At 38.1% G+C, this 141,079-nt stretch overlaps 8 protein-coding genes across 18 annotated transcripts; 3 read left to right on the forward strand and 5 right to left on the reverse strand.

Moving 5' to 3' along the window:
- The first annotated feature begins 557 nt into the window (after positions 1–557).
- On the forward strand, positions 558–7,834 carry anp32b (acidic (leucine-rich) nuclear phosphoprotein 32 family, member B). Its single transcript, XM_062431655.1, has 7 exons — positions 558–1,166; positions 3,920–4,069; positions 4,163–4,285; positions 4,955–5,147; positions 5,300–5,424; positions 5,510–5,576; positions 7,110–7,834. Exons 1-7 carry the CDS (start codon positions 1,113–1,115, stop codon positions 7,190–7,192), a joined length of 795 nt encoding a protein of 264 aa, XP_062287639.1. The 5' UTR covers positions 558–1,112; the 3' UTR covers positions 7,193–7,834.
- A 1,488-nt stretch (positions 7,835–9,322) lies between these two features.
- On the reverse strand, positions 9,323–59,429 carry coro2aa (coronin 2Aa). Of its 2 annotated transcripts, none has more exons than XM_062431596.1 (12): positions 59,176–59,429; positions 28,609–28,809; positions 24,991–25,107; positions 24,417–24,566; positions 22,779–22,958; positions 21,383–21,499; positions 19,756–19,860; positions 19,557–19,653; positions 17,557–17,669; positions 17,351–17,441; positions 15,610–15,869; positions 9,323–14,225 (listed from the first exon to the last, which is right to left on the reverse strand). In XM_062431596.1, the coding sequence occupies exons 1-12, from the start codon at positions 59,188–59,190 to the stop codon at positions 14,088–14,090; spliced, it is 1,584 nt and encodes a 527-aa protein (XP_062287580.1). In that variant the 5' UTR covers positions 59,191–59,429; the 3' UTR covers positions 9,323–14,087. The 2 variants fall into 2 exon arrangements, with proteins under 2 accessions (XP_062287580.1, XP_062287588.1); XM_062431604.1 differs by lacking the exon at positions 59,176–59,429 and adding an exon at positions 37,470–37,844.
- Positions 59,430–64,799: 5,370 nt separating this feature from the next.
- Positions 64,800–86,280, reverse strand: uso1 (USO1 vesicle transport factor). Of its 2 annotated transcripts, XM_062432519.1 has the most exons (25): positions 86,068–86,280; positions 83,799–83,885; positions 83,094–83,158; positions 82,657–82,733; positions 82,369–82,380; positions 80,038–80,138; positions 79,849–79,951; positions 79,585–79,640; positions 79,310–79,430; positions 78,980–79,158; positions 78,745–78,885; positions 78,537–78,625; positions 78,291–78,445; positions 77,324–77,529; positions 73,752–73,862; positions 73,199–73,317; positions 72,164–72,345; positions 71,936–72,057; positions 71,706–71,844; positions 70,111–70,277; positions 69,163–69,228; positions 68,046–68,144; positions 67,848–67,952; positions 67,487–67,702; positions 64,800–66,024 (listed from the first exon to the last, which is right to left on the reverse strand). In XM_062432519.1, the coding sequence occupies exons 1-25, from the start codon at positions 86,131–86,133 to the stop codon at positions 65,947–65,949; spliced, it is 2,862 nt and encodes a 953-aa protein (XP_062288503.1). In that variant the 5' UTR covers positions 86,134–86,280; the 3' UTR covers positions 64,800–65,946. The 2 variants fall into 2 exon arrangements, with proteins under 2 accessions (XP_062288503.1, XP_062288510.1); XM_062432526.1 differs by lacking the exon at positions 82,369–82,380.
- A 1,741-nt stretch (positions 86,281–88,021) lies between these two features.
- On the reverse strand, positions 88,022–88,475 carry LOC133996715 (guanine nucleotide-binding protein G(I)/G(S)/G(O) subunit gamma-7-like). Its single transcript, XM_062436340.1, has 2 exons — positions 88,374–88,475; positions 88,022–88,147 (listed from the first exon to the last, which is right to left on the reverse strand). The coding sequence occupies exons 1-2, from the start codon at positions 88,464–88,466 to the stop codon at positions 88,022–88,024; spliced, it is 219 nt and encodes a 72-aa protein (XP_062292324.1). The 5' UTR covers positions 88,467–88,475.
- Positions 88,476–90,944: 2,469 nt separating this feature from the next.
- Positions 90,945–101,995, reverse strand: g3bp2a (G3BP stress granule assembly factor 2a). 4 transcript variants are annotated; one of them, XM_062431902.1, is made up of 13 exons: positions 101,842–101,995; positions 99,902–100,020; positions 99,734–99,815; positions 98,998–99,171; positions 98,653–98,743; positions 98,416–98,521; positions 98,097–98,277; positions 96,636–96,719; positions 95,755–95,857; positions 95,607–95,666; positions 95,317–95,448; positions 95,069–95,187; positions 90,945–94,245 (listed from the first exon to the last, which is right to left on the reverse strand). In XM_062431902.1, the coding sequence occupies exons 2-13, from the start codon at positions 99,994–99,996 to the stop codon at positions 93,964–93,966; spliced, it is 1,509 nt and encodes a 502-aa protein (XP_062287886.1). In that variant the 5' UTR covers positions 99,997–100,020; positions 101,842–101,995; the 3' UTR covers positions 90,945–93,963. The 4 variants fall into 4 exon arrangements, with proteins under 4 accessions (XP_062287886.1, XP_062287873.1, XP_062287879.1 ...); XM_062431889.1 differs by having other exon boundaries at positions 95,060–95,187; XM_062431895.1 differs by having other exon boundaries at positions 95,317–95,451.
- A 1,531-nt stretch (positions 101,996–103,526) lies between these two features.
- On the forward strand, positions 103,527–108,978 carry si:dkey-31c13.1 (uncharacterized protein LOC100002197 homolog). Of its 2 annotated transcripts, none has more exons than XM_062431913.1 (9): positions 103,527–103,801; positions 104,025–104,176; positions 104,570–104,686; positions 104,918–105,070; positions 106,062–106,240; positions 106,440–106,645; positions 106,824–107,062; positions 107,274–107,449; positions 107,948–108,978. In XM_062431913.1, exons 1-9 carry the CDS (start codon positions 103,660–103,662, stop codon positions 108,804–108,806), a joined length of 2,223 nt encoding a protein of 740 aa, XP_062287897.1. In that variant the 5' UTR covers positions 103,527–103,659; the 3' UTR covers positions 108,807–108,978. The 2 variants fall into 2 exon arrangements, with proteins under 2 accessions (XP_062287897.1, XP_062287906.1); XM_062431922.1 differs by having other exon boundaries at positions 107,839–108,036.
- Positions 108,979–110,683: 1,705 nt separating this feature from the next.
- Positions 110,684–120,018, forward strand: pkd2 (polycystic kidney disease 2). Its single transcript, XM_062429156.1, has 15 exons — positions 110,684–111,582; positions 112,496–112,609; positions 114,692–114,825; positions 114,928–115,178; positions 115,342–115,566; positions 116,403–116,631; positions 116,750–116,920; positions 117,004–117,185; positions 117,265–117,385; positions 117,493–117,591; positions 117,721–117,842; positions 117,960–118,077; positions 118,228–118,391; positions 118,798–118,945; positions 119,064–120,018. The coding sequence occupies exons 1-15, from the start codon at positions 111,156–111,158 to the stop codon at positions 119,268–119,270; spliced, it is 2,712 nt and encodes a 903-aa protein (XP_062285140.1). The 5' UTR covers positions 110,684–111,155; the 3' UTR covers positions 119,271–120,018.
- A 1,798-nt stretch (positions 120,019–121,816) lies between these two features.
- On the reverse strand, positions 121,817–132,734 carry abcg2d (ATP binding cassette subfamily G member 2 (JR blood group)). 5 transcript variants are annotated; one of them, XM_062430171.1, is made up of 15 exons: positions 132,532–132,734; positions 131,399–131,458; positions 131,187–131,301; positions 130,911–131,063; positions 130,608–130,765; positions 129,687–129,838; positions 129,410–129,511; positions 128,709–128,959; positions 126,257–126,339; positions 124,969–125,058; positions 124,744–124,865; positions 124,015–124,169; positions 122,862–122,951; positions 122,689–122,755; positions 121,817–121,983 (listed from the first exon to the last, which is right to left on the reverse strand). In XM_062430171.1, the coding sequence occupies exons 1-15, from the start codon at positions 132,732–132,734 to the stop codon at positions 121,817–121,819; spliced, it is 1,968 nt and encodes a 655-aa protein (XP_062286155.1). The 5 variants fall into 5 exon arrangements, with proteins under 5 accessions (XP_062286155.1, XP_062286163.1, XP_062286147.1 ...); XM_062430179.1 differs by having other exon boundaries at positions 121,817–121,964; positions 122,688–122,755; XM_062430163.1 differs by having other exon boundaries at positions 121,817–121,987; positions 122,684–122,755.
- Between the last annotated feature and the right edge of the window lie 8,345 nt (positions 132,735–141,079).

The raw sequence follows: 141,079 nt of genomic DNA on the forward strand, positions 1-141,079 counted from the left end.
GCCAAATAGTTAATGTGCCTCGAACAGCAGATTTACTGTCTTATAATTTGAGTCTTATGTTATTTCTTAATCTATTAAACATCACAGATTAACCTTATACATTCAGCAAAAATCCATTATTTTACAAATATCCTAAATATATTTTCAACACGTTTCTGAATCATCTTTTCATTTTGTAAAGATCTACAACTCCTACCCTGCGGACTTCTACTTGAAGGATCTCTGTCTCAGGAAGTCAAAAGAGGGGGGTGGGGATACCCTTCCCTCCATATGCATATACAATGCTCTCTTTACTGCTGCCTAAAAACACCCCTCCTCTCTGGCCATGTGTGCAAACGAGGGGGGAAACAATCTGAGGTTTCATGGACGAAGACGACAACAGTTTGTCCATTAAAGCAGTTTATTGATCAAAATTGTCACATTGAAATCAAACACAGCAATGATCGGACAACCGATCAGTTAAAACAATGCATCATGTAGAGTATTTTTCCCCCCCTTGCAACAGGTTCTAGCTATTCAAAAACAAGGGATCTTTATGTTACATATTTGCCCTACTTACACATTTAAAGTGAAACAACAACAATTCAACGTTAAATATATAAAACCCGGACATGTTTTTTAAGCTATTTAACTTTAATAAGCAGATAAAACAAAGTTCACCATGACCTACTTTTAACATCTAAATTGGGCTGAATGCTATAATGCGTCGACTTTGCATACATGTGTATACTGCATTTCTTTATTTTATGAATTTAATACAATAAAATAAATGCCTTTGTCTTCATACATACAACATACTACTTTCCTTTGCAGAAATAAAATTGCACCATGGAACGGTGTGTGGAGGCAGCGTCATGTTTTGTGACTGCAATGCCATTTTTTTTTTTTTTTTTAGAGGCGATGGGCGTTTCTGGACGCAGATGGCGCTGTTGAGCATATATTTTGTTTCAGTCCCGTTTCCCTCCATGGTTTCTCCTCTCTCCGACTAACTTAGCGTTTGGCTCAGTTCATTATACAGTCCTATATTCTCCCTCCATTAGGGCATCTCTGCCTTTGGACTGAAGATCCCACCAAAACCCAAGAGAGAAAAGTTTCACTTTCATAGGGGCACGATGGACATGAAAAAGAGGATCCACTTGGAGCTAAGAAACAGGACACCGTCTGATGTGAGTCGTGCTTTTTTTTTTTTTTTTTATAAAACCAACCCTTAGTTTTCTGGCTAGCCTCGCTAAGCTAGCTTGCTACTTTTTCTGCTTTGCGAGTGACCTGTGTGGCTAACGTAATGGTGACCACATGGGGCTTTTTTAGATGCTGTTTCTCGGTTATAATAGTAGGGGCGGAAAAAACACGCTTCATCCCTCGATACTGTTGTGGATTTGGGCGTATAGGGGGGTTTGCAAACGAGACGAGAGAGGGGGAAAAAAGCTATATTCACAGTCGTTACTTTGAAATCAAGCTTGCTGGCATTTATTGCAGTGCTTTAACCATTTCGCAGCCTCCGTGGTCAGCGGTGCACACACCATCCAGCTCGACTCCAACATCGGGGAACAATTAGTAAACTTCTTTTCACGCCGATATGTGAGGAAATGTGCTTCCTTTAGCCATTCTCAGAGCGGTGTGTGTGTGTGTTTTATACAGACCTGGGAAGCCATGTTTGCTTGCTAGCATAACTCTGCTAAAAAAAAAACAGGGTGCCCCCCCCCATTATTATTATTACAAATGCACTTTACAAGTCATAAAGATTAACATGTAGTATTTGTGAGGTTTGGACGGAGGCTGTAGTCGATCACGAGTCTTTTAAAATCTCCCCCACAATAAGGTTACAACATGCACGGCCAAGACCCAGCATCGACAACAAAAAAAACACACTTGGTTTACGAGTCATCCATACCTTGAGCCACTGCTACTACAACACCTTTTACATAGTTCATATTTCCGCACAACTTATTACTGCAATCGTTTTGTTTAAAAGCGTAAAAGTTTACATTTTTTTTTAAAAAGGGAAAGGAGGAAGAGGGAGAGTGTGCAGTAGTTAATACCTTTAAAAACAGCGTACACACACTTGCACACAACAGCTGCATTGCCCTTTCATTCGTGTAAATATTGCACTTTTTTTGCTATCTTTTTAAAAACATGAAGTCTTTGGTGATATGATTCATTCACACAAGCAGCAGCCTCCTAACTTAGTGTTTTTGTTCCCGCCATATTACCCTCCTTTCCTTCGATACGCTGGGTCAAAAGACAACGAAAATGCATCGAGTTGTTACACCTTTAACCCCCCCCCTAAAACACACACATTATTATCATTAAACTAAACTTGGATGTTGTTTTTTTATAAGTAAGTAATCCTATCGCTTTGTTTAGCCTCCCAACACAGCAGGCTGTAATGAACAGAGCTGCCTTTCAGAGGATCCGGTGCACCGCGCTTCATGCGTGGACAGCCAAAAACACCCCGACCCGGTGGCGTCTCATGCATGAAATAAATAGTAAAATATCTGTTAAAAACACTTTAAATAGCGTGTAACTCAAGTAAAGATCACCACTCTTGCTCTTAAACAGCAGTCTTGGCTAGTGAAATGCTCATAGAGCTGCATACTGTGTCTCAGGGATCGCCATGTTGTCACTCTGTCGTCTTTGAAGCTCTGGGAGAGAGGAACTGTCTCCATCTTTGTTTTTTTTTGTTTTTTTTCTTTCTCACTAAAATTTCCGCTCTCAATGTATTTCCTTCGACCTGAAAACGACGTTGTTGCCCCTTTGTATCAAAACTGGCAAAATATCGGTCGCTCACTCGACGACGAGGAATACTCCACCTTTTCCCCCATATGAAAAGCTGGTTTAACGAGCAAGAGAGAGAGAAAAAAAGGAGAGAGAGTCTTTACTTAAAGGGTGTTTTCGCCATCCTGTCCGTCGCTGCTGGCTAATGGCGGGCAGACAGACTCCTCTACTGCACGGCAGCGTGTAAAAAGGGGGCAATGGCTAGCCTGTAGCGAGCTAGCACACTAAAATCATTGCATTTGTCATTAGTGACTGCATCAGCAAGGCCATGGGGGGAAGCTGCTTGCTGCTGTGCTCTTCCTCGTTTTCAAAGAAGTCAATATATTAAAGCAGTCAGAGCACCGGGGGGAAATTAAAGCTCGGTGTGTGCTGTATAAAAGTGCGTTTTAGATGAAGGAAGAGCGTCCATTTCTGCGCGTTTTTGCTTTGAGATATTGTCACCTTTTCACACGTTTTTGATAAGAAGTTTTCAGTGAATTGCGCAACCAGTGTGTTAGCTTTAATTGACTCAAACTAACTCCGCCTTCAAGACTTGGGTTTTTTATATAATAATATCTTATAACATTAAAAAAAGTACAAAATGTCTTTTTAATTGTTTAACACAACTGGAAAGAGCAACTTTGGTGGAGAATAGCATCCTGTTTTAACCCGTTTGTTATGTTATGTTTTGCTTTGTTTTCTTTCTTTTATATTTCAGTAAAGGCAACTGAATCAAATTAAGATGAGATGAAATTAAGATGACATTTCTTTACTTCATCCTACACCCTTTAGAACATTGAATGGCTGTTATTTTGTTTATGTAAAAAAGCTGTAATTTCTATTTTGTAATATTTCGTCGCCCATATATTTTATTTTGTTCAAAATAATAATAATTAAAATGTTCAAATAAATAAAATAAAATATTCTTTTATTAGTCCCACAATAGGGAAATTTACATTATTGCAGCAGCAAGTGGATCAATAGAAATAATAAAGTATTTCGAGTTTAGTTTGTTTAAGTCTAAATTTAACTGTACACTGTGTATGTATGTGTATATGTATATATACACATACATATATACATACACATACATAAAGCACTTTCTCAACAGATGCACAAAACGATAGAAGATACATTTTTAAATGATCATTTTTTTGTTTTTCAGGTACGAGAACTTGTCCTTGACAATTGTCGATCGGTTGAAGGAAAAATCGAAGGCCTCACAGCTGAGTTTGTCAACCTGGAGTTCCTCAGTTTGATAAATGTTGGCTTAATGTCAGTCTCCAACCTGCCTAAACTAGGAAAACTCAAAAAGGTAACATGTTGTTTCACCTTTTTACATAAAAAAGCTTAATTGTGTGTGTCTGTTAGTTTCGAGTCACACCTCTCTCTCTCTTTTGTGTTTCAGCTGGAGTTGAGTGACAACAGAATCAGTGGCGGCCTTGATGTTTTAGCAGAGAAACTACCCAACCTCACACATCTAAACCTGAGTGGCAACAAATTGAAAGACATCAGCACGTTGGAACCATTGGTACGTGTTTCTGAAGTTTCTAAATGAAACACTTGTCGTATATATCCATCTGTATGTCTGCAAGCTGGTGCAGACATGGTGATTTTTGTATTTTGTTTCATTATGGGTACAAAGTTCATAACAATCAGGCCAAAGATGTTGAATGTTTAGACAAAGCGTGGTGCACACAGCTGTGTTAATGTCAATGCAATTACATCTCAACTCACAGCGTACATTTTTAATTTTGGCACAGCTTCCTTTATTGTATATTTAGCATATAAAGAATGAGGAAGCTGTTTTTACACTACATCATGTACTTGAACTAAATGTAAAAGGAGTGCCTGAGAGATCCTTTATTATATTTGATTAATAGTCAAGTACAAAAATGTAATGTACAGGAAACACTAGAATGAATTGCACATGGTGTTTTTCTAGTTGATTGTTGTTTTTTAAGGCTTATAAGTGGATACAATTACAATTTATAATGTTAAAATTCAGGGAATTCAACTGCGAAACTGTTAATGGATAATAAATAACCAGATGCAGAAGTCTGTTTTTGTCTAATCCAATGAATAAATTACCAGTTAAATATTACAGCACAGTATCTACTGGGTGACGTATCTCAGTTGTGTCAGAGTTCAGTTCAGCCGCAGTTTCTCATCACAATTTTTCGCTGCATTTCATCAACAGAAAAAACTGGACAACCTGAAGAGTTTGGACCTGTTCAACTGTGAAGTGACAAATCTGAACGACTACAGAGAGAGCGTGTTCAAGCTGCTGCCTCAACTCACCTACCTGGACGGCTACGACCTCGAGGACAGGGAAGCCTCCGACTCTGACGGCGAGGCAGACGGAGACGGCGTAGATGACGACGACGATGAAGGTAAGAAGTTGCTTTCGTACCAGGTTGCTGCTAAATAACATAACAGGAGAATACAGTTTAACATGAAACTTGCTTTGATCTAATTGTAATATGGTTTAATTGTTTGTCTGGTAGTTTGGTTTCAGCAAGTATTCCTTTTTTTTGTTTTGCAGAGGGAGAGGAAGAGGAGGATGAGGATGGAGAGGAGGAGGACTTCGACGAGGAAGACGAAGAGGAGGAAGATGAAGAGGAGGTAGAAGGAGAAGAGGACGACGATGAGGTCAGCGGAGAAGATGAGGTAAAAAACAGAAGAAACTGCAGTTGCATCAGTCAGCATCTACTGTTTCTGATAAATCTAACTTTTATAATTCTTGTTCACCAAGGAGGAAGATTTCGGTCAGGATGGTGAAGTGGATGAAGAAGATGATGATGAGGATGAAGACGAAGACGGTATGTAACAGAGCAACTCAGACACATATTTTAAAACAATTAAACCACTTTGCACCCGGTTACTCTTTCCACACTTCAACTGTAACCTCTCAAAACGTGGCTGAAAAGTTGAGTCTTTTTTAAATGTCAAGATGGGTTCCTGCGCTTCAGGGATGGGAAGTATAACACAACATCAGATTTTTTTCATGCTGTTGCAATAAACGCTAGAGACTGGGGATAAGAATCAGCTGATAAAGTGATAAAACCTAATAGACTAACTCACAAAAAGCCTATTTAGTGTATTACTCCTTTTTAAGATTTAACTGTTTTGTATGAATACAGCCTTATTTTTTCTACACTTTCCCCTGTGTGAAAGTGCAAAACATCTCTACACAATAAAGAGCTCAATATTGACTTCATAGTGCTGCTAACATGAGGAGAATTGGCAAAAGTCAGTAGGATGTATTTAAAACTTCAGTTGTCCTGTTTTTACAATACAATACAAGCAGTATTTGTATCAATAAGAAGATGAGTTGAGTGTCCCTTTTTAGGGGAGTACCACAGTTCACTTAATAATCACCAATGAAAACGTAATATCTGGCTTAATAATCTTATATCTCTGGGTGGTTGCGGTTACTGAGGGAGTTCTGTGCTGGAGTTTTTAAAACAAGTTTGTTGGGCTTTATCAAGTTGCTGCACATTATATGCCACCCAAAACAAACAAACAATTTAATAGGGCTATTTTTCTAAATTTTGATGCCATCTACCAAGTGTCAAATTTGTCACTTTGTTGAGCAAAAATGCAGCAAAAAGGAGAATTTGAAGCGTTTCTGTGTCATACATGATATTAATCTGACTATGTTAAATTTTGCACTGTTGATGAGACATAACAAGACACTTATAGACGTCATCATTGGATATTAGATGTTATAACAGGCATTTTTCACTTATTTTCTGACATTTTATGGATCAAAACCCTATTTGAGGCAATAATTGGCAGATTAATCATTAATGAAAATAATCTTTAGTTGTAGCCCGACATTTAGATCTTATTCCTATTGAGTGTCAATACACTGGACAGAGGTGCTTACCAAATGCGTTTTAATGTAATGTAAAATGTGGGAGAGAGAAACATAGTGGTATCAGACACATCTTATACTATGTTTATTTTCAACACATAATCATATAACATTATAACTCGTAATGACAGCAAAACCTGATAGTGACAGTTTGTCCACACAATCCCAACAATCCCATTAGAAGATTTTTTACTTCTGGTCGTTGTTTATGAAGATAAAAAACACTAAATACTTGTCAAGAAGCGTGTCTATTTCTAACATATTTAGCACTAACAACAGCACTTCTGTCACGTGATGAACACAAAGAAAAACAAAATGTGTGGATCAATGTTTTATGTAGATAATATGAATCTGTAAGTCTGGTTGTTACAGCTTAAAGATTTAATATCTCCTTTCAATTAACTGTTGTTTGTTAAGATGAAAGCTTTATGGTTTTGACAATGTTTTTTTTTTTTCTCCCCCTCTTTGCCCCCAGACGCAGAAGCTGGCAAAGGCGAGAAGAGAAAGCGAGACCCAGAGGATGAAGACGACGACGACGATGATGAAGACGACGATTAAGAGCAAAACTGAAAACGAGAGCCTACCGAGTTACCTTTCCTCCCCCCCACAAACCCGAACGTCCGCCCTCCTACAACTCGCACCGCTGTTGTAATCCACGTCTACCCCCCCAGCTCTGAGCTCTTTAACGGGGCAAGACTGTACCGGATGGGTGGGCCGAGTGGAGCTGCCCCCCCCCCCCCCCCCCCCCCCACCGCCTCTTTTCTTTTTTTTTCTTTTTTCTCCTCCCTCCCCATGGAACTGAGAGCCACCCAACACCCTCCACCTCACCCGACCCACGGCTCCCCCGAGGTTCTCAGGCAGCCCACCACTCAGCATTCCACAATTTCACTGTCGACCCCTCTTTATGTATTCCTGTGTGAGGACTTTGGGACTGGTATCTAGTTTTGGGTCTGTGCTTTTAATATTTTGTTGAATGAATTATTTTTTGTTGTTGGGTTTATTATTTCTCATTTTTTGTCTTTATTTTTTTTTTTTTCTGTTCCTTATTTTTTCCCCAATAAAATTATTGCTATAGCAGCTGTGCAACCAGCGAGCCATGATTTTTTTGTGTGGCCGCCTGTTGCACAAATCAAGGTTGTAGCTACATTTTTACTTTCTGTATGACAAGAAAACAACTTTGTAAATAAAATGTTAACATTTTATGCTTTTTTTCTCTTCCTGCCTTGCTTTTCTGGTGTCCCAAAACTAACGTAAAGTAGCGGAACAGTGGCCACGTTTTCTCATCCACCTCCACTGTTGTGCTCTCAACATGTTCTCTGCACTGATGGTGACTGTAGACAACAGTCCACAGCAAAGGCTTTGTCTCTTCTTTACGGATTGTGTATCTTAATATAATACTCACTTACTTATATGTACATTTAAAGGAATATTAGTCAATATTATCATTCCTCCTGTCCACACTGGCCATGAGGAGATCCCTTCTGAATGTAAGTCCTTGATGTTGTACAAAAATATGTAGTTAAGCCAAAGCCGGTATGCGGCTTTAGTAGTTTGGGTTGGTCCAATCAAGTGGGTATCTTCTAAAGTCACAGTCCTTTTTCTTTCAAATTGTCTCTGTGCTTCCTTCAAAGAGATTTTTACAGAAAGACTTCCCACTTGGTTTGTCTCACATCCATTTTGCTTACTGCATTTTTGCACATATGAATGTGGATTTGCTCCTATTTCTTACATTGGAGCGAGATCTCTGCAAGCAGTGGTTTCAAACCCTTTTGGCTTGATAACACAGATTAAAAATAAGTAATGTTTACTTGGACAGACTACACAAGTGAGCTGTGAGCAGCTAAATCTCTCCAGGTTGTTTCATTTGAACAAGTTTAAAGGGGCCAAAGGGCCTAAACTAGCCAGGATTTCACAAGACTAAAGAAAAGATAAGAGAAAATGACTTTTGCATTTTCCCAGGTTGGGAACCAGCAGAGTACAGTGATAAATAGCTCTGTAAATGTACATATGGTCATATGAGTATTGTTTAAAGAGATTTCCCCTTTTAAGTTTAATGCTGTAGTAGCTTGTATAGCCTGTAGTGAATAATACATTATGTAGCCGAGCAGTAATTTTATCACCCCACAGAAACATTAATGTAACTCCAAGATAGAGAGAACTTGTCTGTGGCGCCTTATTTTTATCATTAAGCCCAGAAATGGCAACCAAACAGCATTATATTGTTTTTGAGGAACAATAATTTTGTTTTTAAAACAGTTTCTGGCTTCTGCATCTTTCAGGGCCTCTTTTTGAATACTAAACAAAAGCCAGGCAATCGTGTACACAGATGAAAAATGCTGTCTGTCCACATGTTGCAGCCTGAGCAGCTCAGGAGGGAGCAGAAACTCCTACATAGTCAACAGTTCATTGCAAGCTGACTCTGCTCAAATATTAATGTGTTTTGTACTGAGTGAAACATTTTATACTTCACTTTACTTCTTCAGGCAGGATAATCATCTGTTCTGTCAGAGAAGATCTAAAACAAAAAAATGTATTTCCCAGAAAAATACAATATTTTATATGATTAATTAATATTTTTAAAGTAATAGGATAAAATCTTTTTTCCAGTTTTAATAAATTTACACATTTAGAGACAATAATTGCATTTAAAAAGCACCTAAATCAGGCACGGTGAGGCTCATATTAACTCTTAAATGAAATGGTTTATTAAATCATACATCATCGCCACAGTGAATGCTACAGTTGACTCTGCAGCGACATTATTGCTCCAGTATAACATAAAGAGACTGTCGGAGTGTGCATGCTTTAACACAGTCAGGGTCTCTGGAATGGATTGGTGTTGTTTTTCCCATTTGGCTGGTAGAGATTTTTCTCTGAGGACTTTGTGTTGGCCACATTCATAACAGAGCAGCAGAATAATGATCACTTGCAGAGTTGTGCTGTTGCAGTTTTCTGTACAGTAATACAATCATCACTGTACCACAACACTATAATGAAAACAAATATATGGAGAAATACTTTCCACTGCTGCTTACTGCCAGTTATTCATCCTAATGTATGACGTGTGTATACTTTAACCACAAAAGTCAAAAGGAAATGACAAAGGGTCAAAGGGCATTTGTTGAACCAGCTGGCAGTGATGTCATTATTTTTCTTGTCCTTATGATAAACAGCTGCTTCAATAGTGTATAATTTCACCTAACACTGCAGAAGTGGAATCAGTTTCAATCGCTCTAATATTGCACTTTAAAGTAGAAGAAAGAGATCAATGCAGCAGAGATCAAGATGTCCTGCTATTGGTCTTGTTCTAAAATGGGGGATGTATATACCCATGTCTTTCAACCTCTGCACTGCCAGTTTATTATGCGATTTTTGTATTAAAAAAAAAAAAGTAGTGTCCAAGTCCACACTGAGACCAAAGTCTGTAAAAAAACAACCCTGATGATGTCATCGAGGTCATTTTTGAAGACACGACAAAGGTCCGTCAGAGCCACAGAAAACATTATACAACCTTTTCTTTTTTTACAGGCTGAGTCACATGTTTAAAATTGTTGGAATAACCCTTTAACAAAACTGAATAGTGTTATTCCACAACATAAATGAACAGTGTGTACTAACTATACCAGTGTTTTAAAGGCCTTGCACACACACACACACAGGTATTTTCACCTATTTTGTCTAAATGGACTCATTCTCAGGACCGTGTTGGCATGTAAAGACTGCGCTTGATTGACTTCTCTCTGTCCATTCTAATGTACCTGTTCATAAGAGGATATCACCTATGATTCATGTTGTTTTATGTAATTCATGCAGAGCTCCACCCAACTTCGCCCTGAGCAGAAGTCTAATGCTGCATTCATGTCACTTTGGAATTATTAGAATTACAAGATTCGATCTTGTAATTGCGTTCACGCCAACTTCCAAGTCTGTAAGTATGACCTGGAAAGTCTGACCTCTTCTGAAGGCGCTGATGTATCCAATTTGGCACTTCATGATTCAGAAATTCTTCAAAATGTGACAAATAGGAACGCTTCACATCAGCCAACGTCTGCCGTTCATGGTGATTAAACCAAAATTTAATGGCTGTATTTTATGTTGTTCGTGCAGTATTTTTAATCATCACTCGTAAGTAATAAACATGAGAATCTTTTCCATCCATGACATTAATCCCATATGACCTGAATGCAACATCATCAATTAAAATAAATGGTAACACCTGCGTGTGTGCCCAGGATCTTTAACAGGAACATACCACAGACATATTATCAGAGGATGGAACAACAACACCAGATCAGTTTAAAATATTTCTGACTTGCTGTGAAATTGCCACATGAGTTCCACCAATGAAACAGCCTGTAATATAATGAATGGGTCAGCTAATGTTAGCAGTATGTGGGCACACAGGTGTGAGTTTATTGGAGCAGCAACGACAAGACAGAGATTTGCTGTTGACAGTCTGGTCACTATAAAACTGTGCTGAAGAAATGGGCTCAAAATTGCAGCAGCTATTGTTATTTAGCAAGTGATATGCTGTATTTCTTGCAGGTAGAGAACAGCATTTAGCACCAAATTCACAAACTATTGAATTATTCCTCTCAAATTAACCATTTTTGGGAGACTTTTTTTTTTTAAAGGCAGAAATAATTACTATAAAAATGCAAACAAGATCTATTTTGGGTGAGGGAGAAATACAAACACAGATTCAGATCAAACAGTTTGAAATGGTTTTAAAACTGTTACCTAAAAATGTGAACAAACAGCCACATCAGCCCTTGGGCAAGTCCACTGACCAACTGTAGAAACACCAGAGCCTGGTGGGAATGTGTTGAGACTTGTCCACCAACAGCAGAGTTTATCCTGGTCTGGTGCTGCTGCTCCTAGACAAAAGTCAGCCAGGGTTGGAGCTGTGCTAGAATTGTCCTGCTGGAGGTCAACGGGGTCACAGATCACAATTGTATTGAGGCCAGTTTGTCTGTGCGTTTGTGGGTCGGTGTGGCATTTTCCATGTGATACCTTTTTGACAAGTGGCCATGAAACGTATGCCAAATCTACAATATCATTACTGTGCTCGTGCCGCTGTCCACTACATAAATACAGGCATGCCTGGCTGTTCAAACTTTGCACGCTGGTTATCTTTGGATCAACTAACAGCTATATATATTGTGTTATCTAATATCTGCAAGCAGTTCAGTGACATATATGCATATATACATAGCTATGAATGGTATTGTTCCTCTCAACAAGCAGGTGAGAGACAAGGGAATGTTTTGTCTTGTTAGGTTGTTTAAAAAAAATAAAAAAAAAGTGAGTAAAAACAAACTGCTAGGAGCCTGAAAGCAACAGATATGAGGAACTGGTCCGACTGCAACATAGAAGAAACTATGAACACCATTAAGAAGTTCCCTGAGGGAAAATACATTTTTTTTATGCAATTTGGATAGATTGCTCAATATACATTTATGCACATTTTACAGTTCAAGCCTTTTGTGATTTCTTAAAAGATTATCATTTAGCAGAGCATTTAAAAACTGACAAATCACATGAAAATAATCATAAAGAGAGAAAAAAAAGACCATTGCCTTTTTAAAAGGTAGTTTTTTTTCACCAGCCTCGTTCAGATTATGTATTTTCTCAAAGGGTTTCCTTTTTTCTTTCTAAAAAAACTGAATCATCATGCTGAAAATTTCTGTCCATATTCTACAAAAACAAATGTATATTTCTGTTTTTTCCTTGCTTGTAAACGTTGAGCAACAGTCCTTATTATTACTCTATTTGTCATTGTCTTCATCAGCAATAAAGTTTTCTTAATTGTCATTTAATTGTGGATGTTAAAACTTTTCCACTATTGTGAGCATGTTTACGGCTTCTTGTCCACATTGGCTTAAAAACTGAGCTTGATAGCTGTAGTTTCTAAGATATGAATAAAAAAAAAAAAAAAATCTCCACTCAAAGTCACTCATTTCATCAGAGTGGGCAATATGGATAAAGTCCTTTATCATTTTATCAAATTTTAGAATGCAATATTGATATATGTCATTGTCAACTTACTTGAAAATCTTTTATATTTATATTGAGAAACTGTATCAGAATAAAATAAACAGATGGGAAAAATTTGTTTAGGACAACTCAATAAATTTCATCACAATGATGCAAAAATCTTATTTAAATACTATATCAACAAAGCAGCCCTGCTCATTAATTTGAAAGACTATCCACAATACATATAGACAGTAATACATGTAGAAAATGTTAAAAGGGATAGTTACCACAGTATAAATTGTATGATAAAATCTCTGGCTGTAGAGAAATTCATCATTATCTTACCCAACTGTTCCTGTGCTCTCACAACAGTACAGTAGTACTGATACACTTTAAAATTAAAATATGAGCAGAAAAAACCCAGCATCATGTTTCAGGTTCTTACAAAGAGCAATAAAAGAAACCCTTTACCAGAAAATACACTGAAAGTCAAAAGAAAAGTCAAACACAAACTAACCCGGAAGTGTTGCGGTACTCCGGTTCTACAATGGCTTTAAAAAGTTTATTCACAGTGACTCCACATTAGTGAGAATAAGTCTTCTTAAACATTTTGCGTCCAAAATTACAATTTCAAGTTTTGATTTAAATGGCCGATATTTCATTTGAATGCTTTTTAAAATAAATTAAAAGTTAAGATCAAAGCAGCTACATGGCATCATTGGTTTCTGCTGTGAGAAGGGTTGATTTTCCACCAATTTTCCAGTTATTTCAAAATTTTAAAAAAACTAAAAAACTAAAAATCTCAATGGAAAGCCAGAACACAGCTGAGAGGATGACAGAGTCATTCGTTTAGCTCACACTCTCATTCAAGCACACAAACATCTATCGTTACAAACACCGCAGCCATCTCCACTTACAGTAGTTTAAATATTGGAAAAAACAATCACCAAGCATAGAAAATAAATTCTGCGTTATCTTACAATCACACAGGATGTCTGCGACTACCCTGCAACGACTTTCAAAACACCAAGCAGACAGCCACATCATTCAGTCAAGACGGGCACAAACATCCTTTTATCAGCTACAAAGAGCATAAAAAAGCTAAAAATTACAATAAACTTGCATAGCTGTGAAGCGTACAAAAGAAACAGGAGAAAAAAAAAGGTCAACAGGTGCAAAGAGTTTTAAAACATGTTACGTCATAGGTAAGAATCAGTGTTTGAGAGTATGTACCTGAATAAAGAATATATGCACCTTGTGTAGAATCGACAAGATGACAGTATGAAACACAAAGTCGAGGTGATACTGGTTTAAATTGCCCCTCTGCGGTGAGTATGAGGGGCTCACAAGAAGAAAAGAGGTGAGTCAGGACTATAAGAAGAAAGTGATGGTATGAAAATGTGGTTAGTACTTTTGTACAGTAATGCTTGTGTCCCGTGAGGAGGCGGAGGTGACTCCATGGCAGGGGCAAGTTTTAAAGTGAGCTCTTTGGCTGGGTGTTTTTGATGTTCTTAATCTCCAGCTCCAGCTGTGTGATGTGCACGTCCCTCTGGTTGAGGAGCTCCCTCAGCCGTCGGATTTCCTCCTGCTGCTTGTGGAACTTCAGAAGCAGCTGCGGACAAAGCATAAAACACAACATATTGAGATATATCAGGGGAATAATATCCACAGGAGATGTGAGAAATGTGTTCAACCACTTTTAAGCTACAGTTTCTGTTTGGTTTCCGAAAAAACATCTTCAAAGAGCGTCACCTTACTGTTTAGAAGCCATAATCCAGATGAAAGAAGTTCTGAGTGGATAAAAATGTTGATACATTCATCTAGTTTATCGCATTTAATTATTACCATGTTCTCTTGGCAATAGTCAACGATGACGCTGATAGTGCTCTATAATTTTGTTATCGCCAAGAAATCACATGAAAAGATCAACAGTGTGTCTGTCTGAGAGTTCTAACTCCCAAACCTATTCTTTTATCTTTAAAATTGGTCATAAATAAATGCTTTCATTTAAAAAAAAAAAAAAAAAAAAGGCAAAATAATGTCTTTTAACAGCTGGGCATTGTAGTTTTCTTAGCAAATGTTACTCAAACAGGAGTAGTGCATTTGTTGGGGACTATTTCCAACTCTAGATTAATACACATTTGGTGTGTTAATTGGTATTTATGGCAGCCGGACAGTGTATGTAGGGTTTAAAATAAAGTACAGTGCCCATTGTTCATTGTTATGAAGGAACATTAATGAAACACTGTGACTCGCTGATATGTTTTTAATGTTATGGACAACAATGGAGGTCAATGGCACAAAGGAAGAAGTTTGATCAGTTTGACAACACATGAAATACTTGTAATTCTAGTCGTTGTTGGTTTTGGTCTTTTAATGGATTTGTTGACTATATGAAAACTATTGATCATCAGCCTCATCCTTTAAGTTTCATGAGCAGCAGCAAATTTGTCATTGACCTTTTTTTTACCACAGGTTTTGCTTTTAAGGCCACAGAAAAGCTTCAACCTTCTGATTGAAGTAGCTTGTTCGGGCTGTACGAGCATAATTAATGTATTATATTTTCATTTACGGATGACAATGTGTAATTTTATATTATTCAAACAAAAACACACCACTGGATAAAAAGTTTCCGAGACAAACTAGATTATAGGTTTAAAGTCTTTACATGATGTATTTATTTTACTTTGTTTTTAATTTTGTGGTTTGTTATTAGAGATGTGAAAACAGAGTAATCTAACTCTCAGTTCTCTATGATTAAAACTACATCTAATATTCAGGATTAGTGCATCAATAATACAGAAATGTAGGCCACATTCCTAATTCTTCTAATGGATTTATGGCAAGCAGGAAGATCAGTTTTATCAAAAAATAGCATTGGCATGTACATTTTTTAACTTTTCTCTTCGAACATATGTGTTCAAATTTCCACAACAAAAATTTCGTACAGACAGCAGGATATACATTCGAACAGAGACACTAAAACCACTCTGTACCTCGTTCTCTGTCCGAGGAGGAGAGCAGAGTGTGAGGTCTTCTCCGTTGCTAACAGGCATCCAACTCTTGTCTCCCTCTGTAAGACCGTTGCCCTCCTTGCGGTCTTTGGTCCCTAGTTGGTCCTGAATGTACGCCAGCTGCAGCATGCCCGGCCTGTTCTGCGACCTGCGACTGTCCAGCGAGTTTCCGGGCCCCTTGCTCAGCTCTGAATATGACTCTGCTACTTGACTTCCCGGCTTCAGAGACATCAGCACTGGACCTGGAAGATAACGAGAGTGACCGGGAAAAAGATGAGCTACTTAGTCTCGATGTTTTATTCATGCGTACTGAAGGACTACTATTACTAAAATGAATGTTCCTGACGCTAACATGAATTGTACTCAGTTTGGTTTGATGTTGGACATTGAAAACAGTTAAATACAATTTTGAAGTACTTGAACTTTACACTACATATGACTCAGCTTTACCTACTAGTTACTTTGCATATTCAGATAGATTTCACTTCCAAAACATTTAATCAACAAATTAAATGATGAATCTTTATGAACTACTCAACAGTATATTGATACAGTATGTACTCAGAGAGATTTTAAATGGAGGACTTGATATTGCCACTTTTACTTAATTAAAGGATTTTAGCATTTCTCCTACCACTGGTGAGGAATTACTAATAGATTATATACAATAGAACTAAAATAGGGGATGAGATGCTGGAGAAATTGTGGGGATGACGAGGCAAACCACCACCACATTTTTTGGAGCTGCCCAAGATTACAACCATTTTGGGAAAATACCAAGAGAACTATGCAGCGTATTCTTGGACACCAGATTCCACAGACATGTACGACTCTTTATCTCGGTGATCTACCAGAAGGAATAACAGGGAATGATAGATATCTTTTAAAAATACTGACCACAGCAGCAAAAAAAGCAATTACCGACCCACCTACGGTCAACAATTGGCTAGGAATTGTAAAAGAGATCCATGAGATGGAAAGATTGACTTTTTTACTTAGACTGAGAAAAGACTTGTATAACGCAAGACGGACGAAATGGACAATGTTTTTGCTGGAGTAAGGAAGGTGTTTGGGGATTGCCAGTAAACTATTTAAAAGGGTGTTTAAATATGTAATTTGTCTTCTGCATGATATATGAGCTACAAATTAAGTAGTACTGTGTAGAAACCCCTGTCCAAAATTCATACATATTGTGAAGATGTAGAGGATGTCAAGTGCCTGGCCATGATGTTTTGTTTTTATTTATTTTGTGTACTGTGATGTTTGTTGTTTGCGATTTTCTGTCAAAAATCGAATAAAAATGTAAGCATTAAAAAAATAAAATATAATAGGGGATGAGAGGAAAGCAAAATACAATAATCCAATTAATATATTGCACAAAATAGTTTTACATGTGTAAACAGATGTTTTCATACATCATCATCATAAATACTTGTTAACTTTAATATTTATTTCAGACATCACCCAGTCCTGCTTGTGTGTGTTTATTGGAATTGATTTTAATCTTGAGTATGATTCAGTTTGGAGCAGTTTACCAGAGCACTTGAAAAAGCCCCCAACCGCACTGCTAATATATACACACACACACACACACACACACACACACACACACACACACACACACACACACACACACACACACACACACACACACACACACACACACACACACACACACACACACACACACACACACAAACAAAAACAGACGCTTAGTTCTGACCTTTGTCGATACCGCTGAGCCACTCCTCTGAGCTCAAAGCAGGTTTGTTACCGGCTGTCATTGGATAGATGTCTTCTTGGTACGACTCCGACTGCAAACACATACACAGCACATTCAGACACACAGCAAATGAGGTCACTGAAGTTTATCTAGATCAAAATTGATGTGGTTGTTTTTTTCACATCACCTAGTCGGTGTTGTCTTACCCTGCGGGGTACGATCATGGACAGAGGCTCAATGAGACCCTTGATTGTCACCAGTTTGTAGAACCTGAACACCTCACACGAGCTCACATCTAGGCCTCTCTTTGGCATCACACCTGCAGGACGACAGACCGAACATCGTAAGTCCAGAAACGTACTGTGCTGTACGACAACTGAACAGCTACTCTACAGGAAGTGCACTGACTGACAGATAAAGATCATACTCAGACATCTCAGAACACAGGAAGACAAAACAATAATGATAAAGATTAAATGTACATTATGGTTCAACAAGAAGATAATGCTATTCATAATGCTATTCATTTTACATGTTACATGTTATGATCATATTGCTCATAACTATACTGTTAACCAAACAGCACCCCACCAGAGAACAGGTACAACACAACATGTGTGCAGCAGAAACTATGAGCTTTTTAGTCCTTTAACATCTACTTCTACTTTTGGGTGTGTTTTGCCTACATTAAAACAAATTGATATTTCTTTAATTAATTTAATTTAATCTAAACAGAAGAACTAAAGATTGGACTTGAATTAAATGTACAATGCAAGTATGATGTTCAAATAGACAAGAGCATATAACTGCACACTTACATAAATGTGTTGTGAAAGTACAAATGTGAAAATATCATAGCACAAATATAAGCAACAATTATTCGATTTATTGATCTACAGAAAATTAACTGGTAACACTTTGATAATCAATTACTCATTTTTTACTCGTCTTTTATTTTAAAGAAGAAATGCAAATATTATCTGGTGCTAGCATCTTTAATGCGAATATTTTGATACTGTAGATATATGGAAGTATATATATTTGGGTTGTGGACCAAAAAAATACATTTAAAGTTCAATCTGTGGCTTTGGGAAATAGTGATAAACATTTTTTACCATTTTCTTACATTTTATATATACATAAATAGACATTTAAAATCTGCTAATAACATCATTATATTGTGTTATAAATCATTCATTAGATCTTTATATACTGCTTATAAATAGGGGGGACTTAAACAGTTACCCAAAGACTCTGTTGATTATAAAAATGCTAACTAAATGAAATATCTCAAATACAATTTAAAAAAAGTGACTTATCAGTTTTTTTTATTTTCATCATTACAATTCATCATTTATCAAATATTAATACAATATGTGTTAGAATATTTGAGAATATACCATATATAATACTGAGTATAACCGCCATGACCAAACATTCTTATCTATTTGTACATATATGTTAAAATACTAACTACGTACAACTTTTCATAGTATTGAGATTTCATTAAAGATTTACATCATGCTACCATGTCCATAAGTGTCCAGTAAGTTTTTGAAAATCTCCCATCCCACAATATTCTTGCCTCTTATCTTGCGTCCTCATTCACCACAACAAGCAAGTAAGACATGAGTTTAAAACATCTGCATGTCACTCTGCATGATGTACGACTTGCACTTTGGTTTGGCTATTCAAATACGGCAGGCTTATTTGCACAGCAGCTTTGCTTACAGGTGCAAGAGAGTCAGCACAGCCAGGACACGGGCGGAGTTTCTGTTTCACTGACACATATTGTAAACATTCAACCAAGGAAATAGTTAAATGAAGTGTCCACCATGTTGGAGTTGGTTGTTTTTTTTAAAAGCATATAGTAGCTGAGTGTAAAGGCAGCTGAGTTTGAGTCTTTAACATTGAGTGTATGTAAGATAAGATAATATAATCCTTTATTAGTCCTACAATGGGGAATTTATAGTGTTAAAGCATCAAGTGGATAGCAATAATAGAAAGAACAGTGTAAAGAATAGTAAATAATAAGTAAATACAAAAGCAATAAACAATAGTAGTAAAAATATAGTAAAAAAAATAGTAATCTTATGTACTAATATACATTTTGAGTAAATTGGTGGTGTCAGAATGATAATATACCAGATTCTGACACTGATATTGCACAGATTGTAGTGTTTGTGTTTGTGTGTGTGTTCCTTACCCATCCCTTTCTGAGGTAGGTGTGAGCGGTACTCTGTTAAAAAGTGGATATACGGTTTTTCTGAGCTGATCTCATAGTACCTGATATTCCCGTCACCCTGAGGGAGACAAGAGGAGTCTTTGAAACATGTACTGTATGTTGTGTATGAAAGTTGTCACATAATTATGGAACTTTCAGGGGGTTGCTTTTGGAGACCCACCTTCCCAGCAAGGTAGAGCATGTGTGTGTCGGGGTCGTAGAAAGGAAAGATGACCCCTGACGAACCATCCAGGTTATCTTCTAACAAAGGCACAGACAGATCATCCTACAAACACAAACAGAAATTTAAAAAAACAAACAATTTAAAATGAAAAGCAACACTCAAGCACAAGTGACGTGTAAAGCGTCCCCTGATATCAAACCACTCAATCATTTAAATCCACTACTACGTAAGAAGCACTCTCTCCACTGAATTAAAAAACACTGAGCGCTCAATCCCTAATCCGTGCCTCGGCCATAATCCCCCACCCACGATACACTCTCACACTCTCACACATCAAAACACACCAGTCAGCCAGCGACACCGACGCAATTATGAACTAAAAGGTTTGATTAGAGTCCTGCGAGATGACATAATGTAACATGACAGAAGTTTGGCTGTAGTTTACGCTCAGTAAATGTTTCTGATGTTCGTCTGATGGTTTTTACTTCTCCATCATTTTGTCCACTAGATGGCAGAGTAGTGTGTGACACGTGTGCAGCTTCATATTGTGAGAGGCTGGGTGGTGTTCTGCAGTATTTTAGCCGGGGAAGAGCAAATTAGATAAACTGATGAGTTATTGTACATTAAATCGCATATTTAATTGACTGCTTTGTATCAAACTTCTGCCTAAATTTTATTTCTATTCATATTTATCTGTTTTTCATTTAGTTTTTTATCACGGCTCTGTGATGCTCAGGGGATTTAATCACGTGGGACAGGAAATAAGGCCACCTTGAGTTGTGACCTCTCTGGTGGTGATGTAATACGCTGCCCATGACTTCATTTGTATAATTCTTAATCCTAAATTATTGGGAAAGTGCTTATTTTTAGGCCTTATTATTTTTGGACTTCATATATCACTGAACTTAACAAAAATAGGGGTCACAAATCTTCTCTCACTGCTACCTGAGAAATTCATCTGTCTAACCTTACAGCCCTGAGAACAGAGAGTACTGGTTGTTCCTGAATTCAGAGTGAAGGAGACTCGACTTTTAACATCAGAGCACTTAAAGCACTCCCTGAGTAACGGGGAGCAGAATCAGAATAGGAAATTGGACAGAAGTGTCTGTCATGACTTTTTCCATCTTTCTGTCTGTCAGTCTCTTTTTTTGTCACTATCCCGACTCTAATGATCTCGTGTCAGTCGCTGCTTTCACCTGCTAATCAAACACTTCCAGTTCCCAGTTGTCAAGTTAAGATTTTGAAGCCACTACAAGAAGATACAAAATGTCTTGTGAGATATCACTTTGACCGCATTTTGCAAAGAAATATGCATTAAAGGAACAAGTCGAGTGAGTGATACATGTAACTATAGCCTACATTGACTGCCAAGTATTGATGAGATCAATATTAGCAAACTACATGTCAGGATCTTCAGTGAAAGAACCTGGCTCAGGTTTCTTCAGTCACATGATAACAAATGATCTTATATGTTATCTCATGACTGTTCCTCACTTATGTCACCTGATGACATCTAAACTAGCTTTGTTAACAGATAAAGACAGTGAAATGCAGTTGAGAGTTAACTAATGGACCATGAGTTAAAGTTATTTCTACTGTCAGATGTTCTGCTGCTGTTTCTCACCTGATCCCACAGAGCTATCTGTCGATCATTCCAGCGTGAAGTGCCTGACGTGAGGAGCATCTTCATGTTACCCAGGATCAGCACCTTACTGGCTTTGTGCGTCTTGGAGTTGGCTTCCTGCAAACAAGCAACACAACATACGTTAAACTACACATCAAGAATGTTATACGTCATATATAGTATAATTCTTCCTTTTTTAAGAAATATAAATGATAATTTGCTGACAGCAGCTTCCAAACCATTATCAACACTACAGCACTGTGATGTTATGTTCTTTATACATGAGTGTGTTTGGCAGGCGAGGGAAGTGAGAACGGACTGATGTAAAGTCTTAAAGTCTCTGGCTGGTGACCCAGAGGTCTGAGCAGCTATGCTGTGGGCCAGGCCAGGCCACAGGTGTCAGTTTTGGCTGTGTGGTGCTGGATGAGTGCCTGAGCGTCTGGGCTGGGGAGGAGAAAAGGAGCAATGAGCTCCTACTTACGCAATGTTGGCTGTTCACTATGATACACTACAACTAGGGCTCAGGGTTTTAAGGTTTTTCAGATTTTTCAATGAAAAGCAAGCAGATAGTAAAAAGGTCCTCATGTGCTCAAAAGTCCAAAAGGACAGTTTTAAATTAAATTAGTAATTTTATAACAAAGGCATCTTGTTTTTCTAATAAGGCAAGGCTAGTTTATTTGTACAGTGCCAAAAATGGAAAAGAAAACACATGAAAGAAACACGGCGATATTAAAGATATAAAAATAGGATTTTAAAACATTTTAAAAATAAAACGGAGAATAAAAATGAGCTAAAATTAAAATAATAAAAAAAAAACTGACAAAACTGGAGTGTAAAAGTTACACAGCTACAGTGTATGATATGACTGAATAATTCTAATTTCAATTTCAATTCAAATTTAAAAAGCAACAGAAAATGTTGCACATTAACGCAATTTAAAAGAGAGATGCAGTAACAATAAGCATAATCGGCAACTGTACATTGCTGATTATGCACATATAGTAGTCTCTGAAACGATTAGAAAAACTCCATGAATGTGTACAAATGGTATTTTTTAAATATCTAAAGTAAACAGTGATAAATTCCCATTGTTTAAAATAAACATTGAACATAATAGCTCTAATGCACCTCTTCTTTGCAATGGCATGTGGTACATTACATTACATACTCAGTACACACACTGTAGTAATTGCCCTTCCCAATAAAAAAAAAACCATTGTGATGCTCATATGAAACCACAGAATAATTAACATACAGACAACACACACACACACACACACACACACACACACACACACACACACACACACACACACACACACACACACACACACACACACACACACACACACACACACACACACACACACACACACACACACACACTAAGCTTTACCCGCAGCAGGTTTCCTGAGCGTGACTCCATGAGTCTGACCCTCCTGTCCTTGCAGGTGGTGGCCAGGAGGCTGCCGTCCGTACTGAAAGACATGGAGAGGACCACGTCTGTGTGGTGGCTGATGGTCCGCACAGGGTTCTTTATCACCTGCTCGGGACAGTCCAGGTTCCAGATCATCACCTGGAGGAGGAAGAGGGGGAGATGAAGTGGCAGACACAGAAATTTAGCTACCAAAATGCGGTCAGGGAGGAACTCAATCAGACTCAAGTCACGTTTTTTGAGACTTTATTTAAACTTTATTTAAACTAAAAACATAATCCCAGACATTTTGTTTTATCAAAAAGTGGTTAGAGACTCCTCTTTACATTACATCAGAAAGAAAAAGTGTTTGTAGTTGTTCCAAATAAAAAATCTCATAGAAAGGGTGCAAGACTCTATGATTTGTGATAATGGGAATAACCACACACACATTTCGACCAGGGTGTCATTTAAACACATTAAACGTGACAGAATTAGTTTTGTGAAGAACAAAAAAAGAGTTTGAGAGAGAAAATGTTCTTATTTTCTCACATCTGTTGCATTAAGTGGACGTACGAATCAGATTGACAGTTTTTTTGGAAACATACAAAAACTGGTGAATGCAGCTCTCTTAATTTTGATGTCAGAGAAGTGTAAGCGTAGAAGGTTTTAAATTGAACAAGCATTTAATTTGAAGCATAGTGATGCCTTCAGACTTGAAATCAGACACTAATGACATATACTCAATTCTGACTATGTATTCCACCAAAGACTCAAGTATTCTAGTCCAAAAATGAAATTGCCTTTGTTCATCTACTACAGCATATATATCTAAGTTTCAAGTTTATTTTATTTATATAGCACTTTAAAAAGCAAACAGATTTTGCACCGAAGTGCTTCACAAAGGCAGGTATATGTGCGTACACTAGCATAAAAGGAGCAATATTAAATATCTGCTCTGCAAGTCTCTTTGAGAAAATAATCTGTGGAATAAAAAATGTTATTTATGTGATTTATATAATGATTGTGCCCTCTAGTTTGACATTGTTTTGATTAAATACTGTTGCATCATCCGCTTACAGAGCTGGAGTCCTTATTTTGCTACAGCAACTCAAATCTTGAATAAAGAAATAACTTAACGTTCGATCAAAGGCAGAGCAGACGGTCACACCCAGTCTGACAGTATCGGCTTTTTCTTCATTCTAATAATATAAAACTATTAACAATACTTTTTTTTTTACATTTTGATTGCAAAGAGAGGTGATTAAATGTGATTTCAGTTGGACATTAAGACCTCTCCTCTACAAGTTGAGACCTACAGGTTGGTTCTTGTTGCTGACAAATTATGTGAAGTGACGGTAATGAGTACAATACCCCGGCACAGATTCTTGACAGGCCAGTGTAGTAACTATCAGTCAGTTGAAGTGTAACCGTGAACTTTACCGTGATTTCTTAACAAGAACTCGGCTGATATTATCAGCTGTGACCTGTTTAACTACATAGTTATATATTATTGCCTACAATATATGTCACAGTAACGTACAGAGTTCATTTATTGTTATCTCTAACAGTCTTTTTTTCTTGTTGTTGTTTTTTGTTTAGTGTGCACATTTGTGTCACCTTATAGTCATAGGCGGTACTGAAGAGGATGTTTTTAGCAGTCGGGTGCCACTCAACGAGGCCCACTCTGCGGCTGTGACCCTGAAGATCCTTCCAGGGTACTGTGAGGTTCTTCAGCACGCCATGAGGAGGGATATCCCACACTTTCACCTGCATATACACACACAAACACACAAATTAACACACACACACAACCCCAGAAAAGGATAATCTCTGAGGTTCACACCTCTGAAGAAATGAAAAAAAAACCCCCAATATAGATAAAACCTCAGGATGCACAGTCGAATGAATATGGAAAACAAATGATAGTGCCCCAAGACACACTTTTTAGAAGTAGTCTTGGCTCTTCCTTTCTCTTTCTGTCTTCAGGGATTTATTCTGAGTCACTGTGCCAGGTCAGAGCTGAGGAATGTGAGGAATGACTTCGAGCTCTTCTTGAAGGTTAAACTGCAAGGCAATAAAATGATCTCCTTGCTGCTACATGTTCATGTTCTAGGGAAAATGATAACGCGTCAGTGAGCCATTTTGAAAATGCACTTAGCATGTGCATGTGTGTACATGTGTGTGTACAGACCGTGGTGTCCTCGGAGCAGGAGGCGATGCAGTAGTCGTTGAACGGATTCCATTTGATGTCTAACACGTTGCCTCTGTGGCCCGATACTCGAGGCTGGTGAGGGTCCACTTTACCTGTCTGATACACAAAAAAAATTTATATGTATATTCATTAAGTTAATCTTTCCAGTACTGTCTGCTGTTCTTACACTTTTCAGACCCTGTGGATCGGTTTATACTTGTCACTGAAATATTTATGGTCTCATAAAATTGAATTGTAATCATTGCAGACACAGTCTACCACATATCATTATCTACTACTAATATACATTAATGGGCACTATCATTATAAAGTGTACATACATATTAGGGTCAAGGAGTGAGATCCTGGTTTTTGTTCAGTCTTTATTCTCAGTTATAATGTATTTCATTCTAGTTATTGGTAATTTCTTTTTATTGAATTTGGCTGCTTGCCTTCCTCATTTGTGAGGCTGTTCGAATCGACTACAAGACATTCTCATTCATCATTTCTTATGATATTTAATTCATTGGCATTCAAATGCAATGTATATTATTTTCTTTAAAATTGAACCAGGATCAGGAGGATCTCAAAGAATTAAAACTATATCTGTAATTTCACAGCTCTTTTGTAGTTCAATCCAAGTGGACGGAGCTGCCAGTACGAAAGGTCTGTTTCTGAGCTCTGTAGCCTTGGAACAGACAAGAGCAGAGTGCCCCAAGAGTGCAGGCTGCGGTTTGACACTAATACCAGAAGTCTTTAAACTTAAAGCAGCATTAACTGATCTGTGGGACACTCGGGGGCAGCTGAGCGAGTTGTAAACACAACAGTGACATGTTATCACCTTATATAGCTGCTGTGGCTAACATGTTAGCAAACGGTTGTCCATTTACTCATCCAATCAGACAAAGAGCATAATTAGTATCAATTTCATTAATGTTTATATCCAATATTCACCCTCCTTTTAGCTGCTTTTGGTCTCCACCAACTCAAGAGGTTAAATGTGGGCTCTTTTGAGGCTAAATGCTCCACCGGGTTCACCAGCTAGCCGCTAACTTTGTCTGTATGTTTGGTGCTAGGCAGGTAGCACATAATCAGTTTATTAGACGTTTTTTTGCTTTAAAAAATAGGCAAAAAATGAAGCTGATGCGAGCCGTGAGAGCGAACCAAAATAGTTCGAGGCTGTAAAACCAAAACAATGAGCTGAAAGAAGCTAAAACACTCCACAGAGCTGAGGGGAAATGCAGAGTCGGGTGATAATTCTCTCTGTTGGTCACCGCAAGCAACACCTTTCATGTAAACCCAACCATTATTAATAAAAAAATATGAATTACTGCAGCTTTAAAGACATCCAGTCATATGAACAGAGCTCAGCCAATTAGCTTTATCTGCGCAGGTTAGGACAAGCCTGCAAGCAGTCAAACCCTCCTTGACATTAACATGAAACTACTCAAACTATAGGTGAAATTACACAAATTGTTAGTGACACATGCCCAGGTATTCCATGATCCTGTTATAAGGAAGTCTTACCGAAGATTTTATGCCTCAACGAGACTGCTAATTATGTTGTTTGTATGAACAGATCCTTCCTTTAAATGACACACACACCTGCAGGCTAGATTACTGTGCAGGAAAGGTATGTATGGAGCAAAGGAATGATGTAACCATTATCTATCCTTCCAGCAAGGATAACAAACGCAAATGTAAGTAGAACACATCATTTATATGCGCGTCTGCTTATATTTATGAGTTAACTACTTTCACCAAAGAACAATAGCTTGTCTGTAAGTGCACACACACATCCCACATAGGTGGGATGTGAAAGTGGTGGTTGGCGGGAGTGTTGAAGTTTCACCTCTTTGAGACAGGATCAGGGGGAGAAAGGGGGTTGAAAGATGAGTTATGTCATTCCTGAGCTCATATGCAATTCCTGCCATGCCAGGAGGATGGTGATAACTCACCAAGAAGGTTTTAAAAGATGGAGACAAACAGAGAGAGGGAGAAAGGAGGGAGAGGTGTCCAGTGTAATGAATCGCTCTGCACTGGAGATACAGCAGAAGTGTAAATTTAACCAGCTCTCAAGTGAAGAGGTCTGGCCGAGTTTATTTGAGAGATCATTATTGTTATTGATAACACCAGTGGATTTGATAATATATATAAATAGGGTTTGATTAATCACATTCAAGCTGAGGTTGGTGAGCGAGATAACACAGAATAATGAGGGGAGAAAAGACCACATTCAATGTTTAATTTGCAGTGAATGAACTGTCAGGAGTGTCCTTGTATTTACAGATTTCTTTTGACTCCACTGCTGCTGCACTATTTATACTCTGAAAGCAGAGCTGTCTTTTCCAGGTGTGCTGGGTGTGCAGGAGCAACAGAAATACATAGTAGTTGTTGAACGATCAACACAGAAAATAAATCAAACAAGATTCTGTTTAAACAATTATTGTCCAACACAGACAAAAAAATGACATATACAGTATAATTAGGGCTCTTTCATTTATTCTTAGTATTTGATGAAACGGGCTGACCTTTGGAGAAACATGCTTGCTTTCTTGCCGAGAGTAAAACGAGGAGATTAACACTGTCATATCTGTCAAGTAAATGTGAAGTTTAAAAAGTAATTTACCGTTGTACAGCATTGAGGTCAGCCGTTTCACCTTTCCAGCCTCTATGCTAAGCTAACGCTATTTGGATGTTTGGTAGCTTCACATTCATCTAACAGACATGATCTCGGTATCGATCTTCTCAAATCTTTCACAATCCTAACACTCTCTGCAACAAAGCCAATTTCTTTAAGTGTATTTCTCAAAGTATTGAACTATTAAAGGGGACTTTTTCCTCATTTTGCCACATAAACTAAACTTTTTTTTTTAAAGTTTCCTCAATTCACAGGGTTACATCATCACTACTGGATCACTTTACTTCAGTCTAACTTATAATAAATACGGAATATACAATCCGAGGTTCTTCTAAAAATTGTCACTGAAGCTGTGGTGTAATGAAAGTGGTAAACGCTCCTAGAAGATGCTGATTTATCAGTTTGTTAGTACTGCAAAGTTGACCATACAATGACCTAAACACACTGGTTACCATTTTGTTGCTATTTCTCATGGATATAACTCTTAATATGATGATTTAAGGGCTACACTTTTAAGTAAAATATAGAACCTGATTTGTGTCTTTGTACAGGAGCATTTATTGTAGTAGACATTATTTCTATAGTTTAAGTAATATTATACATAAGATATTAAGTTCTTGTTTGACACGTTTCACCGCTGCACCTTGGTGTCCATGTGGGCCGGACACTTATGACACAATAAATAACATAACTAACTTCTTTGGCTTCAGCCTTTTTTTAATCCTGCCTATAAAACTCTGACTGAGAAGTTTTCCAACTGGACAAACAGCTATTAATGAGCACAACATTGCTAAAAAGTGGAGATTCAGACATCTGGATTACTTCTCTCCCATATCCCCCCTCTTATAGTAAGATAAACTGCCTCCCATTAGAGTCTGGATCTGTTATCTGCATTTTGAGCGAAATGTTGTGCCACATTAAACAAATGATATATATGTAATGTCTGTAAAGTGCTGCCATGACGTGCAGAGACTCACATGATGGACAGACAGCACCAGGAAGGCCCCTCCCCCGGCACACTCGGTTATGACTGCCAGGAAACGTGGGTTGACAGAACAGAAGTTGTTGTCCTGGACGCTGCGTGTGATTGGCACGCCATCATAGCAGCTCTCCTTGGTGGCAGCCTTACCAAACACGTGTCGGAACTTGGAGCTGCGGTACTGAGGACGCCATGTCATCTGAGACGGAGAGAGGGAGGGAGGAAAGTGGAGGTCAGTCAAGGAGAGTCATCCATCTCTCACAGTTATGTGAACTGGGGTTTTTATGGGTGTTAATATTCCTGTTACTTTCCCACAAGAAAACAAATTCAAGATGTTGTTCGATGTGATCAAAACATCAACAAAATTCACTCTGGGGCCGAAAAACACTGAACCCTGCTTATAGGAAAGGACACACTGCTTTGTTATAGTAAAGAAATTACTACATAACTAAAACCAAGACACTGATAAAAAGCCATAATATACTTGACAGGCCAGGCAGGAGCACCTGCTTGAGTTACATTCCTTTCAGATCAAAGTAATGCTTCCTGCCTTGTTTTTATGGTATTTACATAAACCTGTTTTTTGTTGCTGTTCTATAAATAGCAAGCGTCACTATATTCATAAAACATAAACACATAAAGGTTGTCTGAACAAAGGTTAAGCATTTATGAATGAGCTTTATACAATGAAATAAAAGTAGCAGAGGCCTGAAATAGTTTTGTTTCAGTTGCTGGCGTTCTTTAGTGGATTAACTTGGGATCAATTGAGCATTTAATTCAATAATGAATGTAAATTTTCATAATGTTGACCATGAATATGTTCTCTCTGAGAAGCTCTCTGAGTAATACAGCTGAGGAATATATAATATAGAATTATATAATACAAGACTAAAGTGACTTATGCTTGTTCATACATGTATTTCGACATGCTGATTATTCTGCTCTTCTTGTGTCATATAGAACGAGAAAACTCTATTGAAGATAAAGCTTTTTTTTGGGAAAAGGTTTGCACCCAGATCAAAACTAAAATGTTTGATGTAATGGGGCACATATTCAAGGAAAGACATTTCTTAATGATAAAGGAATTTATTTTAGGTCAACATGTATATAGTGAGCATCTGAAATACTAAGTAGCAACACTAGCAACACTGTCATTATCCAGTTCCATTATAACAACAATGTTTTCTTTATGTCTTTTTACTTTAGATTCATTATTGCCTGAAATATTCACAAATTCACACTTTTTGGATGCCTAGTCTAGGAATATTTCATTTAATTAGACATCTATAAAACTACTAAAGTACAACAAATCACAAGCAGTGATTCACTTTTTTGTGTTGGAAAAACTTCCAATTGGCGTCAAATCACTGACAACAGTTTTGTGTAAAAACCTTGTTTGTGTTTCAAGAATATGATGTATGAGATCAGGTCAGCAACAGTTCTTTCTTGTTTCATATTAGATCATTTGTTTTTATGTTGTAAATGAAATATTCGTGGTTATGACTGTAATGAAGTTTGATTTAGAAACAGCTGGCTTATTGCATAATATTTATATTAGACTTTGCCGTGTTTTCTAGATTATTTTTTCATTTTTAATTTTCCTATTCATCTGAGTTGTTTGAAGGATATTCTCAAAATAAAATAACTCACTCAATCATAATGCAGCAGATGAATATGGGGGAGGGAAAACCTTTGATATTTCCTATATCCTGAATCTCTTTTTAGCCATTTTCCTTAAGCTAGTCGATGCATATGTCATTACTGGGAGATAAGTGGCTCTGGTCCACTGGGACAGAGTCTGGCCAGCATGTCTGCTCTGCTACTCTCACTGGCTCTCTGCCTGCCTGCTGCATGGTCATTACTTATGAATTAGGGGTGGAGGAGGTTGACGGACAAGATGTTAACGCAATAATGGTCTGAAACAACAACTTACACACAGAGAGAGAATTACAGGAGTAATGAACAAAGGGCGGTACCGTCACCACATGCTGCTTTCCCGGAAATCACACGTCACCTAACAACAGTGACATCATTTTCCTGATTTATGTGGAGTGCCTGCTGGCCTTTCACATGATGGCTAAATAAACACAACCAAAATGCAAACAGAGTGACATCACAGCGAGTGCAGTCAAAATAATAGCGTTTGGATAACATGATGCAGGTGTGGTTGCAGCAGTGCTGACTGGAAGGAGGTGCAGCAGTCTGGTAAATAAAAAAATGTCAGAGAAACAGAAATAGATGGGCAGAGATTGTGACTCTCCACGTCTCGGTTTACTCTCCCACCTCTCACCTTCTGCCCCCGAGCCTTCACAGAGCCTGGTGCCGTCAAGCTGGAATGCCTCCCTACCTGTCAAGGAGCCTCATTAACCTACTCAGGTGTATAAGTGTCTGACCGCCAAAGACACCATCAATCACATCCATGCAACACCTCTGCAGCTGAACTTGCAGAATTCAAAGTTAACTTATCAGCATTATTACGTCAACAATAACATCTTGCATTACCCGAATAAATCAAATACTGACAAAAGGAATGTATTAAATATGAATATGTTGTTTGCCCTCCTCTCTCACACGCTGTAAGTAAGGACATCGGCACCTTGAAGGTTTCTCTGCAGCTAACCATCATTTTAACCATCTATAATTATCTATTCATATGTGGGTTATTTTCAAATTTTCATGTTTTTGTCTATAAAATGTTTAAAACATAATAAAAAAAAGACCACCACAACTTCACAGACCTCCACAATTTTAACTGCTTTTTGTTTACCTGCAAAATGCATACTCTTGAAACATCACATTTTTTAAAGACAGCTGACAAAGAATAATAAAAGAGCTGCGCCACCTGAAAGGCTGTCATTATTACACATAAAATACAGGTTATCCCACACAACTGATTGTCAGTACCAGATGCTTCATCTAAGTAGAGCACAACCAGTTTAATAAGCAGGTTAAGCACGGATGGAGCAAAAAAGTCAGCTTACTAATTGATCTGCTGTTGTTTGTGTTTTTTACGAGACATCAGACTGATATCTGCAGACTGCTCCTCGCTACCCAGCAGGTAGAGACGACTCATCTCTCAGCACTTCAACTCTGATAGCCAGAGATGACACCAGGTAAACTAACACAAACCGAGAGCCCAGATCAGTGTGGAGAGTCAGTTTTAGTCTGTCCTTCTCGTAGATGTGACCATTAAATTCACTAGGAGACAGCCAGGGATAGCTAGCCACCTGAAGTCAGACAGACCCATCACAGCCAGCTACCATCTATGTTACTTCTCGACTAAAAATTACTTTTTGGTGCACATTGGACTAATAGTGCATATTGTAAATGTTACTTTTTAGACATTTTACACATTGTACAAAAGAAAAAAGATCTATTTAATCAAAAGAAAGAATGAGATATCGCTGAGCCCTACCAGAAAACCTAAAAACCTAAAGTCCGAAAATATCTTGTTTGTCTGACTAACAGTCCAAAAACCAAAGATTTTTAGTTTATTATTATTATTATTATTATTATTATTATTATTGTATTCGACAAAGATAGGCAGCAAATCCTCACATTTTTGACATTTTTACTTAAAAACATACTCAAACAATTAATTCATTATCAATTATTTAATGTCAATTAGGGCTGGAACGACGCAAAAACTGTGCGTCGATGCCTTGTTTGAAAAAAAATGGCGGCAGCGAGTAGACTCAGTTGACTCTGATCAATGTAAAAAACGAACTCGTAATTCAAAGGTATGGGACTATTTTTCCGTAAAAGGAGGCCATTCTGTCGTTTGTCAGCTGTGTAAAATGGAGATGGCTTATCATAAATGCACGATGGCGATGCTGTTGTATTTTGGGGAAAACCCTATCCCAAGGGACAGTGACCCCCTTAAATGGTGGAAGGATAATGCAAAAAGATTCCCCACACTGTCTGCTTTAGCCAAATCGTATTTGGCTGTACCTGCCACATAAACGCCATCTGAAAGGCTTTTTTCAGTTGCTGGAAACATTGTCACCAAAAAAAGGGCAAGCCTGACTGCTGAGCATGTTGAAATGCTAACATTCCTCCACTCCAATGCATGACTACATCATGTCTTGGATTAAACACACACACAGACACACGCATAGACACACACTACACACAGTATTCTTGAGTGAAAAGGCAGAGTGTATGTTCCTGTGAATGAAGAGCACTTTATATTTTGTTGGTTCAAAAAGAACACTGCTGCTGTTTATATTTTATTTATTTTATGTTGATAACATTTTCTTGATTCTTGCACAACAGTTTTATTTATTGAAAGTATTTTATTTTATTTCATTTTATTTTTTGTTAAATGTTACCTCTGGCGTCAGATTGCACTATTGTTTTCATTACTTGAATTTTATTTTGGAATTTGGTAATTTTTGGTAAAAACAATAAAAATATGTTGGAATGAAATTTCAGTTTTTTCAGTGAGATACATAAATTAGCATATGTAAATTGCTATATAAGTCAAATAATGGGAAAATAATCGATAATCCAATCGAATCGAATTCGAATCGAATTGAAAAAATGAATCGTTAGATTAATCGATGCATCGAAAAATAATCGCTAGATTAATCGATTACAAAAATAATCGTTTTGCCCAGCCCTAATGTCAATCATTCCAGGTCCATCAGAAACGTCACACCTCTTCGCATATATACTTTGAACTTACTGTCTTGCATTCCTTCACTGTGGCTCATTATAAATGACAAGTTGTTATGTAAGCTATTCCCATTCTTTAAACTTCTCTGATAACATATCTGTGTTGCAATGGTGAGCCACCCAAAATGTATTCCTGATCATTATCACCCTTTTGTGCTTGTAAAAGAAATACCATTTGCTCTGCTCAGCAATAAAAAGAAAATATTTAAAAAGGCAACTTCCCCAGGCTGACACACATAAAGGCATGAGAGGAATTAACTGTTGAACTCACAGAGAGAAATGATATTTACCTACTACAGTTTTTCTACATTTGACCATCAACCAGTGCGGTGCTCGTGTGAGTAAGGACTGCATGCAATGCTCAGTGAGCTACATGCAATTACCAACTGGAGTACGTCTGTTTTGATATCATCAGCATTCATGTATTGCTGAGGCTTACAAGAGCAGAGAGAGAGGCTTCCAGGACAGAAAGCTAAGACATCTTGTCACATCTAAAGCAGGATGTAATCAGGCCAGTGGCAGCTTCCTCTCAGCTGTGTATTGCAGCAGGTACACAGCAGGCTGCATGGTGGGCGGCCTGTCTATGCTCTACGAAGAACTGATGACGAAAACACTATTCTTGCTATTTATACTCTGGCTTCTTGCTGATCAAAAGACAGTCAGGCACGTTCACTGACAGTCGTTTTATTCCCAAGGATTTTTCTTTTTCTTGAACCAGCTTTACAGTACGTCTGGCAAATTAAAAAAGGAGATGCAGTCCTTTATGTCAGAGGGAAATTTATTTTAGTCCGAAACCAGTGAGTCACAGCGGCAACTGCAATAAGGGGGCTTTAAAAACAGTCATAAAACTAAACTGAAAACACAGATATAACTTTAAAAAAAGATATATGTACATCTGGTTTGCTCGACCAGAGTTTTCGTGTGGGGTTGTGCTTCTACATGGATGTGCACAGTATACGTGTTCACCTACTCCTCACCTACAGGCTGTCTTTTAAGCACCTCATAACTCAAACACGTACAACAGCAGCCACTCCTCTCTTTGGCTTGCCAAGGCTTGGTGCCGGAGGAGGGGTGGAGTTCAAAGTTTACTTGTGATGTCAAGATATCGGTTACTCAAGCAGCACAGAGCCTAAAGGTATGAGCAGGGAGAAAATTCATGCTCAAAATGTGCTAATCCCAAAGCACCCACTGATCTACTATCAATACCTCAATCCAATCCAATTGTCTGCAAGGACTTACCCCCGTCTTAACAACAGTGACCTCGCAACCCAGAATCTAATCCAAAAAAAACCAACCCTCCACTGCCTATAAAACCCATCATGCACCAGCCCCACCTTCTCAATCTGTAGATGGGATAGCTGTAATGTTTTGTAAACGTTCAAAGTGAAATTCAAGACAAGGAATGTACAGGTGTTAACATATGTCGAGGCAGTGCAATAACAGTGTGCACACATACATTGTGTGTGTGTGTGTGTGTGTGTGTGTGTGTGTGTGTGTGTGTGTGTGTGTGTGTGTGTGTGTGTGTGTGTGGTTTAGACTGTCTGATATCATACACAGATGACAGCTCACAACCTCTGTCTTGTAATAGGATAACCAAGAGAGATAATCCAAGAGCTGGTTCATTGCTTTACAGCACACATGTGAAATGAACATGAAAGGATAAGACAGGATACCGCAGTGTCTGCTCCGCACTCTTTACCTGCAGATTTAAGCTTTGTGCATGTTTTATATGTGTTACTTTTTATGCTAGTGTATTCAAAATGTATCCTACTATGACAAGAGGATGTAGATGACACATCTACAATAAGGTGTGCATGAATGAATCTACACCGTCATGCACACACTAAAGCAAACATAAAAACAGATCTTAGTTTCTGTTTCATCAAACTGTGCCATCACTACTGCATCAGCTGCACTCTAACACATCCACACACATCGCTTCATTGTATTAAATCTGTAACTCATGCTTTTAAGAGGTTTTAGGAACACTGACATCCAATTTACACTTTCAGATCTTCAGATAAGCTGACAATAGTCCTTTATTCTAAACAGATGTTTTACAGCTGTGTGGTACAATGAACAGACAAAAGTCAATTAATGATTAACATGTACAGGACAAGAGTCTGGTGGGCAGGGTGCAGATTATATGAACGAAACCAATCAACTCATGAATGGAAATATTAATTCCATGGAAGCCTTACTATGGGATTAACATTATGTATCATGAAAATATTGACTTGGGTTTGTTTTGGAGTATCAAAGAGTTTTTAGGTTGACACTGACTTTTTTTGTCCCTTCTCTGGGATTTTTTCAGTAGCAGCATTTGTTGTTAACTTGATAGCTGAGCAATCAACATACTTTCATTTCTTTCAGCTTATTTTAAGGAACAAAACAAGACTAGAAAATGATAACTAGAACCATTAAAATATACAATACTGTGAAAAATATTTTGTAAATCTGCACACACAACTATGGTGAGTATGTTGGATCAAAACTGACGCGGGAAGTCAGTCTGTAAACTGTGAGGGATGTTTACCGCTGTCAGAGTGCGTCATACAGTGATTGTGTGGAGACTGTTTAAAACCTGTATCAGTCTGACTGCTAGTGTTTCTTGCAAAGTGACTTATTTTTAGCAACACTGCCACATTTTGAGTTAAGCATGTTGTTATTATCACCAATTGAAATGATGGCCAAAACAAGAGACAAGTTGTGATAAATTGGGATTATCTATTGATGCAGGTGTAAAGATCAGAATTAGAAATCAAAACAAAACTCAGCCTCTACTAAAGCTTTTCAGCTAGCAGGTTTCCCATCAAGTTTTCCATTATTTCCCAATGTGGATAATACACAGTTCCTGTAGAGCATCAATTAGCTACTGACAAACATCCATGCTGCATATAATATGCAAGACAATATGATATAATAAGTCCTAGATGCACTTACACACAGAGAGCATTACTATTAACTGGCACACCACAAAGATACAAACACACTCACACACACTGGCTTACACTGAAACTGGGTATAATTACAAAAACTTAAACAGCGATACCAAAATTATTTTTTTTTAAAAGTCGTTAGAAATACCAAAACAATACTTTTTACTCATCTCTTAAGAGTGAGAAACTACATCTGACCATGATTTAGATCAATAAACAAACCAGAGAATTATTTAGCACATCTGATGCCTGATTCGATTAGATACTTTACATTGTTAGATACTATATTTACTTACACACATTTCGGTCAGGACTCAAAAAGTACTGATGTTTGATACTCAGCCCAATCCTACACTTCCACAGTTAGGACAAAAAAGCACTGCACGCTCATGCTTTAGGTTCATAAACCTTGACATGAGAAAGAGGATACTGAGCGCAATGAAAAGACCTCAGACTTCAATTCAAACCACAAGGCACGTGTTTCAGTGGATGGTAGTGTTTTGAAGGGTGGACGCCACCATAAATAGCCATCTGTGGGAAGAGATGACTTTCTTGGGATGGTGGATGATGTCATTTCCACTGGCATGGAACAGCTTTGGTTTCGCATTGACATTTTTTTGTCGTCAGCGAAAAAAATAGAAAATACTTCACGCTTATGGCAGGGAATGAGTAGCTTCTTGTCCAAGTTTGAGCAAAAGACAGTGATCAAAATGAGTGCAAGTGAAGTCAGCAGTCACATAAATCTCATTCTGTGCAATGGATCGCTTTTTAAAAGAGACTTTTCCAAACATGCATAGATTCAGGCAATAAGCTGGTTTGAAGATACATTTCTGTTTCATCTTGTTCAAGCCTGCCTCATGCACACACACACACACAGTCCTGAGTAAGAATCCACTACAGAAAAAGGGAGCCCCCCAAAAACACACACACACACACACACACACACACACACACACACACACACACACACACACACACACACACACACACACACACACACACACACACACACACACACACACACACACACACACACACACACACACAGTTGGGCAGGGGTCACCAGAGCTAAAGACGAAAAGATCAATAACAGAATGTCAAACTGCAGAAACAGATCAGAGACATCAGCACATGAAAGAAATCAAGACACAGACAGAGAGAGACAACACGGAAGAGAAAGAAACAGAGTGTGCAGTTGAGCAACAGGGTATGAGAGGTAAACTGGGAGTTCAGCAGCACTCACCCTGACGAGTGAGACGTCACTGGACTTAACAATCAGCGGCGGGTCCTTGAGTGAGAAAAAGTTACGTCTCTGTGTGTGAGTGGCAGGCCAAACACACAAAAATCCCCACGCAAAAAAAAAAAAAAAGTCACTTGTCTTGCTTTATCTCAAGCACATGGATCAACACTGCTTCTTGGCACACACACAGAAACATGCATGCCAATACACACACACACACACACATACAAGCACGCACACACAAGCAGATAGCCAGTCCAAAATCTTACAGTCCTGTCCAAGCAGAGACCTAACCAAGCTCCTCTTCTTTCTTTGATGTGCACAATCCACACAGACAGTCAGTCACTCAGAGGAGACGGTGGGTGTGTGTGCAGCATGAAGGCGAGTGCGTGTGTGAACAAGCTAGGGGAGAGTGCAGGAGTGTCTACACTCCCTGAGAGGGGAGGTGACTACAAGGAAGAGAGAGAGAGAGAGAGAGCGAGAGAGAGAGAGAGAGAGAGAGAGAGAGAGAGAGAGAGAGAGAGAGAGAGAGAGAGAGAGAGAGAGAGAGGGAGAGGGAGAGGGAGAGAGAGGGACAGAGAGAGCGGCAGGTAATCACACTCCCTCTCTTTCTCTAAGTGCCGCTCCCTCTCGTCACTCCTCCACAGCGTTTGCTCAATCAGGATATCTAACTCGATCTATGATATGAAAAAGACAGTAAGAGGGGAAAAATTATTCTTCAACCTTGTTGCTCAATAAGAAATGACCTACTTGTCAGATGAGCCTTGCTACTACAGGCACGTAGCTAATAAACAGACATTATGCTTCTCTTTAGCTATAAATTATTCTTCCTAGAAAGCTGCTCTTTTGTGAGTGTACAGCAGTGAGGATTTTCAAGGTGAGGAAAGTTTATTTAGATGGCATCTTTGAAACATAGAGGGCATTCTTTTGGGTGAAGAAATGCATCAGAGCGATGTATAAAACATAACAGAGGAAAGCAAAATAGAAATCATGGAAATAAAATCACAAATAGTCTCAGTGCAGAGCAGTAACAAGTTGGAGCGAATTTAAAGAAGGAAATAAAAGTGAAGGAAAGCAGGCGACCAAGTGGTTGAAGATGCTAACCGCATAATCGCAGCATCCAATGTTGTAGTTTGCATGTCATCCTCTCATTTCTTGTCATCTCTATACTGTTTCCTCTCTAAAAGGCAAAAATGACTCAGAAATACTGTAGAGACACAACAGATTTTAATGTAGATTTGAAAATGACGCACACTTTAGGAACTGAAAAGGCTCTTCTGTTCCTGACTATTTGCTGATTTATAGATTTTAAGTCCCCTCCACTCAAAAATATGTTTGTGTTCTTCACTTGGATGTTTGTGCAGAGTTTGACACTAAAAGGCTGTTTTTTGTTGAAAGAGGAAAGTCTTTCTTTGCTAAACTTAAATTTTACTTTAAAGGGGCTGGCCTATGAACAGAATTTGTGACATCACAACTAGTTTGGTCCACAGTGTGTGTGACTACTTACAGTGAAGGAGGAAAAATCAGTTGAAGAAATTAACAGTATTTTCATATTCACAGATTCACCACTTCAGCACATACTAAACACATACTATTCCAAGCAGTTGATTTTTTTTATATCTTACAACATGTCTGGAAAGGATCTTTTTGACTTATTCCATTATTTCATCCATAATTCAGCCCGATGTTCTCCACTACACAAACACCAAACTAATATTTCCACTCAAAGGACCAGTGTGTAAGATTTACAGGGATCAACCGGCAGAAATTGAAAATAATATTCACCATGTTACAACGCCACATTTCTACAGTAGCCCAGAAAGGACAAACCAAACACTGGCTCTAGAGAGGGCCTACAGCATTTTTCACAAGTTTTGTGGCCACCGTAGGTTCTCCTGCATGCTTGAAAGGGGAGGGGGGATAGTGAGGTATATTCACTTAGTTGCAATCTGCAACCTCACTGCTAGATGCCACTAAATCCTGCACACTGGTCTTTTAATGTCATAAAGCCTGGCAGTTTCTCTCACACCATTTGTAGTCTGTGAACTCCTCAAACTAGAAACCTTCAAGTAAAAGCAAACAAAGTACAACCTGCACACAAATATTGATAGACTGACTTTGCAGACTACTTAGTTGCTACAAAACCCATTCATGTACTTTCATCTGGACAGTGGTTTCAAATGCTCCAAGTCAAAGTGAAACATTACGTAATGGCACATTAGCATCAGAGGCTAGGAGAGGCTGGGCTGACAGGTCGATATGAGGATGGTCAGGCAGGGGGGGGAAAAAAACACACTGGCCACTCACAGCTGGCCTTCACACAGTCAAACTGGGATTGAGCAGAGAGGCTGATCAATCACTACTATTGCACAAACATGCATGCCTGCACATCAGTTTGTAAAGGAGAAAAGTGCTCATATAATGTATCTACTTAAAAAGGCAGCAATACCATGATGTAAAAACACTGCATTAGAAATAAAAAGTCCTGACTTACAGTTTTACTTAAAGCTAAAACCTTAAAACTTAATTTCATATTATGAGTATTACTACTTGAAATTGAATATTTGTGACTTAAAAAGCAAAAAAGTTTTAAATTAAGTGGAGCTGAAGACTCACATCAGCTATATCATTGCAGTATGTGTTAGTTTGATTTGAGGTTCATCATAAAAATGTGTTTTCAGGGTCTTCAAGTACAGAAATATAATCAGAAATCATTATTGTTAAGAAGAATGGCCTCTTATAGAGTGTTGTATACATTATTGGATTATTACTACTGATGCATTCATGTTTCAGTAGCAGCTTAATGTTGTAGCTGGTTGAAGTAGAGCTTGTAATTAGTTTACACACTGTTGGTACTCGGTCTTGAAATGATCAAATGTTTTTTTGATAAAATCTTAATCTTCAAAGTGACTAGTAACATTATGTGTTGGATAAATGTACTATAGTGCAGTAAAAAGTTCAATATCCCTGTCTGTAATGTAGCAGAGTATAAAATAACACAAGTATAACATACATAAGTATATAGTGGCATAAAATTGGAAAAGTGGAGTTGTATATGGTACTTGAGTAAATGTACTTATTAGAGAGTATGGGAGACACACACACACACACACACACACACACACACACACACACACACACACACACACACACACACACACACACACACACACTATTGATAAAGCTGGCCAGAAATACATCACCCCCAAATACACAACAAAGTCCAACGGTCAAATGCTGTCTCTGAGATAAGGAACAGCACACATGAATTGGTAAAGAAGTGACAAGCTGGTTGGTTCATCAAAGCCAGGAGTTCAATACAAACAATCTGCTGTGAGAACATTCAATACACACCAAACATCGACACATAATGACATTAACTATTCTACCTCTACTGAAACTAACTGATTTGATCAGAACAGATGCTAACATTTTAGGGAAATGCTTAGAAATTTGAGGTTATCTGACCAAACACACACAGATTATTAATATAATGTATGAGCCAGTATTTAGTAGTAGTTGTGTCAGAAGTGTGTATCATTGCATTAACGATATTATCCAAACAGACAACTCCATGTATCTACTCTGCTTATCAGAGCAGACAGACGGCTTCGATTTATGACACTTGTTAGCAGCCAAGACTCCACTTGTTAAACACTGCACTTCCTTTAATTCGGTTCCTGGCTCTTGATTAAACCTTTTCGGTTTTTTGAGTGTGTGTTTGACTTGCAGCTAATTATCAATAAGGACAGGGCATGAGTCCTAAAAGCTTGTCTCTCTTTCCAAAGAGCTCAAACCAGAGGATTGCTCTCTAATCACACAGTCGCAGAGTAATAGCTAGCTGCTGTTAGGAAAAAGGCCAGAGCCTTTGACACTACAGAGGCACAGTGACCTTCCCTTCCTCACTTTGTCATCTCTGATTAACCGTTTAAGGGTGTTTTGACTGTAAAACACCTGGTTTGAGTTCCTAATACCATCCTGTGTTACAGTTTGGTGCCTGTAGTAAGTTTTTGGCTTTTCTTATACTTTAGTGTAGTGTTTTCACTACAGGCTTTAAATGGTCAAGTGCTCACCAACTGAACAAATAGTGCAGTCCTATTCAAGCATACACTTCACCAAACAGGTGCAGTCAATAATTGAATAAGTCATCTGGAAGTATTGAAGTCCAGTGTACACAGAAACTTCCATTAAAGACAGATTCATTTACACGAGTCCTCCCAAGAGCAAATAAATTAGACTGGTTAGGGCAACAGCTATATGGGAAAACAATTCCTGTCCGAGCAGCACTTACATGAGATAAGCAGAGTCAAGCTTTTGTCAGGAATTTGCATGTTGTTTAATGCTCTGGTTTTGTTGATTTTCTGTGCAAATGAGGAGCCACACCTGCTCAAAGTCACAGGCAAGCTACTGATTCTGCAAGGATATCCACATGGATATGTTGACCTCAAAAATGTGAAGAGGCAATCAGTGAAAACATCTCAAAATCTCCACATTCAGTGTGCAAGCCATACGAGTAAACACACAATTTTGTTATGTTGTAGATGGACACATTCCAAAATACAGGGTTTCCCACAGCACTTTACAGTTAAGGCGGCCGCCTTAGCAACACACGCCTGCCGCCTTAACTAACGTCTTAAAAAAATAAAAAATAAAAAACAAAAATAAATATATATATATGATCAGGGCCTGAATTTCAGCGCGGGATTGCAGGTATTGCGCACAATTTAATTGATTCCCGCAAATCCAACACTTATATTCCCGCACACATTTACAGCGATGTATATTAATGTTCAACCAACGTCTGCAGCGGTGCTTACTGCAGGACGACTGGCCGGAACCGCTATGTCCGACTGTCTGACTTCGACCCTGAACACACCTGTAGCTCTCGCTGTACCTCCCGCTAGCATAACACAGACACGCTAACAGTGATATCAAGTTTAAGGAAACAAACACAGACCGCTGGTTAAAACATAAATCTACATCATCTGAGGCAGAACCTGCTCAGAAAAACTAATGAAAACAGCGCCATGTGATGTCATCATTAACAACGTTAATCCTCAGACAGGTAACTGTGACGTTACTATAGCAACACGTTTCAGGCTTTCTCATTCAGCAGTCCTGAAGAGAGAGAGTGAGGCAGATTCAACAAAAACGTGATGCTACTGAAGCTGAATATCACTACTTAACTGTATAATACCATATAACTTGTAATTACTATAAAATATAGTTCAGAGAATAAGTTAACTATATAAGATAGACTCACTGGCCTAAACTGTGCAATCTAATTTAATCCAATACAGCAGATCTGCTATAAATTCTACATTTATGAAGCTTATACTACATTTTTTAACAAGAAGGTGAAAATTCTGCTTTATGTTCATTATTGAGTGATTGTGGTGTATTAGGATGCATTATATTGAATGGTGTTCTTAATATTTTGTCAATTCCATCAACATACACGAGGAGGGCAAAATATTAGGAACACCTTTCAATATAATGCACCCAAGTACACCACCACCTCTTAGTACGACCTCAGTAATAAACTAAGTGGAATTATCACATTTTTGACAATGTCAACAAAAACTAAAAATGTATAAACACGCATCCACTGACAGGAGCACCAACCCACATATACAAATAAAGTGTAGCAATGGGGTTTCTGGCTTAACAGCACCGTACTGAGCACGTGACAGGTGTGTTTACAGGGTTTGTGTGCTCTAAAAGACATCATGGACATAAAGTCACACAGCTAATGGACTGTTAGCCAAGTTTGACGGATTGGTGTTTTATTTGCACAGTAAAAGCTAATGTAAAAATATACTTGAAAGATATAGCTCATGTTAAGCTTGCTCCATTACCATTTTGTTACTTGTTGATAAAATTATTTCAATTTAAATGAGATGGTAGTCCAAATGTTGGATTTGAAGAACCTTTTGGACATATACCATATTATATCCTTATCACCCACCGCTATCTCACGCTATGACTACACAGCTGTAACAACAATGAAATGATCAGCATGGGCAATGATCAAGCTTCAGATGAGGATCTAGTCTTGTGTCTCAACAGGTAAAGGTGTGACTAAGTACACTGTCACAGTCAATGGGTTACATCTTTGCTTGCACTAACCTGAACTTGAGAAACACACACAAGTGCATGTTTTTAGTTCTTTTCCATCAAGCATCTGCAAATTTCAGTAAATTGCAGTCAGTCAGTCCAGAGGTAATTTAGAAAGAAATGCTTTAGTTGTGATCCATTCAAGTAGATCAAAGACAGAATGAATATGGCAATCAACAGACAGGAAGACACTTGGGGAACCAAGAATTTGATGACGATTCAGATAAAAAGTTTTGGTGGTGATGTTTGTGGTTTCAATAAGATGACACATTTCATCACATCGTTGACTGAAGTACATTGTGTGAGGATGATCTCACCTCCAGTTAGCGTGAGTCAGATATTAGCATGCCTGTGCAGTGCACCCCATTGTTTCATGTCTGATTCACAACAATATATGCATTAACACAGCTGTTTGAAACAATTCCCATTCATGATATCACAGCCCTGCTTACCTGCTTACATCAATTTTGGCAGCGAATAGTGGATTGTACAGCCAATAATCCCTGGATCCACATCAGTTCACATCAAAAATATATTGTACTTTCCTGAGAGATCAAGAATCACGTTAAAATCTACAATAAATGTAATAATTTACGGTTATTAGTTTTAGTTAGTACAACTTTGATGATTATACACATAAAGAATGTAATCCTCCACACACACGCACACATATACAGAAACGTCTGGCAAGAGTAAAACAACAAACATCGGCTGAGTTTGATGAGCTGGAAACCAAATCAACTCCTTTATTGACTTACAGTAAAAGGGTCCGGCCTCGAGACATTCTGGATGTTGTCTAATACACAACATATAATGATTACGTCACAGAACGGAAGCAAGACTATGTCTTACAAAGTGTCCAGAAAAGGACTGTGTAATTTGATACTAACTCACCGCTAACTAAGCCTAGGCTGACCAAACGTCCTCTTTTCCCCGGACATGTCCACTTTTTACGTCCCGTCCGGGGCGTCCGGGGTTTTTTTATTAATTGATGATAATGTCCGGTTTTCCTTCTGTGTGTGTATATGTGTGTGCCCCCTCTCCCCCGGTTGTCATTGTTTGGGTTAGCGTGTGTGACGTAATCCCCGAGAGGTTGCCCTGTGTCCAAAACTCACAACAAGAAAGCAGCAGACACCGGCGGTGCAGCTGAAGCGTTCAAGATGCCAAAGCGCAAATGCACGTTCACAGATGAACTGCGAAAAAAATTCCCAGTTTACCGACCCGGTCGGGACTGGCTGAGTGCACCGTGTGCGAAGCTGGTACATATGTGTCTGTGTCCAATAAAGGTGCCGGGGACCTCACAGCTCATATGGACACAGAGAAACATGAAAAAGCAGTGCGAGGTGAGAGTAGTTCAGCAATTCTGCAGTTCTTTGTGAAACCCCGAAAAACAGAGGATGCTGTAAATGCAGCGGAGGGTGCGTTGGCATTTCATACTGTGAAACACCACCACAGCTACAGGTTTTTCTAATACAGTTGAGGTATTATTTAGAACATTATTTCATATTATTTATTTGTCCACTAAGACTTGAAAAGAGAGCTATTATTTTACAAGTTGATTTTTCTAACACAGAAGAGACATTATTTCTATCGTTATTTTATTCCAGAGATTTTACATTTATTTTACATTTTTATATATATATTTTACAATTGAGGCATAATAAAGAAAGTTCAGTTACCTATGGGAAGCCTATCTGAATTTCTGTCTTTGGGAGATATTATTTTGTAATATAACAAAATATTCTATCCATACATATAAACTTTAAATATATTAAAATTATAAGGAATCTTTGAGTAAACTGCGAGTATCATTTAAGTAGGCTATCTCGTGGCCGGGCTGAGTGTCCTCTTTTTTGGAAATCAAAATATGGTCACCCTAACTAAGCCCCGCCTTCCTTAGTTACCCTTGCCATGCCCTGTCAAAAGTTCCATTCTACGATGCTCACCTTAGTTACTGTTGCTTTGCCCTGTCAAGAGTTCCATTCTACAATGCCCACCTAGTTACTGTTGCTATGCCTTGTCAAGAGTTCCATTCTACAATGTCCATTTTAGTTACTGTTGTTATGCCTCGTTAAGAGTTCCATTCTATGACGCCAAGTGGGAGGAGCTATTTCAGCGACCACACATTTTGGCAGCTGAAATGAAAACCAAACAGATTTCATTGTCTGTAGCTAGCTTGTTTATTTATGGAGGGGGAAGCAGTGCACCGTCAATACTGTGTATGGGGGTGACGGTGCCCTGCTGACCTCGACTCGGGACGTCGTGGATCGGTGGAAGGAATACTTCGAAGACCTCCTCAATCCCACCGACACGCCTTCCGGTAAGGAAGCAGGGCCTGGGGACCCGGGTGTGGGCTCTCCTATCTCTGGGGCTGAGGTCGCCGAGGTGGTCAAGAAGCTCCTCGGTGGCAAGTTCCCGGGGTTGGATGAGATCCCCCCGGAGTTCCTCAAGGCCCTGGATGTTGTGGGGCTGTCATGGTTGACACGACTCTGCAACATCGCGTGGACATCGGGGGCAGTGCCTCTGGATTGGCAAACTGGGGTGGTGGTCCCTCTTTTTAAGAAGGGGGACCGGAGGGTGTGTTCCAACTATAGGGGGATCACACTCCTCAGCCTCCCTGGTAAGGTCTATTCGGGGGTACTGGAGAGGAGGGTCCGTCGGATAGTCGAACCTCGGATCCAGGAGGAGCAATGTGGTTTTCGTCCGGGTCGTGGAACTGTGGACCAGCTATACACCCTCTGCAGGATCCTTGAGGGTGCATGGGAGTTTGCCCAACCAGTCCACATGTGCTTTGTGGACTTGGAAAAGGCATTCGACCGTGTCCCTCGGGGGGTCCTGTGTGGGGTTCTCCGGGAGTACGGGGTATCGGACCCCCTGATACAGGCCGTCCGTTCCCTGTACGACCGGTGTCAGAGCTTGGTCCGCATAGCTGGTAGTAAGTCGGACTCGTTTCCGGTGGGGGTTGGACTCCGCCAGGGCTGCCCTTTGTCACCAATCCTGTTCATAATTTTTATGGACAGGATTTCTAGGCGCAGCCAGGGCGTTGAGGGGTTCCGGTTTGGTGACCTCAGGATTGGGTCACTGCTTTTTGCAGATGATGTGGTCCTGTTGGCTTCATCAGACCGTGACCTCCAACTCTCACTGGATCGGTTCGCCGCCGAGTGTGAAGCGGCCGGGATGAGAATCAGCACCTCCAAATCCGAGTCCATGGTCCTCAGCCGGAAAAGGGTGGAGTGCACCCTTCGGGTCGGGGATGAGACCCTGCCCCAAGTGGAGGATTTCAAGTACCTCGGGATCTTGTTCACTAGTGAGGGAAGGATGGAGCGGGAGATCGACAGGCGGATCGGTGCGGCGTCTGCAGTAATGCGGGCTCTGCACAGATCCGTCGTGGTGAAGAGAGAGCTGAGCCGAAAGGCGAAGCTCTCGATTTACCAGTCGATCTTCGTTCCTACCCTCACCTATGGTCATGAGCTTTGGGTAGTGACCGAAAGAACGAGATCGCGGGTACAAGAGGCCGAAATGAGCTTCCTCCGTAGGGTGGCTGGGCTCTCCCTTAGAGATAGGGTGAGAAGCTCGGTCATCCGGGAGGAGCTCGGAGTAGACCCGCTGCTCCTCCGCGTTGAGAAGAGCCAGATGAGGTGGCTCGGGCATCTAGTTAGGATGCCTCCCGGACGCCTCCCGGGTGAGGTGTTCAGGGCACGTCCCACCGGTAGGAGACCCCGGGGAAGACCCAGGACACGCTGGAGAGACTATGTCTCTCGGCTGGCCTGGGAACGCCTCGGGATCCCCCGGGAAGACCTGGACGAAGTGGCTGGGGAGAGGGAAGTCTGGGTTTCCCTGCTTAGGCTGCTGCCCCCGCGACCCGACCCCGGATAAGCGGAAAGAAGATGGATGGATGGATGGATTATAGGACAATTATGGATCCTGTGACATAGAGACAAGAGTGTGCCTCGGGTCATAACCTCAAGAGGGTTTATCTTGTATTCATTATGACAAAGTGAAGCTTCTCTGCAGACAGCCAGTGGCATTTGCAGCAAAAGCTTCTGACACAGTTAAAAATATTCAGCATCAAAGAGAAGAAAGCAGAGGGAGGAGGGGGGCAAGCATGCAAAAACACAAAATGAGGTTTGATGTTCTAAAATTAGTTCAAGCAGCACAGCCTGAGGAGATGAAATGGTAAAAAGATGCATTTTCATGCAGAATCTACTATTTGTTGATAAACATGAAATGACAAAATGGCTGATAGTTGATCAATTATTTATCAAAAGCAATGAGCATGGCCCTCAGACCAAACAAGTCACAGGGATCCTTATCTCTTAAATGAATACAGTGTCAGTGAGCTTCACCAACTGAAGGTCACCCATCCATCCTAACCATAGTAACAGTAGTCAAGGTGAGTTTCACTTTCTGTGACTCAAGGGGATTAGCTTGTCTTTATATAGGCTCAGCCGCTCTCTACAAACAATACAGACGCCGCACTGCTGCAGTGCACACCCTGTTATCAGGCCGAGGGAGGCCGCTGCTAATCAGATCACCCACATTAGCTTAATGCATTAGCGTGTTGTGATACTCGACACACAGAATGTGCAGCTCACTGACGACCTAATGCCCCAGTGTTTGTCTGACAACTCATACAGAGCAAAACTCCTCAAATCATAGAAAATGTGCCTCAAAATTACTATTTGCACTTAAAGCTGATTGTTATTCAACCCATATAATAACAGTACAGGCATGCTAGCATCTCTGCAAGGCTCCCTCCAAACATCGGCTGCGGGCGACCATGTTGTCCCAAGCAGATGCAAAAGGACGCATTGGATTTGAATATTGACTTGCCACTATCAACTTCCGACTTGTGGATTGTGGACAGTGGATTGCAGCATTAGGCTCAGCAGGGCTTTGAGCTGAATGGCAACGTCAGCATACTAAGATGCTCTCAATGGCAACGCTAACATTCTAATGCAAGGTTGCCAACTCTCACACTTTTGGAGTGAGACATTTACTTTAAAGGCCACCAAAAGGAATTAACCTATGTAGGTTAAATAGGCTTGTGCCACACGCAGGACACATTTCTGCTCTGGTACCAGTCGATAAACATTGGCTACAGAGAACTCAAAAGCCACAATTAAAGTGTGGCTTTAATTGAAAGGACATGGGCCTCCAAAATCACAAACACTTTTCATGTTTATTGAGTTTTGCCTTTCTCACTTCTCTACAATTCCACATCTATTATTGAAATGCCTATGAAAATAAAAGTTTTAATGCAATTAAGTCTGTATCGGGGTAGAATGATTCTAATAAACAATGTAAACATTTGCCACTTGTCTTGTCAGGGAGCAAGCCTACATTTGCTCTGACAGCATTTTTCATGAGGTACAACCATTAGGGCTACTTTAGGCCTCGAGAATCAATATGGTGAACACACACACACACATAAACACACACACGCACACACACACACACACACACATACATACACAGACGGCCATCTACTTCTCTTCATGAATAATGAATCAGACTCTGCTCACCCATCTGCCTCACGATTAAGACCCTCAGACTTCAGAAACAACAGGAGCAAACTGTCTGAACAGGTTTAATAAATAACATCCTGTCGCCACTTATACACTTCAGCAGGAGGGTGAAAATCTGTTCCTAAGATAAAACCTCTTAGACACTGACTCTCAACCTGACGATTTACACCTCCCCAAAAGGAGTCGAAAGGTAAGGTTGAAAGTTCATTAAGTCTGCTGCATAAAATTTGATTTTTTTTATCCCTGATATTTATCTATTTCTCATGAAACACTGGATAGTTTTACCTTCCATCGAAAAATATATTGATGTATTTACGCTCCATGCACTAATGTTTTTAAGCATCAAGTACAAGCCTGCACATTTGAACTCCTGAGAAAGTGATGGGGGGTGGGGAGATCAGAGAAGGCTGACTTTTTAACTATAACTAAAACAAGACTTAAATTATATTGTTTTAGACAGTTTATGAAATTGCCTCATTTTAATGCATCTACCTCAATGGACCTCAACCTCGATCAACCTTGTTAATGGAGCAATCTTATTAAAGGGCCAAAATTTAGTGACTGACACCATAATGACTTGTTGAAAAAAATGATCGACTTAGTATTTGTAGAGAGATATTAAAGTTTTTTAAGTGGAAATCTATCGAAGCCAGCATGTAGCAGCTGTTGGTGACATTGCACTTTAAGGTACTTCTGCATTGACTTCAGACATGGTAGTTGCTGCTTTGTGCAGACACATTCACATCCTTTATCTAGCTTTGATAAAGAACTAATTTCTGTATAATTTTCTATTTTGTCCATGAAAAGTTTTAAAGACAACTTCCAAATAGTGAGTGCACAAATTATCCAATGGTACTTTTAGAAAAACTACAGCCATAAGTCTTTCATTTGCAATGACTTTAAACTGCTGATTGCCGATTCTTTTTAATGGCTACTGAAACCTGGCTCACTTGTAATGATGCTGTGCCCTTGACTGAGGCTAACCCTATTAACTTTTTACATTTTTATCCCCTACAGCATATGGTTTGGGTTGGCGGCACTGCTATCATACATACAAATTATTTTAATTGCCCTTTCATGTGTTTTGGTTTTTGGTTCTCACCCTTAGTGACTTCAATATCCATGTATGTTGTCCTACTAACCTTCTTTGCTGTGATTTCCTGGCTCCTATTTTAATTTCAACCAAATTATTAAAAAAAGGTGCCACACATTCTGAAGGCCATACTTTAGATCTGGTCCTCAACAGTGGTTTGCTCTCCATAAAAGTTGACCACACTGAATTTTAAGTCGCTGATCATAAAGTCTCATAATGTCCCTTTATCTCCTCCCACCGTTAGGCTTGTACCACTGTCTGGTCACGTGTTCTTAATGCCAATTCTGCAAGTGAACTGTGTGATGCTTTCTCCAATATCTTAACTTCAAGCACTTATATGCAGCAACAGTTTATTTCAGATGTGTGTCCTATCTGCCCCTGCCCTCAAAACTCTTATCAGCTTGATAATATTCCTTATAAACTTTTAAAAGGCATATTTCCCACTGTCAGTCCAAGCATTTTTATCAATTATTAATTGCTCCTTGGCTACTGATATTTTCCCCTCTTGGTATAAACATGCAGTTGTGCAACCAGTGTTAAAGAAATCTCTTCTTGACCTGCTCACCCTCAGCAATAAGTAAAAGCTATTTCTAAAATATCTTTTTTATCTAAAGTGTTGGAAAAAATGATTGCCTCTCCACTGATCGTTTATATGAATGTTAACAGCATTTTCAAAAGCAATCAGTCTGGTTTCAGAGCTTTACAGTACTGGGAAGACCTTAATTAAGATGACAAATGACCTACTTTTTGCAGTAGATAAAGGTGAAAGCTCCATTCTGGTCCTTTGAGACCTGAGTGTGGCCTTTGATACAGTAGACCACTCCATTCCTCTACAGGGTCTTGAAACATGAGTTGGTCTAAAAGGGTCTGCTCTTAAAGTTTTATGCTTATATCTGTCCAGTAGGACCTTTTCTGGTGTTATTGGAAATCCCCTTTTTTCTGTTTCTCAGGTCACTCATGGCGTTCCTTAAGGGTCAGTCTTGGTGCCGTTACTGTTCTCTATTTAAATGCTGCCCATGTCATTAATAAGCATAATGTACAGTACCATTATTATGCTGACGACGCCCACTTATATGTCCCAGTAGTATTATTAAAAGTAGGTCTGCTAAATCTATCAAGACTTTTAAATCTCTTCTTAAAAACATTTGAAAACTTTTAAAAAACAGTATTATCTCACACTAACATTTTACTACTCTTACTACTGAAGACTAAAAACCTTTAAATTAAATGACCAGACCATTTTGTCCATCTCTTCGATGTAAGTGAAATGTTTCATTAGTAGACACTGATCATAATTTAATTATCTCAAAACTCTCAAGACTAACTAACTTAAACGTTAGTCGACATTTTTGAAGTTAATGCTACACAACGTGCTTTAGCTTACATGAACAATGTGGCCAAATTTGGTAATTTCGGCAACATAGCATCAACGTAGACGATATGTTTAACTACCTAACCACAACTACCATAAACATACAAATATTGGTTATAGTCTTTATTACCTAAACTGCAAAGGGTAACCTTTGTTATACAATTTTTGGTCAGTTTGTAGGTCAATTTTTGGAGTCGGTAGCCTTGAGATTACATCTGTTATGATTTTTAGGAGCATAATGAATAATTAAACTCTACCATTTACTCTTACTGAGTTTACTGCAGTGTGGGTCACACAATGTTGTAACAGTCCTGTGGCATTCATAGTGTGACCTCCCTGCAGCCTGAAAACTTGTACATGAGCACTCAACATTGCATAGGTCCACCGACTCTCTCTCTGTTTTTTAAAAATAATCCCTTCCCTGTGGCCCCACGTGGGAGAAGCACCAGATAATCCGCAAACAGTCGTGACAGCTGTCATGTCAGAAACGTGCAGGACAACCTGTCACGAGTGATCTGAGTGACAGTGATGTAGCAGTCAAGAAAAGAGACGCACACTGCAAATACAAACAAGCCTCTTTAAAAAGTCATTATGCTCTGCTGTGTAAATGAGTCTGCCCTGCAGTGACAAGAAGCAGCAGGAGCTGGTTTGTTAGGGGAAGCTGGTGGTCTTTAGGCGGTCTGTGTGTGACAATGTAAGAGGCTCTGAGGTCACGTGACGACTCTCTGGTTACATAAAAGCATTTTGGATTTTGCAGGATGAAGACAAAATCATGAAATCTGAAATGTAAAAGACACATTATTCAACCTCTTTGAGAACAGAAAAAGAGAGTCAGAGAGAGATTTGGTCTGTATCAGCGGGTTCTTTGAAAGAGAACAGTGGGTTTAGATGCAACAGGGCACAAACACTGTGAGATCACCTCAGTCCTGCTGGGCAGAGATGCAGGCCTTCATTAGGTTTAGTGAGGAGTGAACCACAGGGGGGTGGTGGTGGAGCCAGAGACTTAAAGCCCCTGGGGGCTTTGTTCTGGAGGTAAAGTCATGTATGAGGCATTATTTAGTGGCAACATCAGGTTCCTCAGCAGCACCAGGAGGCACAATGTCTGGTTTGATAGTGAAGCACCAGAGGACACGCAGGATGATGTCATTCAGCTTTGGGCCATTTCTAACTTGTTGCATAGTCCATGATATAATCCAACACACACACACACACACACACACACACACACACACACACACACACACACACACACACACACACACACACACACACACACACACACACACACACACACACACACACACACACACACACACACACACACCTCAACAGTCTAACCTGGTTACATAATGACATACTTCGCTTTAATGGGTTTCGTCACCTCTGTGTGGAATAACACCTAATGGTCCATCAAAACGCCACAAACCCGACAAATTCTGCAGACCAAACGCTGCTGAGGACATTTCACTTTCAAGAGGCAAACACACACACACACACACACACACACACACACACACTTATTCTCATTATAAATTAATAAGTCGACTATTTTTTTAATTACTCGTTTGGTTAGTAAAAAAATGCAGATGTGACATTTATGTCTTATTTTGTCCAAGAAGTGATCCAATACGATGAAGTATTCAACTTACAATAAAACAAAGCAAAACATCCTCACGTTTCAGAAACTTACTCTTAAACAATTACTTGATTTACTGATTAGTTGATCAGCATGAAATTAATTGGAAACACTTTTTAAGCAGAAATGCCAAAATCCAACTTCTCAAATGCAAACATTTTAATTCATACTAGTCTTCTATTACATATAGTAAATATCTTTGGGATTTGGACTCTTAAATAAATAAAACAACTAATAAAATGTGTCAGCTCTGGCTCTGAGCAATCGTAATGAGTATTGCACTATTTTTATTGCACTATGTTAGATAAAATGATTGAAAAAATCATTGACAGATTAATCATAAAAGACAATACATGAAGCAGTGAATGTTTGCCGTTTCTAAGCAATTCATTGACCAATACTGTTGTGGATTAACTTCCTTTAAATTAAGATTAAGATGCTGGAAACAGTACATTTTGGGGAATTTTTGCCACTCAGCTTGAGTGGCATACATCTTTGTCATCATATGATTCATCCAGTCTCAACAATGAATAACACAGTCCAATCCTGAGAGTAAATGTCAAGCTTCTGAGGTAATCAACGCTGTTTGTCTCGTTACTTAGCAATCACTTTATTGCACAGCTTCAGGGGCATGTTTCCTCAAAAGCACCCCTTCAATTCACAGCAGTTATTACAGCAAGTAGGACTTTGATACCTGTAACCTGCATCGAGCTTGTGCACCAGCATTCAGCTCTAGTTACAGTTTTGGCGAAAGCGAAGACGTGATACAGCACAAGATAAACAAGACAAGGACGAATCTGTCTTTTCACAGGAAAGAGCATAGTAAAAAAAAACAATAGAGCCTCCTTTTTCTGAGACTCTGATGAACTGAACTCAACACAGCAAACTGCACGACTCAAAGTGGGAGAATCTCAGGTATACGTTAACAGTCTGTGTGATAACATGCCACAGATACAGGTGAGCGTTTTATGGGCAAACATGAAAGTGTACAGCAGACTTCACTACAGACAGAGTAGAATTAAATAACAGAGTTCAGTTCACACACCAGAAACTCCTCATTAAAAAACTGTCTGGGATCGTCAGGGAGTGTTTCTTTTTTACCTCTTTCAGCGCAGTTCAAAGCCATCTACAAGGGGTGAAGTTTATTTTTGGATGGGGGTTTTCTGTTTCCCGCAGTGAAGATGTCATTAGTCTAATGCTTATTCTGGCACGTGTTTGCCTTTAGGTTGATGCCAGGACCTACTCAGACTGATCTGGAGCTGTCGTGACACCTCTACAGTCCACACAACTCCAGGAGTCATGGCTCATACTGTCACATTTGTCCTTAAACTCAACACGTTACTGTCCAACACATCCTCATAATGACACCGACAGTACTGGGCTAAAATTCAGCCGGCAAAAAATGATTTCTAGTAACATTTATGCCATCGAGTAGCCTTACTAACGCTCTCCAGAATTACCCATAGGAGTGTAATATGCCACTTTCCAACACCGTCTGTTAAATGCACAATATGTAATTTTCTAGCATTCAAAGAAAAAACCAAAGATGGAGTTTGATATGACAATGTGAAGTTGTGTGAGATCATGGGAGCTGTTGTCTCCGTCACTCCAGTCATCTTCTCCTGGTAAAAACTCCTTCTGTTCATCATTTTGGAGGTTGTTGCTGAATTATCCACGGAGGTCTCCTCCACTCCAAATCAAAGTTGGACTTGGTGATTAAAACCAGTATAAACACTGAATAAGGCAGTTTCATGTTTAAAATCTGTGTTTCTCTGACGCTGTTTGACAGACACAGGACGTCAAAGCAGAGCTGCTGCTAATGTTTCATCTGCTTGTTTCTCAAATAACTGAAGATCCAGACATCCGATAACTAAAATCCTTCTTCTGGTTAAAAGATGTAGTTAAAAAAGACCTGATCTAAAAAGTGTATCATAAAAATGTGGCTTACAACTGGATGAAAAAAAAAGTCAATTTATGACAACTTCTGGTGACAACCATATGCATATGGCAAGAGGTTATGGCCCATGACAGGTGACAAAATATATAACATTGTTCTAGTTATTTTTAGACAGGAAAAGTTACATATAATACATTTTTAAAAATAATGATGTTTTATGATGTGACAACGCTGTGGTTATGATCTGGTTAGATTTAGACACAAAAGAAACTCCGTAAGTGTAAGAGAAAGATTGTGGTTTGGGTTGAAATGACCACTTAAAACCTCATTCCTTAAAATTAAGTAACCGTCAACTTCATGGAAACAGTAAACACCACAATGTTACTGTTTTGTTTAGTTTTTTTTTAAATTTGCTGAATTGCAGTTGGAAACAGGAAGCAAACAGTCCAAAAAAGTCATGACACTATGTAGCCATTCACCTAACCCGCCTCCTCCAAAGACAGCTAAATCATCTTATCAAGTCACCTTATACTGACGTCATCTGAACTGTGTCACTTCCTGGGTCATAATTAATGTGGCTGCTAGATGGCATAACAATTAGTCATTTTTAAAGGGCTCTTCTGCCTGATACAGCCTGAAAAACTACACAGGTTTATTAATGAAAAGCTGGTGAGCTAACATGCTAACGTTACAACACACACAGGAGGTTAGCCACACGCACACATTTACATTTACATTTACACTGCACAGACATTTGCATCAGACCACACAGTCCTTGATACGTGTTTGTTTGATAAGTTAACTAACTGACTCAGAGTCTACATTAATAAAAGAGCTTGGGCGGAGAAGTGGACATCATATTATTATAATTTCCATTGAGTAATATGCTAAATCTGAAGCCTGAATATGATCCTTTTGTGTCTTTGGATGCTGGAAGTTCAGCTGTAGTTCATACTGAACTAGGGTTGGCATTTATATAACAATAATAATGACAATATTTTCTGCTGATGTATGAAAACGTATAAATCACATGTAAAATTGTCATGTAACTGATGTTAAATGCAGTAAATGTTGCAATACTGTTCCAATATGTCAGTTTATGCAAAACAATGAATTTTGGGGCATTTTTACCTAAAATGATGGATTGATTCTCAAACTGTCTGTGGGTCCATTTCCTGTTGATCATTTTGGCTCAATACAGTAGGCTACATCTTTATTGTCTTATGATGCTATCCAACATCAACCGTGAATTGATCAATCCAATCTTAGAGGAAATATTAAGCCTCTGAGGTGAATGTGTAAAACAAACCTTCAATAACTCATTTTGTTAACACAGTTTATTTATACGAATTCTTTTAGACAGTTTGCAGTTTCTAAAACCCAAACTAAACATATCATCACAGTATGAAATCACTTTTTATTATTACCCAGCCCGATACTAAAATCCACACAGCTGCCCCTGTGGAAGTGAAGTGCCATGCCGCTCTCTTCGGCTGCACGAGGAGCCAGTTGGCACAAACTCGTCGACTTCTCCCACTGCTCTACATGTGGTGAGCATTAGACTCGGGTCATTAAACAGAGCTCTCAAACTGCTTTTTCTTTTGTCTTGAGTTTGTTTACGTCCATCCAGACAAGAGTGAGGAAAAACAATAGATCCAAACCATCTGTTGACCCGGTGGCCGGACAGAATACAACCACCCACAGAGCTAAAACAATAGATTTCACTTACAACTCATAATGTATGCAGACTTTAAGATGGCAGAGGATACAATATCCTGGATATGAATGAGGATGCTTTTGCTAATGGGACACGTGAATAGTGCTGCGACTAACGACTGTTTTCATTATCAATTACTCTGCACTTTGTTTTTATTGTTGAGTCTATTGAATATGAAATAGAGCCTCGTGTGACGTCCTATTTAGCAACATTTAGCAGAAAAAACTGGTGAAGGACGGACAATTAATCTGAAACCTTTCTGATAATCGATTAATCATTTTAGTCATCATTATCAGCAAAGATGTCAAACATTTACTAGTTACAGCTTCTCAAATGTGAGGATTTTATGATTTCCTTTCTCCTACATAAACGTAATCTGGTGATTTTCGTAGTGTTATCCTGACAGAACAAGAGATTTCAAGACATCACCTTGTTCTCTGGGGAATTATAAGGAGCATTTTTCACTATTGTCTACATTTTTACACCTAAAACAATCCATTGATTAAACAAACCCATAATGAGAATAGTTTGTAGACACAGCCTCAGATAATTTTGTCCAAACAATTATCCAAACACAAACATAAAAAGAGGAGAGAAAATACTCAAAATTGGATCATATTTGTTTGATCAATGACCTAAACAATTAATCAGTACTCTTGGGGAATACTGATTTCTTTCAATCAGCTAATCAGTTAATCAACTCATCATTTCAGGACTGGATATGAATTTTGGGGTATTCTTAGTAGTTTCCCGTGAATGATAGACCTCTAAAAACTATTTATATGTAGATGCTGCAACTAACACATATTTTAATTCAGGATTAATCTGTTGATAAATTTCTCAATTAATCTTTTAGCCTATGAAATAAATTTAAAAATAGAGAAAATGTCTTCACAGTAACATCTTCAATATGTTTGTTTTGTGCAAAAAACAGTCCAAAACATAAATATATTCAATTTACTGTCATATATGATGAAGAAAAGCAGCATATTCTCATTTGAGAGCCTGGACTTGACAGACATGATTAATCGCTCATCAGAACAGTTGCTGATTCTTTTTCTGTCAATCCAAATAATTTATCGACCCGTTCTTGCAGATCTATTTGTTTCGATTGTGGAGAAATGTCAGGCATCCTCCAAAAGAAATTATTTATTTTATATTTTTACATTGATAACATTCATGTGAAGTTATGTCAATGAGGGAAAATATCATGTAGATTTCAAAAATTTTGATAATTCCAATCGTTTTTCCAAGTCTGTATCAGATCCAGGGCTGCAATTAATCAGTTGAATATTTTCTTGATTAATCAATTTGTTGTATGGTCAAGAAAATGTCAGAAAATGGTGAAAAATCTCAATCACTGTTTCCCAAAAGCCCAAGACAGCGTCCTCAAATGTCTTATTTTGTCCCATCAGTCCACAAGCCAAAATTATTCAGTTTACTGCATAAAAGACTAAATAAACCTGAAAATATTCACATGAAAAGCTGGAATCAGAGACTTCGGACATCTTTTATTCAAAATTGATTCAAAATGGTTAAACAGATACCAAAATAGTTGGCGATTAACTCAACAGTTTGAAACTAAGCCATTAATCGATTAATTGTTGGAGCTAAATTCAATTTACTCTCATATATATGAGAAAGAAAAGCTGCAGATCAGCACATTTGACTCAATAACCTGAAACCACATAACATTTACCTAACCTACTAACCCCAATCCTAACCCTTGCTTACTTGACACATTTCTGAATTTTTTAATCAATGATCAAAATAGTTGAAATAGTTCAATATCTGTTGATCAACTAATCAATAAATAGACTGACTGTTGCAGCTCTGTTCATAATCAGTTGTGAAGATATGTCATGTGTCCCCCAAAGGACCCCATATTTTTTAAACCTATTGATCACATTCATTTGAAGTCATGTCAACGAGGTAACATGTTGGTCAGCTTCAGTAAACAGCTGTCCACCTCTGTATCAGATCATCATCACACAGTACAAACATGATCCTGTCTGCATGTTAAAAACACCTCAGATGAAGCCCCGTGCAGGAGGATTAAAACCAAAAACAAACAAAAACATGCATATTTTATAACATGCAAATTGCAGCACAGACCTCCCTGCTGCAAACCCAATGTTAAACTGCAACACCTCCACACAGTCCACCCTGAAAGCTGAGAAGTTATGTCTCTGGCTGTGTGGAGCCGCATGGCAGAGCTGCAGCCCGGAGCCACGCTGCAAGAGTCCAGCCTAAAATAAACCTCACCACTCAAATCCGTTTAGCGCTTTAAACACGCTATAAAATGCCAAGAGGACAGTGAATGAAAAGCTGAAACTGAAGTGAACTCACCTTTGAGACGGTCATATGGCGTCAGATGCGTCGGCAGGTGGTGGCAGTTTCCCCTGAAGAGGAGTCGATGAAGTGCAGGAGGAGGTGGAGGTGGAGGAGGAGGAGGTGGACAGGCCGTGTTATTACAGCGCTGGTTGTTGCATGATGATCACTTTAAAGTCATGATCAAAAGAAAGAGAAAAACTCACAGACAGGGCATATCGCTACCGTGCACACAAACACATACACACACACCGCTGCCACCGTGGAAAAAAAACTAGAGCCGGAGGAAGAGGAGGAGGAGGAGGGCGGAGGATGAGGAGAGATGCGAGCAGTGGATGCGACGAGGGAGGAGGAAGAGGAAGGGAGGACAGGGGAGGAAGAGGAGGGAGGGGCGAGGCATGTCCCAAACAAGCCAGGTTGATTTCAAGCAAACTTAAAGAGCCCCTTCAGACATGTTTGAACATGTATATAAAATACTCTACTTTCAAATAATAATGTGTGTCGAATATGTTTTCTACAAAAAGGTTAAATTATCTTGTTAAAATTCTCCTTCTCCTTCATTAAAATTTCAAGAAGCATGCCTATATGTCATTTCATGAGTTAGTTCAAATTCCCACATCACACTTAGCCTATATAAATTGAATATTGGACCAATATTGGCTCCAAACTAGTTGTGATGTCACAGATTATACTCATTAATCCACCAATATAAAATCATGTTTTTCATTTTCATTGAGCTCAGATGAACTTCCCACTTTCAGCAGATGAATGTGAAAAGAAACTCTGCACAGTGAGGCTCAAACATTCAGCAGTAGGAACAAGGTGAAACACATCATTTTGAGTGTAAGGGGACTTTAAAAGGACATTAAAAATATAAATCATAAAATTCAGCCAGAGCATCAGATGCACCACATGTAATTTAATATAATTTCATGACTAGCAAAACAATTTACATTTTCAATCAGTGTAAATTATTTTGGATTTCACTCTTTGATAGTTTTAACCATTTCTATGTTACACACACACACACACACACACACACACACACACACACACACACACACACACACACACACACACACACACACACACACACACACATGCATTACTTGTTTTGGATTTTTGCAAATGTTATAGTTTATAGGCCTTTGCAAGAAAGTTACTGTATGTTTTTTTAAATAGCAGAATAAAACCAAACCAATACAATTTGTTTGAATTAGTTTAATGAGTTAAAATACAACAATTAATCATCTCCTCTGTTTGTGAGCTGTTGTATCTTGAGTTGAAGCAATACAAAGAAAAGTGAAAAAAGAAAGAAACAATGTTCAGAGAGAGAGACAGAGAGAGAGAAAATACCCGAAATCTCAACTTTTACCTAAATATTATAAAACTAATAAACACTGTGAACAATACGTATGTTATGAAATAAAAAGAACAGAGATTAAAGTATTTCTTAAATACTGTATGTTATCTAGGAGTTAAAGGAAGATGTCATTTTTAACTAAATGAAAGAGATTATTCCACACTTTAGGACCTCTATATTGAAACATATTAGTAAAATGTTTGGGATGATGAAGATTAGACTTCATTATCTCAGTAGATGGTGATGCGTTCATGGTAACATTCTTAAATAAATGTGTTTAATCTGAATGACACAAAACAAACCGACAGTAGTGTACTTGTCAGTTTCTGAGGCTGTAGGCAAATGATAATGAAGCTGCCATGTGGAGTGAGCTGTTTGAACTGTATTTAAGGCACAATACACACAAATCAGCACAGGAAGACAGAGGAGGAGGAGGAGGACTGAGAAGGAGGAGGAGGAGGACTGAGAAGGAGGAGGACGAGGACTGAGAAGGAGGAGGAGGTGGAGGAGGAGGTGTCAGTAGAGGCCCTCAGATCAGTTTTGCCCCAGGCCCTGAAACGAGCTGATACATATCCTATTTGCATAGACTCCATATAGTTTCAGGTGTGTTTGTGTGGATATATTTTTGTTTAACTGTAAAAACGCCATATGATAATAAATATCACCAGGCTGTTTAGTGACAGCACTGTGTGACCTTTTCTGTTTTGTGATTGAACACAGCCTTTACTCACTGGTCACAACATTCAGTCTAATGTGAGCTTTGTGGGGGTAATATTCAGAAAATATGATGATTTTTAGCTCTAAAGCGACTAAAAGAAGATGTTAAACTGCATCATCTGCAGATTTTAATCTGATAGAAACTTTTCAGATCATTTCTTAGGGATGTTTTCAACAACAGTAACAAACCTTTCATATTTATTGCTTTAATATATTTAAAGAATATACAGTAAATGTGTCATCTTGTGTTTGAGGTTTGCTGCATTTCTTCATTTGAGGTACTTTGTTGCCCTCCAGTGTTCAACAACAGACATTACAAGATGATTAATGAAAGCCTGAGGTACATCAGAGAGATTGTTTCCTGCACACACAGTTTATCTAACACCTAGATTAAATAGACTCTTATTTTATTATAGATTCAATACTTTATTTTATTTTATCATACAGGAAAATTGACAATAATCTGTAAAGAAGACAGCGTGTGTTTCAGTCTTCGATCATGTCAGTGCAACCTGCAGTTTTGAGATGAAATGAATAACAGATGTTCACTTCATTCTTGTCCTTGGAAAAAGCAGCTCACAAAACAAACTCCACTCAAGGTCCACTTACTCGTTTGTTTTGTGTCTTTTTACACTATCACATGGTCCTTATCAGCCGGTTGAGCCCACTCAGCTGAAATGCAGATGTGGCACCTGCAGGACTTCTCATCCATGTTGACGGACGCTGACGAGCACCATGCGATACGGTCAAAAGCTCCAGAACAAGCTGGTTAAATGGCCCTTGAGTTGAGCATTTGAGGATTTGAGTAAATCTGTGCCCAAATCCTACATAATGTCCTCCTGACATATTTTAAGTCATATAAAATACTCTAGCTTGAATAATTATTTGCATTTACTATGGTTTCTTTAGTAATTAGTAAAATGAGTTAGTTAAAAATTTATTTTTTTAATGACATCTACTCCTTCCCCTACATTGAAAAACCTAAAAGATGTCTCCTACTTCACTAAAAAGTCTATTTTCAGTGTTTGTGCACTGAAGCCTTCAACTTTCCACATCACACTTATGTAAGTTGAATCATTTGATTGATTGGCTTAGTTTTGATGTCACAAATCATTCACGTTAAACTCAAATTTAAGGCGAGCACCCCTCCAGCAGATAAACATGAAAAACAGCCTTCTGGTGTCAAAATCTACACAAACGTCCAACTGCAGGAACAGGACAAAAAACATATTTTTGAGTGGAGGCAGACTTTAAGTATGAAGTAAAACAAAATCTAAAAAAAGAAGAAACAGCATCTTAATTAATCTCCAACAAACAAGAGTAGTTTATAGAAATCTTCAGACGTACTAAAAATGACAGCCCTGTGCTACGAGTTTTCCCAGTAAAACATCTTCACAACACAAAACACTGACTGTTTATAGAAGATTATCTTTGTGAGATTATAACTTAAACGGTACACAATAAATTCCTTGTAGGACTGAGACTCTTCCCTCAATGATTTATGTGGAAGGACTTGTTTCTGACCAGTTGTGGGACTGTCAGCTGAAAGAGTGGAAAGCTGCTTCGTCAGCTGAGCGGGAACATTGAAGTCTTCAGAACACTTACAGCGTTGTTTAGGTTTGAACCGTGTTATCAATCTACCCATCCCCCAGAGGCTCAGTGGTAGAATAGTTGAAGTGCTTGGACAAGTTGTCTGACTCTGACTTTCTGCCTTCAGTGTTAAATAAACATGAGCGTCTTCATGAGCACAGTTGTAAGTTTGATCGAGCAGCTTCTGTTTTCACAGATCTTCAGAAACTTGTCAGCCAGAAACAGAAAATATACCAACAAATCACCACAGAAGCCTCAAAAACATAAATCTTTTAACAGTTTCATACTTCAACGGAGAAATAAAGCATTTTTTAATCAATATTGCAATGATTTAGTTGTTTATCTATGAAGCAAAGTTGCACTAAGTTTAACAGATTTAACACCTGGCTGCAGGTACTGCACATTGTCCAGCAGTTACGTAACATGCTTTAATCGTTGGTTTCTCTTTTTGATCATTGATTTAAAAAAAGAAGATTTGGATGCATTTGGATGATACATTTTCTTGTTTTCTAAATTTAAACATTAGAATATTTATGGTTTATAGATTTTCTGTGTGTTGTATGGATGGTGCTACGCCTGCATGATTCACGTCCAGTTTTGGACCTTTATTGCATATCCTTCCCCCCTCTGTCTCTCTGTCTGTCCCCTCATTTCCTGTCATCTCACTACTTTCAACTATCTAACAAAAAAAAGCATAAAATTCCCCCAAAATAATAATGATAGAAAACAGATATTAAATATATTCTGTGGCTGGAAATGTGATGGGAGATAAGTGTGCGCTGCTAATGCCCTGCAGACAAAATCCAATAATTCTGGTGAAGATTCTGCGTATTATTGAGGAAGTCACAAGATTGATTTTCTTTGGTATTCTGTCCAAAACCTTATATTTTAGGAGATTGTAGTTTTCTATAATTGTTAAAGGACTGAAATCACATAGCAGCAAATTAAACTTTAAGACGTCTGAAGTGTCTCCTTTTCTAGATGAGAGAATCTCTCGATTCTGTGTTCATGTCTGGAAATGACTTGTTTTCCTTATGAATGATTTTTAATGTTCCTGTTATATTTCAAAAATAGGTAACAAGTACCAAAAATTCTCTGAAACACCAGAAAGCACCATTATCAGGTACGTTGAATCAATAACAGTGGAGCTGGGGAGAGGCCACAGAGGAAAAACAAAACAATTAGTGTTCTCAATTTAATAATTCATTCGCACAGATTACTTAATTAGAACTCTCTATTTATCTGTTTTCTCCTCTTTGTAAAGAGCACTAAATGCATTCAGTCATCTGTCGGCACAGTAAGATTTTTCTGTGCCATTATGGAGGTAAACACGAAGTAAACATATTAACATCAGTGAAAAAATGAAGAATTCAGTAACATGTATAACATGTATAAAAATGTAACCACACAATTCTGAAATGTGCTTAAAACAGCAAGTTACTGTCATTACTGTCACTATAACATTAAACTTATAATCACTTAATCACTATGACATTAAAGGAGAAACGTCTTTGTCACTCTCTTCTAACCTCCAGCTGACTGAATGTGTCTGGTTGCCCTCAATAAGAAGGAAACAGGCAAAATAGTTAAATTGAGAGCACTAATTAAGTAATTAAGTAATCTGCGCATACAGATGATTAATTCAAGAGCATGAATTCGTTTTTTTTTCTCACTGAGGTCCCTCACAGGCTCTTAAAATAACTGACTGTGACAGACATTTTACCCAATGAAGGTCTGAGGACTAAAACTGTTAAAAAAGTGATTAACAGTGTGTGTCTTATGTCTTAAAATATAAGTTGCAAGTCGTACACAAATATTTGAACAACATTACTTTTAATAAACTGACCAAACTTTTAAGTACACAATTCTTGGTCAGATATTTATACCAGTCGGTGTGTCTATATCAGATATATCCTAAAATAAACCATCATTTTTATACAATCTTATTTTGGTGATGTTCTTTTATCAGTTTGTGTTGACACAATATTAATAAATAAAACTTTTGAATTTGAAAGGTTTACTTTATTTTGTTGAGTGACCGAGAAAAGTGTTTTGCAGAAAACCCGTCTATAAATGTGTCAAAAAAAAAAGCGCTTAAATGTGGGCATCATATTTATTTAGGCTGCAGTGAAGTTATTCAGCTCGACATTCAGACATTAAAAAATCCTAAACGGACAAAAACAAAAAAATGTCTCGACATTGATTTAGTAAAATTTAATTTATCTACAATTATTCCTCCATACAGGCATACAGACCAATAGATTTTTTATTCATTTCAATGTGGCTCATAAATTGATAAGTTACACAATATCATACAGAAGCTGGATGCCAGTACTGGACAAAAAGTTGCAAAAATATCCTTTTTGTCTTTACATGTTTTCTGTCTGTTTTGCAGCATATCGCAGAGCAGTTAGGTGTTGTAAGTGAAATGGAACAACTCTGAGTATTGAAATACTGTAGTACACTGAACTCTAACAGACTGGGAGGAGGAGGCGGATGAATTCAGAGTGCAGGGTGATGGCACAGTGACACGGGTGATTCTAAGCGTGAGAGGACTCGAGCGCATTAATAGAGCAGGATAAACAAAGCCAGGCCCGACGGGCTCACCAGCATGTTTACGATAACATGAGAGTAATATCATATCTGTCTATAGGTGCATTTTTTAGGTGCTACATTTTAAATCCTCCGCTCTAAATTTTCCAGGTGACTTGCGAGTTAAAATTAACCTACAGTAGCGTCCTTTTTTAATTATAAACTATATGACAATACATTACAATAAACACAAGACTGGTAAAATCCATCCCAAACTGAAAGTAAAAGTTGCAGAGATGAACGCACTGATAACTTTAAATCTCTTCACTGAAAGCCGAAAGAAGAAACAGATGTAGGACAAGTGAAAAAGTCCAGAAAAAAACAACAAACATGAACATGTGATGTGAACACGTGGGGTGAAGGGAAAAAATGAAGATAGCGTGGCAGCTGGGAAGAGAAACCGCTTCAAATATTTAGTCCTATTTTTCAGTTTCTCATCTGTGTTTCTGCAAAGTCTTTTCTTGCCTGCTGTCAGACAGATTTCCATCTCTCTTTTTCTCTCTCCTGTTTCCTTTCTTCAATGTTTTCTAGTCCTCGTCTTCCTCGTCGTCCTCCTCGTCATCGTCCGTTTGGTCCCTGGCGTCGAGGTCGTCTTCATCTTCCACCTATAAGGAAAGCATCACAGTACTAACTAAAGCAAACACATAAAACACAGCTGAGTCGTCTGCACAAATCGTGTTTTTGTAGCTATTTCGCTTAAAGCTCGCTACGCACGACTATAAAACTAAGAGCTCAGCTAACACTAATGATTATTCAAACTAAAGAGACATTAACACATATTTACACCAGCAAAACTTTTACAGGCAAAGAGGAAAACAAACTGAACAACTGCAAGAGTATAGTTTTCTTTCTTTTCTTTTTCTTTTGCAGTTTCAGTCACATTTTCAGCTGTCCAGATGAGAAAAGCTCTGTGTTTATTAAAATCTTCATTAATTACTATTTTGCACTCATAGCAATCAGCTTTATGAGCAGCACTGAGGGGTGCAACATTGACTTTTTTGCCCCAGGTTTTGCCTCTTAGGCTACATACAGGGCAGGTTACCTTATCGCTGAAGGGTTTGGGGGCTGAATACAGCATGAGAGCACGACTGCAGGCACTAAGAATGCACCGATGTGACTTTTTCTGTCCAGATACCGATTCCTGGGCTTTAGGTATCGGCTGATACCCAGTACCCATCTGATACCAGTGTTTAATTAAGAAACTGTGTGTCTCACTGTGTGGAAGAGACTGGGATTATTCTTTGATGTGTGAGGCAACATCATTGCTTTCTTAACTTAAATACACAGATATAAGTTTACTGAATTGTTAATTATTAAAATAATGGTATCCAATACCAGATCAGCCTGATATCACTGATTCCAGACTGGTATCTGATATCAATATCAGTGCATCTCTAGCTGTCACTATTCTTGGCTGAAAACAGAACAGTACTTTCACTTTTTTTGCAGGCATGATAAACATTAAATTTATACACTAAATCACAATTTAGACATTTAATTGTTGATCGTTTAAGTCAAATTTTTGGCAACGTTTTTATTTCGTATTTAAAGCTGTTTTTCATTTCATATTGTGAGGCTAAAGGTGTCCCCATTGTTTTATTTCTTGGAGTGAAACGACTCAACGCTGGTCTTATCAGTCGTGACTAGGGTTGGGAAATATATATATGTATATCGTGATATGAGACTAGATATAGTCTTATTGGATAAAACAGTGATATGGCATCTAGTGTTGTCTTTTCCTGGTTTTAAAATCTGCCATACGATAAAGTGTTGTAAGTTTCTGACCTTACCAGACTTCTTTCTGTTCAATTATTCACCTTTACACACTTAATCATTATTTCCACATTACTGATAATTATTTATTAATAATCTTCCAAGATGTTGGGTTTTGGCCAAGACAAATTTCCCTCAAGACATTGAAGTTTATTTTATCTTATAACAATCCCCTCACTACTGTCAGCAGGTCTGAATGAATGAGAAGTAAACTGTTCCAGCGTAATGACCGGCTTTAAAACTGAAATTGGTCCTGATACATTTAGAGAAACACAGTATTAAAGGTTTGTCTACCGTCTCTCCCAGGTCTTTGAGTCTCAGCTTGAGGCTGTGGATCTTCTGGTCCTGGTCCGCCAGCAGCATCAGCAGGTCATCCTGCTCCTTCTTAGACTCCTGAACCTCCGTTTGCAGCTTTGTTTTCTCGTTCTGCAGGATGGCCACCGAGCTGGTGGCTGACGCCAGCTGCTGCTCCAGGTCTGCCCGGCCCTTCGACAGGCTGCTCGCCTCCTCCTGGGACAGAGAAGAGGACAGAGGAGATCAGGAGGAGGAGACAGGTGGACAAGACAGTAGCAGGTGGTGGGTGGATATGCTGATAAGAAAGATCTCTAAATACAAAACTTAGCAGATGGCAAAAAAAGACAGATTTTCTACACACCTTGAGTCTTTCTGTCTCAGACATCTGTGCTGCGAGTCTGCTCTCCAGGTCTGCCATCTTGGCGGCATCTAATGAGCCGTCATTGCTGGGAACTGCATCTGAAAACTTCAAGAAACCACAGAGAGCTTCATTAATACAGAATGTGTTTAGTGTGATATTTATTCCTCATTGGTGTCATTTTTGCTTTTTTTTTGTTACCCCTGCTTCAGCTCTCCTGAGCAGGTCTTCTCTCTCCGTCTTCAGCTGGCTGATCTCTGCTGACTGGGACTGGACCTGACTCCTCAGAGCCTCCAGCTCCTGGAATAAACAACACATTCACATGAATACATCAGCTGACACTAAGAAACATGTTTAACAGTCAGAAATAATCCTGCCAATGTTCTATTTTTTTTAAACATAAAACAAAACAAACCAAAATCAAGAATGAATTGATTGTACTATCAAGTGTCAGCTGTATATTAGGTGCCTGATATTTCTTACTCCTCTTTGTCATACAGCTTCAATGTGTTCTAACAACTAGGGTGAAAAAATGTTGATCACCGTTTCCCAGAGCCCAATATGCAACCTAAATGTTTTACTTTGTCCCAACCAGTAATCCACAACCCAAAAATATTCAGTTTACTATCATAGATGATGAAAGAAACCAAAAAATACTCACATTTTAGAATCTAGAACAAGAGATTTCAGCATTTTTACTTTAAAAAATGACTCAAAACAATAAATTAATTATCTAAATAGTGGTACACGCCCCCACCGCCTGATGGAGGTTTGAGAGCCTCTGTCACAGCTGTCAATCATGATGTCACAACCCGTTTTTATATAATCAAATAACTAATTAAAAACAAACTTATCAGAAAAATGAGCACTTGGCAGAACATCAGTGTGATAAGAACAATCGCAATGACAGAAATCATCTTTGGGAAAAATGTATTGGACATGTCCATTGATATTTTAGTTTGGCACATGTCTCACCTACTGCAGTCAGCCACCAGGGGGTGATCAAAATGTTTTGGCTTCACTTATGGGGAGGTGTCATGACTTCCACCTTTATGTACAGTCAATGTTTACAACCCATTTTTAAAAGGTCACACCTGAACCATGCCAGTACCGGCCAATAATTCTAGGATGCTGATTGGTCACAAGGACATAACTTGAATCCTGACAAGATAGATTCTCACATGATAACATTATTGGGTTTTGGTCTTTTTGTGGGATTTTGTTGACAAAAAAAAAAAACACAATAATGCCAACCTGACCCTTTAACACATTAGAGAAAAAAAGGTCAGTTTGATCCTCTTGAGAGAGAAAGTCTCACCTTGAGTAGTTCTGTGTTGTCTGATCCTCCTGCTGTTCCCTCTGCTGTCTGTGCCGCCTCCGACCTCTACAGTAAAACACAATACAAAAATTAAAAAATACAGTGAAACCTTTCTTTTATTTACCACTTTACTTTTATTTTTACTGTGACAAAATTAAAACTCCAGAAACTATGCTAATCATAAGGTTGTCTTCAGAACCAGCATGTGCTCTCAATTTGAGCTGCAACTAATTATTTTCTCAATAAAGTGATGAATTGTTGGCTCTATAAACTGAAAAAAATGCCACCAATTTCCAAAAGCCCAGAGTTACGTCTTTAAATATTTTGTCCAAACCCAAAGATGTAAAGTAAAGAAAAGACTAAGAAAATAAAAAAGTAACTGAAGAGCTGGAGCTAGTGAATGTTTGGAAAATGTGACTTAAACAATTAATTGATTATCAAAATAGCTGCTGCTTCATTTTCAGTCAATCTCACAGCTCTGCTCTCAGTAGATGTGTCATTATAACAACGCACGGCTGGAAGTTGTGTTGTAAGACTTTATTTGTTGTTCAGAGTTTTGGCTGGTTGGAAAACTGCAGTCATCACTTCTGTAATGTTGTAAGTGTGACGTCGTTTAAACTCTGAAGGTACGGTTTGAGGCTAATATGTCATTTATTATTCAAAGTCTATCTGCAGTGTTTAAGTTTAGACCGCAGAAAACTTGACATAATTCCTGTAATAACAACAACAACAATAACAACAGAAAACAGGCAAGTCAGGAGGAAGTTTGCACACAAATCAGTTTTATACTCTGGTAGTTGAATAATGACCACTGTTGCTGTTTGAAAAACGTGTTTGTTGTCTGTGGAGCTCCTTTAAACAATTAATATCAAAACTATGTTCACCAACAACTTCATTTATTTAGAGTTTTTGTTCTGTATAACACACACAGACACACAATGTACTAACCAGGGTGTTGATGAGTGCGTCTTTGTCACCGAGTTGTGTATGAAGGAGTGTGTGTTGCTTGCGGAGCTCCTCCATCTCTTCTCGGAGCTGCGTCAGCTCTTCTGTCTGCAGCCCGTTCACCTGCGAGCCGTCTCCCTGACTGTTAGACTGAGTCTGGTTCTCTTTACCTGGATTCAGGACCACACACACAATTAAAATGGCAGTTTCAGGAGAAATGTTGTAAATGTTGACGAATGCAATACAAAGCAAGTGTCTGTGTTTGTTACTACAGAGTTTTAATGCACTTGGTGAATGTGGCTTTGGATAAAGGTGTTTTCCAAATGATTTTAATATATTTTAAAGGTATGTAACTGTACTATATTGAGGATTGTAAGGGAACAGTGCTGTAAACAATCATATTAAGGTGTTTCAGTTAGTTTCATTACAGTGTTTAGAGTATTAGTCACCATGCAATGTGGTTATGAAAGCATTTTACCTGCTACCTAAATTAGACATGGCATTGCGCATTACAGAAGTGAAACAAGGAAACAACACGAGCAATTTCTGATTCAACTATATTATCTCAACTCAGATGGTTCGTTGTAAACATCCGCTACATTTTCCTCCTTCATAGTTCAAGTCTGAGCAGCTTCATTTATAGTGATGTTGCATAAATACAAAATTAAAACACACTGATGATTATAAAAGAGACATTTCTGTTGTGTTAAGCTTTAGTTTAACTTCTGAAATAATAGTTTACTTAATAAAGTTAAACAACTCTCATGTCTGTGCATCAAGTAGAGAGGCAGAGTTGGGTTATGGTGAGCTTAATTTAGCATAAGACTGGATGCAGCAGGTAAAAAACACCTTTAAAGTTCATTTGTTTATTCTGTATACAAATTAGTTTTTTGGGGGGACTTTACAGTATTTACATGTTGAAAATATTTCATGGTAAACAACAGTTCTTATCCCTCTGCCCAAACCAGCACTTCTAAGCAGCGTCTTTGGTGCTAGTTCTGGTTGCCAGATATGAGTTATGTAAAGTCACTGCACTCAGCTGAACAAGACATATGAATATTATCAATAACACACAGACCTCCTAAAACCATATCTGTCTTTTTTATAATTCTGTTTGTGTTGTAAAACTTTATCTAACGATGTCGCTGCATATTACCGTCACCCCGTATCTCAGCAATAAAGCTGTAAAATGTTATCAGACTAAAAGTAAGAGTAGACCCTGGTATGTAATGTACTTAAAGACATAAACATTACATTTGCTGAATCAGATTAAGAATATGATGTGCATATTGTTAATTAACACTTGTTCTACCATGTTCAAGTATATTCTTAAAACACATTTGTACAGACAGACTTTTCCTGCCCTCGAATTATAGCTTGCAATTATTTATTTTATTTGTTCATTCTATAACTTTGTACTTGGACTCTGGGTGATTTTATTTCTTGTTTCTTGCTGTTTTGCCTTAAATGTTCTTGTCTTCCTTTGCTCCGTGAAGCACTTTGTAACAACAGTTTTTAAAAGGTTATCATTATAATTTTATATATTTATTTAATTGTATCTATCCTATTCTATTCCTCAAACCCTTTATCAGACTCACCTAACTTCAGCTTGAGGATGTTGTACTGGTCTTTGTGCTGCTGGATCTGGGACACCTGCTGGGTGATTGTAGTCTGCATCTGTTCAGTCTGAGATGACATCGATGATACCTGCTCTTTCAGCTCCTGGATCTGAGCATCCTGAGCACCAAATAAATCAAAAGAAACCTGTCAACAGGAGAGTAAATCAAATAAAGACACCATGAAGTGAAGCGTGGTTCAGTCTCTTCACCTGTTCTCTGATCAGTTCTTTGTACTGAGTCACAATATTGTCGTGTTGCTCCAGCGTCTTCTTCACCTCCTCTTCCTTCTTCTCATCTTCACTGGACTTGTGAACTGCTTTGGTTATCACACCTGTTTAGAGTGGAGGGTGGAAACATTTGTGAGACCAACATGAAACTGCAACTATCATGATAAATTCATCATCAAGAAAAAAAAGAATCAAAGATCACTGACTGACCCTCCAGTTCTTTCACCAGTTTGGTGAACTCGTGGTCAAACAGCATCTGCTCTGGAGACGGGAAGACGGGCTGCGGCTTCTGTGCTGCCCGCGAGTACAGCTCATGCTTTGTGATGAAGCCGAGTTTCTCTACAAAGTTTTCTTTTCCAATCCGCTTCTCAATCAGCTGTTTTAGCTTCTCTCTGAGGACAACAGAGAAGACTTTAAAACAGGATGTAGTTTGAGTTTACATGATTTAAACAATCTGATCTCTCCTCACTTTAGGATATAACCTGATTTCTTTATTAAAATGTTTTTAAATGGCAGGTAAAAAAGAAACCTAGTTTGCTTCATCAGGTTAAGGAATTAAAAGAGCTCTGGTTACTTTTCAATGCATATTTACAGATAAACATGAGGTATGTGTAACTGTACTAATCTGTTATAAACTCAACAAATCAAAGACATAAAAAGAGAATTACACTATTTGAATAACTCACATGTGCAACACAATGAGAAGAAATGTATAAATAGGTGAGCTGCAATGATTAATTGATCAACAGAAAAAAACTAAGTGGCGACTATTTGGAGAAGTGAATAATCATTTCATTCATTTTCAAAGAAGAGATACCAAATTGTTTTGCTTCCAGGCTTCTCTTATGTGAGGATTTGCTGTCTTTCTTTGTCATAGATGATAGTGAATTAAAATATCTTAAGGTTTTGGACTCTTAGGCAAATAAAGCAACTGAAGACGTTATCATGGTCGCTCATAAATGGCTCATATATATACACACACACACACACATATATATATATATGTATATATAGCAGTTTAAATGGTGGCCAACTGTAAATAAAAGCTAAAAGTTAATCAGTCTACAGCAGCGCTTGTGAATACATTTACGAATATCCTGCCACCTCCTCAATGATCACAGTAATCTGGTTTCTGCATTTATTTAAAAAGGAAGGGAAGTAGGCAAAGTAAGGAAAATATTCGTGGTATTGATTCTATGATAATTCTTGCTTAATGTTTTCATTATTTTTCAAGGTAACACTTACTTGGTGTAGTTCTCCAGTGAGTTGTCGTTGTAATAAATACAGATGCCAAGAAGCAGCGCACACAGGCCCTGCACCAGCCTTTCATCCTCTCCCAGGTTTTCTGAGATCTGCGCTGTCAGCTGTAGGAGTCAACGAGTCAAGGACCTATTACAAAATCTAATACCACTTTTAACCAGAAACTGGAATATGATGTTCCTGCTCCTTGTAGTGAGAAAATCAAGCATCCAAATTGAATATCTGAGTATGAAAAGCTGGCCTGTGAACACATCAGTGTAGAAATGGATGGACAGGACTGAGCTGAATAACAATTCAGAATCACTGCTGCTGTGTGTTGTGTGTGTAATAAAACTGTAAAGGTGGTTGTGGATTTAAAAGCATATTAAGGATAAAAAAATAATAATAGCAGTTTAAGTTTATGTCAATTTACTTCATCTAGTGACATCTAGTGAATTTACAGGTAGGCTTTAGATACTTTCCAGCAAAAAATGGCAACAATACAGACATTAGGAGTAATGAAAAATGGCCGATGGCTCGTGAAGTGCTTCAAGGATACAAAGGGAACATTTTCCTGATTGTGTAGAAAGTGAGTGACGGCTATGGGACAGTTGTTGATCCACGTACACAGCAGCATGAGGAGGCCCACCCTGGTCTGCACTTTGCTGCCCTGTTGAACACAACAGAAAACACAAGAAATGTCTACAAGTACGTCTTGAATGACAGTAAAGTCTGCTCTCATGTAAACTAAATAGATAATATTCTAAAGCCTGATATTAAAAACAATGGGGGGGGGGAAAGAGTTTAAACCATGTAGGTCACAGTACGTGATCATAATCAGTATTAGATTTATAATCCTTGTCATAGAAAATTTGATTAAGTCCAGTTTTTCATAACAAAAAATGTTCTGCATTTGCAGAATGTGACACAAAACAACAAATCCAACAAAAGTATAGCCATAGAAATGAAAACGGGGGCTGTTAAAATAGCATAAACAAATATGTATGAATACAACTTGGTGTTAAGTTATTCTGATATTTTAAGGGGTAAAATCTTGCATTTGACTCTCAGATCAAAAAAGTAACAAACTGATTAAGTAAAATCTTCACTTCAATCACATCAACCATTATTAGTTAATTAGTTTATCACAAACAAAAAAAACCTGGGACACAGTTCAAATGGAAACATTCGGATATTCACACGAGGTTAGGTCGACCAGAGCATGCAATCCTGTAATAAAAAAACCAAAGCTCTTTAAGCATCGAAAATAGTTACATTCAGCCTTCAGGTAAACTACAAGTTCACGGTTTTCTTTTTTTTCTGTTTTTGTAGTTTGCAATTTTCATTCTACAAGTAACTGATGACTTTAGATCAAAGTAATCTGAAACTGTAATTGAAAATCGAGCTATCAGCACATGCAAAGCACAACCCACTATAAGTGCTTATTAAAAATAAAAAAGAACTGTAATAAATAATAATGTGATCATGCACTTCCATGAAAACAAATTGAGGTAAAAGATTAAAAAAGATTTAAGATCTACAACAAGCTGGATTTTCTTTCATCTTTACAAAGCTTAACGGTTATACGTTCAGAGTCAACATACAGCAATTTCAAGCAATTTATCTCAATCAATTGTAGGAAAAAAAGATGGTTTTCATGGAGTTTGAATGTGAGTTGATGAAAATAAATACGGATTGGGACACAGTGCAGAGACGAGTAGAAGCTATAAACTCTACACTGTAGTTGAAGGCTGCTAACAAGCTGGTGCATTAACAATTAATGCACATCATGCCTCACAAAGAGCAGATCTCTCTCTCTCTCTCGGAGTAAAATAAAAAGAATGCCAAAATTGAGGAAGTATGGAGATTTCAGCGATGAAGCAGTGGGTATAAAAAAACAAAAACTTTTCAGCATATCAGCATCAAAAAGACTTACAAAAATCACCTTTTCAGATTTAGTCTCCAAATGTGACGTAATGCGAAAATGTAGAACAAACAAAAGAAAGTAAAATGAAGACAAGTATTAATCGAACAAACATCGGCCTCTGCAAAAAAAGCTATACTGTACTTCAGTTTATGTGTATTTGAGTGGATGATTGTGGTTAAAACTACAGTTTAACAGTTACTAGCTGAAAAGATGAGAAAGAGATGTCAGTAGTTTCTGGGGCTTTAAAAATGAACATTGGCAGGGGAAGTAGATTTTTATTTCATCCCAAAATCACACCATATAAAAGGGGCCTTAATGTTGTAGCTGGTTAAAGTGGCTGTTTGTGATTAGTTTATATGTATACTACAGGTTCGTCTATAATATTGCATCATAATTTATTAGTTTATTATATTATGTAATAGTAACTTGAATCTGCCAAGTAACTAAACCTGTCAGATAAATGTGGTGGAGTGTGAAGTCAGAGGGATTTTCCTCCTTTCACCATGACAAAGCAGCATTTCTATTCCAGGCAAACAGGTAAATCAAGAGCTTCACTGCCTTCAGGCTCAGCTCCGTCTTTACTACAACACTCCGGTTCAACATCCGTGCTTCGCTCTCTTCACAAAGATCCACCTGTCGACCTCCTGTTTCATGTTTCTCTCTCAGGAACAGGAGCCTGTGATAGCTGGGGCAAGAAATTGCTCCGAACCTTAAGGGAGAAATTCACTATTTTTCCAACAGACTGCTCCCCAACAAGAAGTGAAATCCACATCTTCAAGAGCAGATTTTGAAAGTCAGGGAGGCTGCTGCCCGACTAATAATGCACCAGACCCCCCCCAAACTATGCCGTGGTTACTGCTCTGACTGACCCTAAAGAAGTAACAACCCCTCAATGACCAGATCAAGGAAAGATTAAACCCCAAAACACCACCACAAACAGCCCTCTTAATAGCTCATAGTCTGGCACCATGACTGAGGCCTGTGTGCCTTGAAAGACCCTACAGGGAGTTTTTGCCTAACACAGGTCCTTGGCTCATAGGAGCACAAAAGTTTCTACACTACAATAAAAATGGCAATTCTCAAGGGGAAAGTGCAGCATTTGAAATATGCGTTAAGATGTTCGAGCTGTGTTTGACGGTTTCCCCGCTTCTCGCCTCAGCAGCACGGACTGACAGATGAAATGATTCTCAAGTCACAGACAAACAGGTCTAGTTTATGAAACACTTCAAGTAGCCTTAATAACAATACCTCAGAAACACCTGCACAGCTGTAAATTCATGCATTTTAGCAGAATGCAACAACCTCCCAGTGAAGAGACTATGATGGAAGGAAAAGGAAGATTTTGCAACTCCAGAAGATATTTAAAGAGGGAAGTGCGAACTTATTTTCCCAGGAAAACCATGAAGGTTTCAGTACGACTGAATTTGCCTCCAGACCCATCCGAACACAGAGTGTAAATTAAATATCCCTCTTAAGTAAAATTTATGAAAATCTTCCAGCGCCTGCGTCGCACATTTGTACGCAGGTGCATGTAAATAAGAGAAGAAGGCAAACAAGAGTGAAGGTGTCTCACTCGGACAGGAAAAAGCCCCAAAGTTCAAAACACTTCCTGAACAGATAGATAAGGGCTTGCAGTACAGCGAACAGTCCAAGGTCACAGTTGTTTTTTTTAAAAGCGAGTGTTAGGATGCTATCAGCACAGATAAAAACACAAAAAAACAGCTAAACCTCTCTCGGGTGATCACTTGTGTACTTCCCCACATTCCAGCAGTGGATGCAGTGTGAGCACCTGGATCACAAGCCTCCAAATCTGTGGGGAGGAGTGCACCCGTGTAGCACCCTAATGAGGAATAACTAGCTGTAGGTTAGGAAGGGGAGGGATCGGGGGGGGGGGGGTTGTAAAAAGTTACAAGGAAGCAAGATCCCCCAACACGTGGGCTGACGTGGCCCTACTACAGATGCCAAGCCAAATAAAACAGGACAGGTGCCGCCCAAACACACAAACACACACACTTTACTCACCCGTCGGTTGATCTTATCACCCTGCAAAACCACAATAATGTGACACTGTTCTTTTCACTGTTGTTGACACTCAACCTTTGTCCATTTGTCAAACAAAAACAATCCTGTTCTTAAACAATCCTCGCTGCTAAGACACACATATTAACATCTCCTCCGTCACAGCAGCTCTGTTATTCACCTACCTGGGAGAGGATGTTGGTGCACTGCTGTAGCAAGGAGACAGGCGGCTTTCCCAGGCTGGTGGCGAGCTGAACCCTCAACAGTTGCTCCTTCTGGGTGAGGTTGTCTTGCAGCGCGTGAGCCAAGGCCACAGCGGCACACCAGTTGGACAGCGAGTCTGCTGAGAAAAGGCCTCCGCACAGCAGCTGGCCCGCTGAGATGGAGTTGGCTGAGGGAAAAAATGAACAATTTGTAACATTGTGGCTAAAGCTGCAACTTACAAATATTTTAATTTTTGTGGATGATTATTATCTTGTTGGAATCTTGTATATTGTCTGACCAACAGTCCAAAACATAAATATTCAGTGTAAAATGATATAAAACAGATAAAAGCAAAATTGAGAAGCTGTAACTAGTGAATATTTGTCTTTTCTGCCAGAACAAAATGACAATTATCTAAATAGTTGCCAATTCATTTTGTCAATCGACATATCGATTTATCAGTGACTTGTTTCAGCTCTAATTGTGGCGTTCAATCACGCACAGATACATCTGGACATTAGTATTTCAAGGACAGCGTGAAAGCTTTCTTCACATTTTGTCTACATGGTCAAATTTACATACAAGCCATTTAAAAACACAGATTAACTGTAAATTGTGTCTATGCCATTTAAAAAGTGTTTTTCTACTTTAATCAATTCATTTTGTAGCCTTTATTTTTGTGCAACACACTCTCAAATGATGAATTCTATAATGCATTTCCTTTTTCCTGCATCACATCATGCAGATTATCCATGTTTTAAATATTAAGAATATAAACTATAGCCATTCTTCAAGGGAAACTTTTACTGATTGTTGAAGAAGGAAGCTTTAAAAAGTGTGTTGTGTTGATTCTGAGATGTTGCATTTGACATCTCAAGAACAAAATCTCAACAGACCTCTGATAAGAATAACAACACTTATAAAAGTTCATGACTTGGTGTAACTGACCATCAATGGTGGAGGGCAGCAGTGTAGCCACTATCTCCCCCTGTCCTTTCTGGTTTTTGTAGAGAAAACACTGGAAGCAGTAGAGGACAGCACAGCGAAGCACAAATGGTTGTCTCTCATTGACCATGGACATGAGCAAGACCACGATCGCTGGTCTATGGATGGAAGAGGAAGAGAGATCAGAGATGACGTAACTGGATTTACTTTTAAATGGATAGAAGAGATTTAACATGGCTTGTGTCTCACCTTGGCGGGTTTGAAGGCGCGTTGACTGAAGCAAAGTAGTCCTGGTTGACCTGTGAACCCCTGATGACCTCTGATACAGTGTTGATGGTCTGAAAAGAAGCAGACAGATCACAGACAGCCTCAACAGTTTATCTCCGAGTTACAGAGCATCAGGTAAGCGACTATCCTCTGTGGTGGGTTTTATTTATCTAAATATTACTGTGATTACCTCAGTGAGGATGTCAGCAGGCACACCAGTGGCCATGAGGATGGTGCACAGCTGCTGCAGCAGGCCACACTGGTACATGGATTTCTGACAGCTGGCTGTAGCTCCCGGAGAGTTCACAGGAGACACCATGACTCGCACCAGCTGGGATTAACACAGAATATTTTATTAACACAACATCCTGAAGTTCAGTATGATGAATTGGTTGTTTGAAAATATGAGCAACATGAGACATTACCTGCAGCATGAGGTGGAGGTTGGTAACTTTTTGTGCAGACCACCCAGAGTTATCATCACCGACCTCGAACCAGGGTTTCATTCTCTGGATGTAGGAGCCCTCCTTGAAGAAGTTCTGGTTGGAGCTGTTATTCTTTAGCAGGTTGAGCAACAGCAGCAAACAGTCCTCCACCACGATACCTGCACACAGGACAGAAGATGGATGGATGTCAAATATCACAAGACAGACAATAATCTTAAATTATAGAAATTACAAAAGGCAGGACTGTAATTAAATCATAGTTCAGTTAACTCTGCACTGAAAACTTGAATCATTAAAATCTTTTTTTACCTCCATCACTGCTGCCTTCCTCTGTGATGATATCTAGAAGACGCTCAAATGCGTTTTCAAATGCAACAATTTTCTGTATGGCAGCGTTGCTTTTAGTCAGCTGTTGAAGCAACAAGAGGCCCTGTCGGAAGGTGGAAAACAGGTCGTCAGTCATCAGTTTTGGTTGTCACAGCATTATATTTATACTTGACTGTCATGATGGATAGATCTGTATTCAACACTTTCAAAAACCTACATGTGGTTTAGTGTCACTTTAACAGCTTAAAAGTACTCACATCATTGCGAATTACTTCTCGAGAGTCTGCCAACAGGTCCATCAATCTGGAAACACCTTCAAACAGAAACAGACAAGGGAAAACTGATACGGGTTGAAGAGAAGAGCGTTGAGACATTTTTCTCTTAAATGAAAATAATAACAAAGAACCTTTTGTCTTTTGTGGATATTAAACTGAGTGTTCACCTCCTGAGTAAAATCTTGACATTACAAGTTTGATCTGACATGTCATGGACTGTGTTGCTGCAGTGAAGGAGAGACTCACCCATGGGGCTGACCAGAATGATGCCCTGCAACTGAACTCCCTGGTTCTTAAGTAGAGCTGTCAACAGTTTCACCCCGGGCCAACGAACATGGAAGTCAAACTCCTAAAATGAACACATGAATACGTGAGTGTTGGCAGTTGTTCAAGACAAATAAGAAAGACGTCTCTCTGCTGGACCAGAATCAGTACCTCCAACAGAGTGAGGAGCAGGGTCACGTGTTCGGGGTCCTGGATGAACGTGTCTGTGAACTGGGCGCCGAGGTCATCTGCCTGCTTCTGGGTGTTCTCATCTGTGAAGTAAGATAGAAAAATGAAATGAGAAACTTCTGCATGATATATCACAGTGGGAGGCATCAATCTAGTGAGGGAACCAGTTGGTTTGTTCATAGCAATCAGCCTGAGTTAAGATCTCAAAAAATCTAAAAAAAAAAGTTTATCACTGGAGATTTTCTGATATTAAATTATGACTCTATAATGAATATTGACATAAATCTGTCCAATAATTGTGCACATGCTCAGGGTGATATTGTGAACACACCTTCTGGAAATATAAAGAGATACACAGGTGAGGAGACAGATGGATGGGAGGGTGAAGAGAGCTCAGTGGGGTTACTGGGATTCAACTGGTTATACACAGGAATAAATAATAAATGGAGGGATGAGTTGATGGTATCAGTGTGATGAGCTGGTTAGGAACAGTACTGCACTCAAAAATATGCGTATTCCCAACCTACAAATCTGGGCAATCACTGTGTTAAAGTAAAATAAAAAATAGAATAAAATAGAATAAAAAACACACACACACGTTTACTTAGGCCACTTTTGGGGGCATTACATAGACTTACATTCATTTCCTGGAGATTTACCATTATCCTAACCTTAACCACTGACCCTATCGTCTCCAATTGGACAAAACATCCCCAATTAACTGGTCTTTAGTCTGAAATGTGTCCCCAAAAGTAGCTACATGTCAGCAACACAAACACACACTCAGTCCAAAACTGTGTTGATTTCTTCTTTTCCAGGACTCACAACTCTGTAGAATCCCCCTTTCATTTTTTTTTAACTTGATAAGTAAAGTAAGTAAGAAAAGCACAACATTTTTCTAACTGTAATAAAATAAACATCTAATTAAGGAAGTATCCTACAGTGTACAAGTCCACAGACCAAACTTCAAGGTCCTGTCACCCCAAATTTGAAAAAAACAACTCACTTACTTCTGACAGTATCTAGCAATGAAGATAGTTTAAGTTTTAGTTACCAATGTTATGAGCAAGTCAGCTTCCACAACATTACAATAAAGATAGGAATTTCATACTGTGGTGCTAAAAGATTTAATTTAAAGCTGCACTTATAAATATTTTTACATCAAACATTGATCAAATGACTGTGTGTAATGGACTTTTAGTCCCTTGTTTTGGGTTTTACAGCCTGAACATTTATCATTTTGTTCCTGATAAACTCTTCGTACGCTACCTGCCCAGCACCAATTATCAAACAGACAAAGTTAGCGACCTGCTGGTGAACACAGTGGAGTGCTTGGCAAATAATATTTCCCTCTGAAGTTGGTGGAGATCTACGAATATGACTTCAATGAATGCTGATGTTGCTATGTGTCTGCTGTTAGTAAACTGTTTGCTAACACCTTCACCATGTCAGCTACTGTATATAAAGGTAATAACGTGTCAATGCTGTGTTTACAGATTGTTCCGCTGCCCCCCAAACATTTAACTGATAGACTGATTTTTATTTTATTTTTATGCAACAGCGATGTAAAACCTCTTTTAAAAAACAGTGCCCCTGCCACAGTGAGTTATCCACAGATTTACACACTTTGGCAAGTAAAACCAAAACTACCTACAAGGTTATATACCACTAGAAGAAAGTAAGGAAGTATAATTGTTTGTAATTGGGGTGAACCAACAATTAAAAACAACAAAAATCAACAATCAAACTGCATAATTTCACCACAAGTGTGCAAAAAGGGTATTAAAGGTAATAAAATGTGAGGAAACAAAGGAGCAATGAGAAATGTCATTAACAGACAGGATCAGAAATGGTGTGGTATTAGTGAAGCGTGTTTGTTACCACCCGAAAACATCTTCAGGCCACTTTTCCAGTGCCGACTGATTTTAGTGAAGTTAGTTATACAGCAGTACTCTAACTAGCGCACAGAGAGCTTGATTTCAGTACTGACCAGGTATGGACACATTCTTATGCTTCCCTGAGACAGGGATAGAGGTTACTGCATCTGCGAGGGCGGGGGGGGAGAGGAAGTTTAAAGCCTCACCGAAAAGCTAGCATTGATTCTCATGGAGACATGCCATGACAAAAATCAAACAGCCTCATAATTTATCAGCGTTTTACTAAATGAACAATGCAAAAAAAAAAAAGGCTAGTAATGCTTTTCTTTTCAGCTGCCCAACCAAGAGGACCCTACAGTTTGTGCGTGCTGCTGGTGGTTAAAAGGGGGGGGGGGGGGGGGGGGGATTTGCATCATGCACATTCAAAGAGTTTTACCTTCTGATTCATCTGTGGGGTTAAAACATGGAAGAGAAGAGAGAGATGAAAATCTTTATATAAAACAGTCATTATCAGTTTGTAGAGGGGAATGCAAATTGACTGAAGTCCAATTGACATTAATTGAACTCAATTACACATGCAAACAGAACAATGGTTCTGTTGGTCAAGGCCATTTACAGTAGCCACATAATTAGGAAGAATTATCTTCAAACAGGTTTTTTTTTTTTTTTTAAATGACTTCAAATTAAAATGTCTTTCCTTCTAATAGTTCTGAGGGTACAATACCTTGTTCTTCTTCCTCATCGTTGCAGATGATATTGTAAAGCGTGTCCAAAGCATAGCCGAGGATTTCGGAGTCAGACCTGTTTGATTATTTATTAAAAGAGCACAATGTTAACAAGAGAAAGGATAATTGTTTACAGAATTTGAGTCAAATAAAAAATGTTGAAAAGAAGTCTAAACATTACGTTATTTTATAAAAACATTTGAGGGAAACAGTACAAGCATGAAGCTCTTTACATGAAAACATATATACTAGACCTAATAAAACACAAATATAATATTTTTCACAGAACACATTTTGACTCCTCATAGCAGGAGAAGCACAGATGTTACTAACAACATTATGGATGAAACTGATCAATTAAAGTGTCTGAAACTAAAGCACATAAATCGATTTGAAGCATTCATTCATTTTAATATTCAAGCCCGCATCGACGTACCTGTCAGTTTGTAGTATGTTAATCAAGTGCTCCATCGCCTGTGTGCCAACTTCCATACGATATTTCTACAAGAGAGAATAAAACTCATAAAGACCGATGACACACTGTGGTCAGCACTTACAAGAAAAACTGAGAAATAAAGATGTTTCAATAATTGTGCACAAGCAGAACTAACACTGACATGCTTCATATTGTATTCTTTATAAAACACAGGAAGTCTACACACCTCTCCCTGTTTCAGACTAGTGCTGACCCCCCTACATGTTAATAGGCCACCCTGCGCCTCCTAAACCCCTTTTTCATGCCTGACAAACTCATTATTCACGGCTGATGAGGCAGCCAGGAACAAAACTGTCCATGAACAGAACTGAGAGGTGACTTCGTAGAGGAATATCCTGACGACTGGTTCATCAACTTTAATCAGTTAATCAGCTTTAATCACGACCCCTGATATTGATTAATGGTACATGATGGCGTGAGAGAGGAAAAAAACAAGACAAATGTCTGACATCCATTTACATCAATTCAGGGCGACACTGATTAAATTTGCATGCTGTTTTCTCTTCGTTGATAGCTACTCCTGTTTATTAAAAAATGGTTAATACACTAAACACAACTGTATTTAAAAAAGCACCGAATCATCACTAAATGTTGCCTGACACAAATCTCACATAAATAATTATGACTTTCTCATCAATACTTTACCTTGGAAAGGGACTTAAGAGCTCGGACAGCATCTCTGCGGTCTTCTAGGAGAGTTGAGGAGGCAACCCGGTCACACAGTTTCTGGATCTGTCAATGGAGGAATCATTATTTGTTTAGCTTCATATACAACAATCTCTCAATACTTTACAACTTCCCTGCTCCATCTGTCTGACATGTACTGGTTCCTTCTTGAGACACTAAAATAAAATAGTAAGAAATCTATAGTTTCATTTTTAAAAGTCTCAGTAAGCCTTGTAGTTTTTAGAAAACCTTACTCTAACAGGAATAAACATTACATTTGTTGGGGTCTATTTTCAGACACACACATAAATGAGTACTTATCATTATGGAGGATATGACATTGAATCAAAATAAAATACAGTGCTCGTGGTCATTGACAAAAATGATTTGGCCAACAATGGAGGTCTATGGCACAGAGGAATGTGATATATCAGGCTTGGACAACAGACAATAATAATAGGTGAAATAAATGTATTGACTATTTTGGTCTTTTAATTAAATGTGTCAACAATGAGAACATGTATTAAAATACCACCTGCCTTATGTTTTAAATACCAAAATTGTTTTTTTTTCTGTTATCGTTCCTTTAATTGGACATTCGAATTAAATTAAAGAGTTCAGTCTAAATCTGCTCTATGTGAAAAGTGCCTTGACATGACTTTTGTTGTGATTTGGCGCTATATAAATAAAGATTGATTGATTGATAAAATACAGCGTACAAACATTATTTTGTGACATCATAACCAATTTGAAGCCTCCAGCAGGCATAAACTGTAATTTGGACTTTGTAGTAGTAGGAGACATTTTGTGGCTCGCAGTTTACCTTTAGAAATGACTTCAGGGTTTTTAAATGAGGGAGATGGAGTAGATGTAATTTTCAGATTTTTTAGCAAGATATTTTAACTTTTTTAATGAGTTTTTTGTATCTTAAAACATATCTGGGGGGATCTTTAACAAACTTACATACTCAGTTTCTGGATGGTTGGACAAACCAGTAATCTGAGATGCCAGGACGAGAATGTTTAGAGACAAAGATCTGTTTATGTGCTTATTATCCTCCTGCAACGCCAGCAAGAAAGCATTTCAAGAGAGCCCTGAATTCAGTACTCTGCATGGTCTTCATATGCTACTGTGCATTAAGATAACTATTGGATCTTATTATAATTGTAATTAAACCCTGTGAATATCTCTGGGCTTTGAACAAAACAAGAAGCTAGAAGATATCATTTTTAATGTTTTCTCATATTTCTGGACTAAATGTTTGAAGTGCAAAATGTGTTTTTCTTACTACTGTTTCACTGTAGGGTTTGAGCTTTATCATGCAGAGTTTGACACTAGAAAACCGCTTTCAAATGTGTCTGCTGAAGTGGAAGTTGGAGTCAATCCTGGTCCAATTTAACTTTCACAAGTGCGATGTGGTAACTTGAAGCCTCCAGTGCACAAACACTGAGAACTGACATTTCAGTGAAGAAGGAGACGCCTTGTATTATATAGTAGATTGCGTTTTTAAATGAACAATATTTCCATTATTTATAGATTCTGGGGTTTTTGAAGAGGAGGAAGGAGTAGATGTCAATTTTAGGAATTTCTAACTAAGACACAAATTACTATTCACAGTAGAGTATTTTTACATGTCTTAAAACACGTCTAGAGGGGATCTGTAATCAATATCCGATAATATCATGATTGAACTACTTGTTAGTTGCAGCACTACATGACAGTGAACAGTATATCCAGATGAAGGCCTGATTTATATGATGCAGAATAATTTATTTGCCTTTAAACCATTTCTCACATTGGATATATCTGTCGTTAGTGTTGGCTATCTTAATAAAAAAATATATATTGTTGGATGGTGGTGATTAACAAGCTGTCACATGACACTCCTAATAGTCAGCTCTGTCTCTTTATTTCATTCATTCTTCTGTTGTTTAGCTACACGTAGCAGAGACAGCAGGTAAGACAAACACAGACTAAGGTTACACTGACAGATCTGCCAAGTTAGCCAATTAGCCTGACAAGCTATTTGTTGTCATTCATTAAAAGAAGGCCCCAGTGTCTTAACATATTATTCTAGGTGATTTTTAGGAGAGATAACAAATCATCTGTCAGTACAGAAACACAAATGTGATATGATAAAGTGTGTTTGGTCTCATTTGATCAGACACAGAGGTGGAAAGCCTCAGCTAGCCTCAGTTAGCCGCAGCTAGCCTTCAGCTAGCCGCAGCTAGCCGGGCAGGTTTCCTACCGTCTCCGCTCCGGACGGCTGCGGCCCGGGTACCTGCCCACCCATCACTCCTCTGAAGAAGTTCATCTCTACAGACGTCCGCAGAAACCCTCAGACTCCCCTCTACGTGGTTAGTGTGATAAATATGTGAAAAGAAAGGAGGGGGGAAAAAGGGAATACAATGATTGTGTTTTTCACCAACCCCGGAACAACTCCACAATCAGTGAGGGCGACACTGAGCATGCGCGAAGACGTGGCGATACGTGGCTGATCAGCACAGGAAGGGAAACCAGCTGATCAAGTCTATCAGAGACTGTATGATCAATATCTATCACAGACTGTATAATCAATATCTATCACAGACTGTATAGTCAATATCTACCCTCGCTTTTTATTACTTCTTTGGATAAACGTATTGTTTGGATTCACTGAATGTGACAGGAATCATAGTTTTTTATTTTATTTATTTATTTATTTTTTAATAATGTAATATTCACAAATCTAAATTCTTAACTTTTCAGAGCTTTTCAGATACTTTTCTCTAATATCTGAATGTACATGCAATAGGCTAAATACATTTTTTTTATTTATTATTATTATTATTATTATTATTATTACAACCTTTAGTCCTCCTCAGGGGCGGATCTAGGAGTTCACAAAATCCAGGGCTTAGCCAAGAAGAGCACCCAGGGCCAGGGCCAATTTTTTTTTTGACTGTTCACACGTGCAGAATTGATTGTATTGCATTGTATGACTACTGCAAACATTAGTAGTAGTAGTAATTTATTTAGTTCTTTATTAACAATTTTCCAAAAGAACAGTCCCAGAAATATATTTATAGTTGGCTAATTCAAGCTCATCCGCATTTCTGAAATGTTTTTCTCTGTGTGCCTTCACCAACTCTACTACACCTGTCAACTGTCAGCTGAGTGTGGAGGTCGGAGGGGGGGGGGGGGGGTGTAGAAGTCTGGACACCCAGAAAATGAAAGAGTACGACGAGCAAACTTTAAGGCAAGACTTGAAAGCAGGTGGGGTCAAAGCCTGACAGTGATGGTTTTTCACCTTTATTTGACAGCTGAAAGTGTGCATCCGTGACCAGGAACTAACCATGGTAGTTATGTGGTATGCGTCTCTTTTTCAAAACAATAAACGTGTGTGTGAAAACAGGGATCAGATCTTTTGCTGATGTTTGTCCTGTGAGTTTATCTGACTTTCTTTTTAACAGTACTCAAAGCTCTCATGTTTGATGAAATGTCTGTCAAGCCCATTCAAACAGTTTCAAAGGCTTCATAGTATTTACATGCTCACAAACGGACTGAATCCAACTGACACACATTTTACCAAAAGCAGTACAGTTATTTGTCATGTACAGTGAAATAATTTCTGAAATTCTGTGACAACATATGATTATATTTGTAAAGCTTTTTATTATAACACAGTCTGCAGTGCTAATTACTTTATTCTTGAAGGAATGCTGCTTTGTTTCACTGCTTCATCAAAGCAGCTGTGTATGTGTTATCAATTATTTAACAGCTTTGGTTAACTATAAGTAATTTGCACAATACTTGACAGATGTGAACAATAAAACACATTAGAAAACTATTTCAACAAAAGATGTCATTAAATGTCATATTGTCTTAATCTGTGCTGCTTTTGTGTGTTGAACTCTTTCCTTTCTCAGTCAGATATGATCTGCTCCTCATCTATGCTTAGTGCTGACTTTAATTCAGGTTTAAAGGACGTATAAGAAGTATGAGGTGCACTATGTGTAGCGAAGTAGGGGAGAAAAGGTAGTGAAGATGTTAAAAGCACAAGCCAAATAGTTTAGTTTTACTACCGTGCTAAAAAGGTTCATCATGTCGCCCTTTGACAGTAGAAAATCTGCGGTTTCACTCTCATATACAGAAGCTGTCCATGTGGCCATCTGCTGTGTGTTATAGTCATCAGAAACACTGGTCATCTATAGTCAGGACTGTTAAAGCAGCACACAGGTCTTCTTATCTTTGAACGGGTTGGACGAGGCAGCGATGCCGGTGAGCAGAGGGTCACTGCATCTGTGGTCCTGACAGTACTGGACCAGGTCTGCTGCAGTGAGGGAGATCTTTTGGGACAAAGGTGGACAGGATAACATTACGTACAGGATATAACACAATGTAATAATTAAGAAAAAAAATACTTCAAAAACACATAGAGGACATCCTGTTTTAAATAACAGATATGGAGCATCCTGGTACACTTTATACTTTGTGAATCATGCAAATCTTAAGTGGAGCAGTTCAGATATGTGGTAATGTGCAGCTACTATACACGTAGTTTTTCTTACGTACCTTAAGTCTCTCCATGCCTGCCTCCACCCGAAGCTGGTCCACCAGTTTTTGAGCCTGAACAACACTGTTACTGCTGCACATCTTTCCTGACATCAATTGTAGTATAAGACTCCTATGACCGTATGTTGATTCAATATCCTTCTTCAAAACCAAAAGGAGCAACAAGAAAATGATTTCAAGCAGTATTTTTTGCCTGATCCAGAAAGTCGGCTCAGGTTGTGCAAGACAGTCCAGCCAGAGAGGCTCCTGAGTCTCCTTTTTGACCCACACCCCCCTTTTTATTCACTGTTGGGGCCACCTCAAAGGCCATGTGATATTAAAGGTCATATAACACAGTTCTGGAAATGTCACAAACATCACACATCACTTCAAAGTCACCACTCATGAAAAGATGAGGCACTATGCTATGCTTCAGATATGCTGTCCTTTAAGCTACAATTATAAATAGGTTAAAAAAAGGTGGTATGATTTATTTATTTCTGCAATAATAATAATAAGGCGGGGCATTTGAGGTTTTAATTTGGTTTAATGTGTTCTTTGTTGGTACAAATACAAGGTGTAAAAGAAATGGCCAAACATACATTTTAAGTAAATGACACATTACAGTGGGCATGCAATAATGATAGTGATAATTATAGGACAATTCAGCAAGGACTGGTATCCTGGTATACACAGTGGCTATACAATCAATTAAGAGTACACCACCGATTTAATATTGCAATACATTACCCACAATGCAAGTCCACTGCCAACAGTTTGGTCTGAAATTCAGGTGTGCTACGCTAATAACAGCTAATTTAGCCTCAAGCAGATATGAAATGTGGGCAGATTTCTTTCATTTTCAATGACATTTGTCAGATTTCACACAGCTCCACCTGGAGACACAAAAGGCTTTATATTACTTTTCTTTCTTTTTTTTTTTACATGCAGTAAAACTCCTCAGCACCTAGGTTTGATTTGAAATATTGTATCTACTTTTTTCCTTTGTGAATTAAACTTATGCAATATTTTTAATCATTGTCACACATAAAACATTTAAATCATGACAAACTTGGGGCATTAAGCGCAGTATGGACATGGTCAATAAACGTAATATCTCAGTGAAGTACAAAAAAGAAGGAAGAAGTCATATGATGAATATTATCCAATAAATTCTTAATGTCAAAATGTCCTGATTATACTTAATAAATTGAATTTTTGGAAGCATCCATTCAGTGTGTGGATACACTTTCATGACAAAATGAAGGTCAGCAAGGAGGTAAAACTCTGGTTGGGAAATAAATGCATTCATCAGAAAAATACTGGATTATGTCTAGAAAAAAGGTGTTTATGCTGAATATACTCCCCCAAGGTTGCTGAAACCTTAAAATCCCCCCAATACCCCAAAAAATAAGGTCATGACCTCAATCCCCACCGACAGCTGCAGCTCTGACACCATCTTCCACACGTCTGCTCTAATGTCTGAGTTCACTGTGGTTATTCTTTGAGTGCGTTCACACAAGTACCCTTGTTTTGATCATATTCAGGAACATGAGAAATGTGGTTATCCAAATCCCCCATAACAGTTTCCAGGTTTCTGATAAGCTGCGTCCAGCCGTGTCCTGTTTGTGCTCTTTAGCGTGTCATCCGTGACCCTTCTGTTCATCTAACTCAAGGCCAAAGCACTGAGCTGCAAGCTGATGCACGCTGCAATTAAAGTAATTAACATTTTGTTGATAAAATGATGTTGAGCAACCAATTAGTGAAGCAATCCACAATAACTGGGGTTTTCAACCCCCCCCCCAACTTACCTGCTTAGCTTTGCTCAATTCCTGGATGCCTTTAGGATCATGATTGTTATTTGATCCCATAGACACTCTAAAACTGAGCCTGGACACACTGCAAACTACACCAAATGCATAAAATTGTCTGTCTGAAGGTATTTATTTGTTTCTGACTCTGGGAAAGTGGATAAAACCGCCTCCTCTTCCAGCTGATATATCATACCTACCTTTCACATTCTCCCACATAATCCAGTCAGTGGAGACCTTCATGATGCTGGACGGCTTGTACAGCCTAACTGGCTTTCTTCCAGCTAAACAGTAGATACTGGATCTTCAGGAAGATCCACACTACACAGTAGGTCAGTTTCTGGGTGGTATTTTCCGCAATCCAACAAGGAATCAAAGAGGTTATCTAAAACGTCAAAATGCTGGATGTGTAACAAATCACAAGACTGATTAAATTATTTTCTGCATGCACGAGAGTAACAACTGTGAACGTTTAAGTATGTAAATGGAAAAACTCATAAATGTTTAAGGGCCCTTTAAACGTCAGTCTCATTTATGAATAACAAAAGTTTAATGACAACCAAAACTTGTGAAGTTCAAAATATTGATGAAAAAAACAGACAACGGTCATTTTACTTATTTACCGTTTGTGCACCATCTTCAAAGATTGAGACAGGTACCACATCTGTACACGCCTGGAGCAAATCTTACAGCTACTTGTGTTCTCTGCTCATCAGTGTGTAACAACAGCCTGTTAAACACATGATCTCTAATGTAAGTAACCTGTAAACATGACAAACGGTATGAGTGGTGCTGATATCAGTAGTTTATTGTATGTTAAATCCAACACATTCAAAATGGAAAGGAAAGAAAACAAAACAAAAAATTAAAATAAAATAAGGCAAAAATAAAAGATTTTCCACCTGCAACGGTTTTGTACTAGCAACAAGTAAAAAGGGTAAACACAGTAAATTAAGATGGCAGCCAACTGTTTACCACACCTGCTAAAGCCAAAGAAGGTTCTTCTATTTCCACTCAAAAAGGACTGGAATGATTCACAATGTGGATCCACTCTACTGCATTTCAACCACAGGAAAGTTTACAGTTACAGTTTGGAGAAGGGCAGGCAGGTCCTTGAAGACCTCAGTGAAAAAGATCCAACCGTAAAATTGATAAACGCTCAGACATTTTTCTTTTTTTTTTTGTTTAAACCACCACTGAGATGTTAAAAGCACAGATTGGTCTGAAAGCATGATGGCTCTTCTTCACCATTCTCTTAATCGACCTCTGCTGTAAAAGTATGATTGCAGTCAAGTGCCCGTGTTATGCAATTTACCTGAAAAAATAAACATTCGGGGGTTTAGGCACCCGTGAGAACTGTTAAAATACTCTAGGACCTGAAAAGACAAAAACTGATATTTCTCAAAATGATGTGAAAATAGTTTTTTTATCTCAGCTATAAGGAAGTGTAGCCGAGCTTTACTGAGGGAAAACTACATTAAATGCGCATTAAATCATGTTTAAACTGCAAGACAGCAAAAATTTCAGGCTGTTTGTTTAATGCCAGATGAAAAATTTGGAGAGGTTGTGTTCAAACTGACAAGATTGTCCCAGAAAGGTTGGAAATAGTGCAATACCACCAGACAAGGAAGACCTCATTAGCATGTTTGTCCAGGAAAATGCTACATCAATTTTTCACTTCCCATTTCAGTGCAAGATAACAAAAATAACATAAAACATCTCATGTTGTGTCATGTTTTCTTTCCCAGCTGAAACCAAGATCTTCCCTCCCTACTGAGTGGTAAAAAGAAGAAAAAGAAATAAAGAAGAAAAAAAAAAGAAAAGCCTATTGGTATGGCATTCACACTGACTGTAAAAAATAAATGAATATAATAAGCACAATGAATAATCAGCATTATGAAAATACAAATGCATAAACGGCTAGAAAAAGTGAGCACAATTATTTGCTAGTCTGTGGGCTGAAACTATGGCCAGCCCACCCACACAGATTACAAAATTGTTGCTGAAAAAAGAACAGTCTGACAATTTGTGAGTCCAGGAATTAACCCGAGTGCTGCCATGAGTTGCAAAAAACTACCGTCAGACTGAAAGTAAGGAAACAGTGTCTGAAACATTGAGACAATTTCCTCTTCCCAAACCTCAGTTCACTGAAATCATCCTCGTGTAGAGCTATGACTCGTTAAAACCAAGGACAAAGCATATCACTGTAACCACCTTTAATGTACCTTTTGTCTTTTTCTTTTGGGAGTAGTTCTTCATGTGCACCTCTTAAACCATTTAACAACAAACAGAACTTGAGGCACCTATTGTCTCTACAAAACCCAGAACAGACACAATACAAAACAAATGTACAAAACTCACAGCAGATCATCTTAGGTAGTAAAACAGTATGGAAAAATCAAAATATGCACCAGAAAAAAAACAACCTTTAATCGTGTGAATACTGCAAGTTTTTTTTTTTCCTTAAATCTGCTCCCAGTAGACAATAGTTCAAAATGAGCAGCTCCACATTAGGAGGCAGCGAGCCTCGAACTGCAACGCTTTGTTTTATTTTTATTTTTTTCTTAGTAAGACTGGAAAAGGTGAAATAGAAGGCACCATCATGCTTTTATCAAGTCGAAAGAGAGAAATGAAAAATTATTACGCAAAAAAACAAAAAACATACAGTAAACTGATTTTTGCTGTACATTTATTCTGTTACTCTGCACTTAAGACAGAAAGGGAGGGAAGAGGGAGGGAGATGTCCGTCCCAGTTTTGCGCTTTAGCTGGCAGGGAAAAACATGGAGAGAGAGAAAAAAACCAAACCAAAAAAAACAAAAAAAAACAAACCAAAACTTGGAATCAAAAGAAAAATGGAGCGAGCCGCCATCATTACCACCACTCTTCTATTCAGCTTTTGTTTCTTGTTTTATCCTTTGTCCCTCCACTCGTTTGGTGAAAAGTCAAGGATTTGAGCTTTTTTCTTATTTATAAATGAGGAAAAAATATAATGTAGATTTGCTTGTCATCTTGTCCATCCAGCAGTAATTGAAGCGTAGTTTTGGGTCAGAAATGTGAAAAGTACATTGGTCACAGCAGACAGGCGCTGTGAGCGAGGCCTGCCCCGTTAAGTCGTATCGCTTTGAGACAAACAGGTCTCTCCAGCTGCGTTCCGAGCATGGTTGTCAATGTAACACGACAAAAGTACCCATTAGTGCATATTGATGAGTGCATTATGCAATTTTGAAGCAGTGGTCTCTCAAAAAAGGAAAAAAGTAAAAGGCAAGCTTTTCCCCTGGAACTGCACAAATTTTTGCATCTCACTCTTTTCCAACAGTAACGGGCAGAAAACTACCATATAAAATGTGCAATAGAGGGATTTTCGTGAAGCAGCGCCCCAGTTAAGTCAAGGCATATAATCTCTTTTCCAAATGATGGGCTGTATTATCGTAGTTACAAGTCTTTATCAGTCCCTCCTAATGTGGCAGATTACTCCTGGTTGGTTTGCCTTTTTTCACGAATTTACAAATTAAAGTTTGTGAATTCTTGAGATACCCCCCCAAAAAAGGACGCTCAGCTCACAACTAATAAGCGAATTTTTTGTTTGCTTATTTTTTGTTTTGTCTATTTCACAAACAAATGGTTGACAGGTTGTGTCACATTCCAAAGCAAAGGGGGAACAAAAAAATTAAAAAAACAAAACGAAAAAAACAAACAAAAACAAATATATACGTTTATACATGAAGATTTCTTTTCGTTAACGAGAACGGTTGAAGATGAAGAACACGGTACTACTTCCACACTGCAGGTGGTGCTCTTCTCAGCGGCGCTGGGTTGTGAAGCGACCTTCACCCTGGCCGCCGGAGCCCCTTCCAGAGCCCATGCCAGGCTTGGGGGCCATGCCACTCCGGGGTGGTGGTCCCCTCCCGTCTCGTTCACGCATCATTCCGCTTCCCACGATACCCCGTGAACCTCCAGGACCCCGGTCGTTGCGCCTCATGTCCCGACGTTCGTCTCCTCCGCCGCGGGTCTCTCGCTCTCGCACCGCCCTCGTCTTCTTCTCCTCCACATTCAGACGCACTTCACCACGGAACATGATGGGCTAGAGGGAAGGAAAAAAACGAGGTCATTACGGGAGAAACCAGAACTTAATATTTCCACGTCCATTTCACAACCCACATCATTCACTGGTTTGCACACTGGTTTGTTCATCTATGAGAGCATCGTTACACATCACACCGGTCTCATCTGATGAGTTCATCCAGCGTTTCCCTGCCTGTAAAATGTTCTAATCACTGAGGCCGTGTTCAGACTGAAATCATTTGAATTACAAAACAGGATTTATAACCTGAACATTTGCTTTTTTAACCCATGTTGTACAATCCTCTCTCAGAGTTTTATAAACTGTTGTTAAGTGTCCCAGCATCTGATCCAACATGGAGGTATTAAAAAATTACATAAAAGTAGATCCAGGCTTAACTTTTATGACGGCCCAATCCAGTTGTCTTTCCGGAAAGCATTACGATGGCCAATCAAATAAGTGCAAGCCACTGTTGTAGGTTGAGCCCTACAGCAGCCAATTCTAGCTTTGCAGAAAAATACTGCTGCAGTGAAAACTTCCCTGAACTGTCAAATTCTGCTTCAAAGCCAAACTGCCCTTCTTTTGATGCTCTTTTTTATGCAATACTTAAAATTGGTCTGAACACAGCCTTGGATACTCTGTTAATAAGTGTAATTTGATGATCAAATCAAATCGGGAAACATTATGTACTCATAACAGACAATATCTTTTAGCATTTCATGTCTTATTGATGTTTTACCCATCTGTGAAATCCAGTGTTGAGCTAATTGTAAGAAATGTGTCACCAAACCGCCACCAAATGAATGAAAGTGGGTAATGAAAAGTCAATACATGCCCCTTCTACCTTGGCCCCCAGGATTCTCTGCACCGGATCAGAGTCATCAAAGACCACAAAACCAAAGTTGGGAAGCTTCCCACCGACACCCTTGGTGTTGATCCGCAGCTCAACTACATTTCCGTACGCTGCAAAATGGAAAAAAAAAGATATTATATAATTAAACTTAAATTTATCCACAATCAGAAACAGACATTGATTATTTTAAACTGAATAGAGAGTGCATTGATGATGTCTTGCTTTGTGAGGAAACATACTCATGAAGAAATCTTTGAGCTCGCTCTCATCGATGTCATGTGGGAGGTTGCCGACAAAAAGCTGATGGCTGTCTGGGTAGCGGACAATCCGCCTGCTGTCCATGTCACCAGATTCAGCATCGCCTCTGCCACCTGCTGGTCAGAACGAAACGGCAGGAAGAAAAATATCAGAAGTCAAGTAAAACTCATCCAACCTGTAAGAAGACGATCACTGAATAGTCTCACTGAGTAAGAATAGTCATGAAACAAGATTATTAATTAATTAACACAAACGTGACTTAAATCTTTACCTTTGTTAACAAAACTTAAGTGTGGTTTTCCCGTTTGTGACTCCGAAGATGCAACACCATCTATTAGTGACAAAGACACATGCAGAGAGTAAGAATAAACCAAATAAAAACTCTAACGGTGATTTGGGGGAAATTGTTTGGGCAGTACCAGGTCGGGGGCCCCGCTGAGTGAAGGTCGGTCTGTCACGTGTGCGCTGGTCTCGGGGTCGGATGGGTGCTGTCTGTGTCTCCGGCTTGGCTTCAACTCTGGGCTGTATGGAGAAGGTGTCACCAAACCAATCACTCATCACTTTCACAATGGATTTACTTTCAATCAGCTGAAGTCAGCTAATCATAATATTTGTGTTTATTCGTTCCAGGTCTTTAATTTTGTTGCAGTGCTCACTGATTTGGGCAGTGACACAGGAGAAATACATTTTCTGAGGTAATCGTTTGTCCCATCAACCTCTTTTAGTTATATTGATCTTTCGATAGGAAAGAACTTTATTCTAAAATCATACATTCCTATGGTGTATTGGGTTATACCATTTAAACCTTTAGCTTTTAAAAGGTTTGATTAAGGACTCTCCTCGGCCACTCCAACTTTCACTCATCTGCTTTTGAGTTTTTGCTGTGTTGATGCATCAGTATCTACATTTGACAAGTACTTAAGTTGGAGCATGAAGATGTATAAATTGTTTGGACAGATAAGTTGTTTTTCTCTTCTAGACTAAACTCATTAGTCACATTTCTATTAATCAACTACAATGGCAGGCAGTAGTTCTAGTACACAAATGTGAACAAGCTTAGATGCAAAAAAGAAGCAAAATATTACCTTATTTGTAATTCTTATCTGTAATTACTTGAAGTTTTAAAAGGGCACTATGTCTATAACAAGCTGTAGAAAATACTGTGGTAGACTACTGCATAGTGTTGTATAGACTGTATAATGAGCCCTTTATTGGTAATATGCTGCAATATACAGTTCATTTTATTAGAATGTTTTTGTAATGATAGTCCACATTTTAATGTTGGGTGGTGGTTAGTTACCTGTGAGCTTGGAGCTTTAACAACATGTGGAGACATTCCAGAGGGAGGCAGGTTTTTACTGGTCACTGAGGCCCAGGAGAAAGCCTGTGAGCGATGCAGTAATCGAATGGTTAGAGCTACAACAACATACTAAAATATTGGTGGGTATATCATTGGACAGAGTATGTAACTGTTGGACTCAGTGATATGCTTCTGGTTTGTGCCTTTGACAATCTTAATTTGAGAATAAAGTACATTAATCCATTTTTTTTTTTTAAATCTTATTGGAAAAATATTGACTGTGTGGGAGCAGACCAGGGTACCACGTGCACTGAGGTACCCTGTTTACTGTAAATCTGGTTATGCATGCAGCCGGTCAGTAATCAGATTCCTCTCCATCTTTATTTTTGAAGCATAGCTTTCTTAATTTAACTGTATTAATAACAGAGGACGCTGCAGTCCGATTTTTTTTTAGCGTGTCTGTGCCAGAATAGACTGGTGGTGCGGTGAGAGGCAGGCGGACGGAGCACAGCTTTTCATCAGTCCCAAATACATCTGATAGTGGTTATCGACTTATTTAGACTTCCAGAGGATACTTTGTGTTGCAGTCAGATTTTGGATGGAATTCATCCACTCATGTAATTATCTCTTTTGGTTTTAGCAGCTCCGCCGTCACTTCCCCCGTGTGGACCAGGGGTTCTCCAAACTATGAAAGCATAACCTCTCCATTTATCCTCCCAAATCGGGCCAATACGCTTCTGCTACACCAGAGTGTGGGCAAAAAATAGAAACCAATGCAGGCAGACTCTCTGAGACACTCAGATCATGACCTCTCACAGACTTCATGTTTTGATCAGAGCTGAAAAGTGATGTGATGGACTAGCTACCTGCCTGCTGATGACCTACTTTAATTAACAAATCAGTCTGTTATTGTTTGGGGGACAAGACGTAGAGTAATGAGGGGAACAAGCAGCGCAGACTGTGCCAAGTTAAAAAAGGTAATTAACGCAAAAATGATTGTCCAGCTTCCTAAGCTGAATAATAGAATAAAAATCCAGTTACCCGTACAGAGGAAATCTGTGCTCTTTACGAGAAATCTAGCTGGAAAGATCAGGTATCTCTTATCCTGTGCCCTGATAACAGAAACCAGGTTTCTCGAAATTACTCAGTTACTCAAGTGCATGTAAAACACATCGATTACAGACCTTCAGTTATAAGACCTCACAGATTCAGTGAACTGAACTAGCTACAGTAATCTTATTCATGGAAAGTACTGGGGGAGTATTTCCTTGGTGCTGTTGCCAAGTGCTTGCTCATGGGGGAATGTTGGGTCTCTTTAAATTAAATTAAATTAAAGAGTTTGGTCTAGTCCTGCTCTATGTGAAAAGTGCCTTGAGATAACTTTTGTTGTGATTTGGTGTTATATAAATAAAAACTGATTGATTGACACATGTAAACTAAGCGGAAAAACATCGACCTCACCTTGGGAGGCTCCTGGGTATTTGGTGGGGACTCCACAGGGACTGGTGAAGGGGCTTTCTCCTCCATCTCTTCCAGAACCTTCTCATCTACTTCAGGCTTAATCTCCTCAACTTTGGGCTCTGGTTCAGGCTCTGGCTCAGGTTCTGGAGCTGGCTCCTCCATGGGCTCCTCTACTCCATTACTGCAGAGCACAATCCAGAATGATTTCACCCCCCACATATAGATCAACTTTAACAGGCAAAATAATGTACGCTATGTTAAAAAAAACAAAGGCAAACATTTAAATATAATATCATAGTTATGATAAGTTTTAGCTTACGTGACGGGGTGAGGTTCATAGTAGGTGGTGCTGTTGGGGCTTTCTTGAAGCGGCTCGGGGGACTGCTGCCTCTCTTCTGGCTCCTCTTCAACTTCCTCCTCTGATTCTAAGTGAAAAAGCACAAAGAAACAAATTGAGAACGTATTTGCATGAGTGGCCTTTGAATTCAACCATGAACACAAGCTAAAAGCTCACAAACAAACAAAGGTCTTTATTGTATATTTATGAACATTTTACCCTCATCAAGCTCAGCTTCAGAGTCCCCAAAAACCTCGTCCTCGTAACGGAAGATGTCATTGTGGACGTAGAACTTGTTTGCCACTGAACCCTAAAGAAAAGCAAAAAACAAAAATCACATTTTGCTTGCTCAACAGCATAAATTTGAAAAACCACAAAGCTAACCACATATTAGTATCTTGTGAACTAGACATTTATTTAAGGAATGCTGGTTTTCTTTCAGATAGTCCCCCTGAGTAATTTTAGTTTAGCAACAGCAACTCATTTTGTTTTACTAGCTCTGTTTGATCCAAATTTTTTAGTTAAAATTAAAAAATGAAGAGACTGAAAGGTAGATGTACTCACCTCTGGAGCAAGCACAAAAGTTTGCATGAACTTCCTCATGGGCTGACCATTGTTGGACAGTTCTCCCAGGACTTGCACCACCACTCCATCACTTAGTGTGGCGTGGGCATCCACATGCCTGATCTTTGTGTGGCATTCACTAAACTGCAGAGACATGACCTTCTTGTGGATTTCCTAAGAAATAGAGTGTAAAGTAGAAAAAAAATGTTATGGAAAAATTGGTTGAAATCAACAAACATCCTCTTGTTATTCTAAAATGGTTTTGTGTTCATTCATTGTGAACAGTAAAAAAAAATTGATTGACACTATGACCGACACTTCAATGCACAAAAGAAATGAGGCTGCAGAACCAGCTACAGAAATATTTAGTTAAACTAATTAGTTGTCATAGTCGGAAATGTTTCGCTTTATGTCTGTTAAGATATTGACAGTTTGTTGCTGCATGTAGTACCATTTCCTGTCACGATATGTTGACATGTGTTCATTTCTTGTGTGCCAACTGCAAAAACAGTATGCTACACTATACAATATAGCACATACTGTGTACAATTAGTATGTTGCATTGAATTAAGAAGAAACTAGTGTCCATTTACTCAAAAAGCATAATAATAGTATAATAAATAAAATTGAGTATAACAGCAACACATGAGGGGAAAACAGAAGAAATGAATAATATTGTATGAGACACCTAATAAACTTTCTTTAAAAAGTGAATCTTCCTTTAGTTTTTACTTACCGCTTGCCCGTACACCGCTTCCGCCAGCTTGCCACTTGGGTCGAGTCCCCCATGAACATAGGAAGAATTCCTCCCATAAAACCTGATGGCACAACAAGATGACATTTAAGTATTCCCCAAAATTCATACATTCATGTATTTTGTACCACGTCACATTTCAGTAATTACCTGTGCAGGAAATCTGGTGCCTTGTTTAAGAGTGTGTAATACTGCCTCACAAACTCCCGCCCTACAAGCAGGGGACTTGGCTTCTCCATCACCATTTCTTTGGTAAACAATATTAAGTGCTGGAAGAGAAAAAAAACAACAACAAGTATTTAGTTGCACTGTCTAAAAATACATGTTGGCACTTATTGCATGTACACACACAGTTGGCAGGTAATTAGGCACACTGAAGTAAAACTAACGCAGTCTATTATTACAGCCCTGTAATACATTTACCTCCATGAAGTTTATAATGTTTAGTTTTTGTTCAGACTTTTTGGAGAGGTGCTGATTAAACTTTTTACGGTCATTTGAGGCTGTGAATAGTATTGCATTATACGGTAGAGGTGTGTCTACTCTCTTATTACTCATACCGCAATTCATTTCAATTGCACCACAACCTAACCGCGCTCACAAAACTGAAAGTAAAGTTGAAGTGCCAAGTCAACATAAAGTGAACATTGTGAACTTTAGAAAACGTGGTTTTGCATTATATACTGCATTAGTTTTAGCCAAGAAACCAGTAGAACGTGAACGTAGGAGAAAATTACGTACGAATTCAAATTAGAGTCAATTATATAAATTATGTACGGTCAGGTCATTCTAAGGAAAGCCTATATATTAATATACATTTAGGTTTATAGTGGTTCAAGCCAACAGAATAGGTGTTTGCGCAGGAAACTAAAGCATAAAAACGTCTATTAATACGTTTCCTTTCTACAGAGCAATGTTTCACTTTCTTTGTCTCACTTTAGGGCCATGTTTCATCTGACCCACATCAAACCTGACAGGAAAAGACAGCTTGCTGGCTAACCTACCAGCTAACATTGAACTGCGCCATCACGTTCATCCAATGAGACAAAGGGGGGAAACCGGCTGTAGATAAAATAGGAAGCGACGATTCAAGGCGTTCAAGACAAGGAGCGCATAAAAGAAGCACTTTATACAATTAAATCCTTTTTTTTTTTTTAAACTGTACAACACATTATTGTTACATACATCTGTTTGTTAAATCAGTGGCCTACTATTTGACAGAGGCCTCCCAATATTTAGGCTAACAACATTTTTTTATCTCTTACATGTGTCGCATGTTCATTACTAGCGATACGTGGTGACAGATGCCTAATTTAAAAAGCATACGTGCATGTTATAGACATTTAGAACTAATTGAAAGCCTATACTGTTAAGTATGTAAGCAAAGCAATACTAATATCAATACTTATCTCATCTTATAACAGCGAAAACGGGGAAAGCAACGTCAAGCTTGCGACATTGCTAGTTAGCAACATTAGCTCTAGGAAAGCTAACTTGTGGCGTCGTCGTTTTTTCCCCTTTTAGCCGGTGGCCACTTTTTCTTTTACTCAAGTATCTCAACAGTTAACATGTTAAGGACACGAAGAAAAATGACAACATATTATATTTTTTGCTGTACTTTAAGAAAAGAAACTTGCACGCTGGTTGCAAACGAGGCGAGAGAAGAGGGAAAAAAACACCAAGCTGACACAACGATAAGCCACTAAAATGTCTACTCGACCCGAAAATGAAGAATACCGCTACTTCAAAATATAATTAACTGTGAATACACGCATTTCTTAATCTTTAGTACAAATGACGTTTAACTTGCGCTAAGTTGAGCGCTAATGCTAGCTCAAAGAAAACAAAGGAAGGAGCCACATATAAATTAGATTAACATTCACACTTCACAACTAATACAGGCAATGTGCGCTGGTTTATACAAGCAGCTACACACGCCATTTGGCCACTTTAAATGATTTAGCTTGCTCTCCCATCGAGCAGCCCGTGATTTTTTGACAAGACAATGCAGCTAATGTTAACATTTAGCTGGTGCGGCGGTTAGCTGGTCAGCCGTGACATAGCAACGGTTGGAGGAGAGCTACACTTACCTTATGAAAGGACCTATCTATGTCGACAGTTTGGGGTTTTTTTTGTAATAAATAAACTACGAGTTAAGTAGTCAGTAAACTGATCCGAAATACAGAGTATCCCAGGTGTATGATGTGATATTTCCCACGCTCCCTCTTTATCTGACAGCCTGTGATCTCTGCTGGACCAGAGATTGAACATTTAAAGTGATAGGCTCCATTTATTGTTTTACCCCTGCAATCTGGGGCGGGGAACCCCCATCGCCGCGGCTCAGCCAATCAGGTGTTTACACTGGGCAACATAAATTTTGACGTCAGACAATAACCCCTTCTTCCTCCCCTTCCCTCCTCCTCCCCCGCAACTTTCTACTAATGCTGGGTCATGTCTAGATTGAAATAAATACACCATAAATAACAAATAAACAAAATAAATACATATCAAACAATAATAAATAATAAGCTTTATTTATATAGCACCTTTAAAAAAACGAGTTTACAAAGTGCTTCACAAACTTTTTACTTTCCTTTGACTTCCTCAGACACTAATTTCCCTTTAATGGTTAATGGAAGCCTATATGAATAAAGTGGTCTTATTCTCCTTAAATTTATTCTGTTTAAAAGAAATGGACCGTCATAATATGTCTTGTGCACTTGTGACAACCGTCCCTATCATCACATGGATGGTAGTCGCACACAAGTTTACAAAATGCTTCATAAACTTTCTACTTTCCTTTGAATTCCTCATATACTGTATCCTGAATAGATTTCCTTTTTAACCCTTAAACAGGCAACGGGCACCAGGAGATACATACATATATACATTTTTTTAAACCTTAATAGGGGCAACGTATCCTGATGGTGATACAACATATAAACTCCAAAATATACGAAATATTTTCAAAATTATAATAGTTAATGTAGGCAATCTGTATTTAAATTAATTTAAAATGTATAGTTTCATTGAAATACAACAACCTAACACATCTCCTGCACCAAGATAACATAAACAGGAAAAATCATTCTTACAGGTGCCTTTTTTAAACTTATATAACAATATTGTGGAGTTTAACCTCTCTGACTGCCTTGAGCTTTACATCTGGAGGAGTCTGGCCCTTGATTGTCTTCCTGACAAAATTCCTGGTCATTTAGCATCTAAAAGGAAAGAAAGCACTAGGTATATCACACCATATAATGCCAACATGTGGCAACCAACCCTGAAGAGACTGTGACAAGCACCAGCAAAGCTAACAACCACATGCTGTAGCGTAGCTAAGAAAACAACTTATGTAAACTATCGCTTTATCTTCATACTTTGTAATGGTAAAGATTGTTTTATTATAAATCCATTGTGTAAAAGCCTAGAAGAGAAAGATAGCTAGGGCCTATTTTTTTTACAGCACATTTAATTTTACTGCGTGTGACTACTGCAAATATTAGTAATAGTAGTAGTGATTTATTAAGGTCCTTATTAGCAACTTTCCAAAAACAATGGGAATAGAAATACATAAATAACAATAAGGGATTAGATCAAAAGGAAAACAAAAATATTAGAGACAGACAGACAGATAGAAAGATAATTAGTAATGTCAATAATGTTACATTCCAGCAGGTGGCGGAATGCAATAATGGCCACTCGCCATGAAACAAAGAGAAGAAGAAGAGGCAGAAGAAAAACAGCAGGGGAAGAAGAAGACGAAGAAGAAGAAGAAGAAGTGGCCCTAAATGGTAACCCTAGATTTGCGAAACTCCCCATTAGTGCACTTGTTTCCGCTCAGTGTCGCTTTGCTCTGCACCATGGATGTTTAATAACAGACTATAAACTGTGTCTGAGTTGTCAGCATGGCAGATATATCTGTCACATCGGGAGCTGCTTTAAAATTTTCTTGTCAGGCCGAGTTTGAAGCACATCGGCGTTCGTACGAGGAGAAAACCAAGACTAAATTTGTCATTTTAAAGAGCGACAGAGTGTTTGGAAAAACTGGTAAGTTTGACAAATAATCAACACTATCAGCCAGCTAGTTTACAGCGAGCTGTTTTAGCTGTGTGAAGTAGTTATAAATCACTCTTCTTGCAGTCAACTAAAGTTAAGGTTGGCTAACTAGATAGCTAAGGTAGTTGCTATTTGCTACCAGATTGTCTGCACAGTGTTTGTATTGCTCCTTCTCTACAAAGACAAATCAGAGGTAATTTCTCTCTGTCCACAGACTTGAATGTATCGGGGAAGGCTATCCACTGGCATCTGAAGACGGTCCCGTATGATGGCACGCCTTTTGTTGTGCTCGGCACTAAAACCTTCATCTGCCACCAGGGGCGAGATAAACATGCCGCTTATAAAAGAAAGAGAGAAGAGAAACTGGTAAGAAGTCCGCACTCACTATCACGTTAGTTTACCAGGAATTAGTCCACACCTGAGCCCGACCGATACATTGTGTAACATTAAATGTGTAATGATAAACTTTCACTCACAACTAAAAAGTACAAAACCGTAAGTTTTTTTGTTCCAAGAAACCACATTTGAGTATGTAGGATATTTATCATATTGTGTTCAAATGCATTGTTTTGACATTATCGGGGATTATTGGCATTTCCTGCATATTTCTGATGCACTGTGTTGAAAACTATCCTAAACACTAAAGGTGTAGCCTACATGTTAAATTTAGTTATGGAAAGTTATGGTTTTGGTGTTGGGCTCCGTCTTCGGATAACACTGACTGTATAATGTATGCTATCCAACAATGATTTCTTTTAGGCACAGCATCACAAAGAAGACCCGGTGTTTGCAGAGACCAGAATACAGACAACAAAAAAAACTGGTTGTCCTGCAGCCATATATGTAGTGCATATATGTAGATTTCCTGATTATAAGGTGAGATACTATGTAATGTAGACTGCTATTATGTCTTGTGAAAGACAGTATTTCAAATATTCCTGTGCATTCTGTATATCCAGCCTTGGTTTTCAACTTCCTTTGTTCACTGAATCATGGTTATTTTTCCGTTTTTACCTTAGCAGACCATATTTGCAATATCCTTGCATACTAAACAATGACAAAAGGTTGAATAGAATTGAGTGTTAGTTCTGAGTTTTGTGTTTCTAGATATACGAGGACACCCCATATCAGAGGCGAGAGAAATCGTCAGCTGTGAGAAAAATGCTAAGAGGAGACCCATCACATGTCAAAACAGAGCAGCTGTTCACTGCTTATTTCCCACATGTGACGGAGCATAAAAACCACCCCATTGTTGGAAAGGTTTGTACCTTATGCTGGTCTTGACCATATATGTTCTGGTTTCACTTCCCATAGGATTCCTTTGTTATTACTGTATATGCAGTTGTTTGGCACTGCCGACTCTCATGGCAAGCAGGACAAGGTATACTTATCAGTCAACTACCTGTTTTTTTACTGAGGATATTGCTGGTGATGCCAGTTTGATCTGCTTGAACTTGAGCCCATTGATGTTAGTATTGAAAAAGCACATAAGAGAGGCTGAAACTGGCAGTCTCAAGGCAGGTGCACGAGGCTCCATTCTCCCTTTTCCTACTTGGAGAAGGTTCTGTCCTCTAGATAAGGACATCTGCAACATTATGCAAAAAGTAAAGACAGGGTCAAGAAAGATTTGTGTCTAGATGGTAACCCTGGATTTACAAAACTCTCACACATGCGCACTTGATTCAGCCCTGCACTCTGCATATGCTTTCATTTGCAGATATACCGGGAGCCCATAAATCTATTTTTGTCTTGCTGAGTTTGAAGCACATCTGCATTCATACATGGAGAATGATGTGACAGTGCTGTGGATAAAGTCTGGTTGGGTTTAGGAAAAAAATGCTTGGTTAGGGTTAGGTAAAGATTGTGGTTTGGGTTAAAACAATCACTTGAAATGTGGTGTGGGTTAAAGTTACTACTTCCTTTAAGTTAGGCAGTCTTCATCGTCATGGCAGCAGTAAACACAACAACATTCATAGTTACAATTTTTTAAAAGCTGTCCCAGTTGGAAATGCAACACTCATGATTGGAAGCAGGAAGCGAACAGCGATCTCCTGTAGCGAAGTTCACTAAGTCCACTTTTTGCAATTAAGTCAAATAAGTCTCTGATCACCAAAGAAAAGTTTTAAGCTGTTTGACAAGTCTATGTTTGCTGAAATTCTACATGACAAAATTGTTGGATGTAAATATGGGTGTACATGTGCAGGACTGAAACTTTTAAACACAAGTTACATTTGGCTTTCACATGTTTCAGGACCTTGTGGAGTCATGGAGGCAAGAGGGATGTGTTATTGAGTACAGACCTGCTCAGGAGAAGGAAGATGGCACTGTTGAGAAGTTGCTCCTTTGTTTGCAGACCCCATGGCAGAAGAGGCTTTTGCTGTTGTATGGGCAGCAAATGTGCTTGCTCGATGCAACGTATCGTACAAGCAAGTAATGTAATGATTGTATCTTCATTAGGTTGTTCATACTTACACAGGCTGATTTGTATTCATCATTTATCTTCAAATCTGCAGGACTGTTCTGCTAAAATGCTAATGTGTTGCTTATTTTTAATCACTGAATCCATCCTCAAAATGTTAGTGGTGCACTGGAGAATGTGTAATACTGATCTATTTAATTTGTCTCTTAGATATTCAGTATACCTCTTCTTCCTCTATGTGAGGACTAATGTAAATTACATTGTGGTTGGAGTCTTCGTCACGCAGTCTCAAAAGAAGGAGGACATCAGAGAGGCATTGGAGGTGTTCAAAAAGTGGAATGCCGACTGGAACCCGTCCCACTTCATGAGTGATTTCTGTGAGGCAGAAATCGGGGCTCTTGAAGAAGTGTTCAAGGGTAAGTATTTAAATCATTTGATTACTAAAGTCCTTTTTTTAAAAGAAAGATTAACTTTGGTTTAGTGGAAGTAGTACAGTCAATCTTAATGTGAAATATAGTGGGAAATAAAACTGTAATTGAATAAGTCAGCTTACGATCAACAAGAGTGAAAATCCTGTACCTCTGATATTCTTAGATAGCAAAGTGTCCCTCTGCGATTTTCATCGGGAGAACGCATGGATTGAATGGACTAGAAAAAAGGATCATGGAGTGACGTGTGAGGAGGAAGTTTTGAAAATGCTACGGGCCATTGCGGACTGTGAGACAACTGAAGAATATGAAAACAGCACCCTCTTCCTCAAACAACACCCTGTCTGGCAGACAAACGAGAGACTGAGAAGATGGTTCTCAACTAAATGGCTTAACCAAACAGAGGTGTGTGTGTGTGTAAATTTCTAGATCATAGCTGTCCTTTTTTGTTCCTGCACAGCAAAATGCTAAAAAGCTTGAAACATTTTAGGCCAGTGCATCTTTAAAGTTTGAAGATAAAACCTGTTTTGTGTTTTCTAGCACTGTAGTGCAAATATTCACCTTGAATTCCTTATGAATATGATTGTAATAACCTTGTATGTATGTCCTGAATTAGAGATGGGTTAATGTATTCAAGAATGACGACCTAAAGGTGGCTCTCTACACAAACAATGGAGTTGAGAGACAAAATGAGACGCTCAGATACTCGTACCTGAAGGGCTACAAGAACTGCAGTCTCAGTGAGACCATCATGGTTATTGTGCAGGATTTCCTGCCAAGATCTTATCAAAGGTAAGAATACTAAAGAGCCAACAAACCAAAGACAGAAAACCAAAATGAACTTTAAAAGTGTTAGGCTCCTGTGTTTGCTTGTTGTTTAGTTGAATAAATGTACTTGAAGGGATTACACTATATCCTCTAACCCTCTTGTACTAAATAGTAACAATAATTTAAAGGCGCAGTGTAAGATTTAGTGAGTTCCAGGAAAAAAAACAAAAACATATATAAATACATATTGTCTCTGTCTTCCAGCACACTTGATTTGAAATTAAATGATTGAGTTTAAGTACAGAATTAGTATGACAGTATATACAGCCAGGTCATATGAGTATTATAGAAACTGAAATGTATATATACTGTCATATTAAGTCTGTACTTAAAACTCTATCATTTAATTTCAGATCCAGTATGCTGGAGGACAGAGACAAAATAGTTATTGTCCAAATACATGTGTTCCTAACCATCTATAATGTGGTATGAATAATTAATTAAATCTTTATCTGCCCACAGATACATTGAATTGAACGTAAAATGTTCAAGTGATTACCAGGTATACAGCCAGAATGTGCCACCATACCTCAAAGACAAGCCACGAATTGTGGCTGAGCACATCATGACAAGGCACCAGGAGTCACTGATGTTCACCGAGGGCCAAGTAACATCTGCAGGGGAGGCCAGCTTCAAAGTCAACTGTCAGACGACATCACAAAAGTACAGTGTGTCCTTTGGATCAGAGAGTCGGATGCCATCGTGTACATGTAAAGACTGGCAGAAAAACCTGCTCCCATGTAAGCACTTCTGTGTAGTGTTTAACCTGGTACCTGGCTGGAGTTGGGATAGTCTCTGCCTCGCATACAGAGAGAACCCTCTGTTCATGCTTGATGAGTTGTGCCTCAGGCACTCTATTGACAGCTCAGGTACCTCTGTACCATCATATACAGGCTGCCACTCTACAGTGACCAACGTCTCTGAATCTGAGCAACAAACCTATGCAGGCTGCCACTCTGTAGAATCATCCTCCAGCTCCACAGTCCTCACCAACCCCAGTACAAAAACATGGAAACACCAGAAGTGTAGTACTCTGTTAAAAGAACTGACAGACAAGGTCTACCTCCTCCAAGACGAAAGCTGCATGGACAGGATGATAGAGAAATTAGAGGGCCTTCTGGAGGACGTGAAACAAAACACTCCGAATGATGGCTCCCTTGTCCTGTTGTACACACCCCTAGTTAAGAAGAGGAGTTCAGGGGCTGCCGAGCACCCCAAACCTCTGAAGAAGACCAGAAGAAAGCTGCCATTATCGGGCGGAGTTGGGCACTGCACAGACATAGCTACAACAAAGACACATATATCAGTTAATCTACAATAACAATAATGTTACATGTTGTAACATTAGCCACTAACTTGCTGTTGATGTTTCACTTGGTTTCTCTGAGTTCTTGTTTTATCTCATTGCAGGGATGATTGATGTTCATATTTTGTACATACTTTTTCCACATTTGTATAAATGTTATGTTAACAGTGCGTGTGAGTGTGTGGGGTCATGTGTATATAATTAAACATCAAATTATCAACTTGTTAATATTGTTGTTGTATTGTAATGTCTGTGTCTGAATTACTTTTTAGACTTTACATATGTGCTCTTAATACTTAATACAAAAGACAAACAAGCAATATGTTCTATGGCTACAAATCCAAAACAAGAGAACATTTATAATAACAAAATCTTATCAGATGGGGGTCCATTGTCTAATTTGTGTCAGTTTAGGGGCCCTTGACATGAAAAAGTTTGAAAACCACTGACATAGCCTACCTTGACAATTGAAATGACAAACAAACAGCCACGGAGGTGACTTTTTTTTTCAGAGTAGTGCATCTGATCTTTTCCAAAATCACTGGAGTGCTCTATTAGCATAAGGCAAATTATCTTATGTTAATTTAATGTTTCCTATGTTGTGAAACAGGAATGCAGGATATGAGTGTCTTTTTACATAAATGTCACTGAGGTTTTGAGTAATCAATGTTAAAATCAAAATGTCAGCTTAATTAACAATACCTAAAAAGACAGAAATACAGAATCACTGTTAAAAGACTGTCAAGCGTTGCCAAATTTATGAAACTGTTTCATGTGATAGACAGCAGGCAAATTTGACTGACTATCCAGGTTGTAGGTGCTCCGGCTTCAACAAATGAAGATTTTGAGCACCACCAAGTGGACTAAAAAGCTTTGTGTCTTACTCTTTGGGTACAGCATAAAAACACTTTTTCTCTTGACCAAATGCATCATTAACCAATCATTTTGGTCATAGAAATATTATCAAATTTGAAAAATATAACAAACATAGAATAAGTCAGTTTATATACTGTGTTGCTTTGATGGGAAAAAAGTTGAATATGAGAGAGAACAGTATGGCCCTTATCTAATAATCAATACATTAATAAATGTACCCTGGCAAGGGATATGATACATTTTCTGGAACGAACGGTATCGGAAAATAATATAATACAAGGTCAATTTTAACATGTTTTGGTTGCTATGACTGAAAAACTGGACATTTCATAAACCAAGCTAGATGCAGTTGTGGTTTTGTTTGCACATTTTACTCCTTCCATTAACCTTTTTTATCAGAGTTTCAAGGTGCAAAACTTTTTAAAAAATTGGTAAGTAAAACTGCGTATAATAGGTCTATGACTAATATAATTATATGTTATATAAGTCCCATATATTTCCCTTTTGATGTCACTTGGTTTTTTTGCATGTGGAGCACAGATTTAACAGACTGGCCTCAATGTTGCCTTAGTAAAAGCGCCTTGTTGTCATAGCAACCGCTGACTCAAACACACAGAGGTTATGTAACTTATTACTCAGGCAATACGCTATATTAAACATTTTCAAGCAAATTTAGGGCTTATATGTCGTTATTAAACACGTATAATATCAAAATATGGCTTCAAAACAGATTTAAAGGAAAACCATTTCTTACTGTGGCAGAATTGTGATTGTTTTTAAAATCAACAAAGACATTCTCAAACCTGTAAAGCCATTACATTAAAAGCAAACTTTTAATAATAATAATACGTGAAGGAAGGTGATTTTTTTTTTTTTTTTTTTTTTTTTTTACAAAATATACAGCTACTTTCCATCCTTTATTGCGACGCCATCACTTTTTGTAATGTAACCTGAGTCCTGGACAAATGATGAGGGAACAGTTCAGGAACAAGATGGCTGTCCTGGGACGACAACACTATCTGTCTCTTTTCACTTAAAAACACGGCTTTTTTTGACGCAGTTGTCAACGTTCAAGTAAATAGCTTTTTAGTTAGCGAACAACTTTAAACGCTTTAAAGGCATCGTTTCTTTTAGTATAACGGAAGCCATTTTGGAGACAAACTTAGAGGAAAGTTTTCTTTAAGGGACTTTTTTTTTAACCGTGTAGGAGATCGTGAAAAAGACTAAAGGTTACGTGAGTTATGCGGAGAAAATCCTTATTTTAATTTAAACATAACAATATAGTGTACAGTTTTACCCTATTAAATTAGCTATTTAAAAAAAACGTTCCTAATTCGGTTGTTTTGGTTTATAGGCTTTTACAGCTCGTTATCTCTGACGCCAAAATGCTTCAGCCATTATAATTAAACATTTTCAGAGGTTTTAAGAGTTTTTGCGATAAGTTTTGCAGATGATCCGTACCAAATAAAAAAAATAGCCAACTGGACCATGAGTTCATCCCGAGTGGGACCGCAGCAGCCCCCGCAGAGCCAGACTGGCAGGTCAGCCCACAGACTGGACACCAGTGAGGGGATAGAGATGGAGAACATCCAGCATCAAGACCTGGGGCTCGGAGGGGTCATAGGCACCCCATCACCTCCGTCCAGACAAGCCTGGAGCAGGGACAACCCGGGGTTTGAGCCCGAGGATGAGATTATGGAAGCAGACTGGCCTCCGGCTAGTCCCGGGAGGAGGTCGGTGTCCACGGCCTCTAGCAGCAGCTGCAGCAGCGGCCTGGGGAGCTACACCGGCGCTGGCAGCAGCACCCACATCCCCCGAGGAGGAGGGCTGTACCCGACCCCGACTGTGGATGCACAGCAGCAAGACAGACATCAGTATTCCGGCTGTATGAAGCAGATCCTCCATAAAATCAGAAGTAAGTCAAAGTCACTTAAAAAAAAAAAATCTGTGTAGCACTTGTCATACCAGTGGCAGTTCAGGGTGCTAAACATCAGCATGACAGCAATTGGTGATCATGATGAAATTGTGGCAAAGGAAAGCTTAAAAATGCAGAAATACAAATCAAACACACACATATCAGATCATGGTCACTTTTGGGGACATTAGACTTAAATTCATTTATTTGAGACTTACCCAAACCCTATCACTACTACCTGCCCTCAACTGGATACGTTTTGTCCCCAATTAACTGGTCCTAAGTTTGAAATATGTCATCAAAAATGAGTTTAAGACAGACCATACACACACACACACACACACACACACACACACACACACACACACACACACACACACACACACACACACACACACACACACACAATAGTAATAATAGAAAAGTTGTAAATCTGTTGTAAGGTAAGAAATGTGCTAGTTATAGGCACCTTTATACCTTTCTGCCTCACTGCACAATGGGCCAGCATATTTATATTTATGTATGCCACTGATTAAAATGTGCATTTTTTCTGTACTTTGAAATTAGCCATCAAACATGAATATGACTATTTTAGACACCTACTGAAGTTCAAGTTGCCTTTTTTTTAAATGAGCACTTTTCAGAACCCAGCTAACAAACTGAATAATTAAAATCAGCTGATATAAATAAATATCAAATCAAATGGAAACATAATTCAGTCAAGTAAAAAACTCAAATTATGATACTCTCCCAGATAAAAGGTAAAATATATTAAGAAGAGATTTAAAAATCTCCAATTTAAATCTTTTGTCGCAGCACTTACATATTATCTGAATTGGACAAATTAAGACAGAAAGCACTATAAGTTTTACTGCAATATTTCCTAATGAATCTTGAATTGTTTCCTTTGCAGTTCTGTGGGGCACGGAGCTGATGGAGGACAGTGACAACAGTCGAGAAAGGTACCTCAGGAACGTACTGCGAGAGATGCTCACCTATGTCGCATTCCTCATCACTATTTGTATCTGTAAGTACACAAAAAAACCCTAAAAAAACAGCAACATGACACCAGATTAAAGCACAACATTTGAGAAACTGCAGTCGTTAGAGTAGTGTCGAGTTTTTAGCTTCACTGTTGAGGAATCAGGTTTCAGCCAGTACTTTTTTTTTCATTTAAATTGTATGTTCAGGCCAATTACTGAAGATATGCAGACAACTCTCTCCTACAGCAAGGTTCCAAAATATCAATTTTATTTACCTCAGGTCAAGCACATATTGCTTCCTTTTATTACACAGAGGGGTAAAGTACTGTAATTTCTTGTACAACAGTATCCTATGACAATTAATATATGGTAAATACTGTATATTGTTAGCAAGTAGTATAATAACTGTGACTCCTACTAGACTCTGCTCCATCTCCATCCTGAACTGTTTCTTTATTGAAAGTGAAAGTTTGTTCTTGATCTTGGAAATATTAGTTTGACAAACACATTTTAACTCAAGTACCATTTGTTCGCTTTTTTTGAAGCTTTTTTCTGTCAAACTCTTCCCGTCTTGTTTGTGTCCATTGCGGATGGCCATTTGCTTTCCTTTTATGTCAGTTATATCTGACATCTGTGAATAAATATGTGGGTTGTTTACTCCACCATTTAAACATCAGTTTCTCTTTAAGGAAGATGCTCAGACAAATTCAGTATCGTCAGAAAAACTGAACTGGATGCTAAGATCTTTCCTGTGAACATAACCTTGGCATGAGATTGTTTAGATGGTTTAAGAAACATCCCCAAAATACAGAATTGACCTAATTTGTAATGACATATCCATAAAGTAAATGCTTGTGCCCCAAAACCCCATCTTGGACTGAATTTAAGTGACAGTTGATTTCTCAAAATGTGGTACCAAATACAGCACGTCTAGGCACCTTTCCTATAGCTGAAGAGTCATTTTCCTAACTCGCAGTGTATGCTTAATGGTTTCTGCAGAAAATCAAATCTCCGACACTTGTCAGGAGGCTTAAATCCCACCAACAGCACAAATTTTAGATGGCAAAGATGAATCTATGGAAATCCCACATTTAAAACGTGTGTGATGAGAAAACTAATGGTTAAGTTTCTGGTCTGTCTCATTGCTGCAGTGAAAAATGCCAAATTGTGGTTTCGGGTGGATCAGGAAATGATTTCCTGGCAGACGGGGCAGAGGCATTTTTTTTTTTTACCAGAGCTTCACTAGTAAAAGCAGTTTCTAGAGCTTCTCCATGTTTAATACTGTATGCTGCAGAGGACAGTAATCCATAGATGGAATAATATTAAGTTTAATGTAATTTTGAGGGTTTTTTTATGATGATCAAGTCTTTGCAAGGTTATATTGGATGTAAGGAGCACATGCATGTAATCACAAAGCCTTCACACAGTCCTGTATCAATCAATCAATCAAGCTTTATTTTCTCCTTTCATCAGGGTTGTGTAGTTCAAAGTGCTTTACAGTAGATTGACAAGCTGATAACAAAACAGAACAAGTGGCAACATAAAGAAAAGGAATAAAAACGGTGGGAGAACAAAAACAAAGAACACATTAAAAGACAAAAATTGAGACCAAAGTATGCAAGAGAAAATTAGGATAATAATAATAAAAATTTTAAATAAAATAATATAAATGCATGAATAAATTAAATAATGAAATAAAAGAGAATAAAAGAAAACGTTTATTAACAGTTCGAATAAAAAACTAGGTTAAAATAGATTAAAAAAGACAAAAGAAAAGTAAAATGAAATAAAAAAGATAAAGTTTAATAAAGGCTAGACTAAAACTAAGTAAATAGATTAGAAGACAAAAGAAACAGACAAATAACAATCGATAAGAAGATAAAACTTATAGAACGATGATAATAAAATAGTGTAAAATAAAAGTAGAAGGGAAAAAAACCCCATCAAAACAAATACAATAAAATGGAATAAAAAGACTATGTAAAGAGCACATTTATGTAATGACAAAGCCTTCACACAGTCCTGTATGTCAGTATTCATCTTAAGAAGTGATGGTAATGATGCTAATAGTTTTACTGTCTACATACTCTCAGTAATTGTACCTTTATTTTGTGAAATACTTGCAGTGACCTACGGGATGGTGAGTGCCAATATGTACTACTACACCAAAGTCATGTCTCAGCTTTTCGTGGACACACCGCTGTCTGCTGGAGACCCTTCTACTTTTAGGAGCCTGTCAACAATGGAGGATTTCTGGAAGGTAAACAAGCAACGTTGATCTACGTTGTGTTAAAAATCCCTGGAATACCTCTCTCTCTTGCGTGTCTCTTGTGTCATAATCCTGACTTTCCCAAACTCGTAGTTTTCAGAGGGACCTTTCCTCAACGGCATGTACTGGGAGGTGTGGTACAACAACAAGAGCCTGCCAGAGAATCAGAGTCTCATCTACTATGAGAACCTCCTACTTGGTGTGCCACGCCTGCGGCAGGTCAAAGTCCACAACGACTCCTGCTCCATCCATGAAGATCTGAGAGATGAGGTTCAGGACTGCTACAACATGTACACCCCAACCAACGAGGACACCAGATCCTTTGGCCCCAAGAATGGAACTGCGTACGTTAACACATTTCAATTTTATTGAAGATTTATTAATGACCAGAAAGTTATCAAACAAGTTTTAGAGTATAAGATTGAACTGTGTCTTCTGTACATGTGTATCCTGTAAATAGTTTGTTAGCTTCTTCATTCTAACATGTTTCTCATCGTTGTCCGTTAGGTGGGTATATACGACAGAGAACGATATGAATGGGAGCAGTTACTCGGGTCAGGTATCCAAATATGCAGGTGGAGGATACTACCAAGATCTGTCTCGTACGAAAGAGGAGTCAGCAATCCAACTGCAGTTTCTCAAAGACAACCTGTGGCTGGACCGAGGCACCAGAGCGGTCTTCCTCGATTTCTCTGTCTACAACGGTAACATCAACCTCTTCTGCATCGCCAGGTGAGCATCAGTTTCAGCAAATGTGTTTACAAAGCAATCTAGATGATTAAAATACAGATTATTTACAGATTTGATCATTATTGACCCAAGACCACATGTTACAACAACATACATACAGCATATAATGGAATAGATGAACAATGGCAACAAAATGAACTTGAACATAAATGATTAAGTAAAACTTTGGCTCATTATTTTTCCTATAAGTCATTATAAAATAAGATAAAGATAATATATTCCTTTCTTATTCCCACAGTGGGGAAATTTACATTATTACAGCAGCAAGTGGATAGCAAAAAATATTGCATTTTTACATACATACATGTGATTCTTGTGATTACGAAGATTACAGACCCTATCCTATTTTCTTTTTTTTTTTAACAATAGATATTTTTAGAATTTAAACTCCTGTTTAAATTCAACTTAAAGATCACACTCTTGATGACTGTTTAAAATGATCTTTCAATCTCTGTTTGACAGTTAGATTCAACCAGCTGAGGTTGTTTACATTTTTTTTTTTTTTTTACTGCAACACAGTTTCAGTTACCACAGTGGACTTTGACCATCTGTCATAAATTTTTTTTGTCAGTTTTAAAGTGAGAAAACCAAAATGTGTTGCATGGTATGAAAGAGAAAAAGGTGAAAGCAGTGAATATTTGCCATTTTGGCTCGATAAATGACTTTATTATTGTTATTACTATTTGTTAATAAGTCATCCTCACTAATTTTTATCCAGAATATTGATTTAAATACATGTACTTTATTTTAAAGTTGTCAACCAAATATAACAGTGCCAGCGTGTTACCACCATTAACACAATTTGATGCATTTGTCAGGTTGTTGGTGGAGTTCCCGGCTACTGGTGGGGTGGTGACCTCCTGGCAGTTCCAAACAGTGCGTCTGATACGATACGTGTCAAGCTGGGACTACTTTGTGGGTTTGTGTGAGGTGGCGTTCTGCCTATTCATCCTCTATTACGTGGTGGAGGAGGTGCTGGAGATCCGCATCCACCGGCTGCATTACTTCAAGAGCCTGTGGAACTGTCTCGACGTCCTCATCGTGGCGGTGCGTATGTGATGAAATAGTTGAGACATTTTGGCTAAGTGTAATCAATGCTTTAGTCATCGCAGGTAATCACTGTTACATTAGAATGATAATTTGATTATTTCTGCTCCTTTTCCAGCTGAGTGTTGTCGCTATCATCATGAATATAACCAGAACAGCCATGGTAGGCAACTTTCTCAAAGGCTTGCTGGAGAACCACACTGCTCACCCCAGCTTTGAGTCTTTGGCCAACCTGCAGGTCCAGTTCAACAACGTGGCCGCAATCATCGTCTTTTTTTCCTGGATCAAGGTAGACAATCTTTTTTTAATCTTGATTCATAAACACTCAAAAACCTAACAACAAACGATTAATAACTTCTCACATTCTCTCAGCTTTTTAAGTTCATCAACTTCAATAAGACCATGAGTCAGCTGTCCAGCACCATGTCTCGCTGTGCCAAGGACCTTGTGGGTTTTGCCATCATGTTCTTCATCATCTTCCTGGCGTATGCTCAGCTGGCCTACTTGGTGTTTGGAACCCAGGTCAACGATTTCAGCACTTTCCAAGCCAGCATGTAAGAACGTTATACTAGTATAATCCACAAATGTACAAATATTGCTCTTGTTTTTGTTAATTTCCTGTGTCCTGTGTAGTTTTACCCAGTTCCGTATCATCCTGGGAGACTTTGAGTTCTCAGAGATTGAGGAGGCGAACCCAGTGCTCGGACCCATCTACTTCACCACGTTTGTCTTCTTCATTTTCTTCATTCTCATGGTGAGTAGGGTAGTCATGTAAGCATGTTTATTTGTGTATTTTCACATATTCATGCCATTCACTTTATGCTCCTCATTAACACAGAACACTAATTTCATTATATATAGAACATGTTCTTGGCCATCATCAATGACACATACTCAGAGGTGAAGGCTGATATGTCCCAGCAGAGGTCTGACATGGAGATGACTGACCTCATTAAGAAGGTATTTGGCTTTAAAAGTGTCTTTGTCTCCCTGTCTGTCTGACAGAAGTTGATATTATTATCTTAAAATAGTGTTTTTGTGCAAGTTTAAGTAAATGTATTGTAATTTACTCCTCTGACTCTCCCTCAGGGTTGTAACAAAGCCTTGATGAAGTTGAGACTCAAAAAGACGGCAGTAGACGACATCTCCGACAGTTTGCGTCAGGCTGGGGGCAAATTGAACTTTGACGAACTCCGCCAGGATCTAAAAGGGTGACCAGATCTCAAATCTTACTAAAAAATGCTGTAAACTATTATGGTGGAAATCTAAAAGTTATGTATAAAATCCTGCTATCCATCCTGAGTGCATTTTGATCTTTCTTTGCTCAGGAAGGGCCACACGGATGCAGAGATTCAGGCCATTTTTGCCAAGTACGATCACGATGGCGATCAGGAGCTGACGGAGCATGAACACCAACAAATGAGAGATGACTTGGAGAAAGAGAGAGTGAGTGATGAAGCTTGTTCCCTGTCGTAAACAAAAGTCTGGTTTTACTGACTGATTCTGAATAAGAAATGCATGGAGTGTTTGTGTGTGTTAGCGTGCACACCGCCACAACACCTGCAGGTGCTCAGTGTGTTTCTGCTCGTACGCTAGGAGGACTTGGAGCTGGAACGTAATTCGCTGACTAGACCCAGCAGTGGGCGGAGCTTCCCTCGCACCCAGGAGGACTCGGAGGAGGACGACGATGAAGATAGCGGCCACAGCTCACGTCGCCGCGGCAGCAGCTCAGGGGGCGTCTCCTATGAGGAGTTTCAAGTGTATGGCACTGTTATTCTTATAACTCTAAAACTTCAGAATCTGCGTTATTGGCCAAGTATGTTTAAACACATAAGGAATTTGAATCCGGTTTCCATTAAAATTGATTGATATTTGTCATAAATTCTGATTCGGATTGGATTTATATTAAGTATAATGTCATTTTTGGAACAAGAGGCACAACAATAAATATAGCCGCACCTCACTTTCAACTGAAATCAAGTTCATGTTTATCCTTTGGTGTCGGGAAAAAGCTGAGGGTTGGTAAAATAGTGGATTTTCTTCTTTTCTTTACTCTTAAATCTCTATAAGGGTCAACAGTTATTTTTAGTATTTTAATACGCATGATTCCTAACATTTGTTTACCTGTAATATAATAATAAAGATGACAACCTTTTGTTTTCTCAGGCTGGTGAGACGTGTGGACAGGATGGAGCACTCTATCGGCAGCATTGTGTCCAAGATAGACGCTGTGATCGTGAAGCTGGAGACCATGGAGCGAGCGAAACTAAAGAGGAGAGACGTGCTGGGCAGGCTGCTAGACGGAGTCATAGAGGTGAGCAGTGGATGCACGTACGTAGATGAGGATTATAACCACGCTGAGATACAGTGTGACAGGAAACAGGTAAAAATGTCACCCTGACTCTTAGATTTCATCTGTTTCTGTTTGTCAGGATGAGCGGCTGGGACGGGACACAGACACCCACAGGGAGCAGATGGAGAGGCTGGTTAGGGAGGAGCTGGAGCGCTGGGAGTCTGATGACATGGTGTCACAGGTCAGCCACCCACAGCCAGCCACTCCTGTCGGCCCCCGGCCCCGCCCCTCCTCTTCACTGTCCACCGACGGCCTTGACACAGGCACAAATGGAAGTCATGTGTGAGGAGTGAAGGCAAGAAACTATTGGAAATTTTCCTGAAGGGACAATTTTTGCAAAACAAAATGAGACACACACCCTGTTGTTTTTGTTTAAATCCCTGATGTCCTACAGCGGAGAAGAAATACTCACCTCCAATACTTAAATGCACTGAAAGTGTGAGTGAGGTTCTCCTGCAAGACATCTAAAAGTATTCTTAATCTGTCGAAAGCTAATCTCAAGTATTACTTTAAAAGGATGAAAGAAAACAAATGTGTGTGGAAGAGGTTAAAGAATAATGAAGGATTTATAAAGATTCATCCATCGCAGTATTAGACACAGTATTAAACACAGTACCACAGCCTGCAAACATATTCAGTTCGTTTGTATCCACAGTACACAGCATGTGATTTTTGTACTACATGAGAAATACGCTCACTTGCTTCTGATCACTGTATCTACACATCTTTGCATTTCAACACACAATACCAAAAAGGCATTTCTTTAAATGTTACTTTTGCTGATTTTGTAAAATCATTTTTAATATACAGTAGGTACAAGTGTGGCACACTCTGTCATACATCAATTAAGCTTCAAATTAAATAGCTTATTATCATTTTATGATACATATTGTAACTTGAAACAAACTTCGATTTGGAGTGCATCTAGTGTTCATGGGAAACCCATGCATTTATATTTTTTCCTGTGCCTTACTTTTTTTTATAATCTATTTCTTTTTTATGTCTGTTATGCCAAATAAAGTGTTATTAAAATATGAGTTTGTTTTAATTTGTTTTGCTTCTTCAGGTTCGAATTCTTCATTTTTCAGTGACGTGAAAACAACAATAAATATGAAGCAAACCACAACAAGATCTGAAAAATGATCTTCCTTTTTACAACATATTAAAATAAATAGTACTACTACATACTATATATACTGTATATTTGGAATGAGTTCCTGATAGTTAATCAGATTATAGTTAAAAGTACAGACTATATATCTAGATAGAGACTAGAAGCAGCAGTTTAGTTAATGTATTTCCATGTGATGCCGACAGTCTATATGGTTAGATATAAAGCCTTGTGAAATAATAAATATTTAAAATACAATTTTGAATTGCAGATACAACAATGTTTTTTTCCTAAATTATTGTTTAATAATTTTTATAGCTGTAGATGTAGACAAGAGGAATCTGTACAAAAATTGGTTGCTGATGTGCAAATGCTGCACTCTTCAATTTATATATTCAGCAAATATTCATCATTTCCTAATCATTTTCTGAAAAGTTTCCTGGAAAGCACAATATGATCTTGCACTAATTATATGAAAATACAAACAAAATTCAGCTTTTTTAGTCACTGTATTTAGCTGTATTACATTTATAAGTTGTTCATTTCCAGAGGAGTTTCTTTGAAAGAAAGGCTCAATTTAGATGGAGGTAAATTATTATGTGTATATTATTGCAAATGCTATTCTTAAACTGTATGCTTGCATGTATATTTTCACATTCATGCAATAGCTGTGAAAACCTCCTTGGACATTATAAGGAAATTATGGACCCATAACATAAAGCGTTACTGTAGGTCAACATCAAAACACTGAAAACTGTATGACTGCAATCAAAAAAACCCACAAAGACCAAGGTTACGTGAAAATGTTTATACATGTTCTCAAATAGTTGCATCATAATATAAATGTATGTATGAAAAAGTAAATGCATAAACCATCTACCTGATTTAATCCTACAATACAAAAAGTAATCACTGTTGAGGTAAAATCAAGAACAATTCAATTCAGTGTAATTTGGAAATTGTGCAAAAGCTGAAAAATATCAAGGCTACAGAAAAGTATACAAAAAAAGTGATTTTAAAACAATACAAATGTAAATATTCATAAATAACCACAGTTACACTTGAAATATAAACCTGTAAGAGGCACATATACAGTTTATCCATATCAATGTGAAAATCATGAAACTCCTATTTTGGTTTTTTTTACCATGTTTTCACTTCAGAAAATTCTCTTAGTGCTTTTAAAAGTCCACTCAGATAAAAGTTTTTCATTAGGCAAACATTATAAAATTGATACTTACATTCAGGTTTGTATTTTACCCACACTGGAACCAATTACATTAAAACAATAGGCACATTCAGAGAAATAATTCAACATTTAGGAAAATATGCTTGTTTGCTTTTTGTCCGAGAGTTGGATGAGATTGATACCACTCTCATGTCTGTAAATTTTCACTTATTGGTAAACTGTAATTCCATTCTGCAGTTCTCTTCAGCTCTGGAGCATTTTAGTGTCTTTTAGCTCATTGTTTCGGTTTTCCAACTATTTTCAGTGAAATTAGAGGCCTGTTATTTCTAACTTTGGAAAGAGTAGGGCTAGCTGTTTCACCTCCCTGCTGCAGCTCCTAATGTACCGACATGAGAGAAGTATCAATTTTCTCATCTCTGCAAGAAAGCAAACCAAAGCTTATTACCCAAAATGTCAAACTATTCCATTAATAGTGAATTACTAGGTGAACATTTACTGGTTCTTTGAGGACAAATAAAAGAGAATCACACTTTCAAGTGAACTTCTTAATGTAGCGTAGCTTCAGATAGGAGATGATAAGAAATATGATTGTCATAATAGTCAAGGCCACATGATTTTCCCACAGTCCCCAGGTGGTATACTGTATTCCCAGGTAGTCCAGGTACTGTTCTCCTGTACATCTGAAATAACACAATTGGTAAGTCTCTTACACATTAAATAATGGTATTTAAAGTCGATAAGAAATGAAAAATGTCTTTTTAACCCTTTTAGATCACATCCCCAGTCATATTGTGTAAATATTTAACAATATATATGATTTCTTTGGGAAAAAGTCAATTTCTTTGACTTTTCTCTTTCTTTTATATCAAAATCCAATTATGTTTTCTTCTTTTAAAACAAAATAGCCCCATCCACCCAACAATCAGTCTTCAACTTTAAGCGGCACAGAGCTAAGATCATATGATTCATTATGACACACATGGTATTTAATTTTCAAATCAAATTTATTCCAACATTATGTGTCACCTGTATCACTTTTCATTCAGAAATACAGAACCAGTCAAAAGTTTGGACACACTTTCCCATTCACATCAATGAGAAAGTGTGTCCAAACTTTTGACTAGTACTGTAGGTCACAATACGGAAGTTTGATAGTCTTAAAAATGTTGTTTCATCTCAACTTTAAGTTTATAAAAGTTTTTAAATGTAAAATGTTAACCTTTAACATGATTTATATGAAGCTTTGTGGACTAGCTGGACTGGAAATGTCATAATACGTTGCTTTAGAGATCACAGAAGAAGATGACATTTTGTAAACCAGTAAGATCAAACCAGATCATATATGCAGGTTTACTCACATCAGACCCACTGTGTTCACACTGCAGTTGGTCATTATCGCAGACATGTTGGTGCTTCGGATAATGGGCTCTTCACAGAACTTTAAACCCACAAACTCGTTGATCTTCAAGGCCTGAAAATGGACAACACAGTCAATGAATGCTGAGCAGATACTGTCCATCAAGTCATGGTGTTTTTATTAGTCATAACCATCCTTTAATTTTCACATTTTCACTTACTGCTAGGCCATAACGAGGAATACTGAAGTACTTCAGCCAAGCCAGCCAGTCCATGATGCTGGGTAGGTTGACCAGGAGACCTGAAAAAATCTAAAAACACACCACAAACTTAAACAAAAGACCATTTTTGTCCCAGTTGATATTTTGACAGATTACAATCAGCGCCCCATATCACTAAAGTGTTTTGGTGGATGACAATGTGTTTGTCTTTTTATGATATTTGCTGACAAAAAACGAAATATAGAGGGAATTTTACCTGACCTGCTGCGTCCTTTAACAAACAGCAGCCTGCCAGTCATTACAAAGTCATGCACTGTTCAATTTGGTTTCCAAATAGCTTAAAGCCTCTGAATATTGTTTAGCTTTGTAATCAACAGTGTTTTCTTCCTCTGCCATCATCTATGTGTGTTTGATCTAGGTGGTGAGCTGTGGCATGCAGTTTCTAATAGAGGGATAAATAAAGCTGTATTGAATTGAACTGAAAACAGACCGAATATGTGCGGCTGAATTTTGGGGGAAAATGTGTGTAAAATTATGGAAATGACATCTATTCCCATTTGATGGAAAAGTGTAGACATGCACAAATGTTGTGTTGGGTTTGAATGTATTGTATATTTCACTGTGTTAACATTAAACAGCTTCAATTAGGAGCTGAAACAAGCTGATAGTTAAACTGTCAGGCAGTGTGAAATATGATGATTGTTATAGCTTTATGTGTCGCCTGTGCTGTTTGCCCCTTTTCCTCTCCTGTCTCTTGCTCCACCCAGGTCTTTTACACCTGATCAGTCCTCTATGAGGTGCACCTGGCCTAGGAAAAGAAGCAGTTAAATGCTTCAGGTTCCCCTTGCTGCCTCTCAACCTGGGATTTTATTTAGTGTTTCTGCTGTCTTTTGACTTTATTAAGTGTCTTGGTTGTCTTGTATGTCTTAATACTTATCAATCCCATGGTTTTGGCATTTTAAAAGGTGTTGTTACCGTTTTACTTTGGGTCAATGGTGGCGTGTCGTTCACCCCAGAGAGCTGACTAAAGGCAGGTTTTAATAATGATGATTTTAAAACTACTTAAGGCTGTGAAAAGGGGAAACTATGTTGAAGGGTTTTTTTACTTGTGCTCCCTCCTCCCTGTTTGTCTGTGCTGCTGCATCTCTCTCACCATCATGAAGACAAAGGTGATGGTCATGAAGATGTTGGCGAGAGCCACAACGGTCTGGTCAGCCGAGATGGCCATGGTCATGGCTGTGGCTGTGTAGGCCACCAGAGTTACTGTCAGTGTGAAGATGAAAAAGGCTGCTACTGTGGATTTCAGCCCTGAGTAACACATAAACACACAGTCATGTCAGTACAGAGACTTCCATTAATTTCCTGGAGATTTGCTATAATCCAGTGGTGGAAAAAGGGTTCAGATCCTTTACTTAAATAAATACACCAATCTAAAAATACTCATTATTATTATAAGCAAAAGTCCTGCATGAGTAAAAGTACACAAGTATTTGCAGCAAAATGTAGATAAATTCATTTTCTAGCTTCACAGAGAGATGTGCAAAGTCTTGTAAATTTATTCTAGTGATGTCACTTGAGGCTGAAGACTACAAGTCTGAAAATGAAAAAAATCTGGTGTGGAGTTAGAGACCTCTGCAGTCTACTCCTCATCTCTGTGTGAGGCCAGCAGTACCAGGCTACATTAATCGCATAGCATCATTTGCATTGTGGGTAATGTAGGCTGCAGGTGGTGATGAGAAAGAAAAATGTGTGAAATAAAAAAGAAAATATCTCTGGTTCTGCTGCTGTACAAAAACTATCCAATGTAAGTCTGATAATGATTTAGGAGTAAATCAGTGGAGAACTCGACAAATCAGTGAGTTTATAGATCTATTAGTCTTACCGATCATGAAATAGACAATACAGCTGAAGATAACGGAGGTAACAGTGCGCAGAGTGATGTCAGACAAGATCTTAGAGAGGAAGTAGACGGACACTCTGTAGTAACCACTGATGTACTCGTGCCTGACACAAGAAAACACAAGCAGAAATCAAATACAGGCTTTCATAATGTCAAAGTGTCCTCAAGCTCATTGAGTCCTGCATGATTTCCTAACAGATCACATACACAAACAGTTTCCTCTCGATGATGAAGAGCTCGGCTGCAGATACAGTGCTGAAACACTGGTTGGTTGTGATGAAGAAGAGGGCTCCCATCCTGTAAGAACAACAGAACAAAATCAGATCTTTAAGTTTTTCTTGTTATAACATATGAAATATGGCATTGTCTGTACACACACAGATTTAAAGGCGACTGACTCCATTGTGATCCTCATATCTGACCCAGTGAAAAGGAGAGGGGGTGTCTGCTATACTGCCTATGCACTGACCATGAATGTAATGACATTATATTCCACTGAAGCATGCACAGAAAAGAAAGAGAGAGACCATTGAGGTTTCTGATGTGCTTCACTGGGCTTGTGGGTACCAGGTTGTGCCCAATAAAATATGGTAAGAGGATTAGCTGTCCAGGAATTGCTCTACTTTTCACAATTCTTTGGCAAAAGCAGTGATTAGGTGAAATACTTAAACATTTACTAGAAAACATGCCGCTCATACTATTTATCTGCATAACATTCCAAATTAACTGAAATAATAATGAAAACATTTTCATTATAATTGCATTTTAATTTACACAAACGTTTCCTACGTTTAAAGAAAGATGGTTTGTTGATATTTTGGTATAAATATATATTGCAGAACTACAGAGTTGAACTTCATCGGAAGAAGGACTGAACTGAAAGTCATAGACCTCTGTATGCACTGTGACATTCAGATACTTGTTAGTTATAAAAACAGGTATGATTAACGGTCTCTGTGAAGAGGAAAGGCTGCATTTGATATGTGATTCAGCTGAGACTGAAGCTAGAAGTCTATTTATGATGATTTAGGAGCGATACTTTTTAATAAAAAGTCTATTTCTGATGACGTCCTCTTGTTGGGTGATTATAAGAAGACTTAAAAAGTGTTTTGGGGGGTTGGCCTTGTTTGTGACTGATTTTATTTGTAGATTTTCGGCAAGGAGACAAAGTTCTGTGTTTTAAATGAAATCTATGTGTAATATTTTCTGACAAATATGTGTCACCACTGCAGCCGTATTTTAAGGGCCATTTAAGTCCATGTGGGTTCAACACAATTACTGCTATTAAAATGGTATTTTTTATTATACCAATTTTTGTTTGTTTGTGTTTTGTATGTAATTTATTGTTAATGTTTATGTATTTCAAAGGCCCATCAAGGGACGGGCATTGCAAATTAGCTTTGGCTATAAATGCTTGTATTTTGCATCATGCTACTGTATAAACTTGTCCCTTTACAAATAAACAATAAAATACATATTTCAGCAGTTGTCCTACCTGTTCTGGATACCACTCTGATCATCTTTGACTCCGAAGAAAATGGCTCCTACGATTAGAGCGAGGAAAATGTTGACTCCCAGCTGTACAGGCAAAAACAGATTTAGACAACAGAGTCAAGAAGTCTTCTCTTTAGTAGCAATGTATCACAGCAGATACTCATATGAAAGGTAAAAACTCCAGCAGAACCTGTTTTGACCATTTTCTTCCATCATTCAACTTCACCTTCATGTAGGTGAAGTTGTACTGAAAACTCTGCTTTAGTTGAGATAACATATTCACAGTCTGTGACAAACTTCTGGAAAACTGCTTAGAGACTTGTTGAGGAACTGAGTTGATAAAAGTTTATATTTAATAAAAATGTGAGCATGTTTGGATGGAAAAGGCAAATGTTTGTAATTCGGTACCACATCCATCATCAACTCTTGAAAAATGGAAATAAACGTGTCCTCGCTGACAAAAAGGCCCGTGTTTTGAGGGATCAGGGGTTAGGCGGACACCCTGCTCCTCCCCCAGACCGGCCTATTCGGGAAAACAACCAGAACTTATGGCGGTGAGGTGGGGGGTTGGGGTGACAGAAGAGAGTGAGAAAAGTGAAAGCGACACAAGTTTTAATCCTAACAATTTACAGATTATGACGGGACTAAGCGGTTCCCAGGGTGAAGGGATAATCTAATAAGGTTGAGCCTTTTTCACCTCATTCCCCCCAGCCCCTCATGTGAAAGCGGGGCAGTGGAGTGATAGGTCATGACGCCATCATGTGATGAGTCCCGGACCAGGGCCAGAGGGCTTTGGCCAGATATGATATCAGTTCAGATCCTGGCCCAAAGAGGCAAGAGTCGGGTCACAACAGTCACCAAAGCCGATTACGGCGCCCACGCCACCTAGAGCCCCTCTTGTAGGATTATTGTGACTTATTTAGGGCCAATTAGCTGTTAATAATTCTTAAAGTGAGGAGACTTCTGACAGCATTTTGCCGCCATTGGGTGACTAATGAGAGCATAAAGTCTTGAGCCCTCCAAAGTGCTGTCTGTGTATCCTGTTCAGGATGATAAGAACATTAACGCTGACGATTTTCCACTCTTTTCATTCTTTGGAGTATTTGAACAAATAAAAGTAATAACTACATCCTGATCTAAAAAAACAGAAAACGGAGAACTTGATGTATTTATCTGTCAGAGCTGTAGACTAGTGACTCGACTTGAGACTGGAAAGTGAAAAGCAAGAAGGACTTCAGATCACGTCCCCCTGAATACACAGAATATATAAAATGTGTCCTTCCCAATATTTGTCCACCATCAGATTTGAAAAGCTGAAAGAAAGCTTTAAAATTCAGCGACTCCAAAAGGCCTTGGATATGTATATGGGTCAATGACGTATAAGGATTTAGAACAACTCAATTGTAGAATAATAAAAACAAGCATATCTAATGCAGTAGTTCAAACATTCAGAATGTTGTGTACCTGAAGCTCCATATTATACATTTGAAATTAAGTGATTTTAGTGGGTTTTTCAAGATTAATTGGCACTGGCCTTTAAAAAGAGTCATGTGGTGCGACCACGATTCATCTTGAAATAAATTAATTTAGTTAACATGCTTCACATCTTTTTTTTTTACAAGTTTTCAGTAATATAAAGTGTTTGGAAACAAAGTATTTGCATTTTTTAAAAATCTTTGTAAATGATCGTCTTTTATTTATATAAGATATTTCAAGATGAATCATGGTCGCACCAAATGACTTTTTTTTCAGGCCAGTGCCAATTAATCTTGAAAAAACCCCACTAAAATCACTTTCAAATTGTAATATGAATTGTCAGGTACACAACATTCTTAATGTTTGAACTACTGCATTAGATATGCTTGTTTTTATTATTTAAAATTGAGTTGTTGACCATTGACCCATATGCCATAATGGTGTTGTTATTGCAGTATTGATGTTTTGTTCCCTGTGACTCTACCTGCTGTACTGTCTTTATGCTGTCTTGTTGTTTTTGTTCTGTAAATGTTGTCACTTTATACCTTTAAACAAATATCTTTTCAAAGGAAAAAAAAACACTATGACATCTAATCAAACGAAATATAGTGTTCACTGAACCACTCTAATACAGAGTCTTTATCTATGTGCTAGTTTGTGCTTTTATTGTATTTCTTGTCCTACTTAAGTCTCAAAGACTTGGGACTTGACTTAGATTTGACCCAAAAGACTTAATCAAGCTCATGTGTGGTGATTAAAACTGGAAACTGTACGCTGGAACTGATCCATATGAATACAAGAAATAGGGAAACTAGACACTCCTCACTTAAAGAGGCACTTTGTGTACTTGTTATTAAAGTGTCCAATCAACCATTGTGATTAAGTCAACAGATGTCTTTAAAAGATATAACTTTAAGTTCATGACAGTTTATTTCATGGTAAATTTCATATTTTAGGAGAGTAATGTTAATGTATACCTGGGCCACGGATGTTTGAGGGTTCAACATCAGGTTCTGAAAGGTTCTCTTAAGCACCCAGTGCAGCTGGTGGAAGAAGGAGCTGTTGTAGGTGATGGTGCGAGATTTGGGACGCGAGATACACTCCTTATCTTGTATGATCCGTTCCAGCTCGGCCCGCGTGTCACTGGAGTAGCTGCTGTTCCTGTACTCCTCTATCAGACGCTCCTCGATGCTCTGCCTGGAGCTGCTGAGCTCCTCAAAGTCCAAATCTGGCCATGCACACATGAGATAAACCATACATTTGAATATTAGAAATAGTTTATTACAGTGGATGCCAATAACTCCATAAAGCAGTGGATTTTTAAATTCAGGATGTGGAAAACATGATTGTCTTACTCCATGGTTTCAACATGAAATAGGACAATATGTACCATATAAATCTGTCATTTCATGAAGAAAGTGCACTATCAATTGTATAAAATGCTTGATTTTAGTTTACATCTTCAATGGGAATGAAGAGAAGGATCTATACATTGTTGGTATTTTTATTAGATTTAGTTGACAATAAGGATTATATAGAATATTGGTGGTGGATGAGGATAGGCCATCCATCAAAGGGATTATATTTAAACAAATCAATGCTTCTACTGTTGTGAAGGCAGAAATGTTTATTAAAGCTTGACAATAATGTGTGTGGTATGATTTATACATGCTGTTACCCTCAGAGCTGTGCACTTTAGTCATGGTTGTGGCAGTGAAGTCTCCGTTAATAACATCCAGAAAGAAGTCGGCTGGGTTGTTGTGGGGCTCACAGGGATATCCTGCAACACAGATCACAATGATCAATGTTTAATATCAATACCTGTCCAGTCTTACACAGTGACATAGCTTTTTTTTTTTAACCTGCACAACCTACATTTATTTACCACTGAAAAATCTAAAATATGAGGAAAGCTCTATAAATTGGTGTCTTGTGGTGATGATGAGGATATTCACCAATGTTGGCGAAGTAGTCCAAAGCGTTTGGCGCTGGTCCGTGGTACACCATTTTACCACTAACCAACAAGGTTAGAGTGTCAAACAGTCTGTAGATGGAGTATCTGGGTTGGTGGATGGACATGATTATAGTTCTTCCATGACTGGCCATTCTGAAAAAAACATACATGTAGTAAAAATTAAATAATAATGGTAAAAGATGCTTTTTAATTGTACTGGAATTTTCAGATACACAGTTGAACCATCTCAATTTCAAGTTTCAAAGCTAAAAAATAATATTTTGGAGATTCTTTATGTTGAACAGACACGTCAAAACGCTTCAGTAAAGATAGATACTAGATACTATTTTCAAAATTCCACATAATTAAATCATTCATTTAAAATGTAAAGAAATAAATTAAGAACACTTTTATCATGTTTTTTTTTTTTACCTTTTAATTTATTAATGTGTCATTTAAAGTTTAAATATTCAATTTCAAATAGCTTTTTTAAATGTATCACTGATTACAATTAAATTACATTTAAATTAGTGGTACACCCCAGCCTCCATACAGTGCAGGCAGGTGCAGTTTAATGGGAATAATGAACAATATATAATAGATTAAACAGGCAAACAATGAATACTATGGTGTACTTTAAACTTTAAAGTGTTTTGCCAGTCCAAAGATGCAACTCTTTATTTAATAAAATATAAATACACAATTTTAGCTTTTAAAAAATCTAAACCAAAATAAGAACTGTGGTTGTAATGAACACTGGGACTAACATCTCATTATAGTTTAATAAAGTGCCATACATGTACATACAATTTACTAATGGGAAAAAGTGGATTCAACACTGAATTAAATTTAACTGGAAATCATAGTTTTGGGGCACAGAATTGATCAAATCAGAGCAACAACAGAGAATCTTCTTTATTACCTTTTCAGCAGCAGCAGGACAGAGTTAGCTGTGCTAGCATCCAGTCCTGTGGTCGGTTCATCCAGGAAGAGGACTGAAGGATCAATAATCAGCTCCATACCAATGTTTGTCCTCTTCCTCTCTCCTCCAGAGATTCCTCGGGTCATCTGTGTGCCCACCTGAAAAAAACACCAACCAAACGCGGACCAGTCAGTGTAAAAAAAAACACATACAATTATTCTGACTCACCTGATGTCTTGAAGCTTGAGGCAGACCTCTGGTCAAGAGGACAGATTAGTGACTGGGACATGTGTGATTATTTACCTTGGAGTCCGCCACCTTGGTGAGGCCCAGTTCTTTGATGAGGTGATTGACTCGAGCCTCCTTCTCACTCTGAGGCACAGAGCCGGGCAGCCGAAGCGCTGCAGAGAAACGCAGGTTCTCCCTCACGGTCAGGGTGCCCATAACCACATCTTCCTGGGAGGGAGACAAGGGCTTAAGGTCAAAGGTCACAGACAGTGAGGCTCATGTTTTCAGAAAATTGGCCATACCACAGTCTTTATAATGTTTGGGAAAACTAGCAAAACTATTTAAATGCACCTGAACCACATAACCAGAGAGGCACTTGAAGTTTGGAGGCTGTGGTGCTCCGTCGATGAGCACTTCTCCTGACAGACCTGAAGGATCCTTCCTTGCAGCTAGAATATCCAAGAACCTGTGAGAAACAGAACAAATAAATATCTACAACAGCTGCGGGTAGATATATATATTTTATATTATTTTTCCTTGTAAGAGACTGGTGCGGTACTCACGAAGATTTTCCACTTCCAGTTGGCCCAAGAATTGCGTTCAGGCCGGGTCTCATAATCCCACTGCAAGATCAAAACACACACTTCTGTGTAAGCAATTTAACATTGATAATGTAGTCAAAGCCAGAGATTTTAACATATTCAAATGGTTTGCATACAGTTTGAATTACATTTAAGGTTTTGCTGCATAGAATCTGATTAATAACAGGATGAAGAGTGTGAAACAATTCAGATTGAGGTGGTTCTTGGGCAAAGAAGCTGGATAAAGCTTAGAATTCTTCTTTTAAGCACGTTTCTTAAAATTAGTTTTTTCACACTTTCCAAATGAAATAACCTTAAAGAAACTGTTTTACTCCTGTTACAGATATTAAGTTATGAACATTTCCCGATAGCTGCACATGCACACCAGAAGAATCTAAAAGACGTCAAGAGATCCTTTCGACTTCAGAGAGAACAGTTACACAAAAGCACAAGAATAAAACGGAATTAAAAGATTGAATGAAAGCCCGGCAGCGGATCACGTGACAGTGTTTAATTCGTTTCCCTGGCAGACTGTTCTTTAGTGCATCAGAGAGATTATATGCAAGAAACCATGCTTAATATCATATAATTAACACTGAGGCGGGAAAAGGCCCAAAAAACTTGTGTGAAATGATTCATTCTTCCATGGGAAATGTCAGCTGTGTTTAATACCATCAAAAAGAAACCAATGTAAGGGGTCTATTCACTATTGTCCATTACTGCTTTGATACAATGGGTAGCCAAAAAATGGATATAAAGAACTACACTACATTTTCAACATGGTTTAACGTGATTTAGGGACGCAATAAACAGTAAAGTGTTTATTTTTATATATTAAAACATTTACAATGTGATTCTGGGAGTAAAGAAATTTAAAAAACCCACCAAATTTATAATATTTTTCATCTCATACTCTAATAAAAGGTTCTGAAGCAGTGTATGTCTTTGGTTAAATTAGAATAAATAAGCAACAATTTTAAACATCCTCATCAGTTACAATTTACTTATGGATTTCTGTGTGTGTCTGCATTTCAGTGTGTGAGTGAGAAGGAAATAAGACATGGAGGAGCACGTAAAGCGATTCATGAACAGATAAAATAAGTTTTAAAACTGACTTGAGGTCCGCCAGTATTTCTCTGGGACTGGTTTTGCGTTTGCAGAGGAAGCCGCTCCTCAGCTGCACTTTGTACTGGATGTTGTGGAAGCTCACGGTGGACCCACATGGCAGCTTGGATGGGACGGCCTTTGACCCGGCCATGCCGTTGGTGCCAACGTCTTCTATCATTGCAATGTTGATGTGATTGGCTCGCTCCGTCATCCTCTGCACATTTGCTAGATTAAAACAAGATGCTGAAGGCAAAAAAGAGCAGAGGTACTTTTTAATGTCATAATTGTGGCCATTTTTTAACGTTGTCATCTATGAACTAAACCAACAATGACATAAGCTGTGTCAGGATCTGCACCTCTATGGAACAACTTCTTGAAGAAAATCCTGAATAAATGTAAAGGATGTGGGGAGGAAACCACCCAAAGGACTGCACACACACGCTGGTTCAGAAGGGAAATAATGAAATAATACACTCAAATTATGTTTTGACACCAAACTAATCATTGTGCAGTTATTTTCATGGGACATAAAAAGACTCATGAATATGTTTTGATGCTGGACAAATACAACTAACACATGTTGGTAAATCCACTAAAGAAGAACAAGAACATAACCTGCAACACTTGACAGGAAAATACATATTTGTCCTTCTATTGTAAAGTGACACAAATCAATCAATGCTTATTAGAGATGTGTTTTTCATTTTATACAAAGATCTTGCAAAATTAATAAAACTGATAATTGCAGTCCAATCTTTACCAATCTATATCTTAACCAGCAGAGACAATTGTTACTTATTTTAAGTATGGGGTGAAATCCAGACACAGAATAATCTGCAGTTTATTTTATCCCAATATTATCATCAATGACAGATGAAGATCAGCTAGCACCTTTAAATTAGTTTTTTTCTATATCTGTTTCCTGAGAATTCAACAGCTCCTACTGTTACATTCTTTATTTAATATGCTACCAACTCTTTATTTTACAAACAAACATGATTTTTGCACATAAATTCATAACATTTACAAACACAGCAATTAAAAAACTGAGCTATTACTGACAGAAATTTAAAAAAAAATAACTTCCGTACTCAGCTTAATGAAAATGAATGTATTTTCTGTGGTTTAGGGCTACGGGTTTTCATGGACTTCCAAAGACCTCCTATTTATGTATGTTTATATATGTGTATATATATAATAAATACATTATTATCTACAATAAATAAAAACAACACTGATTCTTCTTTAAAATCTTGCAAGTAAAGCATTTTGATTTAAAACAGTCTCCAGCTGTGGCCTCATATTTTTATTCTTCTTAGTATTAATAATAATTTTCATGCAGCTTACATGATTTTCATCTCTACCTCTCTCTTTCATGTCAGCTACCTCAGTGTGATTTCGAGGAATTTGACCATTAAGGACAGTGAGGTCATGCCCTCAGAATTTAGAAGGATGTGGGGAGTTTAGCAACCTGACACCATGTGTACGTTTTCAATTTCGGTGGTATTATTTTTTGTGACCAAATTTGTTATATATATATTTTTTCTTTTTGCTTTCATTATTGTGTTGAAATTGTCACCTCATAAATACTAAGGTAATCACACATGCATTTTTGTTATTGTTATAAACACATTGGTGAACTTTTTACATCAACCCCCCCTCTTAAATATCAGTACAGAAGATCAGAATATATAGCAATACACATATTGTGGCTTACTATATACCCCAATTTAAAAAATGGTTAAATGTAAAAGTTAACCTGTGTGGCCAAGTCGGGTGCTGTAGACTGAACTGGTAAGTCATATGGGGGGTAATACATAAAACTGTGCATCGTATTGGCCTTTGAGCATAAGAATATAACCATGACATAGCTTGTGTCAATTGTAATATTCGTAGTATTTTATGGAAATCCAGAAAAAAAAAGAAAAAAAAAAGTAATACATATTCACATTAACATACAGTATATACACATATATCTGTAGATCCATACATATATGCATCCATAATCCCTACATATGTGGTAATAGTTGTGAATTCACTTTTTTTATTGTTATATAAAGAGTTTCTGTTGCCTCAGCCTTCATACCCCGTATTCTTCCTACTGACACTTCTAAAGAAAGAGCATTATTATAAAAGGATGTAAGCCAATGTTGTATATTCAGATCATGTGGATATTTCAATACATTACTACTATGTCTTTTGCCTTTTTTTGATGGCTTAATAAAGTAAGAGAATAATAATCATTCAATAAGATAATGTTTGGAGGGCAGGTTATAATTAAATCCATTTTATCTGTTGAGGCTCTTGTTATTTATATCCAGAAGGTAATAAACCCCCAACATTTCAACAACATGTGTATGTTCCCATTTCATTAACACTGTAAACATACAGGGCTTGGGATCAGTTTAAGTTAGCATAATTTTTTTGGTGATAAATAAAATCTATGAATAACTTTATAATTAAGAAACTGATGGTTATTATTACAAGTGAATGTCTATGCTCTGTTCATATGTTTTAAAGTCTATCTTCCACACAGTATTCGTTTTTTTTGTTTTTCAAATTTGACGCAAAGCACCTGCCACATTTAGAGCCTGTTATTGTTTCTACAAATGGGTGAAGAGGTTATGACTCAGTCAATGTGTGCAGCTGTAAATAAAAAAGAAAGATGATCCAGTTAAATAAATGCATCTCTCACCTATTCCATCTAATTCCACCTATTTTCATGATGTTATTATTGAAAACTGGTGTGTCCTTATGCCCTTTTCCCATTGGCCAAGCTTTCCAAAATTTTGCCAAGTATAAATTGAATGGCCTATAACTGGACCAAATTGGGCACTACGATAATAAACCTGAAAACATCACATCTTAGAGTGTAGAGTGTATGGTGATATAATATGTTTTTTCTAATTAGACACAAGATGCCTTTAACTCCTTTTCAAACAATTTTGTCAATTGATGGAGCATAAAAGATAAATAATACAAATCAAAATTTGGGACTTTTTTTCTTTCTTTCCATATACATTTCTGTTCCAATAATCCGCTGAGGAGGCATTTGCTACCATACTACCATAACAAATAACCCTTGGGACTTAGTTAAGTTTTACATTATAGATTTGGGTGGCTATGGGTGATATTGTCAACTTTGACCGTCTATCTACTGTTATGGATTTAGAACGTTAAACATGATATTTTGTCACAGCTTTGTTCAAAGAAGAATAAATGTTGAGTACTTGAAATTTGTTCTGTTGGTAGTATTCATTGCTTTAGAGGAAGTAAAGAATACTTTTCCAGACTGATATAGATATTGATCTAAATTCTTTGGAAGAGAATAAATGGTTGAGATATATTAACAAGTCATCGGCGTACAAGGATGTCTTATGGATGGTGTCCACTGCTATCGCCTTCACTTCCTGGGAATTCAGTCAAATGCTCTTTTTGGCGTCTACAGACAGCACTGCGCATGGTGTTGATAGATAGACCTAAATGTATAATATGCAAGACATGAAACAATGGGGCCAGTACATTTGCATACAACTTAATATCACAGTTATTAGGGGATAAACAACACCAATTTGAGCATACTTTTCCTATGCAAAACAGAGATAATTGCAGTGTTAATACATTTGTGAAATCGCCCTTTTTGTAAGGCTGTTTGTATCATATATAATAGAAGAGGGTTCATGCCAAAGATTTAGTTACACCTCAGGGGGGGCAGCGTCCCAAACTGGTGATTCACTCCAGTTCATATCTTTCAATGCAGCATTCAATTCCTTTAATGGCTAATGATTTAGCATCTTCATTAGAAAGTGTTGGTATATAAAGCCCTTCAAAGAAAATTATTTCTTGTACACTGTTCTTTTGAAGAATATAGTTTCATATAAAAATGTTGAAACTTGGTTAATTAAAAATGGTGCATACAGTAGAACTCCATCATTGGACATAATTGATGAAATATAATCCATTCAACCATTTTCAAGTATTTTACCAGCCAGTGGAAAACTGGGTCCAGCTACCATTCAGGTACTCTATTTGTCTCACTCTGTGAACTAAAAATGCAGCTCTTTGTATAAGTAAGGCTTTTAACTGGACTTTGACATTGATATTTTCTTTTTCAGGATCAAAATTACTTTGTTGTTCTGCAATGAATGGAAATTAGTAAACTGTAAAAAGTAAGTAAGTAGTAAATATTAAAATGTTGTGATTTTTATGACATTTGAAATATAATATACAGTATGTACTTCACCATAACTTTTGTTTCAAGGTGGCTCATTTATTTGCTTCAGGGACTTGTTTTCAGTAACTTTAGCTTTCATTAACACTGAAAAAACCTCAGGAAAATGTTTGGAAATTAAGACATAGTATAACGTAACTACACTTTATTAATTTCTCTAAACAAACATAAAAGCAGCACCCAGGACTCATTACCTCAGTAAAACCGGTATGTTTCTTACATTATTACTATTAATGTAGGTTGTAGTGGATTTAAAGCACGACAAAAAAACTTTATTCAACTATTTTTTCCTGTCCAATCCTCAATTAGACTAACAGAATAACAAAACAAACACACTGTCAGAACTGAAATTAAGATGTGAATAAGGTGCTGCTGCAAAGTAATGTAAAGATTTAGATGCAGGGACTTACCAGGCTGTGAGGCTGTGAGAAGGCTGCTGTTTGAGTCCTGCTGCAGCCTTCAGGAGCGCTGCTGCTGCTGCAGACTGACAGAGCAGACAGAGAGGGGCCGATCAGGCTGACCAACATCAGCTCATGACAGCAGAGAGAGGCGCCTCAACATAAAGCCTCAACACTCACACTAACCTGCACAGCTTTAACCCTTTCTTTACATTCCAACTCACACATGATTAAACTGGAGACAGTTTATCTTTTCACACCTGTGAGATCATTAGTTTTTATTGATTTCTACTGTATGACAATCTATTAGCAAATCGTGCATTACTTTATTTTTTGGGATTTGATTTATTATTATATTTTTTTGTTTGTTTGTTTTTACATTTCATTTTTTACAGTCATTGCTTTGTCTACTATAATGGATTTCAGTTAAGCAAGATAATAAGATAAACAAGTTTGCTAATTGATTTTTGCACAAGATATAAAATTATACTAATACTAATAATTAACAAGTTAATAGGTTTAAAACTAGACTTACAATTGTTTTCATTATTGATTAATATGCAGGTGGTTTTCTAATCAAGTAATCAATTGGTATAAAAAGAGAAAGAAAGAATGAGCTTGTTGTAAGTGAGTAGCCATTAAAAAACAGATAAACAGCTGCTTAGTGAAAACCAAGCAATATTAATTTAAAAAGTGTTTGATACTATCAATTGATGGTCCTGGATGGTGGATGGTCATGACACAGATGTCTGCATTTATCCTGTGAGAGGCTCCACAGACAAGCCAGTAGACATGGTGAGGACATGCAAATGGTCGTTCATTTGTGCAAATGTGCAAGCAACTTTGGTCCTGTTAAAAAAAGAAATCCTTTTTTAGCACATTGCTTATTCATTATTGTTATATTTATTATATATTATATTTATTTTTCATTTATGTGTTTTTTGTGGTTAATAATAATAATAATCATTTCCTCTAACATCTGACCTGTTTGGTTTGGTTGATGCTTTAGAAGGTTACTCTTTCTTTCGTTGCTTGATAGTGTAAGAGCACAGCTACCTTCCCTAAAGTTACTGTAGCCTAAATGATTAGTGTATCAACTGTTTTTGTTGAAGTCTGTCCTGGGCAATGAGTAATGATGTAATGATGTACAAGACACAGATGAAGTATGACACTTCTTGCATTGATGTATCGTGATGTTTGTAACCGTACGAGGCCTGTCAGACTGAGCATGAGCCTCTTCATGTTTGAGTAAGAAGACAAACAGCAGGTATATATTTTGATTGTAGTTATGTAGTTTAATTCATTTACATGTTATTAAATTATGAAAAGTATCAAAACCTGTCCTGTATATTTGCCAGTTTATTAGGTGGGCCTAAATAAAGCTAATAGCCCTGCAATAATTATTAAACTCAACAAGGTTATAATGTTATGTTTTCGTTGTTATCTGTTTATGAGAGGTGTTTGTTCGCTATTTCCATGAATGAAGATAAACTTAATATTAGAAATACAGTCATAGTATACATGGTATATAGTTAGACACAATTCAACAGCACCACAAACTAAAGCTGACACAAAAAATAGTTAAACAAAACTTAACAAAAAAGCATAACGATTAAATACACAAAGTTAGAAAGAGGTGTTAATGTGTCTCCTCTCCAATAAAGCATACTGATGGAAACGGCAGCCAGCATCTGACCAATTTTGATGTCTAATTTTCTAATGTATTCATTTTTTTCTCCTCTTTTCTTTCATTCACCAATGTCCACAACAACAACCTTCCACGACCTTTTTATATGTAGGCTTTAAATCTTGAAACACTTAATATATATATTAATATTTTAAAAATGAGAACACAAAGAGGCAGGGTTGTGTTTTATATTATACTTCACTTTATTGTAAATATATATTTATAGTAGGTCTAAAGCTCCATCAAATTTTGAATTCATCAGGAGATTCTTTATGAGATATTTAATAAATATTTTTATTAAGTAATTGGCCACCTGTCAGTATTATTAAACCATGCATGATAGAAAATAGCTGTATTTTTTATATCAGATGTCTTGTTTTTTCATATGAAGTACCTATGGGGTTTAAAAGTTTCATTTGTAAGGTAATAACCAAGCTGTCAGTGCTTGCTGATGAAACTGAAAAGGATTTTATCAGCAGAGAAGTCACATTTTAGTAGAAATTTAGAAAGTAGAAAGAATACGAACAACTGGATCAAACAGATAATTGGGGAAAATATTCTAAAAACTATCCTTGTTTTTAAAGTGTTCAATAATCCACTTAATCTTTAGTTATTAAAGGAGCTTATTTTATTAAAGGAGTTATTAAAGTCAAGAATTTACAGACCTCCACAGTGTTTGGCCTTACAAAGCATTTCTTTCTTCAATTAATGACTTCCCCAAATGAAGTTATAAAACACCTCCTGTAGACATCATGTGACAAAAAGCTGATCTGGATATTCCTTCCACTTTGGATAATAGTCTCATAATAATAATAATAATTATAAAAATAATGAGACCTGACTATATAAAGAAAAGGAGGCAAACATTCTCTTCCTAGGATGATGGGGTCATGACCCGCCCTACTCTACCTCTGATTGGCTAGTACTCCTAACCCAGAGCCTTGTAGGTTATAGTTTTATTCCAAGAAATCACATCTACATTCAGCAAATTTCAACACACACGACATACGTTTTCATGTACAGTTTTTTAATTGAAGTGTCACAAGCCATTTAGACCAAAAATACAGTACTAACAGTGTTGTTTACACGGTCACATTTAGGTCCCAGGTACAAATCCACTGCTACAGTGATTATATTTGAAAAGGCAGTGAAACAAAACACAGTAAAGAAAAATTGAATACATGGTGATAGATAACTTGAACAGATGTGAAGGCTTGTAAGCAGGACGTGTTATGAATATAGAGAAAGTCCCCATAAGAAAATCAAGGTTTTATTCAAAAGGGTGGATGAAGGAAAAAATAAACTTATTTACAAAACACTTATAAATGCTGTTTGAGGAATAACTGATAGCTACACAACATGTGTATATCTCACAGATAAGAGAAAGATGCTGATAAATATGAGGTGTTGCAATTATCTAGCTTTAACAACCACAGAACAAAAGATCATACCAACAGTGAACAAAAACTGTACAGTCGATCATGGTTTAAAGGACCAGTGGGTAAGATTTACTGGCATCTAGTGGCGAAGTTGAAGATTGCAACCGACTGAATAACCCAAAATGTTTGGTTGGTCTGTTCTGAGTAAATGCAAAAAACATGGCGGTGCGACATGGCCAAGCCCCTTCTGCTAGATGCCACTAAATTTGACACAATGCACCTTTAATTCTGCCATAAATGACGTCACATTATGTCAGCCAAGATGTGCACAGCTTAATTATTCCTATACCATATCTGTTAGTCATGGAGGGCATTCAAGCAAACATTCACATTGTCATACATGGCTCTTAGCTGAACAATTCTTTAGTGTTGCATTAAGTGTGCTTTGCTCTTTGAGTGACACAAACATGGTGGAAATGAGGAATTACTGATTAACAAGAGTTACACAATGCAACTATTCTTATGAGCTTCTCTTCAACTGAGTAATTAAGTTAATGTAACAGAACTATCATTTTCCCAGATGTACATAAATAGAATTATTTACACTACATAAACTGTACATTTATGTACCCTGAACATGTCTTAGTGCCCTAATAAGACAACTCTCAAAACAGCACAGGTATTAACACTTACACAAGCTTCAGCAATGTTTATATTGCAATAAACATGAATATCATATTATTATAAATGTCAGGTTCAGAAATGCTGTTCATTTAAAAACAGCTCCATTCACACAGGCCACTAGCTCATCAGGTTAAAGATTTATCCTCAACCCTAAAATTGTGCAATTAGGCATCAATG

This window comes from Scomber scombrus, chromosome 2 (genome assembly GCF_963691925.1).
Source record: "Scomber scombrus chromosome 2, fScoSco1.1, whole genome shotgun sequence".
Lineage (NCBI taxonomy): Eukaryota > Metazoa > Chordata > Actinopteri > Scombriformes > Scombridae > Scomber > Scomber scombrus.

What these genes read in the sequence shown, in the direction of transcription:
- pkd2 (XM_062429156.1), top strand. Translation starts at nt 111,156, where the DNA reads ATGAGTTCATCCCGAGTGGGACCGCAGCAGCCCCCGCAGAGCCAGACT. An exon ending in AACCTCTTCTGCATCGCCAG is followed by an intron (nt 115,567 to 116,402) that starts GTGAGCATCAGT and finishes TGCATTTGTCAG; the next exon opens with GTTGTTGGTGGAGTTCCCGG. An exon ending in TCATTTTCTTCATTCTCATG is followed by an intron (nt 117,386 to 117,492) that starts GTGAGTAGGGTA and finishes CATTATATATAG; the next exon opens with AACATGTTCTTGGCCATCAT.
- uso1 (XM_062432519.1), bottom strand. Translation starts at nt 86,133, where the DNA reads ATGAACTTCTTCAGAGGAGTGATGGGTGGGCAGGTACCCGGGCCGCAG. An exon ending in AGCCGTCCGGAGCGGAGACG is followed by an intron (nt 83,886 to 86,067) that starts GTAGGAAACCTG and finishes CTCCATTGACAG; the next exon opens with ATCCAGAAACTGTGTGACCG. An exon ending in GAGAAGTAATTCGCAATGAT is followed by an intron (nt 79,431 to 79,584) that starts GTGAGTACTTTT and finishes ACCTTCCGACAG; the next exon opens with GGCCTCTTGTTGCTTCAACA.
- si:dkey-31c13.1 (XM_062431913.1), top strand. Translation starts at nt 103,660, where the DNA reads ATGGCAGATATATCTGTCACATCGGGAGCTGCTTTAAAATTTTCTTGT. An exon ending in GCAACGTATCGTACAAGCAA is followed by an intron (nt 106,241 to 106,439) that starts GTAATGTAATGA and finishes TTTGTCTCTTAG; the next exon opens with ATATTCAGTATACCTCTTCT. An exon ending in CTGCCAAGATCTTATCAAAG is followed by an intron (nt 107,450 to 107,947) that starts GTAAGAATACTA and finishes ATCTGCCCACAG; the next exon opens with ATACATTGAATTGAACGTAA.
- anp32b (XM_062431655.1), top strand. Translation starts at nt 1,113, where the DNA reads ATGGACATGAAAAAGAGGATCCACTTGGAGCTAAGAAACAGGACACCG. An exon ending in AACTAGGAAAACTCAAAAAG is followed by an intron (nt 4,070 to 4,162) that starts GTAACATGTTGT and finishes TTTGTGTTTCAG; the next exon opens with CTGGAGTTGAGTGACAACAG. An exon ending in AGATGACGACGACGATGAAG is followed by an intron (nt 5,148 to 5,299) that starts GTAAGAAGTTGC and finishes TTTGTTTTGCAG; the next exon opens with AGGGAGAGGAAGAGGAGGAT.
- coro2aa (XM_062431596.1), bottom strand. An exon ending in CCATGATCGTACCCCGCAGG is followed by an intron (nt 17,442 to 17,556) that starts GTAAGACAACAC and finishes ATGTGTTTGCAG; the next exon opens with TCGGAGTCGTACCAAGAAGA. An exon ending in GCTCAGCGGTATCGACAAAG is followed by an intron (nt 15,870 to 17,350) that starts GTCAGAACTAAG and finishes GTTATCTTCCAG; the next exon opens with GTCCAGTGCTGATGTCTCTG.
- abcg2d (XM_062430155.1), bottom strand. Translation starts at nt 132,734, where the DNA reads ATGACGGAGCGAGCCAATCACATCAACATTGCAATGATAGAAGACGTT. An exon ending in GTCCTGCTGCTGCTGAAAAG is followed by an intron (nt 129,839 to 130,607) that starts GTAATAAAGAAG and finishes TGTTTTTTTCAG; the next exon opens with AATGGCCAGTCATGGAAGAA. An exon ending in CAGAGTGGTATCCAGAACAG is followed by an intron (nt 125,059 to 126,256) that starts GTAGGACAACTG and finishes TTGTTCTTACAG; the next exon opens with GATGGGAGCCCTCTTCTTCA.
- LOC133996715 (XM_062436340.1), bottom strand. Translation starts at nt 88,466, where the DNA reads ATGTCAGGAAAGATGTGCAGCAGTAACAGTGTTGTTCAGGCTCAAAAA. An exon ending in CAGGCATGGAGAGACTTAAG is followed by an intron (nt 88,148 to 88,373) that starts GTACGTAAGAAA and finishes TTGTCCCAAAAG; the next exon opens with ATCTCCCTCACTGCAGCAGA.
- g3bp2a (XM_062431880.1), bottom strand. Translation starts at nt 99,996, where the DNA reads ATGGTGATGGAGAAGCCAAGTCCCCTGCTTGTAGGGCGGGAGTTTGTG. An exon ending in TGAAGCTGAGCTTGATGAGG is followed by an intron (nt 98,522 to 98,652) that starts GTAAAATGTTCA and finishes TTTTTCACTTAG; the next exon opens with AATCAGAGGAGGAAGTTGAA. An exon ending in CTTAAGTTTTGTTAACAAAG is followed by an intron (nt 95,452 to 95,606) that starts GTAAAGATTTAA and finishes CGTTCTGACCAG; the next exon opens with CAGGTGGCAGAGGCGATGCT.